The sequence below is a fragment of the Phalacrocorax aristotelis genome, chromosome 23 (assembly GCF_949628215.1).
Source record: "Phalacrocorax aristotelis chromosome 23, bGulAri2.1, whole genome shotgun sequence".
Taxonomy (NCBI): Eukaryota; Metazoa; Chordata; class Aves; order Suliformes; family Phalacrocoracidae; genus Phalacrocorax; species Phalacrocorax aristotelis.
Genome location: NC_134298.1, coordinates 4,653,353 through 4,788,016, shown reverse-complemented (window position 1 = coordinate 4,788,016; position 134,664 = coordinate 4,653,353). Strand labels below are relative to the sequence as shown.

Here is a 134,664-nt window from a genome sequence, read left to right as displayed (position 1 = left end):
GTATTCTAACACTTCGGTCCTTTTGACAATGCCAGCCTATGAGTCGTTGCGTGCTGACAGCCTCTATGGTGTCCATCCAGGGTAATTAAGAACTTGATCCAGAGCTTTTAAACTTCTTGGACTGACAGATACTCTCTGAAGTAAGGCACTGTCGGTGCTCTTTGCAGGGAAGACAGGGGTGCTAAAGGGTTTCTGTCCCAGGCCATAGGGCACCAGGACACCTGGGTCCCTTCTGAGCGGATTCAGAGACTGCTATTTAGCCATCTCTTTGGCAATTGGGGCTATTTGAGGAATTGGGGTCAATTATAACCAGCTTTCACCTGTATTGCTTCCACAAAGAACTGGAGCCAGATGGCAACCTGTAGGACTGGCCTCTCCCATTCCCGCTGGACAGATGAACTTGGAGCTTGCAGTGTTACAAACCACCAGTCAACGTTGGTTTAAATCTGTAAAAAAGAAAGAAAAATAGAGGTGGAACAAGTGAAAAAGGAGGCATCCATTCTGGTACAAGCCTATCTGCTTAATATCTTATACAGCAATAATCTCAGTGGGTGCTAGGAGGCTGACCCCAAGCATCCCGAAATCCCCTCTTGGTTGTTTGTGCCCAAATTACAAGGCCGGTAAGTAAGTTTCAGTGATTCAGGCTGGAATTTCATGGCCACTTTGAGATTAAATCTGCCGTAAATCCAGACATGTCCAGCCTGCAGCTACTCAAAAGGGTTTTTTTCAATTGCACAAGTGGATTTAGGGGTTTGTGTATGGGAATTAGGCCCTGAAATGCCATTTCTGCTTTCAGTAATCTCCCTAGCAGACTTCATCGACACCGTTGTGTCTTGCCCACCAAATTCCCATGGTGTGATGTCATCCTCTATTGTTATTCTGATTAATAATACTGGTTTGTGTTGCATCGGAGAGCATGGTAAGACTGAGGTGAGCCTGTTAGACTCCCCAGGACCTCCTGTCAACCCCTCAGAGTGTCCTGATGGCATTGCATCAGGGAGTCCTTTAGTTTTAGGAGAACCTTAAAAAAATAAAATAAAATAAAAGGTGGTGAGTTATGGCAGCACCAACAAATCTTACAGAGAAAGTGAAGCATCTGAATATCCAGAGTAGAACTAGGGTGATGCTGCTGGAGAATTACAAGAGCAAGGACCAGAGGGACCTGCAGTTTTGGGGCTGGAACATGTGGAGGGGATTTACCACGCATGTCCTCCTTTTGATTGAAAGCCATGAAATCTCCAGAGGAGGCAAAACTACTGATGACCCTCAGCTGGTGAAAAGCAGGTTTGGTTTATCTGTTTGCCTTCCTCTGCAGTGCTCTCTATGTATAATCACACAAATAATTCCTTCCCACTGCCAGTGTCTTAATCTTCGGTGTCTCCAGTACTTTCTCACAGGGTATTTGGGTACAACCTGTCAGATATCAGTGGACCAGAGGCTTCAGATTTTTGCTAGTAATTTCAGAAGAGCCAAAATTTCATCTGTGTGTCTGATTTTCTCCTGCCCTCTTGTGCTGTCATTGCACCCTTTGCAAATATATTTAACCAGAGCAACGCTGTTTGGCACCTTGTGTCCTCTTTTTCCCTGCTGCCAAAAGTGACATAAGATGCAGAGGCCTTACCCTTAGCACAGACTCATCAGCTCTTGGATTTACAAGCCTCTGGTGTGATTCAGCAGCAGGTCACACACTCGCTGTGCCCTTTCAGGGCGATGTGCACAACAGACACGCAAAGTAAGCAAAACTGGCCAAGTGCTCCCCGCTGAGGATCTGACCCACAATTCAATCACGGGTGTGCAGTCCAGCCTTCCCCGTGTCACTGGAGCCTGGGGTCTCCCGAGAAGCTGCTCTGAGTTGCGCAAGAAGAAGAAAAAGAAGAGCGGAAGACATGAAATCAGCACCTCCTTCCTCGGGTAATGTCCCAGTTGCTGTGACACTGCCTGGACCCAGAGAGGCTGTCACTGGAATTAGTTTTTGGTCAAAGAGTGTGAGATGTTTTTTCAACAGTTTGAAAAATGTCAGTTCTGAGCAGATTTGTCCTTCCAGCCTCTCCACGTACGGCAGCTTCGCCATGCCCTCGATCGTGTTGGTTGCCCCTCTCTGGACCTTCTGTAACTCCACTTCTTGAGACACAGTGGCCAGAACCACTCATGGTACTCCAGATGTGGGCGCATCAAGGTTTTGTGTAGCAGCAAACCAGCATGCTCTGGGTTATCCTCAGTACCACCTGCCTGGTGATACCCAATTCTGTTGGCTTTTTTGGCTGCCACCATACCTTAAGATAATGATTTCAGAGAATTGCCCGTGATGGCACCAAGACGACTCTCTTCCCTGGGCTGTACCTACCAGTTCTGCCTCCAGCACTGCGTAGGCGTGGCTTAGATTACTTTTTGCTAGGTGTATTAATGTTATGTACACTTGGACCGCTGGCCTGATTTTTGCCCACTTCTTTAGTTTTTTGAGTCCCTTCTGGAGTTCCTCACTATTGGTGCAGGGTTTGAAAAAGAGCCGAGTGTCATCCTCAAACTCCCTCAGAACGAAGCATTTGTTGGGCAAGAATCAATTTAGCTTTTTAATCCATTCTGTTAGAAATTCTGAAGGTTTCTTGCCTTCCTTTTAGGAAGACTATTTATTTATTAATTTTTAGTTTCACTGTTTTCCATTAAATAGGGGAAAAAAAAGTTTTACTGTACCCTTCTCGTAACATCAGGTCTTGACATGATTCAACAGAAACAGATTTAGGGGTGAAATTTTGTTTTGGAATGTTTCCATTTTTCTTGTCATGTCCACATTGATCTGGAATGGGGAACAGGGGCATAAAGGGAAGAGCCTGTGCTCTTTGGGTTGCTTCCCAGCAAATGACTTAATTTATGAACACAAAGCCAGCCTTGCTCTCCTTGACAGTGTCCAGACCTCACCAGGAATCACAGGTGTAGTTACAAAGTAATAGGATAAAACTACTCTATAGTCCCCGTGAGTCCCTTTGGCAAAGCGTTGAACATGAATGAACTGAGGTCTGAAGAGCGACGGAAAGCCGGGAGGAATAAGCATTTCTATGCTAGCTGGCAAAAGCTGGAACCGGCAATTTTGGCTCTGATTCTCTCCGTCTGTCAGGGGTGCAGATAAAATTAAGGTAGCAATTTCGTCCTCTGTTGGAGGGAGGGTCGCAGTGTTTGGACAAGGTGGTGAAAGCCATTTGTGCTGCTTTTTATGCAAGACCAAGTGAATCAGAAGATTTCCCCACCTGTGCTGGTGTTAGAGCAGAGGACACTGCACGGGCAGAAGGTTGCCACCAGCCGAACCCGGCTCCTTACAGAGAGTCCCATAGCACTTCTTGAGCAGAAAATATATGAGGGAGATCATGCACCCCTGATCAAGGGAGAGGATCTTCTCTGAGACCACTTTTCTTCAGCCCCAACCTCAAATCTTTGGGGTAGTCCAAGAACCATTCCTGCCTGGGATCCCAGTAGTCCAGGTTTCACCATTTTCATCTCTTAGAAACCCTCATGAAGCCACCCTGGGTTCCAGCCAGCCTTTAGCCCTTTGGAGGGCTATCGACTCCTTAATTCCTTGGTGGATTCCTTGGTAGGCAGAGCAAACAAGCCTGACGTGATCAGAAGAGTAAAGCTTCCTGAAAGCTCCCATACCAGACACATCCTTACATGGCTGGCAGGGTCTTTGTCCCCCTACAGGGCCAAGGTTCAGCATCACCCTGGCCAGAACCAGATTGCTTGAGCCAGGACTGGAGCAGATAGGTTTCCTTGCCAGTGGCAAGCTCAGATGGCTTGGATTATGAAAATCTGTCAACTTGCCTTAGGAACATGGAGGGTTTCTATTGTGTATGGCAGGACTGTGCCTTATAAATGGCAGGAACTGCTTATATAAATATTGTGAATTTTCCTTTTGTTTCATGAGTTTGTTGTGTGAAAGACAATGGGAATTTGGTCCAAAGGAACAGAGAGGGTTGGGAAGTTGCTGTTGTCTTTAAAACCTCTTTATGGCTCCTGTGGGTGCCAGGCATGAAGAAACCCACCTACAGAAATATTAACCTCATCTAGAAAGCCTGTTGTCAGGGCCCTAAGGGCACTGATAGACCTTAATGACCCTGGGCAGCCTCACGTGGGGTCCCCACCCTCTCCCTCTGCCTTTAGGCTGAGGAGCTCCATTTGATGCTCAGTCCCTGGGCTTATAGTTTTCCTCTGAGCTGTGTTATAGGGGTGTGTGTCTCTGGCTTTGTCTACTGGATGGCTCTGGGATGTATGGTGGAGGGAGCCTGTCTCCTAAATGGATCTCTCAGACTACCTTGTGGGTTAGTCTCTATTTCCTGCTGCTCCTGACTGGATGCTCAGGGGGGACCTGGGACCTGACCGACTGCTTTGCCCCTGTCAGGACTGCTGATGGACCCTGCTGTGGTCACCCTCAGCCCCTGGCTTGACCTCACTCCTGGAGCAGCCATGCTCTTGCTCCTCCCTAGCATCCCCTTCATGATGAATGATGTTCGGTAAAAAGGAGGACTAGTGCCACTGGAGCTAGAGGAGTTACACTGCAACGCAGTCAGAGTTTGGCACTGTAGTCATGCAGCTCCGATAGGAGTAATTGCAAAGATCCGAGTAAACTACTGCTCCATGGATGAGACCTGTGCTTCTCTAGAGATGCTTCAGCTGCTGTTGGGGTGAGACCAAGAAGAAACAATTTATGGAGCTGAAGCAGTTATGAAAAAGATAGTTGGGAGGACCAAATCAGATTAGGAGTGCCTTTTCTGTTCTGACTCTGAATATCTTACAAGTTTAAATAGCAAAGACAAAAGGCAGGTAGAGGAAATGTACTCTGGACTTATGCTCCTCATCTGTATAAATCAAAGCACTTTGCAAAATCTGGCAGCAGTTTCACTACATTGTTTATGGAGGAAAGTGAATCAAATGACATTTAAGACAATGTGTGGAGGATTACAAGTGATCAAACTGCTGCAGTTGTTCGTATTTTGCATTTTAATGAACTGAGCTACCATGGTTCAGCTGCTGTTCATTAAGCCACACTAACGAGATCATGTGCCAGCATCCACCCATATCCTTAAATGCAGTGATTTTTTCACTTGGAACTCTTAATGTCATCGACAAGCTTCATGTGAGCTGGGGCAGATGGATGAGCTGCCATGAGCATGGGCTGCCCTTGCAGCTGGGATGGACCAAGTGCTGGTGCTTGAGAGGAGAGCTCTGCGAGAGGTGGGTGCTGCAGCAGACCTCCTTACTCAGAGCCTTGCTGGAGGGCGCTGAGCAGAGCATGAACCTCGAGTCTTTGGACTTATCTGGGCAAGATCATGGTGCTCAGCCAGGCTTCTGGCAGGGAGTGACCCACCTGCATGAGGGGCAGCTGAGCCAGGTGAGATAAAGCTTCTCTTGTGCTTGTTTGGGTGACAGGGTGGGTTTTGCTGGATAAGGGTAAGTCCAGCAGCTCCAGAACTGGAGAAATGCTGCTGGGCAGGCTGGGGCTATGAAACACCAGCATCCTTGCCCTGCTCTATAGGGTTAAGCAGCTGGTGCCTGTATAATGGTACAGGTTGTCTGAAAACCTGGCTGTGTGTGCTCTGCTGGTTTGTAGGCTGCAAACCCAGCAGCTGAACCCTCCTCCTTCTCTGGACCTTCCCTAAAGTCAACGTTTGGCCCCACCTGACTGGAGCGGGCACTTGCTTCCCCAAGGAAGCCACTTCTTCTTCCAATGGACACAGGTAAAATGTTCCTGACCCAAAACCCAGCATGTGTGTGATGATAACCCCTGCTTTGATTAGCACAGGGGAGCATCGGAACTGAGAGCAGGTGTCTGTGGATCTTGAACTTGCCTAGCCAAGTGCTGCACGTGTCCATGCCCACATCTGCATGTGGGTGCTGTGGGGTCCCTTGTCTCGGCCTGCGGTGCTCTGACGCTTGTGGCACTCTCCCTGGCTGGCACCAGGGCAGCATGGAAGGGCCGGGGCTGGAAGACCTCCAGGCTTTGCCAGGGAGAAGGTTCAAAGCCAGCCTCATGGTTTTGATGAACAAGCAGATGAAAGGTGAGGGCCGAGAACTGGATGAATTCCAGCAGGTGGGAAGGCCATCCCTGTACACCTCTGGTCATTCCCAGGGCAGATGGAAACCATCCGGTACCCCTGAGGCTGCCTGTGGTTGCCCCAGAGCTACCACCCACCAGCGCGGTGCCTCCACGTGGTAGCAGCAGCTCTTCTGTTGCCCTTACCAGCCAAGCCACCTCTGTAACGAGGGGGTCATGGGCCTGCGCCCGTGAGCCTTTCTCCTGGCTCTGGCAGTGCCAGCTGCTGCTCTTCCCTCTGCTGGACCTTGTTTTTGAACATGGGTGTCACTGGAGCAGCGGCTCTCGCACAGTTCTCCTTCCAGCTTCTCTTAGCAAATAGTGCCAGAAATGCTTTTACTAAGCGAAAGCGAAGACTGATGTCATCCCAAGTCTCTGTGAGCCAGGGAACTGAGCAAAGGCCTACAGTGCCTATATCTTAATCCAACTGTGGTTGTTCCTGCTTTCAAGCCCTTATTACCTGCCTAATTCTCTGCTAGGATATTGCTCAGACATCTAAGGAGATGCAAGCTGGCAATTTCAATGCACTCCTAAACATCTCCAGCAAAACACCCGCCGGTGCCAAGCCCTTGGCTCCTGGCTCCTTAACCTGTTTCTACTAAGTAAGGAGATTTCCAGGGCGAGTCTGACTTGGCCCTGCAGGAGGCATCTTTTCTCCTGCCAAGGCTTAGGCTGGAGCGAGCTTCTCCCGAGCTGTCACTCAGGGAGCAGGAATGCAGGCGAGGCTGCCCTGTGGTTAGAAGGACTCCACCCCAGAGACAGAGGTAGGCGCCCAGGTACCAACACCGGAGACTTGGGGCACATCCAGGGTTGTTGATGACAGGCACTGATCTGTTTCTTAACCCTTTGCCTGCCTGCCCTTGGCTTCCTTCTTTCTGGCTGTAACGATATCCAGGCAGTGCTGGTATCTCGTATTTGCCCTGTGCTGGGTGGTGGTTGGTATGGGAGCAGCTGTTGGATGGGGCATCTTTAATGGAAAGCCAGAGATAAGCAGGGATCCAGTCCTCCTTCCTCTGTTTCCTGGGTCTAGAGGATGTTTCCCAGGTGGAGAGATATGTTTTGGGGAAGGGGTCCCTGTGCTATTTTTGTCCTGGAAGGCTGGAAAACTGTAGTGTGCTAAAGCATGAATCTGTTTTGTTGTTTTGGTTTTTTTTCTTCAACACTTGGGGTTTGGGTTTTGTGTTGATTGTTCTGCTGAGGTCTCCTTGGAAGGCTCGGAGTCAAAACAAAGATGGTTAACCTAGGAGCACTGTACTTTAATAGCATTAATTGCCCATAAAGCAGGCAAACCCAGTGTGTACCTTCTTCCTTGATGACAGTCCTAGCCTGGGAGTTTTGCAAAGTCTGACCAAGTAAATGTTTCCCTGGCTCAGTTGCCCAAGTTTCAGTTGCTCCTTCCTTGTGATGGCAACATCCCACTAGCCCCCAGGTACCCACACGGCCCCAGACAAAACCTGTTGATGGGCAAGGCTGGGGCTGGAGTGAACAGCCCGGCTGGCAGCACGCAGCTCCAGGCACTGGGGTTAAATCCTACTTTAATGCCAGGCTCTAAAGAGTGTTGTGACCTTGCGTGCTCCTTTTGTCTCTAAGCCTCAGCTCTCCATCTCTAAAACAGGGATGGCTTTCGTCTGTCCTCCTTAGTTCTACCCAATGTCAGGCCAGTACGAGTCCTCAGCTGGGGGCCAGAGGCTCTACTGGTATCAGTGTCCCGTTGGTTGTTTTTTTACCTGTCATGTAGCTTCTATGTGCCTAAGTATGTGGAAGGATAGGCCTCTCCTCTGCAGGGAGCAGGGCAGGTGTCCTGCTCGGTTCTTCCCCTTGCAGATCCCGAGTATTAGGAGAGCCAAGTTTTAGAGTCTGGCCTGTCTCCCTAGTCGTTCTCCTTATGTATTTGCTTAAGGTATCCATCGCTGCCGTGTCCATGTCCTTGCAGTGCAGCTAAAGAGTTGTGACTGGTCTTCGGTGCTGCCTTGTCTGCAGGCGTGCTCTGAGGTGATGAATCTAGACCATGGCTGTGTCAGCCCGTCCAAGGCACATTGAAAACACATCACTGACTGTTTAAGGGAAGGGTTCCAACTTTACAAGTCGTGTCCCTAAACAGGCTTGTTCTCCACTGCCCCTTGATGCTCTGTCCCATGCTGAGAAGGTAACACACCAGTTTGTCTCCGGGTGGGCTGTGAAGCTGTTTCTGCTTGTGTTTATGGAGTGTTTTGCAGCCTGTAGCAGCAAAGTGACACAGAAAGGGGAAATGATGTTATTCAGGAATTTGTAGCCAAAGGTTTTGGGACATGTTTCCATTGGACAAATGCTACAGTGTGTCTTAGCCTGGTGCTGCATCCTAAAATGCTCTTTGCTGGGTTTTCTCTGCTCCTTGAGGCAAACCACTAGCCAAAGTAAGGCATGCCCGAATTCCGCTGACAAACGCCAGCACAATGCGCCGACATCCCCCACCTTGTGCCTGCAAGCGGAGTGGCCTATAGAGAGTCACTGACCTTGAAGAGAGTGTGAATAGCTGGGCAACGGGCTCCTTGCTGCAGTTTGCAATCAAATGCTCAAAGCCCCGTGCCCACCTTGCTGACCTTTCCTGACCTCCGTTGCCCAAAGATCAATGTCTACGAGTCAAGAAAGTTCTCTAGAGGCAAAGGGGAATTTACCTCTGTGAAGCATATAGTAGTATGAGAGTACTGGACTCATCCAAGTGTGTGCTGCCGGAGGACTGGGGCCCCAGTGCAAGCAAGAATTATTTCCTTGGGGCTGGCGTGGGCAGTGGAGTCCCAGTTCAGATGTGGTAGCAGTTCTGCATCTCCATCCTTTTGGTCGATCATTGCCTTTCGAGTGGTGTCCCAAGGATGTCTCCCACGTGCTGAACTGCTTTGCTCGGAACGCGACGGAAAATCTGAGAAATCCTCCTTTTTTCAAATGCAGCTTTAATGAGCTTGTGAACGAGGCTTCCTCCATCCCTGGTGTGGTCATCGAACATGTTATCTGTTTATCTGCAGGGATATATATTGCAATGAAAAAGAAAAAGTCAAACCCACCACCAGCACAAAAGATTAAATACAGGCCTTTAAAAAAGCCCCTGTGGGAGCTCCCAGCCCATGGGAAGGCTGATGGAGGGAATTTACCTTCTTTTGTCTTGGCTTTCCAGTGCTACCCCTGACACAAGCACCACCATGGCCTGAGAGCCCCTGTTGATTTTTAAGGAGGAACAAAAGCTACTGAACCGAGTGGGAAGGGTTAATTGGGAGTGAACGAGTGAAGTCCATTTTCAGCCTGTAGACATTTAACTGCCCAAAGAAATAGCCGGTCTGTGAGGTGGGCGATGCTGGCTCTGTTTGGATGGGGATTTTGAGTAGAGCTGTCCTGTTGCTGCCGCCCTCCTTTCCATGGGCATGTCAGGGTGACCCTGGCTCAGGGCCACGCCGGCCAGTTTTGGTGGGTATGTTGTAATCCCTGTAACTTTACAGCACGACCTGCTCCATGGGCTCCGCCACAAACCCTCGTCCCGGGGTGATGTCATGGAGGACATCGCAATGTCATCTCATGCCGCAACACGCTTCTGCTGACACAGCTTGACGTCACGTGGGCACCGCGATCTGTTGGGCACAGCCGTGGATGAATGCTCTGCCCTTTGCTGGAAGCGTTATGTCAGCCAGAGGCCCTGCCAATGCTACCAGGGCAGCAAAGCCTGCATTCGCACCAGCAGCACCTTTTAGCTTGCTTGGTGCTGACACACCACTTTGAGAGCCGCCTGATGATTTGTGCTGCTGCAGTTCGGGTTTCTGTTTTATCCTTGCGACCTGGAAGCTCCATCGAGTGCTTAGTCCTGGGTTTGGCTAGAGGATGGAGCAAAGGCAGCTGAGTTTGCTCAATGCAAGCTCCTTGCATCACTTGTGGTTCTACAGGCAGGAGTTTTGCTCAGGCTGAGTGCAGCGAGGATAGCCTGCTGCCTCCTGGCATCACTTGCCTGCTGGTGGTCTGATCACGGACAACGCTTTGGCTGATCCTGCTGGGAGCAGCAGCTGCACGTCACCCAGCGGTGCAGAGCTGCTGTCTATCTGCTGTTGCATGCAACACCAGAGCCAGTTACTCTATCGTTGCTCCTGGCTTACAAGTCTGAGGCTTGTCTCAGGAGATCCTTGTTCTTTATGAAAGATTGTGCTGAAGCAAACAGAACTGGAAGCAAGCAGATCTCCAGGGGTCGTTGACTCACATCAAAGGATTCCCGAGAGAGCCCTGGATGTCTGTGTCAACAGGACTCAGTGATTCTTCATGGCAAACAGCCTCTTCTCAGCTCCCAGCCAGGCTTTCTGTTCAGTCCCCTGGCTTGGTACTGTCTCCTTGTCAACAGCAGTTGGATGGGTGACTCCTCTCTCCCTGCTAGGATCTGCTGCTGGGAGCATCCCAGCGCCTACGGCTCCCACTGCCCTTTGTAGGGTCTCTTTGTCCTGCTCCAATAATCACAAGGAGCTCTTTCTCCTCTCCACACTCTTTCATTTTGCTCCATTCCTTTATCTTGAGAACAAGCAGGCTATTCACCCCAGGGGAGGTCAGCCCCAGCCTACCTACAAACCCAGCATCTGCATGAGTGACCATGTCTTGTCAGCATGGGCACCATAACGTCACCTTGGCCCTCCTCTTCTCTGACTCCCCTGTTCGGCCGTGCAGAGCCGAACACCAGCTGCAAGCTCAGAGAGCCCCTGGGTTGCTGGGAGGAGCAGTTAGGACATCAGTGTTCTGCTCTTCCAGTAGGCTTTACTGGCTTTGGGGGTTTGGGGGTTTTTTTTGTACACTGAAGAGGGTCCAGCTGGTTCTTTATTCGCTTGCTTTGCCTTGTGCTGGCCGGCCCACCCCGTGCACCAGTACTTTCTGCTGATCCCTCAAGTCTGCCCAGGTCTGGGAGCTGCTGTCTGCCTTGCTGTGGCCCTGTGCCCCAACAGAGCTTCAGCTGCTGTGCCCAGTCGCTCAGCCACCCCGTTGTCCTCTGGTGCTTTCAGGATCCCAATGACTGCATTCACTCGTGGCCCCTAATTTTTGCATATTTTTTTGGGAGAGGGGTGTTTGACCTTGAGTATGAGGAACTTGTGCCTCCATGTGTGGGCTGTGTGGATGTACCAGCCTGCTTGGAGCTAGCTTGGGGCTCATTGTGTGGTGTAGACTTGCCTTGCATCTAATTAGAGGCTCATTTTTCCCCTTTTTGCCTGTCACTCATTCCTCTTTTCCCCTTCAGAAATGGTGCTTGGCACAGGCGATCTAGTGAGAGCAGGCTCCAGTGCTGGTTTTCTCGGTCATTTTGTGTTCTGTGGTGCTAAGCCTTACCTATAGGCTAAATCTGACCAGGGTTTGCAGAGGCCAAGTAAAGCTTACCAGCAAACATCTCTTGGGAGGTGGGCTTGGCACTCGAGACCTCACACCGAAGGGGCAAGCGAGCCGAATGGGTGGATATCCCTTTTAGGAGTTTGAGAAGCTCAGATGCACTTGGACTCGCAACAGGCAGCTTGTAGCAAAGCTTCTGCTGAACCTCCGTTGTGCCCGTGTTCCCTGAGAGCTGAGCATAAGGTCAGGGTGATCCCTCGAATGAGAAGAGGGGATGCAAGCGGGCTGCAGGGTGGCTCCTCAGTGGTGTGTGATATTGTCATGTAATCAGGACATTCTGCAGAGAAACCTGCATTCTGCGGGTGATTAAGATTTGCCTGTGACTGCCTTAGATGTTAGAGCATGTGCTTTGTAAACTAGGAGAGGGTTTTTTTTCCTTGGGTGGTGTCATGACCTGGCATTATTTTAAAATAATTTTATATCTGTGATTATTACTTGTATAATGTTACAGGCAATTATCTACCAATAATTACGTTGAATAATTCCAGAAACAGTTTATTTAATATAAACATTTAGAAAGCTAAATACTATGGATAAGATAGAGCCCAAGGGCTCAGAACTGCTGGATTTTATTTCCAGATTTGCCGCTGGTCTTCTATATGGCCGTGGCACTTAACAGACGTGGCTTCTGCAAATAGCTTGACTTTAGGGGGAAGGAGTTTTGCTCTCTACCATCAGATAAGCCAAAATTATACTGCCAAGATTGAAAGAAGCTTGGACGATGCTCCGCTGCCCCAATAATGCATGTGAAACATCCCAAAGGATCAGTTCTGAGGTGTTAGTTTCTTCTTTATAATAATCTAATGCTGTAAAACACAACTCAAAGTCACATATTTCAAAATCAGCTCTGTTCTATTGCTTCTTTTTCCAACTCCCAGCCTAACAGAGCACTTCAGAGTCTGCAAAAGCTAATGCTGGAAGCCTGTGGAGGAATTAGTGCAGGGACCTATTTGTGTGTTTGAAGCTGGGCAGAGAGCTTGTCTGACAGAAAAAAAAAAAAATCAAGGATGAAACAGGCACCAGAAAATTGACAGACAAGCCTGGAAATGCCTTTAACCCTTATTTACTGTAGGGCTTGTGGTTTGAAAAGCCTGGAGTCTCATTTCGACTGTTCGGTCCCCACTAAAATTACAGAGGTGGGAAGAAACCGCCCGACGAACCGTATGGGCTCTGACAAACAAGCCCAGAGGAAAGGGGTTCGTCCCTGGGCCTGCTGTGCAAATTAAAAGCAGGTTTAGAGCTAGACTTTATCCTTGCTCCTGCGATGATTGCAGTGGGCAAAGGGAAGGAATGTACCGCTGGTGTCTCCAGAGCCCATGTTGACATGCCAGCCTCTGCTTACATGGCACTGCCTTGCTGTAACTCCTGTGGGTGTGGAGTCCTAGTTATTTTATCATAGGGACTGATTACAATTTCACTGGCACCGGAGTAAGCAGGAATAACTCCCTGGAGATGATGGCATTGCCGCCCATAAAGAGTGGAGCCAGACTTGCCGTTAAAAGCTCTGTGAGTCCTGGCCTCTTGAGGTGCCACCACGGTGCAGAGCAGGGGAAGGAGCCCCACGCGTCCGTATTCAAGCAGAAAAGGAAACTGAGGAGTAAGAAGGTCTTGCACAAGATTGCACAATGTGGAGGAGCTGGCAGTAACATGCAGGTCTCAGGCTTCCCAGCCTTCCTTGAGGCAGGTTGCTCATGTGTTGTGGAGGGAGCCTGGTCTTGCTTGACACCAACATCCACAGGAGCAGAAGAGAAAGTAGGTGATCTGCCAGCGAGAACCACCACCATGTGCATGACCCTTGTCTTGGAAGACACATGGATTTGAAGGAAGACCTTGTGGCTGAATGTGTCCCCATCTCCAAGTGCATGAGATCATCAGGGTAGCGGGTAGTGGGAACAAATACATCAGCCTGTTTTGGGGTTTTGATTTTTTTAACCGTGAGCAAAATGGTCTGGGCTTTGCTGCCATGGTACTTTTGAGCAGCAAAGCAGAGCAAAACCACAAACTCGGAATCATGATGACTTACCAGGGCGGGGTCCATGCGTGCGGGAGTGAAGGGTACAAGAGACCCCGGACAAGTGACAGCGCCACAACTTCAGCTTCCACATGTGACACTGCTTTGGGGTCCTTCTTATCGCACCCAGCCTGTGTGCAACCCAGGCCCTTCCCTCCCTAAGCATCTCAGAGCCCTTCTGGTATTGCAGGCATCTAGAAATAGCTGCAAAGTTGCTGTTTCCTCTCCGTTTTGGGACTGGGGAGAGGAAGGAGGCTTGGAGTAATACAGCTCCCTCGTGGTGGCCTCCTGGGGTGGGGCAGGTTTTAACAACGTGCCAGAATATGTGGCTGTCCTTGGACATGTTTAATTTCCCATCTTCTCAGCACAGGGAATGCTTGAATCGCCCTTTAGCGGTTGGGCACAGAAGGGGAAAGATCATTAACATACAAAGGGCTCCTCTTTCAACACCAGCGTTGCGAACTTTCATGATTTTAGCTCTGTCTCATCATATTTGTTCTGCGTTGTACTTGGGTTTGCTTTTTTTAAAAGTCCTAGTTCTTGGAATTGAGTAAACACATCAAAATCTCAGCTTTTGTTAAAGGCTCCTGCTCCTGACGGCTGCAGAGGAAGATCACAGCTTTCCAGAGATGCTGCGAGTGGTGATCCAGCATGAACGCCCCATCCCTTTAGCTTATATCTGATGCTTGCCATATTCAAACAAATCTCTCTGTGAGGGGAAGGGGAGGTGGGGAAAGTTGCTGCTTCTGGTTGCTCTAGGACTGGTGAACGTGAATGGTGCCTGAGCTGCTTTGCTTGTTGCAACAGAGTCACCGCTTCAGCAGCACGAGTGGAAATGGAAAAGGCTACATTTTTCACTTGTCTACTTTCCTTCTTTTTGTCTCACTCTTCCCTCTCAATGAATTAGGTTAGAGCTTTGTGTCCCCTCCTGGGAACACAGATAAGGGTTGGATTGGTTTGGGGAATCGCTGCCTTCCCCTCTTGTTCCACGCAGGGTGGATGCTTTGCTGTGTAGAAGATAACTTCTTTGGCTGTCTTGGTTTTTCAGGTGGGATTTGTTTGCTGCAATGGGAAATGGTAGGAGTTTGAATCCCATTTTGTGTTGGCATCAGGGCAACTGGGTTGAAGGTCCTGATATGGACCCATTCCACGTTTCCGCTGAAGATGCGACCCACTTAAGATCAGGTGTCTTGTGGGTATTGCCGAAGCTATTCAGGTTAAACATCTTCACTGCTTCTTAAGGCGATTCTGACAATGGGCCTAAGGGGAAATAGGTCAGGTACTTTGAGATCTGTGTCACTTTGTTGGCTTGAAACATTCCTAAATGCAATCTGTGAGGAGATGCCAGAGCGCTGACCCATCGCCTGCCGCTACTGCAGGCTTTTCCTTCAGGTGCGTTGTGCTCTTCATCGGCAAAACAACGTAGGAGCTCGGTGGCACGGAGGCACAGAAGGAGAAAAAATGATGGTGCTTCCCCCATAACATTCATCTGCGGTCCTGCGAGCCTGACTCACCTTTTCAGGAATCTGGTTTAATCATTTATGCAGCTTCTGAAGGGACAGGCAGGAGACAGCATGAAAGCGTAACACCTTTGAAAAGTATTGCCTTGAAAGCATTTGCCTTCCAGGGGATCCCGTAGTAGTTGCTCCAGGGCTGTAACGATAAGTGACACCAAAGTTTGTCCTAATTCTCTGGGGTTTTGCCTCTTGCTGGGCTGTTGAGGTCCTGGCAGTGTTTGGTGTCCTTGCAGGTCCTCTCATTCTTGGCCTTGTGGGCATCGTAACGTTATGTGAGAATCCCCTACTTTTTTTTGTCCCCAAAGTAAACGTTAGTCTTTGGAGAGGAGAGGAGAAAGAATTGATTTAATACAATTTTCTTTGATGCCCATCTTTGATATGGTCCTTGCACGCAAAAGCCTTTGGTTGCCTATTGAAAATGATGGTTTTACCCAAAAAGTATAACTTGTTTAAAATATATCTACAAAATGTAACTTCCCATTTTTTTTTTAAATTGAAACAGAATGTTTTATTACTGGTAGTTGGTGTCTTTGCTGTTCCTGCTCTCCTGTTCCCCATCTTTGCCACCATTTTAATGATGAAATTGAAATAGAAAAAGAAGTCAAAGTCGAGTGATTAGAAATCTGGTTTTATGTTGTTAGCAGAAACTTCAACCAAAAAAAAACCCATTTTAATTAATTTTTTTCAGCTTTTTTAACCAGAGGTTTTGGACCAAAGATTCCAGCCAGCTCAGCCCTGCTAAACACCCTGGGCATCCTTCACCAGGCTCTTGAGTGCAGGTGAGTCTTGTGGTTCTCCTCTCCTCCCACACGGACTTGCAGAGCTTGTGCTGCCCCGTGTCTCCACACAGGGTCTCCCTAGCCTTGGACAAGGCAGCCACTGGAGACGTTAATTAACCTCAATTTAGATCCAATGCCTTGGCCTTGGTTCTGCTCCTAGAGCCAGGAGACATTTTGCTGTCAGCTCTAGTGGGAGGGGGACTAAGTGTTTAATAAACTGCAGGAACCCAATGGTTTTCCAGTGCAGTTGTGTTGGTTGGTTTTTTTCCATAGCAAGGGATATAAAAGCATCACACAAACCAGCTTTCACTGCGGCAATGTAAGACCTGCATTAGGAGACAAGCGCTAGTCGTTAGGAGTCACAACCAAGGAGAAGCTTTCCAGGGCTCAGCTCTCCCCTAGGAGCCTGCAAACCCAGCTCTTGAGGGGGAATGCCGGCTTCTTCCAAAGTGCTTGGGACCCCCATGAAAACTGAGCTCTCTAGAAGATCTGGTCACCTCGAGAACATAAATTGGAGCTGAGCTACCTTTAAGTTCAAGTCCTGGGACAGGGTGGGGAAGCAGGGATGGAAAGGGAGGCTGAGGATGGCAATGGGAATGTGTAAAGGAGAGTCAGGCTCAAAGGAATCTGCCATTCCTTCACTGGGAGGAATGGAGGAGGCTAAATGAACTCTTCGAAAGGATCAGCACCATGTGTACCTCTTTGGGAGCGGGAAACATGTGCTTCTAATTTTTCTTGCTCGGTGTGTGCCAAGGGGGTCTGTTTCACATTGACTCTCGACCCTTTAGAAGAAAAAGGGAAAAACAAAAGAGAAAGAGCTGGCCAAACTAGTGCTGTTGAGGTCCATGGCAAAAATCCCACCAGCTTCAACAGGACTGTGGTTCAACCTAGAGAAGGAAAAACCTCTCTGAGCTGGAGCGGCAAAAAAAGTAGAATCTCTCTTGTCTTGGTTTGGGACACTGACTGGACTGGAAGTCGTCTCATTCCCAGCTTATCACAGTACTGGATCAGGCCCACCTAGAAGTGCTTTTAATAAAAATGGATAAAATCCGTTCCTTTTCTGCAGGTGGAAAATGCTCTTGGGATGTGTGTAGTATCTGGGACAACAGGCATGGTCTTGGAGAGGTCCTCACTGGGAAATGGCTTTGCTGTCCAAATAATGTTCCTAGATTTAAAAAAGAAAAAAAGAGCAAAGATCTAAAATTGTTTTGTAAAACAAATGTGCAGAAAAGAAAACTGTTTCGGTCAGTGAAAGTGGCCTTTATTCAATCAACTTGAAATGTTTAATTTAGACTGACTTTTTTTTTAAAAAAAAAAGTGTTATATGAAGTGGAATAAATAGGGAAATGAGGAAGTGCGTTGAAAGAAAAATAATTCTTTCTATCCTATGTTTGGGCCATTCTTTCCTGAACAGTCCTTTGCATCCTTTTCAGTCTCCTGTGAAAGTCTCTCTGGTGACAGAGACTTTCTCCATTTCTTTTCAGAAGCTCCCACCGCAGAGCAGCTCTGACTTGTGCCCTTCCTTGGCTTCTCGTTATGTTATAAATAATTCCCTCTTTGAGCATCCTCACACTTTGAAACTCTGACCTGCCTTGTAACGCACCATCTTCCAGCTTTCATTTTGTTCGTGCCAGAAAACCCCCCCTGTTCTTCCCTCGTCCTGTACAGTGGAGTCTCTGTGGTCCTTCTCCCTGCCTGTCCTGGTCTGAGCTACCCTCTCTGGTAATGGTGGGCTCTTCCCCGGACACACCACGCTGCCATCAGCAAATTGCATTTTTATCCCTGTCAGTACCATTAATGATGAAATCGGAGAGGATTTTTCCCAAAGTCTTTTCCTGAAGCGCTCACTGGCAAATCCTCTTTGACCCGAGACTCCTCTTTCCCCACCACTCGTCACTGTTCCGCTTTAGGTGCTTCCATGCCCAAGGCAGATTTCCTGTGCTAATCCCCATCTCGGAGCCATTCAGCAATTAGTGCTCGCTGCAGTCCAGGTCCAGGACTTTGTGTTTCCTTTGCCTGGAGTTGATGACTTTGATAAAAGCTTCTTGGTAAGCCTGGCACCATCTTCCCTTGTTGGATTTTATTCCAGTTTCCATTTCCTGTGCTCTTTTGGATTACTCTTCTAATATAGGCTAGTATTTGCCTCCATCAATGGATTTTCTTCCTTCTGAAATAGACTTGCAAGCCATACATTGCTTCCATTTCCATGTGATTGATAGGACCTTCTCTTCCTTCGCGAGATGCCAGTTCGGGCTGCCGTACCGGAAGCTGTAACAGGAAGAGTTTGAGCAAAAACGCCCCTAAAGCAGTGAAGGTAGCAGTAAGATCAGGTTCCCCGCTGAATCTTGTGCAAATGTTAGAGCCACAGTGGTCTGCAGTGTGTTATTTGTTACATAGAACTATGAGCAGGAGGATGCCTTGAACAGGCAACATGAAGATGCTTCTTGGAGGTTTCCAGTCAACGCCAATTATGTTCTGCCCCTTTGTAATCTGGATATTGCGTTATTTAAGGCAAGAAACCACTGCTTTGGTAAAGATTGCATGCTCCTTCCCCTCTTATTTCCCGCCCCCCGACTCTGTTTCCTCAGTTGTCCCCCAGCAGGGACTCTCCCACCAGCGCAGCTGGATGGCGGCATGACACTGGTGTCAGGTGGACCATGAGGTGCTTTTTTTGCCAGGTTCCTGCCTGATGACAGGTGACTCAATGCCTCAAGGCTTGTAAGGAAGCCAGCGAGCCAGCATCTGATGAAAGAGCCCAGCGTGGAGAGGTGCAAGGGGAGAGAGAAGAGGAGAAACCTCGCGGGATGTGATGGAAGTGAGTCATCTGACAGGTACTGCCACCAGGCCAGTCTGTAATTAAAGCTCACCTCACCTGGTGTCTCCACTGGAGCATATGCCAATCATTCCCTGTGGCATTTTCACACTCCTTATCTGTCAGCCTAGAAATTACTTTTTTAGATCAACTTTGAAGGCTTAATTCTGGCAGGGAGACACGGGGGGCCAGACAGTCTGCTTCGCCACAGAGCGCCTTGCAAGGGGAGAAGCAGTAGTCGCTTTGTGTGGACCAGATTTTCAAGAGATGTGAGCTGGTTTTTCAAGGTGGGACCAGGTTTTTCCAAAGTGCTTGGGTCCTGGCAACTCCCATCATGTTTTTAAAAATGTATCTGATGAATTGCTGCTACTTCTTTAAAAACTCAGTGGGAGCCAAACTCCCTAAAAATGTTGGGACCCCGCGGTCCTGCCGACTGAAAGGGTGGCAAGTGCGTGGATGTAAAATTCATGTGATGGCTTCGCAAGCTGGCGGCGAGTCCTCTGACCCACCACAGTCAGTTATTTTGTGTGTCGCTCAGTCCCTCAACAACCTGCCTTCTGCAGGAGGCTTTGTGATCCCTTTGCAGATGGACCGAGCGCGCTGTTATTAACAGAACTGGTTAGTGAGATTAAGTTATAGTTAATTAAGAAAGCAGTTGACTGATTGGATTCAGCTCTCTGGCGGTGGTATCCAGGGGTCCAGCTTTGGTAACATCTGTGAAAATTATACCAAGCTGGGGTGAATTAGGGATTGAATCCAGATTCTTACGCACAGGGCGATGCTCTGAAATCAGGACCAAGTGAATGCCGCCTCCTCTTTCAAAATCCTTTTGGCTTCTGTTAATTAATGAAATGGGAGTTTTCTGATTTCCTATACTTGGCATAAAGGGCTTTGATGAAGCATGCAAGCACGTTTGTGTCCCTGTCCCGCTCCCTGGATGAGGTGCGCGCGTTGGGCAGCACGAACGACTCATCGGGGATCACCCAAGGATTCTGGGGCAGAGCTGGACCAGAGGCCCTTTCCCCAAGCCCGACGTGGCCTTCCCCACTGGTCCCTTTCTCCTAAGAGGGGAGACGTTATGAATCCAGCTGTGGGTGCGCGCGATGCCCATGCACACACGCCCCCTCCCTCGCGGGCAGTCGCTGCCTCCTGCAAACACACGAGGCTGCGCTCACCCACACCGAGTGCCCTCTTCCAATGGCCTTGCACGAGCACCCCGTGACTCCGTGCCCAGGAATGCTGCCACGGATTGATCGCCCGCTGGGGATTGCGTCAGGCCCGTAAACTCGTTCGGCACAGGATGAAGCGGCTTGGTGACACCTGCTTGTGTGCAATGTGGCGCTTTCTGGGGACGACGGGTCGCCAAGGGCTTGGGAAAGGGGAGGTGAGGGTTCGTGCATCATCCTGGCACCGAGCCGCATGGGGTGATGTCCTGCTAGCCTCCACAAGGCTTTGGGACCTTTTCCTCTCCTCCTGGAAGGGGTTGGAGAGACCAGAAAGAATGCCGGTCTCTACGATGCCTGCAATTTTTCCAGTTCTCCAGCTAGGAAGATGAGATGGGTCTGCCGAGCTAATACCAGCGCACATGCCTTAGGCTTGCTTGTCCTTACAACTCCAAGCCCTTCCTTTTTCTCCTTAAAAAGCTAATAGAGCCTCTGCTGTTTCTGCTCAACATCCCTGGGCTGTGTTCTGACCTGGTCCATCCTGCTGCCCTTTTATCTCCAAGGGATGTTTGTCCCAGGCCAGGGGTGTCTCCCAGCAACGCGCAGGCAGACGCAGCACACTTACGCCCCACTTATGCCTTGTGCGTATGTAGCATTGCCCGGAGATCTGTGCGATATCAGGCCTGGATTCGCCTCCCTTCTTTCGCACACCTCTCCCTGTCTCCGCCAGGCACTCTGCCTGCCTTTGTAGTCAACTGCGAGAGATCAGCCCTTCTAGGGTTTCGGCTCTCCCCGAGCGAGGCGCCTGCATTAGGCTGGGTGAATTACCAGAGCCCATTTCCCTCTATGGACTGTAGACAGAGCCCCAGGTGCTCCGCTCTCGCTGCTCTGCTCTCAGATGTAGACATTCTTACTCTGAACATCTAAAGCTGGGTGAAGCAAACACCACCCTTTACGTTTCTCACATACATTAAAAGCTAAGTGGCTGATAAGGAACCTGCTAGGTTCTAGCCTAAATTTATTAATGTCCAATTTATACAAACCTGTCCTTGTAGCAACATTGTCCTTCAACTTTATGTTGCTTTTCCACCCCCTGGGTACTTGGGCTGTGCCTTTTGGTAGCAGAACAAGACCATTCCCTTTTATCTCCCCGTGAAAGTCAAGGTCTTCTAGCATCTTCCTTGTACGAAGGGTTCTCCCTTCCCTTCGTTGCCCTAGTAGTTCTCCTCCACCCCTGACTTCTTGATCAAGGATGATTAAAAGAAGATACTATATTTCGCATGAGACCCCTCAAGGCTGTATTGAGGGAATGTTCTTCTCTTTCTACTGGAAGAGGTGAGCCTGGTGATTCTGGGATTATATTACCCCACGCACAATGCTGCACCGTGCTGGCAATTCATGGTCATCCCTGGGCTGAATAATGCATGCTGATTTTTCTCTCTTTGTGCTGGAGGCAATTACTATCTGGCCCAATCTGAAATGCTTAGTTTCTTTCTGACCTAAGCCTTGTGCCTGGACAGCTTATCTCCAGGTGGAAATCCTTATCTCGAGAGTTACCCGACAACCTTTGGGAAAATCAACAGGATTCAGCCAACTCTAGGTCTGTCTTTAAGAACCTCTTGATGTAAAAATAAAAAAGTGCTGAGAAGTGAAAAAGAAAATACTTTTCAAAACCGTCTGACCTTTGAGAAGAAATCATTCCAGAAAAGAAAATGTTTTAGTGTAGAATGAAACAGGCATCGCGTTTGGCCAGACTTTGCTGAAACAAAATACTCCGACAGCCCTTGAGTAGCCGGTTTCTGCATGGGGCTGGGAGAGAGATTTGTTCTTTGCTGTTTATTCAGCTTTGGATTTTGGGAAACGTCAACATCATTTTTTTGTTTTCTTTCCTTTCTGAAAGAGTTAGAAATTTCAAAATCCTGAAACTCTTCCCAAAATGAAACAGCTGGTTATTGCTCAACTCTTTCTGTTCCTACCTCCGCCCTCCTGATGAGTTATACAGAGGGTGTGACATTCTGGGATCGCGCTGATCCCCAGGTTGTTGGAAAGGGCCACTTCCAGCAGCTTCTCCCTAAGTAGGGCTCAATCCCGCTGTCAGCTGGTAAACCCGTCCCTGCTGAAAAGAACAGCCTATTCCCTTGGCTCGGCTGCTTAAAGGTGCAGTTCCCAGCAGCACCGCAGAGCCAGCTGCTAAAGCTGCTCCTGACCCCACGTTATTTATCCGTACGGACTTCAGGGCAGTGGGTTCTCGTTTACACCAGTGTAAATAAGAGCCGAATCAAGCTATTAGTGTCTCACACCTCAAGCATTAGGGCTTTCTCTGCATTCATGGAAAAGGTTGAGGTTATTACCAAAGAGGTGAAAATTAGATAATAGCTGATGTCTCAAGGGTGCCAGCCATCCTGGTCTTAAGTGATTCTTTATTTGAAGCACATCATAATTCGCTGGTGACTGCTAACTGGAGCCTGGTGTCTTACTTGCATTTATGGGCTGCTAGCAGATGATTATAGAAAATACAGTAATTAAATAAGTACTTCAGCTGGGTAGGTTTGGCCTGGGAAAGAGTAAAATTAGACGAGGCAGTATGAGCTGTTCCAAATTGTGAATCTGATTAATTTCACTTTCTTTTCTTGTAACGTGTCCAGTAATATTCAGGAGGAAGAGGAGGGGTCACCCAGGAGAGCCTGTGACTGGTGAATTAGAGCCAATAGGCTAAAACAGGTTACGGTGATACTTAGCGGTCTCATTCTGCAAGGTGCAAAACAAGCAGGAAACCTGCAAGTTTTGGGGGCCAGAAGCAGTCCTAACGGCGAGGGAGATGATGTGACCAGAGCTGTGCAGCAGATCAGTGGGACGCCATGGACAGACCTCGCACCTGGCTCCAGCAGCTCCGTCAGCTGGGCAACGCTGCCTTTTCGGCTGTGTTGCCTATTCCCTTGGCTAGGCAACTGCTAGGATTCAAGAGTAAAAGTGGTTTACAATATTTTTATGACAGCACCTCTTCAGCGGAAGCTCAGGGAAGCTCGCCGCTCTTCCCCTCTGCGTTGTACACGCAGTGCTCCTCTCCAGCACAACAATTTCCAGCAGAGCCAAGGCCAGGGGTTGAACTGGCTCCAACCAGTAGGAACCTGCAATTACCCAAGCATCTATGGGATGCCATCAACGCAGGATTCCCTTTGATGAAGCGTCGTATCCAGGTAACCTGTTCCTAATCAAACAAGACACCCTGGTGCGCAGGAAAGGGCACTGCCGGCCGTTCCGGGTGCTCCGGGAGCGTGCTGTGGGCAGAGCAAACAGGAAGCTGAGGGATGGACCACTGAGAGCCACTCCACCTTTGCCCAGGGGTGTTGGGCAGGTGACGAGTCACTTAGAGCTGGTCCTTCTCTCGCTCCGGCAGTGACGCATTGTTTTGAACGAGAAATTCCAAGAGCGTTGATAGTCCTTTTGCTTTAGGGACAGCGTCATTACTTGAGGTTTTTGGGGTTAAATCCACAAAGGTGCTGACCTTCCTCGCTCTCAGGAGCCCTACAGGATCTGGGGCCAGGGCGCACCCAACGAGCATTGAGTGTTGGAGGTGCCAAAGGAAGGAGGATGGTCACCAGAGCCTTCCTCTTGAGTGGATGGAGAGAGCAGCCATTCCAAAACATGAGTCATCGCACTTAGGCTCTGAACCACCCTCTCTGGTGGAGGCCACCTTTCTTTCCACAGCCCATAGAGGGAGCTGATGGTGCTTTGATTCGTTTGGCAAGAAGTCTGGCCTTGGTGCTTACATAAGAGTGGGATGCTGAAATACCTGTGTGGCTTGGGCTTTTTGGAGCCACCCATGAGGCCTTTGGTCTCTCCTTGCCATGTGGCTCTTGCAGCATCTCATGATGCCGGTGCAGAGGGTTAGATAAGGTAACTGAAGGTGTTAAAGAGATGCCATTCAACATCTGTTCAGGCTGCCCTCTCTGGGGTTCTCTTCTCTGTTTGGGTTTCCTTCCTCTTCCTCATCTGCTTAAGAGATAGATGGGCTCTTGACTGAATCTCTTGGAGGACTGGGTCTAAGGAGAGGAGATATTCTGGACCCCAGGCATGGAAAGATGAGTGGTATTTTAATATCATCCCTGCTGGAGCGTGATGAGATTCCCGCAGACACGCATAGCTGCTGAAAACGCTCAGGTTGAGACATGATGCAGCAACCCTAGGAGCACTTCCAACAGATTGCCTTTTGGGCCAGCGTGCAGGGAATTGAGTTGGGGCCGTCAGAGCTAGCAGTAGAAGCTGAGCCAAAACAGCCACAGCTGTTTCTGGGGACCGGCAGGCTCTGCAGCACACACAGGGACAAGGGTCTTCCACCGGTCTCCTTGGGGATTGCTGCTCTAGACTCTTTCACTTGCCGATGCTTTGCTGTTCTCAGCGCCTTGCGAGTAGGGAAGGGCAGACATCAAAAGCTCGATGGGAGCATCCAAAAGTTCATCTGAAGCATGCAGACCTTTAGCGTTTGTAACGGGAAGTTGGAGAGATTTCAAGCACTCTCATCCCACCTCCTGGCGCTTCTGTTTCTGGTTAAGGCCAGACATAACCACAAGAACAAGCTTTCTCACGGTGTTTCAGCACATTTCCTGTTGGTCCTGGAAGAAAACTGGAAGAACGTTTGAAATTAAGAGGACATCTAGCCTTTGTAGAACCACAAAGGCTCTGTTTTGGAAAGAGGCACAGGCTCCTAGTGTTGGTTAGGGGTGAGTGAGTTTACTTTCTTGAACCAGTTTGCACCATCCCAGCTAATAAGTGTCCCCCTGCCAAAAAAGAGTTGATTTTGTCTTATGGAGAAATGAGTCACGGTTCTGCAGTGCTCCAGTGCGATGGGAGCAATCCCGGGATGCTTCAGGAATCTCAGATGGAGCAGCCTTGTGCAATGGGTAATTTTGGAGCCCGCAGAGGGTCAGAGGTGGGTGTGAGGACAGAATAACATTGCTGTGGAGGGAACGTCCTCCATCATGCTGTCATGTAGGCCGGCATTTCCAGGGAAGTCTCGTCAATCTTTTTTTACTAGAGGGCATTGGGCTGTGTGAAGCAAAGGGCCATGGGCAGAGCTGGTCAGAAACCTGTGTACGTGTGTGGTTGTGAGGAGGGGACTACGTGGAAACATTTCACTTTGGGGAAGAGGAAGGCATTTGAAAATGGTTTCATCAAACTGTTTATGTTGGAAAACACGTGGGTTTTTTTCCAATGCAAGTTGGAGTTTGCCTGCATCTTCCTGGGATTGCTTTTGTTGTGACAGGCATTTGTAATCAAATTCAATCAAACCACAGAAAAAAAAACAACCAACAGGAAAACCCTTCAGCTCAGATCACCCCTTGGTCTCAAAAGCCCTTGGAGGATCCTTCTCTGCCATTGTCCCTGCTGGGGACTGGAGCATGAGAAAGCAGCTTTGGGCTGGGGAAAGGCAAACTGAGAACCCACCGCGCCTTGCTGCCACCACGAGAGGTGAACCGTGTCATGTAGACCTCCAGCCACATTCTTTTTATTCCATCAAGTGTGTGCTGCACCCCTGGATCCAGTCTGGGGCTCATGAAGAAGCCAATACTTGTTTTTGAGTATTTTGTTTTGGATTTGAATCCTTACAATCTTAACACTTTCTTTTTTTCTCTTTTTGAAGGTTAAAGAACATCACACCAGAGGAGTTTAGAAAGCCAGCTAAAGAGTGCTGGACACATCAAGAGAAGGATCAAAACCACAGAGCTGAGCTGGGATTTAACATCATCTCCCTACGGAGCGCAGGTGTCGTTTACTTTCCCTGTTTTATCTTTGCTAAGCCTTAATCACAGAGTTGCTGCAATTCCTTCCATGAGGTTAAGTCAAAGGAAATCCCCAGGTCAGGTCATCCATCCTCTGCGCTCAGTTCTCGTCCTACACATGCGCTTTGCTAAATCCAGAAAGACACGGATCGGGCTCAGCAGTGGGATTTGGGCTGGAGGCTTGGGTGGGAGCACCAGGGGGTTGACCTGTGTCTTGCCCCTCGAGCATGGCAAGCCAGCGAGGGTGGAAAGGTGTCCAGGTTTGTGTTGCTTCAGAAAGGGTTTCCACGTCGCACCTTTCTCCCTTTAGGAACTGTGTTTAAAAAAGTCAGAGCCCTCCATTTGATGTCATCTGGGAACTCAGGTCCATTTTGGGGCGAGAATGTCAGATCTCCATTGCTGGCAGCCTGAGAGGGTCTGGAAAAACAGCTGTCAGGCAGGGTTGTCCCTGCTTCGGGGTATGCGATGAGCAAGGCGACCTCTTGCATTCCTCCTGTCCAGCTCCATCCCTTTGCTGCCCCTGGCAGTGCTGCTTTACACGGCGAGGCGGTGCAAGGTACTCATCTTGCCTGCTATAAACCTCAGGTCCGCGAGGACGAAAGCCCACCTGATGCAGCATGCTCTCCCTTTGCAGAGGGCAGCTCTCCAGCCGGACTCGCTGTGGGCTGATGTCCAGCCAGAGATACATCGTTGAAGCAGTGGGACAGGGTAAGGGAACTTAAGCAAGACCATACAGGGGCTAGCAGCCTTGCTTGGAGTAGATCCCAAATCCCTAGGCCAGTTTGCCACCCGCAGGGCCACGCTACCTCCCTCGGGCAAGGGGAAGTTTCCCTGGGACAATCCTTTCTTCTCATCGGCCTTTTCTTTTTTTTTTTTTTGTTTAATTAAATTAAATTAAATTTTCTGTAGCATCTTTTTTTTATTATTATTATGTACCTTAGGCATTGCTCTGAGTCCATCGGGGTGAGTTGTATAGCACACTGAATAGACAGGTTGACTATCTGCCCACTGCTCCTCCCTTCCCTCCCCCTCCTCTCCTCCGGCCACCCTAGAGCTACGCTGCGCTAAATGTGCTTCAGTTTCATCAATCCCCAAGCTGCACATCAAAGGCTGCGTTTGCTTAGCTGCATGCTTCCCTGGCAGGCTTCAGGGATTAATCACACCTGAGCCTGCGTGAAAAGCGTGACCGTGTCACGCTTGTTTGTCTCGGACGGGTGCTCTGGTTATCTTACAGCAACACTAACTTGGCTGTTGGCCTTTATGGATGTGCCATTTCCATTTTTATTTCTTTGGGTTACCAGCCACAACCGAGGTTGACTGTAGGTGCCGTACAAGCATCATGGAAGACTCCATTGCATATAGTTAATGAACACCCTTGATTTACTTGAGTTGCTGTAGCAGCCGGGAGTCCCTGGTACAAACCAGTGTCCTGCCAGGCCAGGTGCAGTGCAAGCAACAAGAAGTGATTTCTGCCCCTAGAGCTCTGGACCCTGGTAGAAAATGAGAAAAACAAGTGGATACCTCTTAGGGAGCCTAAAGAAACCATGAGACAATAATGCTGGTTGCGTGATCGGTGTCTGTCTGCATCCACCCCCGGAGCAGGAGCTGTTGGCTTCAGAGGCTTGCTGGCCACCATGAGAAGGTTTAGAGCAGCATCTGGAGAAGAGCGAAGCCTCTGCAGAGCAGGCTGGCGCCTGGACGTGACACTTGGGAGTTGCCTGTGTGCTGGTGACAGCCCTGCGCTGCCAGAGGTTCGCATAGGCTGCGTTGGTACCCTCCGAGAAGGGGAATTGGGAGCCAAAACTGCAGCTGGATGGGAGCAAGGATCCTTGCATTAACTTCAGCTGCTGCCTGGGTATGGGCTGGCATTGAGCTGGCCTCTGGGAGCGACCCAGGGAGTCTGTTCTGGTTTGCTTGGATTGCACCGCCTTCCCTCACGTACTGAGCGGCCTTTTCTGTAGCCGCCTGTGATAGCAGCGATGCTACAGGGTGGAGAAAGCTGGGCTTCACCCCGAGTGTACAATTCAGTCAGCATTTTCCTGGAGATCAACCCTGCACCTGCAGAAATGCTCACGGAGATTAGCATTGGGATCCTGGTTTGGGTGGGATTGTAACCTGGATTATTTTAATCTTGGGCATCATCTCTGGCAAAAGCATTAGCTCACGGTTGCAGAAAGAAGCCCCAAGAGAGAGCAGGGCTCTGTATTGAGAAACAGGCACTGCCCAAAGGAGCTTGCAAAAAAGCTGGGAGGGGAAGCAAACACAACAGCGCAGGGCCGGGATTGCAGCACACTCCCCGTGGCCCCGTCCGGCAGCCTCCACACCGGGCCCCAGTGCCCTCCTGGCTCCTTAATGCCCCGCACTGACCTGTGCTGCTTCTGCACCGGGGGGCAGAAAAACTGGGGCCCCAGGTTGCGAGGGGGGCGCCCTGCAGTAGGAAAAGGAGGTGCCGTGGATGTGAAGCTGAGCAGATGTGGTGATCTCCACTGGCTCGAGGCAGTCTGAGGATGCAGAAGCCCTTGGCAGCTGCAGGACGTGACCGTGGCAGTTAGCGGGGACAGGGCAGCGTTGGCCGTTTCCAACACGCATGCTGTGGTAGGCAGCCGGAGCAGCTGAGGGGTGTGTGGCGCACACTGCTTGAGCCCCAGGACCTGGGGGCCATGCAGCTGTGCTGGGGGAGAGGAGGCACCCGGATCTCTTACGGGGATGTGGCTTTGGACCGGCCCAGCCTGAGCTGCCTGCAGCATCCCCCGGAGGATGCCTGGGTACTGCCGGGCAAGGGCAGGAGAGGATTACGACCGATGAAGTGATACCTACGGCCGCTGGAAGGCTGTGCGGGATGACCGTCTTCCCTAGCTAATTTCCAGCTCCCAGTTTAAATCCTCCGGACTTCCTCTCTCCCTTGACAAGATAAAGATCCTGGGCATGCAAGAGTGAACACCCTGCCGTTGCGTCCTCTGCCACAATCAAAGCAGGCATCGAGTGATGCCTCTCCCCGTGTGCGCCATGGGGAACTGGGAGGTGACGGGGGAAAGAGGAGGTGGCTGCCTTCCTGTGGGTGTGTTTTCCAGAGCAGGAGAGAAACCAAGATGGATCAGACACCAGCCAAACAAGGTGACTACGTTGTGAGGAATGCAGGCACAGGCTCTGTTCGTGTGTGAGATGCAGAGAGGAGATAGAGGGGCAGCCAGAAAATGCTTTTGCCAGCACAGCCACGACACTGGCTCCTGAAAGGCAAGAGGGTCAGTCTCAGCATCTCCATCCAGAACGTAATAATGTGAAAGCGGTGTAAAACTCATTGCCACAAGATGCTATTGATGCCGATGGCTTAGCAGGGCTAATAAAGCTTTTAGAGAGGTATTGAGGTAGCAAGAACAACAAGAGTTTTAAAGTAGTAAGTTGTAAAAAGATAAAGGGGTTGGGTACAGATAAAATCCTCATGCTTCAGCATGTAAAGGGCAGTGCAGAAGACGAAGGGACAGGCAGGAGCTTATTCTGGGGCAGGTAATCCCCAAACCACTTCCTTTAGGGTTCCCAGAGGAGGAACCAGAGGAATCCCAAGTCTCATACCGGAGTAGTTCTCCTCCATGAGATGTTTCTGTGGTAATATTGGATTTACTCTCCCGGATAGGGGAAGGATCCATCTCTCTGCTTCTGTAGGGTGAAACGGGTCTTGGTACCACCATGGCAACACATGGTTCCCTCTGGGGTTGGAAAAAAAGGCATTTGTGCAGAACATGTAGGGCGTTTGTTGTCAGGCTGTCTGTCCCTGTCAGCTCGGGGTGAGGCTGGCTAACAAGCCTGCGAGGGAACAGGCCAGCAAATGCAGAGTGAACGCGTTAGGTTCCTTTTCTCTGGAAATCAGGCCAGAAAAACAGCATGCCCCCAGTCTGCAGAGCCAGCAGTGTGAGGCTGGCTGGAGATGGCCCTGTTCCTCGCAAAGAGGGGCTCTGGAGCTGGGACTTTCCTCTCTGAGCATCAAACAAGCCCTGCTTCTCCCCCCTTACGGTTTTGGGAGGCAGGTGGCACGGGCAGATGAGCAGAGCGGTGGGTGCTGCCAGCATGGGAGAGGTGATGGGGAGCGGGAGGCAGCGGAGGGCAGCGCTCCCCCAAGGCTTGCCGGTGGTGGCTCAGGCAGGACCCTGCTCCTCCGGGTAAAACAGGGAGAAGGATCTTTTACCCTGCCTCTGGCCTCCAAGTAGAGCGGAGGAGACTGGGAAAACTTTCCTGTGTTTATCAAAAGCAAGCAGTTTGTCACGTCCTGCGTTATGTGAGGATTTACATCTCTGTGTGTGTCCCCGTGCTCGGTTTCTGGCTGGGGACCTGCTGGGGCCACTCTGAATTCGGTTCAGACGCAGCCCGGTGTGCAGACGAGCCACACACATACTCGGCCCCATCCACCTTTGATCTTAAGCTGTCAAGAAAGATGCTTTGGCAGGAATCTTGCCCGTCAAGTACCATCCATAGGCAGCCACAATGTCACAGCTGTGACCAAGCCCTGACAGCTCCAGGAGCTGAGGTGGTGCCAGGTTTAAGCCAAGCCTCCACCTTCTGCCCTCAGGCTGGAGGCAGGCTCCTTTCTGTGCTGTGCAAAAGCTCAGGGCTCCCTGCTCCTCTGCCTGGTGAATTCAGGGGTCTCAGCTGCTTTCAAGCATTGTCATAGGTTGGAGGAGCTGCCACTGACCCCCCCCCAATGCCCTAGGTCTGGCTGTGCAGACACCGACCTGCTGCCGAGTCCTGGCTGGGGGTAGGAGCTGCTGCATGGTCCAAACTGCTGAGGAAGAGGATGGGATGCTGCTGCCTGAGCAGAGAGGCCATCTCATCCCAAGCTTGCCCATCATATCCTCAGAAGAGCCAAGCCCTTGCTGCTCCCTGTGCCCCCGGGCGTGGGTACCACTGGGGTGTCACCAGGTACCAGAGCATCTGTGCTACTTCATCCCCCGACATGCTCTTCCCAAATAATCCCGAAAGTGGCTTCCTTCCCTCGGCTCCGGGTGGGGAAGCCACTAGATGGCAACGTTACCTGCAGTGCTGGCCGCCTCTCCTGGGGATGGAGCGGGGCCGGGGGCGCTCCAGGGGCCACCCGCGCCCCTGGGACTGGGGACCCCAGCCCCGGCACTGCTCGGGGTCCGTGGCGGGGAGCCTGGCCCGGTGGCAGGTTGGTGGGTGACCTCCTAGCTGTGACTCAGTGGCGTACCTAAAGAAAACAAATTACCTTAAAATCACTTCAGTTCTGGGTGATCAGTTTTTGCCTTTAATTGCAAACTGGCTGCAGCATCGTGAGACGTCGCATCACTGGGTAGAGGGTGACGGCACGGGGCGCGTGCACTCATACACACACATGCATTCGCTTATATGTATGTTGCCGTCCCTGAAGGCTCTGTTTACCTGCAGAATTTCTCAGGCAATCCCCAAACTGTCTCTTGCAAACGTGGCTGGGTTTGACCCTGGGGAATGGTTTGCCCCGTGCAGTGTGGCCAGCAGAAGACCCTTCAGCGCTTGCTACAGCTTCTGTGAGTTGGTGTCATTGCTGTGGCTGGGAGCACTGATTTTGCTGCTGGTGAGGGCTTTTAGGCATGACCAAATTAAGCTGGCTTTGAACCAGCCAGCGCAGGAATGCGCAGCAGCGTGTAACCTGCTGGGAAACACCCCATGTCTTTCTCTGCTCCCTTCAGTTATCGTTGCTGCCCGCATTATGTTATTGCCATAGTCGAGCCCTGTTAAGTGAAGGGCTTCAGACCTGATCAGGTGGGTAAGGAAGGTGTGAAAAGCCATCTAGTGTTAACCTGGGCTTGTTCCCTTGGAAAGGCAGGGGAAGGGCTGCTGCGAGCACGGTGGTGCTTCGGGCACAGTGCCCGTCTCTGCTGGGCCGAGTCCGACTGGCCGGCGAGTTCCTGCAAGCAGAGAAGTTACCAACCTCAAGCTTGCACCTCTGTGTGCCTCAGTTTCCCCAGGTGATGATCCTTCCCTGCTTCCCCTAAGGCAGGAAGAGGAAGAGGATGGAGGAGCATGCTTCTCCAAGGCAGCCACATGGCCTGAATGGGAATGCTAATTAACTATCCATCACGTTGGGGCCACAGTGCAGGAGGAAATGAAACTACAGCGTGATATGGAAGAACAGCCCTGAACATAAAAGGGATGTGCTGTTCACCGAGGGAAAGATTTATGGGAGTTCTGAGTCAGAGCTTATAGTACTACAACAAGTAATATAATAAACAGTGGAGGACAGAGCTGTGTTTTTCTCCGCGAGGCTGCAGAGCCTGGAGACGATGGACCGTGGTGGACCAGGATGGGGAGGGAGGCAGGAGCGCTACCCTGCCAACGGCACTGCCCTCACTCCTGAAGTCCTCCTGTTTCAGTGCAATGCCTCCAGGTGGTCAGTATTATTTTTCTTCCTTTTTTTCAGGCTTTTATCCCTCCTCAGTCTCCACCCGCTGCCCTTCGAGCTCCGAAAACTGCAAGTTTGGAAACCAGCCTTTGTCCCAAAATTGCCCACGCTTTTCTAGCTGCAAACCTCCCCACCATGTGCCCTGTAGTCGAAGCCTTCAAGAGGAGCCCCGAGGGTGAGACGCCACACGCTGAGCCGGTCCCGGGAGAGGTGCCGCCACCACAGCGCAGGAAAGGTGAGATTTGGGCCAAGGGGAAGGGGCAGAGGCCAGGAGGTCTCAAGTCCCAGGTGCCTTCTCACGGCCTCTTTGCAGCAGAGAGCGTGATGGTGCTCATCTACAAAGTCCTGCCCGCTCTGCCCTCTCCACCACCCTGGCAGGGTTGCAGGTCTTTCCAGCCTCCGCGCCTCCCCGTGTGACTAACAGAGCTGGCTGGCTCCCAGGGGTGTCAGTCCGGGACCCCAAACAACTCCAGGGAGCCAAGAGGAACAGGAAAGCCCAGAGTCTCCTTCCTCATCGCCCTCCTCCTCCTCGCTGCCTGCCAGATGCCTTCCTGGGCCAAGGGGTGGCCCTGGGTGGCCCCGTCTCCCGTTGGCCCAGACGGGAACAGCCGCTCCCTATTACTCATGGGGATGATGTGGGGGGATGCAGGGGCGGAAAGTCGGAGTAAATGGAAAGTGGGCACTTGCCTCTGGCCCTGTCTTCCCATCGCCGCAGCTGGAGCTGAGCTCAGCCAGACGCCCCGGCGCAAGGCCACGGGTGGCAGGCGGCCGGCACGGGGACGCGGTGCTCGGCTGCGCACCTCCGTCCTGAGCCGCGACGGGCTGCTGGGGGACGTGGAGGTGAGAGCAAGCACGCAGCCGCCGGGCCCCCGAGCCCACCGACACGGGCCAGAGAAACGCGCCGGTCCGTGCCTGCACACACGGGCGTGCAGAGGTGCCTTCAACATCGGCCCGTGCAGCGCTGTGCTCAGACCCCCCTATTCAGCACGCCCTGGGTGACTGGCACCCGCTGGGGGGCTGCTCTGCCCCCCACGAGAGGTGCACAGGGCTCCAGCGGCTCAGCTACCTCCCTGGGGGAGGGCGGCTGCAAAGGGGAGGGGATGGGGCACAGGAGCTGAAACACAGAAGTGTGAATTTGTGCTACAACCTGAGATAAACTTCATTTTCCTGCTGTTTGCACTGGAAACTGGCTAAGGCTGTGTCTTACAGATATCTTCAGAGGTGTCTATAAGCCATGTCTTCACCCCACGCCCTGGGATTCTCCCTCAGTACCCCCACCCATCCCCCTGTGGGCTGGAGAAAGACTCACTGCCCACCTCAAAGGCTTTTCAGAGCACCCAGATTTACTAATGTTAGTATTCAAAAGTTCTTCTTTGCCGAAAGCAAAGTTTTCCTACCTAAGCTGAGTTTCCATAAGGAAGCCCATAGATGGGGCAGGAAAGACCAGAGACTGGCGAGCTTGGGGAAGCTGCATCTTCTTTGCAGCAGGCAGCAAGGTATTTTTACAGAGAATACATCTTTCAAGAAAAATCTTTGGACCTGAAGGACTTGGGCTGACTGTGACTCTGAGAGGGTGTGAGATGCGGACCCTCGCTGCTTTCCAGGTCTCAAAGTGGGCCACGGGCATCCCCTCTCCCACGTGAATGCCCAAGCTGCTAGTTATTATGGAATGGGCACACCTCTGCAATATTTTGATGAGAAATTCTGGCCGGGTCAAAGTGAGCAGATGTTCCTAGCAAAAATCATTGTTTCCAATGAATTAACATTTTCCTGTTTAAAAAAAAAAAAACCAACACAAACCAAAAAAAAACTTCCAAAGCCTGCCTCGGTCACTTTTACTGCTCAGTGCTCAGCTCAGGGTGAGGTGGCAGCTGGACTCAAACCCACGGGCACGTTTTGGGCTATGAACTGAATGAAATGGGACCCCCGGAAAGCCCGACCATGACCAGGTGGAATTTTCCAAACTGACGGCGAGACAAAAGGTTGGCCGACCTCTGCGCCTGCAAATCCCCATCGGGGTTCAAAGGGAGCGGTGCCCGCGGTGCCGCCCACCCTCCCGGGACCAGGAGGAGGTGAGATTCAACTGCTGGTTAACACCGGCCGATGCCTTCCCGGCTTTGTGCCGAGCGGGATTGGGTTACAGGGCTGGGGCTGGGAAAGCTCCTCCGCAGGTCACAGGTGGATTAAGGAATTCCAGTCCCCATTCAGTGCCTGGTGAACCACAACTAATATGGGAGCTGTAAAGAGCAGGGGCAGGCGAGATGGGAGGCGTTGAATGGGAAAGGCACCTGCAAGGGAGGGCGATGTGAGCCGGACTGCTGGAATCCGGCAGGCGGCGAGGAAATGGTGTGATTTACCATCAAGCCCTGCCGCAACCTGCTTTTTTTTGCCTTTGAATAGGGGCAGCCAGGGAGAGCCCTGGGTGAAGTCGACAGGGTGGCAGGAGGGGTTCACGTGTCACCTCCATAATGGGGATGCTTCCAGGGAAAGGAAAAATAATCCCCCAGCGCAGGTGGGTTGCTGAGCTGGGTCAGAGCCAGGCTACCTCCCAGGCACGGCCGGAGATGGGCATGGAGCCTGCCGGGGGCTGAACGAAGGGAGCCCGAACAGCACGGTGCGGGGGAGCGTGGTGGGACGTCGGCAGGTCTCTGGGGAAGACACAGGCTCCCAGTGAGGGTGAGGAGCTGATACGCTGGAAGGGCTGAGATGGCGAAGCCAGGGTGTAGGAGATGGTGAAACCCTGAGTCCAGGACACTGTAGATCAGGCGAGAGCAACTCCCTCACTTTGCCTGGTAAAATGCCTGTCTCCTCCAACAGCCCTTCGGAGCCACGTGGCTCCCGCTGGGCTTCGCCCTGCCGAGCCCAGGACGCAGGCTGGACTCTCTGCTTGTCCGAGGTTGGTGGGTCCCTGCTCCAGCCCAGGCTGAGGGGGTTTGGACTCAGAGAGCACCCTGCGTCTGAGCTGGGCACCCAGCCCACCGGTCTGAGCTGTCTGGGGACACGCATCTGCCGGGGGAGCCAGCGACGGGACGGCCGCCTGCTCCCAGCATCTCTGAAGTCAGAACAAGGCTGCAGGTGCTGGGACGGGATGGGATGGGATGGTCCTCCCACACCAGAGCCTGGCCTTGGGAGGGATGCCCCAGTGCCACAGAGACCCAGATGATGCCGTGTCCCCCGGGGCAGGTCCCCCTGGGCCCTCCTGGCCGTGCCTGGGGAAACTTTAGCACCTGAGAGCCATCGGAGAGGCAGCGATCCTGTACACCCTGCTCCCCAGGAGACTCCTAGGCGCCTCTTAGGAGGACTTTAATTATACATTTACCATCACCATATTTTTTTTCTCCCTCTCTCCCCCCCCCCCCTTGAGTTCAGCTTCCCCAGAGATGTAAATACCCGGCGCGTGCCGCGGGGATTGTCAGCCCCACTAATGACCACCTGCGAGCGTGCTGGGGAGGGAGGACGGTGGCGTGGGGACATGTTACGTGACGCCACCCCGACTGGCTTGGCAGTGGCTCCCCGGCTCGGCAGGGGTGTCCCTGGGCCCTGGGGTGGGCGGCTCTGCCTCCAGCTCTGCAGGAAAGGACGGTGGCTCTGGGAGTTGGGGAGATGGCTGTCACGGGACAGAAGAGGAAGGCTCAGGTCCTGCAAGGGGACCAGGGTTGTCCCTGTGCTTGCTCCGTCTAGTAGGATGATGCTACCAGGGGGCTGCTAGCCCTAGGCACTAGCCAGCCATCAGATGGAGGGGGTCACCAGACACCTCTGCCCTAGAGGGGATCAGAGCTCCAAACATCACACCACCAGCTCTGCCACCGTCGGCCTCCGTTGGCACCCCTGCCAGAGCCATCCCGCCCGCCTCAGAGGGTGTCTGATGCCTCCGGCGCTGTCAGGTTGCTTTTCAAAGCTGCCTGGTTTCCCCTCAAATCCCTCTGCAGAGACGTGCGTGGTTTGGCAGGGACCGAACCCTCCTTTGCAGAGGGGAGAGTCTCGGCTGAGTCGCATCACCCGGCGCCGCTGCGCTCTGTGAGCGGGCACCACGGGCTCAGCCTGCTTTAAAGTGGAGCAGAGGATTGGCTTCTGCCCTTTCCTGCTTCTGGGCACGGCCCTGACTCCTTTATTCAGGCAAAAACTCACACCGAGAATTTAGCCGAAGTTGAGCCTGGGAATCTGGCCCCAGAGGCTTAAATAATTCTTTCTACATGGTACATGCAGAGAACAAAAAAAAGCCAAAAAACCAAGCAAAACAGAAACAGCGATACAAGAGGAACAATTTCCTTTACCACTAATTTTCTCTCTGTTAATTATCAAGAACGTGGGGTCACTGATTATAACGCTCTTACCAGCTCTCCAAACCCACATATCCCGGCTGGGGACAGCGAGTGACCAGGCAGCGCTGAGCCTCTGCGGGTGCCCTGGCCGCCTCGGCATCGCAGGGGGCAGGAGGCAGTCTTGCCTGGGAAGGCTCCGGGGGTACCCGGGGCCGGGCTCCGGTGGCTGCCCTGCCGTTACATCTTCTGCGGGTAAATCGAGGACTCTGAGATGACATTTTTTTCCAAGGCTTGACCTGAGTCTGCTCCCTCTGAAACTCCTCGCTGGCTGCAAAGGCGGAGAAGGGAGCCAGGCCTGGGGCTGTTAACACAGTGTTTCTCATCGGTGCTAAAATTTAGAGCTGGAATATGGAGAATGCAGCGGGTCCAACCCAGGGAGCTTCTCCCCACACCCCTAACGCTGTGCCCGGACCAAGAGTTGAGCTGGGCATCTTCATTTCCCCGAGGACACGTGCAGCCACCGTCCTTGGCGCCTTCCAGCAGCAAACCCGCAGGAGCGAGTCACTGGGGTGGGTCAGAAAACACCATTTCTCCAGAGATGTTGAAGCTTTTCCGATGTATTTCTCCTTTCCCTCTTAAAAATTCTTGAAATAAATTTTTTGCAGAGCCTTAACCACCAAAAAGAAAAGGACATGTTTTGGGACACTGCTTTTCATCAAAGCATTGAGGGACTTCGTGCGTGCATTTGGGGTTTTGGTGGAAGGCTTGGGATTTTGCCATATAATGGGAATGTCAACAGAATATATATTTTTTCTCTCCAAGTATTTGTTGAAAGCTTTCTGTTCCATCAAATATCACAGTGATTCTTCCACCCCCCCTCCCCCGCTGCTTCTCTTCACCTCCTCATGGACTTTGGCCCTGGGACTCCGACGTGGTTCCCTGCGAGCCACGCTTGGCTCGCCCCTGAGCATCCCCCATAGCCACAGGCTGCATCTCGAGCTCGCTCTGACACTAAAAGCCCTTTCTGATGAATATAAACCCAGGGAGCGGGGGGTGATTATTTCTCATCTATTTTCAGCAGAGAGAGTAGGTGCAGGGAGGGCTGGGCTCCCCCCGCCGCCGAGGAGCCCTCTTTGCCGCAGCTTTCCCGTCGCTCAGTCCCCACAACCCGGGCAGCAAAAGCAGTTTTCTGTCACCAGCGATGCGAAGCGCGCACAATCGAGGACTGACCGTGCAGTCGGCTGCAAGCTCAAGCCCTTCCCGTCGGTTCTTTAAACGCTTGGCAAATTCTTCCCCCAACCTGCAAGCCCCGGCACGTCCCGCGGCGTGAGGCAGGCACCACGCATCGGATGCAGAGGATACGGGGTCGTCCGTGCTTTCACCTTCCCATGTGTGTGTTCGCCTGCAAATTCAGCTTCCAGTGCTTGGAAGAGGCTGGGGGGGGGGCCCCAGGTGCTCCTAAATGGGGGATGCAGGTGTTGCCCTGTGGCATCTGGGTGTGGAAACTCCCCCCTCCAGCATCCCCTCCCGGCCAGCGGCGCCGATGCTCCCGCAGCTGGAGCATCCCCAGCGTGTGCCCCCAACGTGAAGGTCCCCCAAGTCTCCCCGCTTGCTTTGACTTGAGATCAGATCATTTTGTGCCATTTCTCTGCACCAGAAAACAAGGACAGGGATTCCTCTGTGAGCCTTCGTTCCAGCAGTGTCCCTAACCCTGAGACATTGGCCTTTCCCCAGGCTTTTATAGTGCTTCCGAGTGGCCCGGGCAGGGGTCAGATTTCAGAGGAAACCCTGCTACTTCTTCCTGATCCTTTACGAAAACAGGATGAAAACGTCCTATGAATGGTGAGACACGCCCCCCCCCGCAACACTTCTGATCCATCCAAATGTTTTGCTTTGAGAAAACAGAATGATTTTGTTCCACTTATTGAAATTTAAACAAGGTTTTGATTGTTTAAAAAAGTAACTTGATTTCGAAGTGGAAAAATTACATCTTTTCACTGCAACAAGTGGCAGAAGGGGCTTCTTTTCGCAGGGGCTCAGCTCTTCCTCCCTGCCATACCAGCTCATCTCGCGGGTTTTGCCTCCCATATGCCCTCAGAGCGTCCCAGCATCAGCAGGATTGTGCCCCCCGCCCAGCACCCAGGACCCAGCGGGTGACGGGGTGTGCTTTGCCGGGCCCACGGAGCAGCCAGCAAGGGCAGGGATGGAGCCCAGCGCTGCCAGAGGAGGTCTCAGCCACAGCTTTCAACTTTCCAGTGAGGACATTAAAAACCAGAACAAAACAGAGAATGAATAACAAAACAAAACAAAACAAAAAAAAGAAAAGAAAAGAAAATCTGTGGGTTTTAAACTCCCTCCTTGGCCGAACCGCTTTCCAGAGGAACATGTCAACAGGCGCTGCAGCCAGCGGGCTGGAGAGGGATGCTCGTGGGGGCAAAACGCGGGGTTTAATTCCACCCCCCTGATGGGCAGAGAGGTGGGAGCGGAGCTGGCCCCGGCGCGACTCCGGCCTCCGCGGCACAGCATCACCCCGGGGACGCCGTCCTGCGGGTGGGTGCTCCGCAAGGGCCTGGGGTGGAGGAGGATGAGGGGAAGGGAGCACCTTCGTGGGCACCGGGCACGGCTGGAAGCAAGAGGAGGCTGTGCCAGCAGCAGGGTACCACGCCGGGCTCCTCACCCCGCTAGAAACACCGCGTTAAACCCCCTCCTGGTTTGCCAGCGTGGCAGCTGTTAAGGTGGTAAAATAGGTGCTGCCCATTCCAGGCCTAATCCCAAAGTTTTTAAAGTTTCTCCTTTAGAGATGCGTGCCTGCACGAGGTTGTTTTAAAACAAATTAATCAGGTTTATTGGATCAAATTCTCCGCTGAGAGGCCGGTGCGTGATGCTCTCTTTGTTTAAACGCTGCATCTAACCATTACTAACGGCCTCGTTCCGCCGTTAAAGTTGCAAACCCTTAATGGATCTCACTAAAGGGAAAATAACAGCTTCCCAAACGAAGAGCTGCAACAGGAAAGGAAAAGACCATTTGTACAAGGAACAGTCCCCTGGAAATCGTGTAGAAAACCTGGGCCAGATCATAATTTGGCTTGTTGTAGGGCTCACCCTTAGGGGAAAAATCAACCTCCAAACAGTTATCTAAAAAAAACACCCAATCCAAACCAACATTGTTCATTATTTAAATGCACAATAAATTCAAGTTATCAAAAAAAAAAAAAATCCAGACAAATATTTCCCATTATTTCACTGCTCTGCTTGGAACACAATAAATTCAAGTTATCCTTTTTATCTGACCCACCCAGAAAGAGGCAGTTTTGCACCGCGCCAGCGAAGGCCGTAGGGGCAGGGAAGGGGCAGGAGGGGAAGAGCATCAAGTTAGGAGAGACAAGTGAAATTTCAGCCTGGTGCCAATCCACAGCCAAAGTCCAAGCGAGAGTTTCATGTTGAACGGAGAGAAAGGAAACAGAAGTGGGTTTTTATATACTTTTTGGAGGACCCCAAAGGATTTTCTGGGTCTGCATCAGCAGACAAGATGCTTTCGCAGAGCCGGCCGCCTCGCTGGCTGGGGCAGAGCTTTACCAGTGACCGCTGAAGGGATGGCAAAGGGTTTGGGGCTGCAAGGGCAGGACAGGGTTCAGCTCATTTCCAGCTTCGGTGCTCTCCAGCTCTCCGCGTTAAGGGTGATGGGAAGTGAATGAGGGTTAAAAAGCCTCTTTAACTGGTGCTCTTGTCAAATTAGCAGGGCAAGGCGCTGAGGCCGGGGCTAATGAATGGAATAATTGATTAAATATGTCGTATTTCTGCCTAGCAGGTTCACACCTTCCCCAAAGGTTTCCAGATGGGGCATAATTATCCCCCAAACTGGCTTCACACGCCAGGGCACAAGGGGAGGAACAGTGACATGGGGAATTTAGACAGCAGAAAATTGCTCCCGCAATTAATCCCAGGCACTTAATAAACTCACCGAAGAATAGCAGGGATGGAGAGAGACCCTCTCGGGTTTGGCCCTCGGCGGTGCCGGTCAGGAATAGCTGGTGATGCTGGTGTAAATTCGTACCTCTGTGCATTTATGGGGTAGCAAAGCCGTCGCCGGTTTTGCTTCTCTCCAAACAAGATGCCACGAAGGGGAAATTTCCCCTCTCCTTTGCCCCCATATTCATTTGTCTCAGCAGGGGCCAAGGGCTGAAGTGGTGTAAATCAGGGGGGCTACATGCCCCTTGGTGGATTGCTGCTGATTTACATCAGGGTCCTTTTATTCCTTTGATTTCCAGCCAGCAGTCCCCGTGAAAATCAAACCCAGACCAGGTCTACGTCCTGGAAAATATTTTAAGTTTTAAAACAAAATATTTGCTTTATTGCAGGGGGACGAAGCGGGGGGCAGGGGGAACGATTTCTTGTTTTAAGGCTTTTTAACATCCATATCATTTCATCTCAACTCAAACCAGCGACGAAGCAGGGCACAAATCCCGGCCGTGCTGTTGGGGAAATGCTGATTTACACCACCTGGCCGGTGCCTTGGGTGGCACCAGGCTGACCCGCACCCGCCGCGGAGCCTCTGGGTGCTGGAAAGGGAGAAACCCCGCCGAGGCCGGGCCGGGGAGCTGGGCTTCAGCCAGCCCAACCCCAGCCAGGCGGGCTGCTGAGGCTGCAAAGTTTGGGACAAGCCGTTTTTGAGCATCTTTTTGCAGAAAACCCCTTCCAAATCCCTCCTGCAGATGTTGGAGCTCTGCAAAGGTAAAGGGGGAAAAGATACTCATGTGAAATTTCTCTTCCCATGTGTCCTTCTGAAACCTCCCCGTCGAAGCCAGGTCCCAGCCCCTCCTGTGACGGCCACGCCGCTGTCACCTCCGGGGTGCGGGTGTCCTCTGGGCCACCTCTCCGCCTTCAGGTCACCTGCCCATCAGTAGCTCCCGTCTCGCCTTGCTCAAGCCGTGAGTCACTGCACGGGCGAACAGGTCCTGGGTGCTTCGGGGGTGTCTGGCACCATCCAGGGGACAAATCCTGCTCCCACTCGTGTTGGTGCTCCGCTGTGGGGCAGGATCAGGCCCTGGGACAGGAGGGTGACGTGGAGCACAGCCTCTCCCCTGCACTATTACCTGCTCCAGCCCCCTCCCGGAGGACGCTCCCTTTAAAGGTCCCTTCCAGCCCAAACTCTTCTATGATTCTATGCTCCCAAACAGCTCCTCACCCTCCCCGGTCCCCCCTGGGATGGATTTTGCTTCAGCCAACAAGCCCAAAACTCCTTGGGAGGCACCAGCGCCACAGCTCGCTGCACAGAGGAGCCCGGCTCGTGCTGGCACCCCATCTCCCCGTGCTCCCCCGGGATTATGGACGGGGCTGGAGATAGCGCGGTTGTTCGTTAGTGTGGCAGCGGTGGCGTGTGGGAGGGCAGACGCCAGGCTGTCTGCTCCCACTTTGTTCGGCTTGTTATTAACTTCTCCTTGGGCTGCCATTAACCCAGAATTCCTGTACTTGGCTTCAGGCTTTCCCCGCGCCGCTCTATCTCCAGCGCATAATTACAGCTGTTGGGATCTCCCTTTATCTTGGAGGATCTTGTAGGTTTGTTACCTGGCACATGCTTTCCTGCCCCCCCCCACCCCCCTTCCCTGCACCCCTTTAATCCTTCCTGCTTTCATCAGCCTCGGCAGCCGGTGCCGGCAAGTAAAAACCCAGAGCCTCCATCGCAGCGGGCGAAGCCGCATCCCCAGCTCCTGCCGCCGCAGCGGGAGCATCGCCGGGCAGGTGAACGGCAGCGACGCGGCTCCCGCATGTCCCGGCTGGCAGCGCCCGGCACGCTCCCTGCCACCGCGTGGTCTCGGCATGTGTCAGCACCTTCCAGCCCCAAGACCGAGACTTTGAATTGGCTCCGAGCATGGCCTTCATTTATTTTTTTAATTTAATACGAGTTGACTTGATGTATTTATTTTGGCAGCGGGTTACCCCTCAAACCCCAAACCCTGCTAAAACAGCATGTCCTGTCCCTGCCAGCCCGCGCTGACACAAACAGGAGGGCTGGGACCTGACCCCCCGAGCGTGCACCCCGTGCTCGTCCCCGGGCAGGTGCCTGGGTGGCACCAGCTCCTGCCCTCGAGGTGCCGGAGCCGCCGGGAACCAGCCCCCCGGGTGAGCAGTGGCTGGGAGCTGGGTGTTTTTTACAGCCTGAAGGTTTGGTGCCAGTTTATTACCCCCGTCTCCGAAGGGAACGCGGAGCAGGGAGTGCTGTCCCCACGCCTGCCCCGGTGGGCTCGGGGATGGGGCGTCCCCTTGGCACATGGTGGGGCTCGGGGATGCTGAGATCAACACCTTCAGACCCCTGACCCACAACTCTTCCTGCGCGAGGCTGGTCTGGAGTCGGGGAGGAGGAGGTGGGCTGCCTCTTGCCTGCTGTCACCACTGCCTGGTGGTTTGCCCTGGGCTGCCCCATGCCATGGGACCCACTTGAAGATCCCCAAAGTGGGGGGGATCCACTTGCTCTCCAGCCCCCAGGCATAGTGGGTTGGGATCCCTCCTTGGCATCACGCACAAAACAGAGCTGTGACTCCCTGCCCCAGGAGGGGATATGACCCTGAGGGTCCTTCTGCTCCTGCCTGAATTTAAGTATTGCCCCCAAACACCCATGGGGACACCATCCTTCCACCAGCACCTGGCACAGGGACCCTGGCTCCTCTGCTACGTAGTGGACATTTTGGGGCACTTATATTTAATTATAGGCATTTATTATGTCCCCCACGTAGCAGAGGGGTGGGAGAGCACAGGGGTCTGGGAAGGGGGTCCGAGTCCCCTGAACATTTGAACCCCCCCAGATCCAGCCCTGGGAGCCTCCCTGCCACCATGAGCAGCATCTGCAGTGGGGGGGACGCAGACCCCAGCCCCAGCATCTCCCCCCAACCCTCAGCACCGGGGCGAGGAGCACCGGAGGGACCGGAGCCACCGGTAGCTCATCCCAGCAAGCCGGCACCCGTCCCTGGAGCCGGTAGGAGCTGAGTCACCCCGGCAGGGAAAGTGAGGAGCCGGGAAAAAGCAGATCAGTGGAGGTTTCCTTTGATAGTCGCAGCAGCCACGCTTTGCCCTCGGTGCCGGCCGAGCTGGGCTCCCTGGGGATGCCTCAGCCAGCCCGGGCAGGGCTGGAGAACATCTGGATTTCTCCTTGTGCCTCTTTTTATTTGCTACTTCGCCCCCGCTTTTGCCTGGGTGGGATTGGGGGATTTTCCACATCAGCCCCTGGAGTTTGGTGGCCCGGGCAGGGGTGGCAGGGCAGCTCCTTCCCACACCCAAATTTAGGGCTCACTTAGGATTTTGAGCTCATGTCATCCCCAAGGACAGTCCCAGGGACGCTGGTGCTTTGCCCAGCTCCATGCTGGGATGGAGGGATGTGGGGAACCCAGAGCCTGCATCCAGCACCAAGGGGCCAGACCATGGGTCTGGCTGTGCTGGAAATTATCCTTATGGTGTTGTGAGCAAAGGTTTAGAGAGGTTGGGGTGGGGAGAGAGGGCAGAAGCCATCAGCTATGGAGAGGCAGAGGAAGGGTTGCTGTGTTGGGGGCGTGGGGCAGGACGCGATCCCAGCGTGTCCTGGGGTTAGCCAGGAGCTCAGCTATTTATATTGGATCTCCTGGCCCCTGCTCGGAGTGACTCAGACCCAGCATGATGGCCAGATGGAAACATGTTTTGAAGATGGTCTAATGGGAGGGTGGGGACAGGGGACCCTCCCTGCCAGCATCCCCAGCTGCCTGTCACCCCCTTGCTCCCTCGAGGCTGCTCCTCCCGGGCAAACCCCACGCGGGGTGGCAGCTGAGACCTTGTGGCCAGCGCTTGGCTCTGCACGGGCCACCCAGCTCCCTTCCCCAGTGCGTCACCCCAGTGTCCCCAAACCCATCGCTGCGGTGCAGCCAGGGCTCACGGTCCCCGTCCAGGGCTTGGCGTGAGATCTGGGATTGCAGGAGGTGCAAATCCTCCCCGCCAGCACCGTCCGGGGCTCCGGCTGGCTGTCCCCAAAGGTGGTGATGGCATCTCCCAGCCCTGGCGGGGGTTTTTGCCCCTGGTTTGCCCTGGCCGGCAGCTGGGGTGGAGGCTGCGGGGACTCCTCCGGGCCCCACGCACCCCGCCGGGGTCAGGGCTCCCCGGGGCAGTGGGAGGGAGCAGCCAGGCAGGTTGGCGCCTGCCGCAGGGAGCGGGGCCCTGCGGGGACACGGGGTGCTGCCGACGCCAGGGGAAGGGGCCTCCCGTCTGCCAGGGCGGGCGCCGACAGGGTGGCTCTGGGCCTCTCCCCACCCTGGGTGTCCTCCCCCAGCACCCCTGAGCACAGGGACTGGGGATGCACAGGGCCTCGACGCCCTGTGTGTTTTTCCCTCCATCTGGTGTCTGTCCCTCCCGTGTCCATCCTTCTCCGATCCCTGGTGCGTCCCCAGGTCCCCGCACATGTGAGTTGAGTGCGAACGGCCTCAGCCCCTCCCTGCCCGGGGTCTGTCCCCTGGGCGCCCAGGGCTGCCCCATGCCCCCCTCAGGGGGATGAACCCCCCGGGGCAGCCTGCGTGGGGACTCACTGTCCACCCCCCGGGCCCCTGATGGAGGGGGGTCCCCGAGAAGGGGTTACCCCCAACATAGATTACCCCGCACATGGGTCAGGCCCCCCCCAGGGAGACTCAGCCAGGACATGGCGGGTCGGGGTGCCTCTCCGCGCCCCACGTCTACCCTCTGGGGAAGGGGGCGCATTGCTCCCGGCCGGGGGGGAACCCCGGGAACCCGGGGCGGGAGGGGGGGGACACGACACACAGAAGGGGTGCCCCCCGGGGGGGAGGGGGCAACCAGGGGGGTGCCCCGGGGCGGGACGTCATGGCGGGCGGGGCTTGGCGGGGCGGGGCGGGGCGGGCAGGGGATCCCCCGGGCGCGGGGCCGCCGTGCGGCAGCGCGGAGCCGGTCGGGGGGCGGCGGGGCTCGGTGCGGCGCTGCGGGCTCCGGGGGCGGGGGGGGGGGCTGCCCGCCCCGGCCCGCCCCGGCCCGGCCTCGGCCCACCATGACCATGAGCTCCGTGGCCGAGACCCTGCTGGGGCCCGACCCCTCCAAAGCCGCTTTCCTGGAGCTCGGGCACCCCTCGCCGCCGCACTACCCGCTGCACGGCCTCCACCCCGCCGGGCACCCCCAGCACGACCCGCCGCCTTTCGCCTCCTACGGCCGGCCCGGGCCCTACCCCTACCCCGGCGGTGCCCCCCCGCCGCCCCACGGCGGTCCCTACCTGCCCTACCCGCCCCCCGGCGCCCAGCATCCCCCGGCCGGGCTGGCCCACGGCGCCAGGCTGCAGGACGCAGGTAAGGTGGGAGCGGGGTGCTCGGCGCTGCACACCCGCCCCCGGGCACCCACCCGAAGGGGAGCGACGTGGATTCACCGGGAAGCGAGGGGACGGAGCCGTCGGAAGCGCGTCGGGGCTGCGCCGGCCCCGCCGGGGCAGAGGCGAATGCGGGGCTCGGCCCGGCGGGGAGGTCCCCGAGGGGACCCGCGGGGGCTGGGGACGATGTGTCCCCCGCTCCCAGGGCGCCCGGACCCGCCGGAGCCCCGTGCGGGTGGGTGGCTGCGTGGCTGCAAGAAACTCCAGGGATGGGGAGCATCAGACCCCCGGCTGCTGGCATCCAGCGCCCTGAGACCCCCGGCTGCCAGCATCCAGCACACTCAGACCCCCGAATGCCCACATCCAGCGCCCTGAGACCCCCGGCTGCCAGCATCCAGCACACTCAGACCCCCGAATGCCCACATCCAGGCCTCTGAGACCCCCAGCTGCCAGCATCCAGCACACTCAGACCCCCGAATGCCCACATCCAGGCCTCTGAGACCCCAGCTGCTGGCATCCAGCCCCTTGAGACCCCCCGAATGCCCACATCCAGGCCCTTGAGACCCCCAGCTGCCCGTATCCTGCCCTCTGTGCTCACCCAGGCTGGCAGACCCACCCTCCCCTCTGCCCCACTGCCAACATGCTCCGATCTCATCTCCCTGCCCCATCGCATCCCTGTTCCCCACTGTTTTCCCCAAAAGCTGATACAGGAAACTGCAAGCTGAGCCAACCTGGAGAGAAGTGGCCCCCGGGCTGCCCCACAGAGGGGTCCTGAGCCCGTCTGAGTCCCCAGGCCCTGTTGGCCCCTGTCAGCTCTGGAGAGCCGTGGCTGTGGACAGAGCAGACTTTGTGCGGGACATACGCGGGTGCGCAGATAGGCTCGCCGCCATGCCCTGCGCTCACCCACGTCAGCCCCGTGGTGCTGAGCCAGGGACCACCTCGTCCCCGGGGCCTCCCTGAGCCCCGGTGGGTTTCTGCCCCGCACAAGCCACGTGGCCCAAGAAGGACCCAGGGATGCTCAAAGGCACGGAGTGGGGAGGAGATGGTCCACGGTGGGGGCACAGACCTCGCAGCGAGGGGCTGCCCGGGGGCTCGCCCTGGGGATCAGTGTGCCCACAGCAAGGGCCCCCAGGGCAGGGCAGTCTGTCCTGCTGCCCCCTCCATCACCCCATGGGGCCCTGCCCGGCCCCTACATTGGGTGCACGGCAGAGGGGCCAGTGGCCTGTCCACTTTTGGGCTTGTACAGTGATTTTGAATGAATAATCCCATCTCTCCCTTCCTCCTTCTGTTTCCCCTTTACTTTACTTGGGCCTTAAACAAACCAGCTCAGCAAAAGCAGGTCCCCCCCTACTTATTCCCTCTCCCCTCCAAAACTAACCTCCAAAAAGCAAAACCCGCTGCATCCCCCAGGGCCAAGGTGGGATGCTTTGAGGTTGCTGGGTTTTTTTTTGAACCTCCCAGTGTGATGGTTTAACTCTCTGCTCCTCTCCCACCCCAAGAGCACGAGAAGCCCCTGGCCATCGCCAACGGGGAGCTGCGCATCAACGGCAAGGGGAAGAAGCTGCGCAAGCCACGCACCATCTACTCCAGCCTGCAGCTGCAAGCTCTCAACCAGCGCTTCCAGCAGACCCAGTACCTGGCGCTGCCGGAGCGCGCCGAGCTGGCCGCCCAGTTGGGGCTCACCCAGACGCAGGTATGGCCCCTGCGAGGGGCGAGGGGATGGTCACGGCCCTGGGGACGCACCACGTGGGGGGCTCATGCCCATCGCTGCTCCGGGAGCGACTCTGGATTAAGGCTGCGTCAACGATGCCGGGGTGCAACTGGAACGGTGCCGAGCCGTGCCGTGCCGCGGCGGGGGAGCTGGCGCCGGTGGGCCCCCGGGGCTCGGGTTTGGGGCGCCCCTGCTCGCACCTCCCAGCGGCACCGGGACTTTCCCAGCCCCGGAGCCTGGCTGCCGGCCCGGCCGTGCCCGGCGCTGGGCGGCCCCGGGCCGCGGGACGGGGCGAGTGGGTTTTTGAAGGCGATGGGGAGAGACAGGCAGGCGGCAGCGGTGCAGCCCGGAGCCAGGGGCGAAGCGAGCTCATAAAGCCGGGGAAGAGGAGGCAAGTGGGAACCTGCCGGCAGCGCGGGGGGGACCGCGGGGAGGAATGAGTGGGGCCACCACCCCAGCACAGCGAGCCCCACCGTGCCGCACCCCGGCCCAGCCCCGGCACCCGGCTGGGCTGGTGGGGGCCGCAGCCTGTGGCGGGGGAGGGGGGCGCAGGGACACATGGTGAGGAGCACAGCTGGGGACTCCTCGCTTGCTCTCCATTTATCACACGTTTGTCTGCTCTCCCTGTGCCTCTTACCACATTCTCCTCCAGCTGCCCTTAGTGGAGTCTCTGGTGGCTTGTAAGGGGTTGGGCTCAGAGCCCAGCTTACCTCATAGACCCCCCACGCTGAATCGGCTGTGCCCCCTGGAAAGGGCAGGTGTAGATAGGGGAGACCCAGAGGGGTCTGTAGGTATTGATGCTGGGGGTTTATGGGGGGGCGTTGGCCGCAGACCCCATCCTCCCCACTCACCCCCCTCTCCCCCGTAGGTCAAGATCTGGTTCCAGAACAAGCGCTCCAAGTACAAGAAGATCATGAAGCAGGGCTCGAGCGCGCCCGACGGGGAGCACCTCCACACCGCCGCCTCCCTCTCCCCCTGTTCCCCCAACATCCCACCACTCTGGGACATCCCTGTGCCAGGCAAAGGGGCCCCCCTGGCCCCCAGCAGCTACATCAACAGCTTCGGAGCCTGGTACCAGCCGCACCCGCAGGACGGCATCCCCCGGGCCCCCATGATGTGATGCTGCCACGGCTCCGGCGCCCGCCAGCTCCGGGAGGGCCAGTGATGGGGCAGAGCATCCGTTCTGCCGCTGCCCCCCGAGGGACTGGGGAGCCCAGCAAAGCCCTGGGAGACCCCAGCGAATGGAGGAGGAGGAAGAGGAGGAGGAAGGCGACCACGGTCTGCAGGGAGCCAGCGATTGCCTGCTCCATCGCAGTCCGAAGTGAGACAGATCCGGCACGACGCCCTGGTGCGCCCGTCCCAGCAGGACAGGACTTGGCCTCCAGCCACAGCCCCGGGTCCCTCCATTCATGGATGTGGGGCAGGGGGGTCCCCAAGAGGGGCTGGAGGGCTGAGGAGTCCCCGGACCCCCCCAGCCTGGCTTTATTTATAAATACCGTCCGTTACTGTATGTGCCCCCCACTTTTATAAATAGGCTGTACACCTGTAAAGACTGCTCCTCTGTACCTGCAGCTCCCTTTGCGGGGGGGGTGTCCCCCCAGTTTTGGGAGAGATGCTTCAGCCCTGGTCCTCGGAGGGTCCCATCTCCAAAATCTCCTGGGGAAACAGCCCCGTGGGGATGGGGGCACTGGAGCAGGGGGCTGGGGCTGTCACGTGTCCCCCCTCCAAACATCTGTGCGGGACCCGCTGATATTTTCAGACATGCGATCGCTGCCCCGAAATGGAGGCGCAATTATAGTAATTGTGGACCCGGGCCCCTCGGTGCGGGGCTTCTCGCCGCCTCCTTGGGGTAATTACGGGCAATTTGGAGCTGTTGAAGATGTCTCCCTTAATAGGGGCGGGAGAGGGAGGGCACGGGCAGGCTGGGGACCCCGGGGCGGGTCGAGCCCAGGGTTACTGCCCCTCGTCTCCAGCAGCCCCCGTGAATACCTGGCCCTGGGAGCGAGGGCATTTTGGGAGTGGGGATATTTTTCTGCTGCAGGTTTGACAGTGGGTAACCTCTCCTTTTGTGCCTTTCAGAGGCCAGAACCCGGCTAGAAAATACACTATCATTATTTCCCACTGTTCCCAATCCTGCTCAGTGTTTGTCACCCACGATAGGAACGAGACCCACGCTGGGGTCTCTCCCCAGCAGACCTTTGCTGGTGCAGCAGGTCCATACCGAGGTTTGCTCCATTGCGCAAACATGCCATGATCCTCGCTGCAGGTACTGACACCTTATATTTCCCCCCCTCCAAGGGTCCCTTCCTGCCCCGGGGACCACATTTCCCATCCCAGCTGGCAAGGTCAGGAGGGAGCGATGCCGCGATGCCACGATGCCGTGCACGGTTCTGTTTGCTTTGCACGCAGGGCCAGAGTTTTTCTGAGCACTTGGCTCCCACCTGGGGAGTCGGGTTTTTGAGCAAGCGATCAATAGCCAGGAGATGGGCAGGGCTGGAGAGTTGTGGGGATGCCGTGCCCCGGGATGGGGACACGTGGGGAGCCCCAGGTCCCTGCCCGCAGCCGCAGGGCTGGACATGAGCCCCCACCACCCTGCCAGCTGGTAGCGGGTTTGATCCCTCGGCCGAGAGGTTTGGGGTGCTGGCGGTGACCCCGCTGGGACACAGGCAGGGTTGGCCCTGGTTGCGTCCCGCAATGGCCACGCAGCGATGGTACGTGGAGGACGTGGAGCCCGTGGGCTGGCTCGGCACCCTGGGGGACACCATGGCCGGGACCAACTGCGGTCCAGGACCAAGACATGACACCGGTGTCCCCTACATGGCTGGATGGCGTCCACGAGTGGGGACAAGCCTGGCAGAAGCAGGGGCCTGTGCAGGGCAAGGCCAGCTTTATTTTCCCCAAGCAACGGAGCCCTTCCTCCCCACTGAGGCTTTAGGGAAGTGGATGGATTTGCTTTGCACCAATGTTCTAGGAAAGGAGAATTTCTCATCCAGAGACTGGGGAAAATCCAGCTGCTCACGGGTGGGATTTACCCTGGGTGGGGGCTTTGGGCTGGAAGGGGTGGCTTTCCTCCAAGAATTACTGTCCAGCCACAGGAAGGGGCTGAAACATGGAGTGGTCTTGGTTGCAAAGGGCTCTCAGGCAGCTCGGGGTGCTGCATCGAGGAGCTGGGTGCTGGGTGCCATCCCAGCTCTGTGCATTTGGGGTGAGCCCCCGCAGAGCCAGCGGTGGGGTCGGAGGGGGCTCGGCAGCGTGCCCGGGAAGGATCTGGCAGGACGGGGGAAGCAGGAGGCAGAGGCCGTGGCGCCCGCTCGGCTTTCCCGATGGATGTGCTGCCAAGGACCTGCAGCCAGAGCCGCTTGCAGGTCCCGTCTTGCAGCGGGAGGGAGGCAGCAGCCCTCGGCTCCCGGGGCCAGGATCCGGCCTGCCCGGCACTCGTGGTGCGGCCGGGATGGCAGCTGGTGCCGGGACCCCAAGGTGGGGGGGCCGCCTTCGCCCTTGGGTCCCCCTTGCACCCAGATGCACACGCAGGGGAGCTGTGGCCGACCCCTCCTGCCCTGGCGCGTGGGAGAAGATCCCAGTTTAGGGCACCCTTGGGTGCAAGGAAATTCCTGCTGCAGCCTATCTCTTGGGCACCCAGAGGAGCCTGGCCCCCACTGCCACCCGCCTGCGCTTGGGTCCTGCTTGAATTGCTCTTGTGGGATGGGGATGGGTGCGGGGACTGGGTCCTGTGCCCTGAGGAGGGGGTTTGGGGGCTGTTCCACCCTTTCCTCCACAGCCAAACCGGATGGTGACCCCGCTTTCCTCTGCGTCCCCAGGAGAGGGGTAGCATTGCCAGCACGGCATCGCTGAAGCTGGTCTCGGCTCTTCTCCACCGGCCAAAAGTGGCCCCAGTTGGGGACAGTCAAAAAAGGCCAAAAGCCCCCAGACATCCCAGTCTCATAGGGTTTAACCCACTGGACGTGATACATCGCACGGGGGGATGGGGATGTCCCTGGCCTTATTTGTGTCCCTCTTCCTTCAACCCACACAGGCTGGAAACCCAACCAGCCCCCTTCAAATTGCCAGGGCAGGTTTGGACAGTGGGGGGGGGTCTTTGTGTCCCCTTCCCGTCCCCAGCCCGGGCAGGGCGATGGGGCACGGACCGGGGCAGACAGGGAGCAGAGAGGTCCCCAAGGCCACTCAGAAGCATTTCTGTCCTGTTTTCCAGAGCTGTCACGGTGACGGAGCCCCAGCTGGCGGCAAAGCCGTGGCTGCCAGGCGTCGCTCCTCGGCTCCGGCTGCCGCGTGCCGGGTTAGCCGAGAGCCAGGGAGGGGACGAAGACATGGCGGATGCCAGGCCGGGCCGTGGGCGGGCGGCTGCCCCCGCTCTTTGTGCTGGCAGCGGCGTGACGCAAGTGGCTGGAAGCGGCGTGTTGCAACGGGGCAGGAAACGTGTGCCGCGCTGGGAGGGCTGCGCGCCGGGGCTTGTGCACGCGGGGCAGAGCCGTGCGGGGACGCCGGTGGGACACCGGGCACTGCTGCCCACGGCTTGGACCCATGGGGGATGGAAACCACATCTGAGCCCTTGTCCTGCTCATAGTTGCAGGCAAAAATCCCTACCGAGGGGCTGGGTGCCCCCAGCATCCCCATCCTGGTACCAGCCGGTGCCATCCTCCATCCCTGGTGCCAGCAGGGGATAACTGGGATAACTGGTGTAATGAAAGACGATCACTGTACCCCTGTCCCAGGGCCAGGCGAGGGATGCTGGCAGGAGTGGGGTGATGGGGTGACATCCCCACTCCTGCTCTCAGGCCCCATTCTGCTTTGGGAGCGTGCTGGTGAAGCAGCTGCTGGTGGGAGTGGGCTGGTCCCTGGGGAGGGATGTCTGGGCCCCACAGCCCCTTTTGGAGAGCTCTGGGGGTCTTGGCCACCTCTGGGCTGGAAGAGCTGCAGGTGACGCTGGTGGTAACCCCCACCCCAGGCTATTGGAGATGGGGCTGAGCGAGGACGAACAGGAGGAAGGCAGCTGAGAGGGGCTGTGCCCGGCTCTGCCGCAGCTCATCGGGCAGGTGCAAGGGGCTCCTGCACCAGCCGTGGCTCCCAGCACCCAGCCCACCCCACGGGCTGTGGGTGCTGCAAACCCTGGGAGCCCCCAGCCCCACGCACATGCCGGGACGTGCTCGGTGGCCGGGACAGGAGGGGCAGGGGAGCTACATGAGCGCAATATCCTCTCCAGTGCCCATCCCCGGGGCGTCAGGCCTGGAAGCACTGGCTGCCGGGAGAGCCCAGCTTGCAGGCAGCGGTGCCGGAGGGGAGCAGGGCTAGTGCCTGTCCGCGGGCAGCGATGCGCCCAGCATTTATATAATCCACGGATATGTAATCTTCTTTTTTTTTTTTTTTTTTCCTCCCCCCCTAAATTAAAAAAGAAAAAAAATAATCAGGCAGCGCCAGCTCATGCCGTGCTTCTCACTCCAGGCAACGCCGCTCGGTTTCCTCCTCTCCCAACCCGCCGCCTCCTCGCTCTTGCTGGCAGCCTCCCCCTAATAACCCCCGTGTCTCCAGCGTGTCTGCCCGCCTGCCGGCTCCGGGGCGGTTTGCACGCAGCCTCCAACCCCAACCCCAAGCGCTGGGGGACGGGGGGCTTGGCAGCACCCCTTAATTCTTTGCAACCGGCCCGGTCATGCAGGCGCCGTACGGGGATGCCGGGGGGGGTCCGGCTGCGCCCGATGCTGGCACGCCGGGGGCACGGGATGGCGGGGAGCTGGCGGGTGCAGCTCGTGGTGGGGATTTGGGGAAACCCCCACAGGTGCAAGGTGGATTTGGCCGCGGGGATGTGGGGACAACCTCTGGGGACGCTGGAGGCTGGGTGCGTCCTGTCCGTGCCCGGCATGCCGGCACCCCACGGTGCTGGGGGTGTCCCCAGACAGTGCAGACATCCCCGGGGCCACCCCACGGGGGGCTGGATGGTGCGTGGGGCTGCATGGGGAGCAGCGCTGGGACCCCCTGCGTGGCCATCGGGGATGTGATGCCGGGGGCCAGGGCAGGTCCCCTGTCCCCGGCGCGGCTCGGTGGGGACAGCACCAGGGTGGGCAGTGGGGCTTCGGCCCCTGGCCCTGTGCTGCACTCCCACCCGTGAAACCATGCCAGTGGCACTGGGGACAGCGGGGCAGGGGTACCGGTGTGGTTCAGCCCCACAGAGGCTCCCCCACCGTCTCGGGGGTCTTTGGGTCACTCGAGCCCTCCCAACCCTGTAACACCAATGGGGAAAGTCACCGTCTCCGCAGTGGCGGCGAGCGTCGGTCCCACGGGGTCGGTGCCTCGGTGGGGGTCCCGTCCCCCGCCAGCCCTCACTCACAGCATGTCCTCAAAGGGGACGCCGGGGCAGCCCGGTCACCCTCCCAGTTTGCAGAGTTGGAAGCCCACTGGTTCCCAGTAAGAGGAGCGGGAGGGAAGCGGCAGGTCTCTGCGGCGGTTCAGGGGAGTCTCTGCAAACCAGGAATAAAATTCCCCCCAGGTTCCCTCTCGACGGGGCAAAGCACGACTCGGGGTGAGCCGACGGCCGCCGTGCCCCCCGCCCGGTGCCACCCCCGGTCCCCGACCACCCCCCAGCTGCCCCCCAAAAACAGGCGCGGGGGACACGTTGTTTAACTCTGCGTTTCCCAACCTGGAAAGCTCCTGAGTTTCTCCCTGCTCAGCGAAAACCTCCCGAAAAAAATGGTGTTTGGAGCCTTCAAATTCGAAACGCTTTTATTAACATTAATAGATCAGCTTTTGTTCACTAGGAAAGCAGCAAAGGACGCTCGGAGGAAGCCCCCATCCTTAGAGGGGGCTCCCATCAACCAGGTTTGGTTTTTTCCTTAAAAAAAAAGAAAGTGAACAAAAAACCAGACCGAAACCAGTTTGGTTTAGATCAACTTTATACAAATGAACCTTATGTACACTCTCTTTTTTCCCCCATTCACCCCTATTTATATAAGGCAACATAAATAAGATCCTCGGGACTGTACAACACATATGAACACTTTTTAAAACTGCACTTTCTGCTTTTAAAAAAATAGCATCATTCTCTTAAAAAATAGTAAAGAGGTTTTTTTTTTCTTTAAAATGTGTTGTCGATTTATTTAAAAAATAGGCATTTTGCTTCGCCATTAGCTTAACTGACACGGATGGAGGCACTGTTAGAAAATGGACATGAGCACGATTTTTCTCTTTAAAAAATAACTTAAGCCATTTCTGAACTGTTTAAATATTAAAATATCCCCCACCCCACCCTTTTTTATCTATTTTTAAATAACCACCTTTTTGTCTCAGCATCGTCCCGGGCGATTCCCGCGAAGCTGCCGCAGAAGCGGCTGGGCTGGGGGGTCCCGGTTTGCTCCCGTGGGGCGTCCGTGGCCCCCCCCAAACCGCTCCCAGTGCCCGGATTTCGGGTGCCGCGAGGGCGAAGCGCATCCTTTGGCATCGGCGATGGGCCCCCACGCGCCGCGTCCTGCTCCCCAAGAGCTCCATCCCCGCTGGGGCGCAGGTGCTCCGGGTGCCCCTCGCACCCCGCCTGGGTGCCCACCCGTGCTTGGGGCGGGGGGCTGCGGCGTGGGGCAGCTCCCCCAAAGGCAGCTCAATGGGGTGGCCCCAAGAGGCAAAGCTCCGGCGAGGGACCCCCGGCGGGATGTGGCTCCTCGGGGGCCGTTTTTATTAGGGGGTGATGGAAAAAGAGAAAAAAAAAATATGCATAAGAAGAATTCGCCACCTTTTCCTCCTGTGCTGGGCTGGGAGCTAAAGAGTTTAACCCTTTGCAGTCCTCTTGTTCCTGAGATGAGCTGGGAGAGGATAGGATATATAAGTGTATATCTAGGGGTGCGTGTACATGGGTGTCCTTTTTTCTTAAAAAAAAAAAAAAAACAAACAAAGAAGAAAACCCAAAAAAGTAGGGGGAAAAAAAAGGAGGCAAAGGAGTTCTGCCACTGTCTCTTGTTCCTTTTCTCACTCCAGGCTGTTAATAGACGGCGCCGGTGTTGGGGGGAGGCCCCGGGGAGGTGTGATGCATCGTGGTGGCCGGCGGTGGCTGGTGGGGTCCGTGGGGTCCGCTGAGGGTCTGGGGGTGATACCAGGGGTTGTGCTCCTCCAAAAAGCCAGGGGAAGAGCTGTAGGGAAGCGGCTGCGGGAGCGGGGTCCGGCCCGGCGCGCTGCCGTGCGAGTTACTGTCCCAGACGGCCGGGGAAGGGGGGGAGTTGCAGGCCATGGAGTCGCTGTTGTTGGGGCTGTGCTCCAGCGGCACCTCGCCGTTCTTGTACAGCTTCTTGAACTTGGAGCGGCGGTTCTGGAACCAGATCTTCACCTGGAAGGGAGGGAGAGGGGTCAGCGCCCCGCCACCGAAAGCAGATGCCCCGGTTGACCGGGGCGCTCAGGGGGTGCAGGAAGGGGACCCGGGGTGATGGGACCCCAGGTACACGGGAAGGGACAAGGGGTGTGGGTGTCACGGAGAGCCTGGGCACACCGTGCACTGCAGGAAGGCACCCAGGGCACGGGCGTCATGGGGACCCCACACACGGGAAGCCCCCTGGGACGTGGGTGAACCTGGACACACCATGCACTGTGGGAAGGCACCCATGATACGGGTGTCGTGGGGACCCCGGAGATGCGGTGCATCGCGGGGAGCCCCCCCGGGGGACATGGGCGTCGCGGTAAGCCCGTCACACCATGCATCACGGCACGCCGGGCGTCGGGAGCGTCCCCGGTGCTGGGTGAGGCGGCGGCGCTGGACGCCCGGGGAAGGGGTGGGGGCGGCGGTGGTTGTCACCCAAACAGGATGTCCCTCTGGGAGCGGGTGACGCGCTCCGTCAGCCCTTTGCCCAGTGTCCCCGATTGCTTCATCGCCCAAGGGAGGAGGAGGAAGGCCGGGCGCTGGGGAGCGCCGCGCCAAGGGCGGCACAAGGGCGCCAGCGCCGGCCCGCAGGCAGGGAGGGTGCCAGGGATGGGACGGGGTGCGGGGGAGTCGGGCGCTGCGGTGACGGCGGTGACAACCCGCTCGCCCTCATGCCAGCAGATTGGCGGGGTCGATTTGTCCCCACGCCAGGCAGGCCCCAAAAGCAAGGGTTTAGCCCCAAAACTGGGTGGTTCGTGGGGAGGAGAAGCCCATCACACCTGTCCCTGCTTTTCCAGTTCAGCCTGAAGTGCCACCCCCAGCACAGGGTCCCTTGGGGGGATCTGTCTCCTGTCCCAAATTCCCTTCTCTCTGCCCGGACCAAGAGGGATGGGGGAGCCGGAGCGCCAGGAGGAGGGACCCAAGGGGAGCCCCAGAAATCCCGGCCGGGGGGAGCAGGGTCCGGCTGCCATGACCCCGCGCTCCAGCTGGACTCGGGGCCAGAACCTGCTGCTGGGATGGGGTGTCCTCAGCACCCCGTCCCAAGCACCCCATCCTGAGCACCCTGACCCAAGCACCCTGTGCTGAACGTCCCGCCCCACCCGGGATTTGGTGCCCCGCGTTCCCGGGAGGCCGGGTGCGTTGCTGACCCAGGACCCGCCCAGGCACCGGGGCAGGATTCAGCCTCAGACCCTGCCAGGTGCCTGGGCAGAACGAGGTCTGGGGATGGGGCTGGCTCCAGAGGGAGGGGGATAAACCCCAAAACCTGGGGAGCAGGGCTCAGCTGAGGTCTGTTCCCTCTCTCAGCTCCTTTCCTCCTCTCCACCTTTTCCTTAGCAGCGCAGCTCTGCTCCGCGCGGGGAAATCTGGCAGCAGGGACCCCTGCTCCTGTGAGCAAGTGGGGACCATCCCTCCCCGGGCACCCCCAGATCCCCTCCCAGCTCTCACCATCCGGCTGTGAACAGACCCCTCTCCCAGACCCTCACTGATTCAGGTTTTGCAAGGTGGGGGGCAGCTCCAGCTCCCTCTCTTGCTGATCCCTCCTGCCCACGGCTGGGAATTGGGGTGTTAGGGGGTTCAGGGGGAGGCTCTGCCCTTACCTGGGTCTGGGTGAGCCCCAGCTGGGCAGCCAGTTCGGCCCGTTCGGGCAGGGCCAGGTACTGGGCTTTCTGGAAGCGGCGTTGCAGAGCCGCCAGCTGGTAGCTGGAGTAGATGGTGCGGGGCTTGCGGATCTTCTTGGGTTTCCCATTGACCATCCGCACCTCCGGCTCCGGCTCCTCCTTCACCGACACTGGGCAGAGAGCGGAGGTGTGAGGTTGGTGACGGCAACGGGGTCCCAGCGCAGACCAACCCCCTCCCCAGCTCAGGGGCGTCCTGCTGTGTGTGCTGGCGCTGCCCCGTCCCCTGCGACGTTCCCCCGGACGGCCGCATCCAGCCCGGCTCCATCCCACTGCACCCCCCGCCAGAATGCCGGGGGCGGGGGGCTGAGCCCTGCCCCAGCATCCACCCCATCCTTCGGTGGGGACAACACTCCCAGCCCCAGCCCCGCGGCCACCCCGTCCCCAACTTGGGGACACTTAGAGGGGTGCAACTTCCTCAAGCTCCCGCTGCAATCGCAGGGGACCGGTGGGATGGATGCGGCCCCTCTCTCCCGAGCATCCTACCTGCTTCTTGGGCTGGGAGCTGCTGGTCCCTGAAGTGGCTGTACTGGCGGTAGGAAGGGCTGTAGGAATAGTCGGATTTGGGCGAGTAGGTGCCGGCGGCGCCGATGCCGTTGAGGTTGAACTGGTGGTAGGGGTAGTGGCTCACGGGCTGGCTGTAGGACTGGCCCGAGTAGTAGTCATGCTGGCTGGTGTAGTAGCCCAGATCGGTGACGGAGGACTCGGGTAAGGTGGGAGAGTCCTTGGAGGCGGCATGGCAGCTCAACGAGCCCGAGAGGTCGGTGAGGATGCTGGAGAGCTTCTTGTCGAAAGAGCCGCTCATCGCTGGAACTTGGGGGGGGGGGGGAGCTGCCCGCCTGGCTGGGGACCCCCCAACCTGGCGGCTCCGGCTGCCCGCGCGTCAGGCCTGGCGTGCCCTGAGCCGGCTCCTCCGCACCGGCTCTTGCGAGGAGCAACCAAGAGACTGTGCCCAAACCTCCAGCCCCGGCCGCCTGCTTAAAGCCTTTAATTAGGGAGCAGGGCAGGGTGGGTGCGCATTCCGATTGGCTCCAGAAATATTGCCTGGGAGGCAAAACAGGCTCCTGCCTCCTCTCTCTGTGTGTGTGTTTTTTTTTCTTTTTCTTTTTTTTTTTTTTTTTTTTTTCCTTCTTTCCCTCTCTCAAGAAACAACAAAGAGTGGGTGAAGGAGGGAGAAGGAATAAATAAAGATCGCAGGCTCCTGTCTGCAGCAGCAGGGGCGGGACAGGGGGGCGGCTGGCAGGGCCTCTGGGGACAACGTGTGATTCGGGAGGGGGACTTTTTTGAAATGGGATTGGTGTACCCCACCCCCACCCCCCACGGGGACCCTTGGTGCTGTGGGGGGATTTGGAGGGGGAGCAGGATGAGGGGGTGTTTTTTGGGGGGGAGGAAGGGTTGGGGTTAGGGAGTGGGATGGATCTGGGCTTGGCGCTGGGTGGCTATGGGGGGGTCTGTTTTAGGCACACACCACCCACCCCCCGGCACCCACCTTCTCCCACTAGTTACCAGTGTCTCCCAGTTCAACGCCGTCCCCAGCCTCATGGAGTGGGGGACCCTCTTGTACCCCAAAACTTGCCATCCCCAACCTCCCTTGTAGGGATCTTGGGGTGATGTCAAGCCCTGATTCTGGGGACACACACACTCCCCCACCCCCCCCACCGGGGATCTGTGCCCCTCTCCCACCCACAGTCCAGGCCCTGGCCCCCCCACTGCCCTAAGAGCCCCCAGGTGTGTCACCCATCCCGGGGCTCCCAGCCAGCCCCTGCGACCCCCCCAGCACTTGCAGGGCTGTCCCCAGCCACCCCCTTCACCCAGGACCGAGGTGGGGGTTCGGGGGAGGGGCGGGTTGGGAGGGGGCACTTTTATTTTGGTGGGGGGGGGTCTCTGCCTCCGCTGCAGGCCCATACCCCTGAGAGGGGCTGGGGGGGCTGGGGGCGGGTCCTTAAGCCTGGCCGGGGCTTTCCCCACCTGCCCCCCCCCCCCCCCGGCGTTGTCCCCCGCCCCCCCGCAGCGCAGCGCGGGGCAATGGCGCCACCTGGCGGCCGCAGCGGGGCTCTGCGCCACCGCCGGGGCCGCGGGTTCGAGTCCCGGACCCGCCGCCACCGCCGGGGCCGCGGCTGGTGTGGAAAAATGTGAACAGAATGGAAATAGAATAGGAACGGGAACAGGAACGGGAACGGGAATAGGAATAGGAGAATACGAATAGGAGAATATGAATAGGAAAATATGTATAGGAGAATATGAATACAAGAATACGAATGTGCATTGGAATAGGAGCAGGAGAAATTTGAAATAGAACTAGAAATAATCAAAATAGAAGTAGAAATAGCAATAGAAATAATAGAAATAGAAATAATAGAAATAGAAAGAAATAGAACTTGAGCTGAGTTGCAGAGGGAAGCAGCCGGGACGAGGCAGAAGCGCGCCCCAGAAGCCCTGCGAAGGCACGGCCTCGCCTCCCCGCATGGGAAACGTAACTTGAGATTTGAGGAATTAATTCAGAGGGGGACAGAAATGTCTGGGACAAGCCCAGCCCTGCCGCCTGTCCCGCTTGGGGCTCCGCGAGGGCCTCCCTGGGGAGGTTTCCCAAGGTCCCGGAGGAGCCGCTGGGACATCCCCGAGGTCCCCGGCCAGGCTGTCCCCGCAGCCGGACTGTCACCAGGGCTGGTTCCTTCTGGGAGAGGGTTTCTCCAGCAGGAAAAGCCGGTTGGAGACCTGCAGGCCGGGGAACGCGGCTGGGGAGCGGGGCGCAAACAGGGAGCAGGTCTGTGCAGTCCTAAACCAGTTTGGGACTGGGAGGCACTGGTGCCTCCAGCTGCCGGAGGCTTCTCGGCCAGGCTGGCGCTTCGTGAAGCCCCAAAAACCCGGGAGCTCATGGCGGGGGGGGTGAGGGTGGGGCGTCCAGTTTGGGTGGACTGGGACAGTGGGGGTGGCAGTAGCTGTGTTGGGGCACCCGGGGGTGTCGGGGGGGGTGGGCTGGCAGGGCTTACCAGCGCCCCCCCGCCCCCTCTACCCCCCAGAAGGCTGGGGTGGGGGGTCCCTCCCCTGTGCACCCCCAGAAAGGTACGGGGGGTCCCCTCCCCGTGCCCCCCACAAGGCTGGGGTTTGGGGTGGGGGGTGGTGTCACCCCCAGATGCCCCCCTTGGAAACGGCCCCCCCCCAGCCCGGAGGTGCCCACGGGAGTCCCCTAGTGTCCCCACCCCTGCCCCAACTGCGGGAGGGGTGCGGGAAGGGACCCCGGCGGCCCGCCCCGCCCCCCGCAGCATCCTTGGGCGGATGGCGTCATCTAGTGGCCTTTCGGGGTAATGACACCCCCTCTTTGGGTGCTGTCCCCCTCCACCTTGGGTGCTCATACCCCGCCCCCCCCCGGGGCAGACAATACCCTTCCCTGGGGGTTCACACACCCCTCCCCCCCGCGTGCAGGTACCTCCCCCTCGGGTAACAACGCGATCCTTGGGTGCAGACATCCTCTCCTGGGGTGCTGGCCCCCCTCACTGGGTGCAAACAGCCTTCTTTGGGTGAAAAAAAAGCCCTCTTTGGGTGCAAATACCCCCCCTTTGGGTGCAAACAGCCTTCTTTGGGTGAAAAAAAGCCCTCTTTGGGTGCAAATACCCCCCCTTTGGGTGCAAACACCCCTCCTGGGGCACTGCCCCCCGCTTTGGGTGCTAGCACCCTCCTGGGTGGCAGCCAAGGCCACAGGGGAACCCCTGAAATGCTAACAATCCGGTGGGCAGAGAGAGGGACCCGTTGCACCCCAAAATGTCCCCAAGGCGGGGGGGTGAACCCGGCCACCCAGCCAGGGCTCTTCGTCGCCACGCCGAGGGCTGTGTCACCCGCCAGAGAGAAAATCCACGTGTCCCCGGGGAGACGGCAGGGTTTTGGGGTGCTCCGAGCCAGGATCAGGGCCAGCCCACCCTTGGGGGGGGCCTCGGGACAGGGAATGGGAGCAAGGGACAGGGGACGGGGGAGGGGGACGGGGGGCCCTTGGGACTGTCCCCTGTGCTGTCACTCTTTCCAGTGACATTGTGCAGCGCGGGAGCTGTGCCGGGGCGTGGGGACATCGGGGTGGGGGACACAGGACATCCTGCAGCCCCCGCCCCCGGTGTGGCATCACCCCCCCACACACACACCTCCCACCCACAAGTTTCCTGGCACGGGTGGGAGCGGAGCGCTGGCTCCCGGTGACCTTTGCTGGAGTTGGGGACCGTGGCCGCCACCACCCCAGGAGGGAAGCGGTGACACCACGGCCGCGGTGTCCTCGTCCCGCTGCGTGGGGTGGCCACCCTGGGGTGCAGCCGTGGGCCTCGTCCCGCTCTCGGGGCGGGTCCCACTTTGACCTTCTGCCCCCCGCCAGGCTCTCGGGGGGTGTGTGCGTCTGTCCGTCCAGCCTCCCGCTGCACCCAGCCCCGGGGATCCCTCCCACCCGCGGTCCTTGCAGCCACATCTGGGTGTCCCCCGTGGGTGTCACAGCCCCCAGCAGCCATCCCGGTGGGGGACCCCCGGAGCCGGTACCGGGCAGGGAGCCGGCGCGCTCCCGGCGTTCCCGAGTGGGACGCGCCGTGGGAGGCCGGGGTTTTCTCTCCCTCCCCTTCCCCCCGTCCGCCCCCGCCGGCAGCTCCGGCCTCCAAGTGGGGCACCGTGGGAGGGGCTGAGCTTGGGAGCGGGGACTCCATCCTCCTGGGGGCCCATTCCGGGGGGGTCCCATCCCATGGGGGGGTCCCATTCTGGGGGTGGGTCCCATCCCATGTGGGTCCGAACCTCGGGGGCGGACCATGCCTGGGGATCCCAGCCCATGGGTATTCCAGCCTGGTGGGGGGTGTCCCATCCCATGGGGGTCCGATCCTTGGTGGTTCGACCCTTGGGGGGGGGTCCCTTCCCACGGGGGGTCCCATCCCATGGGGGGGTTCCGATGCTCGGGGGGGTCCGATCCCGGGGGGTCCTATCCCTGGGGGCCCCATCCCTGGGGGCCCCATCCCAAGGGTCCCACCCGGAGGGGGTCCCACGGGTCAGTACAGATGGCAGGGCAGGGCACGTGAGGCCCCACCCAACGGGGGGGTTGGGGGCGGGGACCGCTGCCCCTCCCCCCGCCCCCTCCCCCCCCGCAGCCGCGGGCCGGATCGGCGGGGCGGGGCGGAGGGGAGCCGTCCCGCGTGTGCGGGCACGGTTGTGCGTGACGGGTGGGTGAGTGTGTGTGCGTGTGCGTGCGCGCCCCCGCGCTACCCCGCGAGCTCGGGCCCCTCCGCGCGCGGGCGTGGGCGGGGAGTGTGCCAGCGCGCGCGCGCGTGTATGCTCCCGCCGCCTTGCCGTGCGTGCACGCGCAGGTATGTCCACGCCTCCCCCGTGCGCACGCGCGGGGCGGGACCCCCCCCCCTCATTCCCTCCCTTTCCCCCCCCCTCCCCGCAGGTGCCCGGTGCGGGGAAGGGGGGGGGATCGGGGGGGGGGGGGGGTGGGGAGAGCGCGATGTGCGGGGGGGGATGTGCGCAGCTCCTTTAAGGGGAGTGCCCGGAAGGGCGCGCGCCCCGCCCGGCCACGCCCCCGCCCCGCAGCGCACCGGTCACCGGTGGGGGCGCGGTCGTGCGGCGGAGCCGGTGCGGGACATGGCGCGGTGCTGCCGGCTGCTGCCGCCGCTGCCGGAGCTGCTCCCCGCACTCCTCCCCGCACTCCTCCCCGCACTCCTCCCCGCGCTGCTCCCGCGCTCCTCCCCGCCGCCGCCTTCAACCTGGACCGCACCTTCCCGGTGCTCAAGGAGGGCGCGACCCCCGACGGCTTCTTCGGCTTCTCGGTAGCGCTGCACCGCCAGACCGAGCGGCGGGAGCGGTGCCTGTGAGTGCGGGGCGGGGGGGTTGTCCTTGCGGTGGGAGGGGGGTCCCAGGGCTCGAGGTGTGCGGGGGGGCAGTGGGGCGGGGGGGTCCCTGGGGTAGGGCAAAGGTCCCACAGCTGCGCTGGGGGCAGGGATGCGCCGGGAGGAGGAGCTGGTGGGGCTTAGGGTGCGGGGAGAGGGGTGTCTTGTGGGTTTAGGTGCTGGGGTGGGAATGGGGGGGCGTTGGGGGGGGTCTCTCAGGGCCTCAGAGCCCTGAGCTCAGGGTAGGGGGCCATATATGTTATAAAATCGCTCCTTGGGTGTGTATCCTCTGCTCGTGGCTTTTCTTTGCACCCCTTTATTAGATGGGGTCCCATCCTGACCCTGGGCTTTCCCCCCCACCCTTATTCCCCGGGTGCCAAGCACCTGCTGCGGGGTCCCCACGCGGGACCCCAGGTGCTGCGGGTCAGGTCTGGCAGCAGAGCAGGGACACACCGTGACAGCGGTGCTGGGCACGGTGCCCGGCAGCCGCCCCGGGACGTGGGGGCCATCCCCACCCGTGGGGCCCCGGCTCGGCACCGTCTGCGCCGACCCTCACCGGGGCGGTTGCGAAGCCCCTCACGTCCCCCCTTCAACCCTCACCCGTTGCTGGCGAGGCTCCATCGTCCCCATCAACCCTGGCTCTGCCGGGGGAGCCCTGGGGAACCTGTTGAACTGTAATTCCTGCTGCTGAGCAAAGCCCCAACAAAAGCCCTTTTCAGTCGGCTCATTCCCCGTGCGATCCCACCACTGTCACTCGCCGTGTCCCCCGCTGTCCCCCCGCTCGGCCGGACCCCCTCCCCGCGGGTTCCCATCCCTCCTGGCTGGAGGTGTGAGTCGCGTGTGCGAGTTGCCTGTGCGTGCTGGGGAGAAGGCGCCGGCGCAGGGCTTGGGTTGGGTTTTTCTCGCTTGAGGGCACAGGTTTTTCCTGGCTCACCCTCCCGTGGAACTCCCGCCTGCGGAGGTGGGGGGGCGGGGTGGGGGCTCCCTCTTTTCCGCCGTGCCCGTGGCGAAGGGACCGGCGGCAGCTGCTGGACGCAGGCGTCTGCTGCTCCGCATTCCAGAGATGCATTTCGGCCGCTCACCCCGCCGTGGGACGTCTTGTTGTTGCTCCCCGTCCAGGAGGGAGTGAAGCTGTTCCTCGTGGAGCAGCTGCGGGGGTGCAGGAGCTGGCCTGGCGCCCCAGGGACCCCTCCTCCCTGTGGGGACACGCTGGCTCCCATCCATGGCTGAGTTCCTTCGGCTCCGGTGGCATCGGAGCAGCTGGCAGGGTGGCATCGAGGTCAGGGTCCTGGCTGGCCCCAGCACAGATCGGCTCGTCTGTCTTGCCGAGATGTTGGCAGTAGCTGTTGCTGTGTTTTTGGGGGGGGGGGGGGGGGTTCAGGGGGCTTTGGCTCTGGCGGGGGCTTGCGATCCCCCGCCATGGGCCACGTGGCCTGTGCGTGTTTGAGCGCGATGCTGGCGAGGCGCAGAGGCTCCGCGGTCTGTGGGGGAAAGGCTTTGGAGTGCGAAACCCCCGGCAGATTTGCACCCCCTTCCCCCAGGAGCCCTCCGCTGCCTGTCCCCAGTGAGGGGGGGTGGGGGACAGGGGACACTTGTGAGCACAGAGGAGCCAGGGGAGGCCGAGCATGTCCCTGCTTCCCCATGGGCAGCAGACATGGATGGGCTGTTCAGGCAGCTCTGCCTGCTTGGTGCGGGCAGGAGAGGGCTGGGGCGAGTGCAGGCAGCTCCCGCCTAACCAAGGCCTGGCTCGCTCGCTGCGGGCAGCTACGGAGAGGGAAATGCTCACCTTGGTGTCCTGACGGCCAGCTGCCCTCCTGCGAGCTGGGGGAGCTGCCTGCCCCTCGCCCCTGCCTGGGGGGGACAGTGCAGGCAGGAGCGTGGCAGGGGGCTGGAAGAACTGCAGGGTTTGCTCTGTCCGTGGGGGTGTCTGTCATCCCCAGCCAGGGGTGTCGGAGCCATTTTGGGCAGATGTGGTGAGGTGGGACCAGTGCAGGCGTGCCCCCCAGCTCCCCCCGCCATCCCAGGGCTGCCAGCCCTGTGCTTCCTCCCCATAGCCGAGCTGCCAGCCGCGGCGGGGGGTGCTGAGCGGGGCTGCAGCACCACGGGAGTGAACCCGCTCCCCTCCCTCAGCCCCGGCAGCAGATGGCGGTTCCCCCTGCCCTTTGCTTGCCGGGCGGGCCTTCGCAGGTGCAGCCCTGCTGCAGCCGGGGTGGGGACAGGAAGGGGATGCTTCCTGCCACCATCAACCCCGGCAGGGGCGTGTCCTGTGCTTTTTTGGGGGGCTCGATGCCTGGCCTCACCCCAAACGTGGCTGTGGCTGCTGGAGGTGTGGGGCGAGAGGGATGCTCCGGAGCACGGCTGGCATTCCCGACCTTCCGGTGGGGTGGGGAGAGTCGCTTCCCGGCTGGGCGCTGGCGGGGGGCCAGGCTGGCACAGCATGGCCGGCGTGACGCCCGAGTCACCCCCCCACCCCCCCCACCCCCCACCCTCGCAGTGTTTTTCATGTCCCAGAGCTGTGCGCATGTGAAGGTTTGTTTGCTCACTCCTCCCTGGGCCAGGTGAAGGCAAGGTAGAAGCAGTGGCGTTATCTGCCTCCCTGAGATTAAGAAACTGCTTCGGCTGCCTGTGCCAGGTCCGGCTGCAGGCTCAGGCAAGGGGGAGGTGGTTTGGCTTGTGGCTGTGCTGGTGGGCCCCGGCGGTGCTGGGGAAACCTGACCCGTGCGGGTTTGGGGGTCCCTGAATGATACAGGGGAAACCGAGGCGTGGTACGCCTGTGCTTGGGAGGCTGGGAGCCCTGTGTGTGCGGCCTGGGGGGAGGCAGGGGGCAGCACCCACATCTGCGACCTTCTGGGTGCCTCTGTTTCCCTTGTGGGGAGGGGGAGCAGGGGTGCTGCCCGTGCGCTCGGGGTCCTTGGTGGTCCCAGCTGGCTGGTGGGGAGAAGGGAGAGCGGGGCTGGGTGAATTCCCAGCTTTCCCTCCCCCTCGTTTGGTTTTCTGCTGATCGCCAGAGCCGGCCTGGCCGTGCTCCCCCCACCTTGGCCAGGGTCCGGCAAAAGCCGCCGGGGTCCTGTGGGGCTGCGGCTCCTTGGCAGGCGGAGGGGGGACGGATGTGGCGTGGTGGGGCCAGCGCCCGGGGGGTCATCATGCATCCATCCATCCATCCATCCATCCCTTGCTGCTCCGAGGAGGCATCTCTCCCCTTCTCCCGCCTCCTTTCCGGCACAGGCATCAGCAGATTTGCCTGCTCAGGGCTCCCGGGGGGGATCGATCACTGCAGGGCCCCTCCACTGCAAACGCAGCAGCAGAGAGGGGCGTGGGGGAGTCGGGGTGGTGGTGGGTGGTTTGGGCTTGGCCTGGAGCAGCAGCTCTTGAGCAGGGGTGGGCTGTGCTGGGGTCAGTTGCCCACATTTGGGGGTTCGGGGGGGGTTGTTGGGGCTATACCCTGTAACCCAATTGTGGAGCTGAGCTGTCAAACCTGGAGCTTGGCCCATCCCCAGCGTGGGGTAAGGTTTGGGGTGTGAAGCCTTGGGGAGGGTCCCTGCGCCATTGCTGCCTGTGACGGGGGATGAGACGGGATGGGGTGCTGGTTCTGGAATCCCCCCACCCTCCCGCCCGCTCCTCCCCCCTGCCTCTTGGTGTTTGTCACTCCTTGAGCATGTCAGGAGATGGATGAGGAGTTGCACTCGCTGCCCGGCTGCTCCCCACCGGCCCCGGGGAGGGGGCTCTGGAGCAGTTGGGCTGGGGTGCACATGCTGCTGTTTGGGGGGAGCACGGCCCCCCTGTTGCTGAGCCCGGCTCACCATCCGGGTCCGATCCTCCTTCCCATCCTCATCCATTCTCTCCCACCCCAGGGGTGGCCCCGTTTTGGGGCCAGTCGGTGCCCTGGTGCCGAGACCATCCTGCAGCTGCCCCTCCTGGCTCGGCCAGTGCCGCAGAGCCCCCACACTGCCGTGTCCCTCCCGGTTTACCAGGGTGGATTAGAACGGGGCATGGCCTCTCGCATTCCTGCCTCCCTCCCTTCCCAGCCTCCCCCTCTTGCTGCTGTTTGACCACCCCTGCCTTTGCTGGGCTGAGCCCTGTCTCCTCATCCCTTCTCCTAGGATGGGACCAGTGCCACAAACTGGTCCTGGCCTCCCCAAGATGGGAGCCCCAGCATCCCCCCTCCCGGTTTTCCTGGGTCTTGAAATAGCTGGGCTCCACATGGTACCTTGGGGGATGCCTGTGCATGTGTGTGTTGTCCCCCCCACTCTGGTGGGGCTCAGAAGCCCCCAGTATCCTGCTAACCCTCTCAGGAGCAGAGCCTGCGGGTGGGCTGCCGTGCTGGGAAGTCTTGGCTGGAGGCAACGAGGCGCCAGAGCCACTTGGCTTGAGTCGGCTCCCACCTCCCCCCCGGGACCTGTGGGGCATGGCCATGAGGAGCGATGGTGGTTGGGAATGGCTTTGCTTGGAGCCGGGTCCAGCTGAGCCAGGACCACCTGGGGAGGCCGGGGGCATGTCCTGGCCGTGGCAGCCCCCGGCAAGGGGCCGTATGTGTGTCCCTGCTCCCAGGAGCCATGCTCATGGTGGGGCAGCACCAGAGGGCTGCGGGTCCTGCTGGGCCTTGGGCTGGGGGGGCAGGACCCCCCCATGGCTGGGGGACCCCCCCAACTTCCACCTCCAGCGTTGAGTCACAGCGTGGCTGCCCTGAGTCACTTCCCCTCCAGAGCAGTGGGGACAATGGTGCCCCTTGTCCCCCCCCCCCACATCCCTCAGGTGTCACGGTGAGGGGCAGGAATTACAGGGGCAGATTCCTTTGTGCCAGGCTAGAAAAAGTCAGGAGGAGACATCCTTCCCTCTCCGTGCCCTCACCTTCAAACCTGGCGGGTTGCACTTTCCCAGGGGGATGCGGATGCTGCTGCCCCCCCCAACTCAGCATTCCCGGGCGGGAGCAGACCCCCTGTTGCGCCCCTTTCGGGGCTCTCCTGCAGCTGAGTGATGCTGTCCTCCCACCTGCAGCATCTGGCTGACTCAGCCGGAGCGATGCCGCCGGCGGTGCCCGTCACCGGCTGGGCGGACGTGGGGCGGGGGGGGGGGCCCTGGCGTGCCGGGACGGGGGCTGCCTGGGGCCCCACATTCCTCCTGCGCCTGGGCTTTGAGTCAGCCGCCCCGGCTCTGCCCGGACGCGCCCGCGCTCCTGGCCTCGCATTGCTCAGCCCTGCCCAGTGCAGCCTCCCCGGGCGCTCCCTTCTCGGTGGCAGTGGGATGAGGACAGCCAGATTTGCCCCTGTCCTCACCAGTGGCCGGGCTGAGGACTGACCAGCTCATTACCCCAGTGCCCTGTGGTAAGGTCTGGGGGCTGCAGCGGCTACCTGGGTGCCTTCTCCTGCTCCCGTAGCCTGCCTCCGTCCTGCCTGTGAGGGGGGACACGCTTCCTCTGCTGGCACGGTGCAGCCGTGCCTCCTCCACACCATTGTCCTCCTGATTCCCAAAGGACTTCCCGGCGGAAAGGCTGGCCTTTCCGGAGCCCCCCCAGGCACGCTGCGTCCTCCTGCCATCCCCCAGCCCCACGGCAGGGCTGCGGGTCCTGTGCTGCTACCCAGGGTCCCTTGGGGTGGGGGGGTTCGGGTGGGTGCTAGGTTCCCTTCAGCATCACCTTAAAGCCCCTGGGGGGGCGAGCGCACGTGGGGGTGGGCTGTGGGTGAGGTATCTCCAGCCCGGGCACCACTCCAGGGATGCCAACGTCCCGCTGCATGGCACCACCGTGACTCAGCCGGGGCATCTCTGCCCCTCCAGGGGCCTGAGTCACCCCCCGGAAGGGTGCTGCCTCCCCTGGGACCCCCAGTGCTGCCTGGAGGAGGGGAGGCAAGCCCAGACCCCCTCCTGGGGAGAGGGATGCATGTGTGCCAGCTCACCCTCCCCACTCGTGGGGGGTCTCCCGCCCACTCGCCACGACGCCTGGCTCTTGCAGCGTTCGCTGGCATGGCAGCGGGAGGCGGCGAGCCTGTCTGCCGGACACGCCGCAGCTGTGCCGCAGAGGTCCTGGCCTCGCCGCCGGCTCAAAGGTTGGCCGGGAAGGGCTGCGGCTGTTTACACAGACCCAGGGGCCCCAGCGCTGGCGGCGGCCGGGTTGTGCCGAGCGGCTCCCCGCTTCGCTTTCCCCGCCGGCACGGCGGGGTTTGCAGGCATCAGCCCCCCCTTCTTCCTGCACCCCCACACACCAGGGTGGGGGTCTTAGCTGTGAGCCCCGTTGGGATCGGGTCCTGCAAGGAGAGGGCAAAGACCGTGTCTGTCAGTCTGTCCCCTACCCAGAGAGGGGGGTGTCTTTCCCTTTGCTGTCCTGTGAGACCTTTCATGCCCATCCAAGGAGAGCCCCCCTTCCTGCTCTGGAGATGGGGCCGGGGGTCTGCCTCCTCCCCTTATTTGGGGGTGTCAGGGCATGATGTGCTCCAGGAAAGCAGCTCCCACCCCCTCCGAGTGCCTCCTGGCCACCATCACACCCCACTGCCCTCTCCCCGGGGCAGCCTGCACCCCCAAAATGAGGTGGAGGGCGCTGGGGTGGGTGGACCCGCTGACACCCCACCTTCTGCCCCCCAGGCTGCTGGTGGGGGCCCCCCGAGATGTCGGGCCAGCAAACGGCACGCGAACGGGCGCCGTCTACGCCTGCCCCCTCACCGTCTTCACGAGCGACTGCCAGCGGCTCGACATCGAGTTGAAAAGTACGTAAGCACCCCAAGGCACCCCAAAACGCCCCCTGGCATGCGGGGGCTCCGGGGGTGGGGGGTCCCTGCTCTCATACTGTCTCCTCCTCGCCCAGGTGAGCCAGACAAGGCCATCATCGATGACATGTGGCTGGGGGTGACGGTGGCCAGCCAGCGGCAGCCGGCGGGGAGGGTGCTGGTGAGTGCACGTGTACCCCGGTTCTTTGCACGCGTGTGTGCCAGCGCCCCGCTGCCGCCTTGCACAACGGCACAGGGGCACCGGGGAGCTGCTGGGTCCTTTTGCGTGGGCCTCACGCGTGTCCCCAGCGCGGTGGCACCGGGCAGAGGCGCTGTGGGGACTCCCCTGTCGCTTCCCTGTGCCCTGGGGCAGGGAGCTGTGGGGTGACAGGGTGCTTGGACCCCTCTCCGGGTAGCGTGTGCAGGGGTGGATGGGCTGAAGCTCTCGGGAGCATCTCGGCTGCTCTCGGGTGGCAGGACAGTGTTATACCCTATAGATCATCATAGCCAGGATAACGCTGTGCCGTATGGGCTGGGTTAATGGCAGGGCAGCATCTGTATATGTGGCCTGATGCCAGGATCGAGGCAGAGGCAGCACGTGGGGCAGGGGGTGGTGGCCTTGGGAAGGAGGGGGCTGTATCCCCTCATTTTTGGGGGTGCCGCAGGTGCTGAGGGGGGTGCCGGGCTGTCCCGGCAGGCCTGCGCTCACCGCTACACCAAGGTGCTGTGGTCGGGCAGCGAGGACCAGCGGCGCATGGTGGGCAAGTGCTACGTGCGGGGCAACGACCTGCGCCTCAACCTCAGCGACGAGTGGCAGACCTACCACAACGAGATGTGCAACTCCAACACGGACACCGACGAGACCGGCATGTGCCAGATGGGCACCAGCGCCGGCTTCACCGCCAACATCATCTATTTCGGGGCGCCCGGTGCCTATAACTGGCAAGGTGCGTGTGCCTGGGGAGGGGCAGGGGTGGGCAGCCCCCTTCCCCGGGGCCGCCTGGTGCCCGTACCCCCGTGGGGCATCCCCTTGTGCGTGCATCGCACGCGGCCGTGGGCGCACACGCGTGCATGGTGAGCGCACGCGTGTTTGCTCGTGCGTGTGCCATACACGCGCCACCCGTGTGCGCCGCCGCGTGTGCTGATCTACGCACCCGTGCAAACGCTCGGCGCGTGGGTGGACGTGTCTGCGCTCACGCGCTGCGGGTGTGCAAGGGGAGTGGGTGCTGAGCTGGGGGTGGGGAGCTGCCCCCCGCTTTGGAGTTAACCCCCTCCCCATCGCAGGTACCGACTACATGCTGCAGCGGGAGATGTGGGACCTGCATGACTTCTCCTACCCCAACGTGAAGAATGGCAATACCTATATAGGTGGGGGGGGGGGCAGGGGGCTTCCCCCTGGTTCCTTGGGGGAATTTGGGGTGAGGAGGAGGTTTGGGGGATGAGGATTTATGGGAAACCTCGAGGGTGGATGTTAAAGGGGTGTGGGGTTTAGGGGGGCCTGGAGAACCCACCCAGGGATGGTTTGAGCAGGGGTGCAGTGGTGACACCGTGGTGTTCAGGGGCCTAGAGGGGGCCTTGGGGGGGGAAAACATGGGGTCTGGGGATATCGGGGGTTCCCGTGCTGGCCCCCACCTCACCGGCAGGGTTTGGCATCAGGGTACACGGCGGAGGTGGGCAGCGCGGTGCTGCAGCAGGACGCCGTGACGGTGGTGACGGGCGCTCCCCGGTACAAGCACACGGGCGCCGTGTACCTGCTGAGCCGCAGCCCCCAGCAGATGCTGCAGAGGAGCCTCCTCCTCCCCGGCCACCAGGTCGGCTCCTACTTCGGCAGCGCTGTGGCCCTGGCAGACCTCAACAACGACGGGTGAGAGCAGGGGGCCGGGACCCCCCATCTCCCAGGCGTGGGAGGGGGTCTCTCTTGGGGTATCCCGCAGCTCAAGGGGGTCTCTATGGGTTATAGCATAGAGGGCACAGCTCCAGGGGAGGGGGCGGTCTAATTGATTCTTTTTGGGGGGGGTCCCCACCACTTCTGGAGTGTCGGGGTGGGGGGTGTGTCGCAGCCCCCAGCCCCGACCGGCCCCTCGGCCCCGCAGGTGGCAGGACCTGGTGGTGGGAGCCCCCTACTACTTCCAGCGGAAACAGGAGGTGGGGGGTGCCGTCTATGTCTACATGAACGAGGTGGGCGACTTCCAGCCCCAGCCCAGCCTGGTCCTCACCGGCCCCAGCTACTCCGCGTTTGGCTTTGCCGTGGCCAGCATTGGGGATGTCAACCAGGACGGCTTCCAGGGTGAGGGGCTGGGGACCCCTGGGCGGGGGGGGGCCATGGTAGGGGGGTGCAGAAGGGCTGCTTTTGGGTGGGGGTGTCTTCGGGTAAGAGGGGATCCCCCTTGAGGGGGTGTGGTGGGTCTTTAGAGAGGTTTGGGGTGAAGAGGAGATGGGGGGCATCTGGGGCGGGGTGAGAGTTTGGTGCGGGGAGGGGGTTGAGGAGGTGTGGAGGTACTGCGGGGCAGCCCCCACCCCGTTCCCATGGGGCTGACCCTGCTCTTCACCCCACAGATATCGCTGTGGGGGCTCCTTTCGAGGGGCCTGGCAAGGTCTACATCTACCACAGCAGCGCAGAAGGGCTGCTGGACAAACCCCGGCAGGTAACGGCCCCACGGGGAGCCCCTCACTGGGGCAGCGGGGCTCCAGATCCCCTCTGAGCATCCCATGCTCCAGGGTGGGATGCAGCAGGTAGATCCCCAGATCCACGGGGCTACTGAGCAATGGGTGACCCCCCCCCACCAAATCCAGGTGATCAGCGGGTCGGATCTGGGCCCCGCCAGCATGCAGACCTTCGGGTACTCGCTGAGCGGGGGGCTGGACGTGGACGGTAACTCCTACCCCGACCTCCTGGTGGGCAGCTTGGCGGAGAGGGTCGTCCTGCTCAGGTAAGGGAGCTGGCACCGGTGGGCGTCCTGCAGCCCTCTGCCCTCCCTACCGCCCCCCGGGGACGGATCCTGACCCCCATCTCTGCCCAGAGCTCGGCCCGTGATCAACATCTTGAACAAGACCTTCACAGTGACCCCCAGCAAGGTGGACCCTGCCCGGTGCACGCCCGACTCCTGGTGAGCCCCCGCCCCGGTGCAGCCGGTCCCGCTCGCGGCACTGCGGTGCCCGTGGCTCCGCTCACGGTCCCTTCCCCCCCCTCCCAGTATCACAGTGACCGTCTGCTTCTCCTACAACCAGAGCGCTGGAGACCCCAAGTACAAGGAGAAGATCAGTGAGTGCCCGGGGGATGCAGGCGTGGGCGCGTGTGCACGTGGGAGTGTGCTGGGGGGGGGACACGACACACACGTCCGCCAGCACTCGTGCAAGGGTGTGTGCACACCTCGGGGGGAACATGTGTGTGCAGGGGGTGTCGTGAGCACACGCTTGGGGAGGACGTGCATGCGTGTTGGCGTGTGGGGATGCACACACGTGTGTGCAGGGGATATGAGTGTGCACGAGGGGTTGGGTTGGAGGCACGTGTGTGTGCAGCACCATGGTGCCCTGCTCTCCCCGCAGCCCTGGAGTACATCCTGGAGGCTGACAAGGACCGGCACCCCCCCAGGGTCAGGTTTTTGGGGACCCACTCCGCTACCTACCGCGGCATCTTCCCCATGCCCGAGACCCGCTGTGAATCCAAGGAGCTCCTGCTGCTGGTGAGCGTGTGTGAGTGCACACGTGTGAGGGTGCACACACGTGTGAACGTGCTGCAAGTCGCTCTGCGTGCGGCACCGGAGCTGGGGGATGAGCTCCTGGGAGGTGGGGAGAGGGATGGGGGGGGGGGCGGGCGGGGAGTCTTGGGAATAACATGGGCAGGAAAAGAGGTGGAAATCCATCCAGCCCTCCATTCTGTCACGAGTTTGTTGGGTCTCGCAAGCAGGGTGTGAGCAGGTGGTGGTATGCCAAATGTGGCCGGGGGCTGCTTGGCTGGAGGTGGAGTGAGGGGGCCAGGGAGGGAGTTGGGGCTCCGCTGTGATTTCTGCCACCCCGCAGGACAACATCCGAGACAAGCTGCACCCCATCGTGCTCTCCATAAACTACTCATTGGTGGAGAAGCCCAGGAGCTTCCAGCTGGGTCCCCGCTCCCTCGACACTTTCCCTGTCCTCAACCAGGACCAGTCGCACGAGAACGAGACCAAGGTGCCGGGGGGGGTTGGTGGAGATGCTGGGCTGCAGGGACCCCGCAAGCCTGGCCTGGGGGGTGGGAGAAGGTTCATGGGGATGCCCCTGTCCCTCCAGATCGAGTTCCAGAAGGAGTGTGGCTCCGACAACAAGTGCTACAGCAACCTCCAGCTCCAGAGCAGCTTCGTCACCGACCAGAACCAGCCCCTGCCCAGGTGACAGCACGTCCCTCTGCATCCCAGTCCACCTCTGCCGCCCACTGTGCCACCCTCCTTAGCCACGGGTCACCCCTCAGCTCCCCCCGAGCTGTCGCGGCAGGACCTCTATCCCACTGGGGCCACTCGTGTGCTGAGCGGGGACGGTCTCTGCGCAGGGTGAACGGTACCCAGGTGCTGCAGTACAGCCGGGATGTGCGGAAGCTCTACCTGAGCATCAATATCACCAATGTGCCCACCACCTCCTCCAACGGCGAGGATGCCCACGAGGCGCTGCTCAACGTCACGGTGCCGGCCAGCCTGCTGCCCTCCTCCGTCCGCCCGGTAGGCGATGGCATCCCCAGCTGGAGAAGGCACAAGGACCAGGGTGGGCTTTGCTGGGATGTTCCTCACCCTCTTCCCCTCCCCAGAGCGGAGCCTGTACCTTTGCGGAGACGGTGCTTTGTGAGCTGGGCAACCCTTTTAAGAGGAACCAGAGGGTAAGTGCTTCTCCCCTGCCACCCCCCAGCCCTGCCCGGGGGCTCAGCAGGTAGGGGGGGGTCCAGCCGAGCTGCTCCACGGTCCCTCTGTGCTGCAGGCAGAGCTGATCATCACCTTCGAGGCCATTAGGATCATGCTGGACACACAGGAGGTCTTGGTGTGGCTGGACCTGTCCACGTGAGTGTCCTCGGGTGGGTGAAAACGGGCTGGGAAGAGGGTGCCTGGTGCGATGTCAGCTCCTCCTGCCGTTCATTGGAAAGGCAGCAGCGGAGCGGGATCGTATCCAGCAGCGTTGCTGCTCCGGGAAGGATTGGAAAGCAGGCAGGGAGCTGTTCGACCCGGCAGGGCTCCTGGGGTGGGCAGGACGGGGACCCGGAGGCTTCTGCTGGGAGGTGGGGGGCTGTCCCACGCTGTCTGGGGGCTGTTCGGTGGGGGGAGTTGCTGACCCCAGTGTCTTGGCAGGCAAAGCACCCAGGAGGACCTGCAGCCCGTGCTGGCCAAGCTGCTGGTGGACTATAGCATCCAGTCCTCGCTGACCATGTGAGTGCAGCAAGGCTGAGCCCCCCCGTCCCTCTGCTGCCCCTCCATCCACCCCACCTGAATTTGGCTGCATCGGGTGCGGGCACAACCCCCCCGTGTCCCTGGAATGGGGCAGACGGATGCCCCAGAGATGCTCCCTGCCCACTTTGCCCCCCTCGCCATGGCTGTCCCCCCCGTCCTGTCCCCAGAGACTCTTCCCACGCCCAGTCGCACTTCAGCGGGAAGGTGGTGGGCGAGTCGGCCATGCAGAGAGAGCAGGACGTGGGCAGCCCCCTCACCTTCGAGTTCAAGGTGAGCTGGGGGGCGGACGGTGCCTGTGGGGGTGGGGGGTCGGGAGTGCCCATCTCCATCCCCCGCTCTGCTTTGCAGGTGACCACCAGGGATGAGTTGCTGGGCTCCCTGGGCACCATCCTGCTGGGCTTCGAGTGGCCCTACGAGATCCCCAACGGCAAATGGCTCCTCTACCCCACCAAGATCCTCGACCTCGACAATAACGAGACCTGCCACCCCCCCGGGGGGGTCATTAACCCCCTCAACCTCACCGTGAGTGCCCTCGACCCTGCTGCTTTGCAGGGATGTGCCCCTGCCCCGCTGCGTGGGTACTTTCAGCCCCGTGGGCCCTGGGTGGGCAGAGCTGCCTGGGCACTGATGGGGCTCGTTCCCACCATGTAGCTGCTGGAGGACCAGGCTCCGTCCCGGCAGAGGCGGGAGCTGGAGGCCCCCGAGCCAGCGGAGCACCCCATCACCCTGGCCACCGCCAGGAAAGCCGAGTCGGAGGTGGTGCTGGTGAGTGGGGGCTGCAGGGGGTGGGGGAGGGCAGCAGCACATGCCCCCACTGGGACCGTGGCACATGCTGCTGCTTGGCACCAGCACGGTGCATTGGGGGCTTCGGTTCCCCCCCGATCCCCCTCCCTTATCTCCCCCCTAATCCCCCTCCATTATCTCCTAGAGCTGCTCCAAGGGCACCGCTCGCTGCATCTGGTTCGAGTGCCCCGTCCTCCACACCCAGCACTCCACCACCTTCAGGATCTACGCCCGGGTGTGGAACAGCACCTTCATCGAGGTCAGCACGGGGCCCTGTGGCGTGGCCCATGGATGTGGGGGGGGGGACAGGGCTGGGCTGCTCCCTTGGGCACGGTGAAACAGGGCACTGAGTTGGCCAGGTCTCAGCTCATGCATCCCTTACCCCGCCCCCACCATCTGTCTCCCCCCCAGGAGTACAGGAGTTTTGACCGGGTGAAGGTGGACGGCACAGCGACGCTCTTTCTCCGGACCCACGTCCCCACCATCAACATGAGGAACCACACGGTGTGGGTGAGTGGTGCCAGAGCCTCTTACTGGGACGGGCTGGGAGGGACTGGGGGCCACGGGGAGCTCCTCCCGCGACGAGGCTCTTCTTGGCCCTTCCAGTTCTCCGTGGACGTGGACTCGGAGCTGACGGAGGAGCAGCCGGCCAAGATCACGCTGTGGCTGGTGCTGGTGGCAGTGGCGGCCGGGCTGCTGCTGCTGGGGCTGATCATCCTCCTGCTCTGGAAGGTGAGGGGGTGCCCGGATCCCCCTCCTGGGGAGGGAGTGCAGGAGCCTTGCTGAGACCCGACAGGCTCATGTCACCAGTGGCTGCTGTCCTTCCCACCTGGCTGTGGGGAGCAGCGGGTGGAAGGTGCCCGGCTGCTGAACGATGAGGAAGAGGAGGAGAGAATCCTGACTTGCCCCCTCCCCCCCCCGCCCTGGTGCAAAACATTTGGGGAGCTGCAAAAAACTCAAAGCAGGGCTTGGACGATGGCACCTCCTCACCCCGTGGCTCCCACCTCCCCCTGCGCTGCAGGGAGTGGGGGGGTGTCTGACCCCCTGCGGACCCCCCGGAGACTCCCCTGGTTCCCTGGGGACTCCACCCTTTGGCCAGGAGGGGTTACGTGGGTCTGCAGGGCCACCCACCCCCAGCATCCCCAGGGGTGAGGGTGCAATGGGGCAGCTTGCTGCCCTGCTCCCCCCACCCCACGGGGGGTGGCCAGGAGCCCCCCCCATCCCTCTCCCATCCCAGCCCTGACCCTGTCCCCTCCTTCCCCGCAGTGCGGTTTCTTCCGGCGGGCCAACACGCGGGCCATGTACGAAGCCAAGGGGCAGAAGGCGGAGATGAGGATCCAGCCGTCGGAAACCGAGCGGCTGACGGACGACTACTAGCGGGGGGGGCAGCCCCGCTGTCCCCCCGCCGGGTGCCAGCGCCACCCGCTTGGTAATGCCCTGTGCGGCGGGCTGCAGCGGCATCCTCCTTCTCTTCAGCCTCCTCTCCTCTTCCTCATCTCTCATCTGGTTCCTATAGGGTCCCTATAGGGCACGAAGGGCTCCGTGGGGTCTCCAAGGCTGCTGCTCCCTTTGCCTCTGCTCTTCGCCGGCTCTGGGGTCTCTCCCCTTCACCCCCCGTGTCATGCTCCAGCCCCACGCTGACCCTCTCCCCTCCCTCTCCCCCCCCACCACAGTGCGACTTCTTCCAGCGGACCCGCTACTACCGGATCATGCCCAAATACCACGCCGTGAGGATCCGGCAGGAGCAGCGCTACCAGCCCAGCGGCCTCCTGCCCCGACCGCGCAAGAAACACTGGGTGACCAAGTGGCAGGAGCCGGAGAAGTACTACTGACCCCCCCGCCCGCCCCCCACCCCGGCCCCCACGCGAGGGGAGCACAAGGGCCGGTGTTTGACTTTGCACAAGCGCATCTCTCCCTGCCCCGATCCCCCTCGGACGCAGCCGCATCCCGGCGCTGGCTTCTGCGTGCTCCTGTCCACTTTCCCGAGCTCGCCGGTGCCCAGCCCGGCTCTTGCACGCTCGTGCCTTGCACGCTCGTGGGGATGAGCCCCAAATGTGCCACCCCCCCCAGCCCCCCTGACGCGACCACTGGTCTCATGAGTGCCTTCCCCCCTGCCGCGCAGACACTCCTCCGGCCGGGTCCTGCACGGGTCCTTGCACGTCCTCGTACGCTGGGACACACTCACGTCCCCCCGTGCATCCCCCTTCCCTCGACGCTGGGTGTGGGACCCCCCTCAGCTTTCGCCAAGGCTACATGTGATGGTGGGAGCTTGTTCCTTCCTCCCCTGCCTCCTCCTCCCCCCACCCAAAGCAGTGCAGGGGCCTGATCCTGCATGTTGACCTCCCCCCAGCCTGCATCAGACGCAGCTTTGGGTTGGGGGGTAGGGGGTGCAGAGCATGAGGCTGTGTCCCCCACCCCACAGCCGTGTCTTGGGGGTCTGTCCCACCCCCACGGACGCTGCCCTGTGGGTTAAGTTATTCTGTGTCTCTTGTCGGCGTTTTGGTGTAGAGCTCCGGAGCGCGGTCGGTACTGGGCAGGTGAGGGGATCTCGCATCCCCAGACCCCCTGCCCCTGCCCCCCCCCCCCCCGCCCCCCAGGGCCCAATAAAGCCTCGCTCTGGGATTTGTAACTTCTTGTCTCCCCAGTGTCCCAGTTGAAAGTGTGATTGGGGGGGGCTGGGGGGGAAAGGTGGGGGGGGGCGGGTGGGGGGGGAAGACCCTGGGCACAAAGGGGTGGGGATGAAGTACCCCAGATAGGCGGGGCTACTGGGGGGGACGCCTCAGGTGGGCAGGGAGATTTGGGGGTAGTACCCCAAGGAGGCAGGGATATGGGGGGGGGGGTAAGGCCTGGGCGGGCTCAGCCCCCCCCCCCCCGAAGCGCTGGCGGGGCGCCTCGGTCAGCGAAGGGTTAAACAGGTGGGGTCCGCTCCGGTCCTGAAGGGGTTACAGCTTGTGGGGGGGCGTGGCTATCAGCGAGGGGGGCGTGCCCATTCCCCACCCCCGGGGGCGGTGCCAAGGGGCGGTGCCGGGCGGTGATTGGAGGGGGCGGGCCGTTTGCGCGCGGCGCGGCGGGGGCGTGGCGCGGGCCGGGGGCGCGGGGCGGGCGGGGGTCGCCATGCGGCTGCTGCGGTGCCTGGGGAAGCGGGCGGCGCTGGCCGGCGTCCCCACCTACATCGAGCACTTCAGCAAGTTCTCGCCGTCCCCGCTCTCCATTAAGCAGTTCCTGGATTTCGGTAAATACCACCACCCCCCCCCCCGCGGCCCCCAACCCCCCCCACCGGGTGGGTATCCCCGGGTGGGAGACCCCCCCCCTCCTCCTTCGTCCTGAAATACACCCGGTCCGGGTCAATACCCTCCCCTTCCGCCGTGAATACTCGGTTTGGGGGCGGTGCTCCGGGGAGGGACCTCCGTGCACACACACCCCCCCCCCCGGGTAAATAAACACCCGTTTGGGGTGAGGGGGCTGCCCCTAGGGAGGGACCCGCTCCAGCGGGTATCTGGGCCTGGGTAACTATAACCACACGCACACATCCCCAAATACCCGGTTATTATTTTGGGGGTACCCCCCCGGTGCTCCCCGACCCGGGTAAATAGCTCTCCCCGCCACCCCCCCCCACTGCTCCCGGGTAAATAGTTGGGGCTGGGAACGTGGTCTCCTGATATGTGACTACTGGGAGGGGGTCACCCCCCTTGGCCCCCCCCAGGACCACCCACAGGGGGGTGGTACCCCCCACAGGCAAGGAACCACCTGGATAAATCTGCGCCTGGGTAAATATCCCCCCCCCCGTGGGGTATCTCCTGCCCCCACCCGGTAAGCACCCACCCGGACCCCCGAGTGTTCCCTGCACCCCCTGGTCATCCCCTCCGCAGCCAAGTAAATACCTGCCTGGCCCGCCAGCACCCCCAGGGTGGGTGACACAGGTCCCCCCACAAACAAACACCCCAGGTAAATACCCCAGGGAGGGTGGAGATGCCCCCACCCATCGTTGTCACCCGTCCAGGCTCCCCCGCCGTGTTCCCCCCCCGGGGATTTTAATGCCAGCGCTATATTTACTCATGTCCTCTCTGCACTGTCCCGGGCCGAGGCTGGCAGCTGCGCCCTGGGGGTCCCCAGCCCCTGCCCGGGACCCTGCTGGTTCTGCCCCATCCCACCAGCGCTGAGACCCCCCCCTCGACTCCTCTTCACATGTCACCTCCATCCCGTGTCCCTCGTCCCCAGGGAGGTGCCCCCCAGAGGCTCAGGGTCAGCTTTGCCCCCTCCCCGCCTTGCCGGACACTGGCTCCTGGCTGGGGACATCCATGTCCTGGGGTCACCCCGGTGCGTCCCCATGGCAGAGGCTCCGCACCCCGCCGCCACCGGGTCTAGTCTGGGTGTCCCCAGCTCTGATGGCGGCCCAAGTCCTTCTCCCCACCAAATCACCCTTGAGGAGGGGCTTCCAGTCCCAGTCTGGGCACCCATCCTACCCCCCCACCCCCCCAGGGTCCCCCTCTAGCCAAGGGCAGGCTCCTGTTCCTGCTTCCCGTACTCCAGTCCTCCCAGTCCCCACCAGCAGAGAAGCAGGAGCAAAGCCAGCCCTGGGGCTGGGGGCATCAAGCTGGGGCTCAGCCCGTGTCCCACCCCCCCGCCAGGCTCCAGCAATGCCTGCGAGAAGACCTCCTTCGCCTTCCTGCGGCAGGAGCTGCCCGTCCGCCTCTCCAACATCATGAAGGAGATCAACCTGCTGCCGGACCGCGTCCTGCGCACCCCCTCCGTCCAGCTGGTGCAGAGCTGGTGAGATGGGGGAGGTCCAGGGGGGGCCCCCCGCTGTCACCAGGGGTTCTGCCGCCTCCGGGACCACCCGGTCCCACGCGGCGTTGGGTGTGGAGGTGCCAACACCATTGTCCGTGTGGGTCCTGCTGCCACCGGGGGTCCTGCTGGCCTGGGTCACACAACCGCGGGTCCCGCTGTTGTCACCCGGAGGGGTCCCACCGCTGTCACCTGAGTGGCTCCCATCGCCACCACGACTCCTGCCACCACCATCGCCCCGCGGCGGGGCGGGGGGCGCCGCTGCCACCGCAGATCCCACCGCCACCGTGCGTCCCACCGCTGCCACCGGCTGTCCTCCCCCACGGGGGGGGGGGGTGTGACAGGGCCAGGGATGGGTGACAGGGCAGCACCCAGCTGGTGCCACGCCATGCCCTTAAGTGACAACCGCTGCAGGGCTTTGAGGGACACCTCTATGCCAGCAGGGTGTCCCCAGACAGCAGGGGGGTCACGAGTGCCACCCCCACATCCTGCCCCAGCCTCCTGCTCCCGGAAAGGGCCGAGCCAGCCCCAATGGAGGTCCGTGTCCTCGGGGTGGGGGGCGGTTCTGGGTGTCCCTTTAAGCACCGTGTCCCCTGCCAGCTCTGTCGGTGTGAACCTTCTCCCAGTGCCGCCACGTGATGCGTTGTTTGTGCGGCGTCCTCAGCCCCTGCCAGCCCTGCCCGGCGCTGCCAGCACGGGCGGGCAGCAGGATCGGGCCATGCCACGCTCCCACAGCCCTCACAGGGGGACCCTGCATTGCGGTGACCCTCGTGCCCCCCACCCCATCAGAGGGGCTGCGTCCCCAAGTGTTCCCAAGGGCCACCGTGCCAGCAGGGGCATGGGACAGGCTCAGGCCCCCCGTCAAGCTCAGTGTGGTTTTGTGGGGCAGAAGCTTTTGGGGAGGGGGGCTCCTGGTTGAGGGGGTGCTGACCCCCTCTCCTCACGTGGTGCAGTGCCCCAGGGCACCCTGTGCCGCCCTGGCATGGGGTCCCCAGGGTGTCCCCTCTCTTTGGGGGGCACCAGGCAGGGGGTAACATGCTCCTTCCCCAGGTATGTCCAGAGTCTGCTGGACATCATGGAGTTCCTCGACAGGGACCCCGAGGACCAGACCACCCTGGGACAGTAAGTCGGGGGGTGGCAGCGTGTCCCTAACACCCCTTGTCCCCCATCCTGGGGCGTCACCTCCTCCCAGACACACACTGGTGAGAGCTGGTGTCACCAAGGGGCCCTGGCCCCCGGCATCATCCCCCAGCTGCCCCTCTCCCCACTGAGCCCGGCATGCTCCGGCATCACCAGACTCTGCTCTGGGTTTTCCCTGGTGCCACCAGCTCCTGGGGCCACCCAGCCTGGATCAGGGCTCTGCCCGGAGCAGGTGCCCCCAGGCTCCATCCTGTCCCCCTCGTCAGGTTCACGGACGCCCTGGTCACCATCCGCAACCGGCACAACGACGTGGTCCCCACCATGGCGCAGGGGGTCATCGAGTACAAGGAGGCCTACGGGGATGACCCCGTCTCCAACCAGAACATCCAGTACTTCCTCGACCGCTTCTACCTGAGCCGCATCTCCATCCGCATGCTCATCAACCAGCACAGTGAGCGGCCCCGGGGGTCCCCGACTGCCCCAGCTGTCCCTGGGGTCCCCACCCTGCCCTGGGCATCCCCCTGTCCCAAGGGTCCCCATCAGCCCTGAGCATCCGGCACCCCCCAGAGCATCCCACCCCAGCCCCAGGGATCCCGCCCCTGCCCTGAGTCCCCCCTGCAACCCCAGGTATCCTGCCCCAAGTGACCCCCCCACCCCAGAGATCCTGCCCCAAGTGTTCCCCCCCGGCACTAGGGATCCTACCCCAAGCATCCCGTTACCCCGGTCGTCCCCCCAGCCCCTGGGATCCTGCCCCAAGTGTCCCCCCCCAAAGCGTCCCCCTGCCCTGAGTGTCCTCGCCAGCCCCAGGGACCCTGCCCCACGTGTCCCCCCCAGCCCCACGGTTCCTGACCCAGCGTCCCCCCACCCAGCACCAGGCATCCCCCCCCAGCCCCAGCAATCCTGCTCGGAGCATCCCCCCCAGACCCAGCCTGCCCCTGTGCACGTCCCCATGCCCCACATGTCCCCACCCCACCCCATGTGTCCCCCCTCCCCACACGTCCCCACCCCACCCATGTGTCCCCACCCTGCCCCACATGTCCCCCCTCGCCCCTGGGAGGGGCAGTAGGCCCAGCCTTGGGCACAGCCTAGGGTGGGGGGCCGTGGGGGTGGCCCCAGGTGTCTCTGGGGCCAGGGTGGGGTCCCCGCTGCTCACTGCTGTGTGTGTGTCCCCCCCGTCCCCTCCCCAGCGCTGCTCTTCGACGGCAGCACCAACCCGGCGCACCCCAAGCACATCGGGAGCATCGACCCCCACTGCACTGTGGCCAACGTGGTGAGAGGTCTGTGGGGATGGGGGGGGCTCCTGCCCCGATGGAGGGCACGAATCGGGGGGGGGGAGGGGGGCAGGTGCTTGAAGATCCCCCCAGTCTTCCCCCTGCTCTGGGATCTGCCTGTTTGGTTGCCATTCATGTCCTGAGTTTGTGTGGGCCTCAGCCAAGGTGTCCACAGTCTCCCCTTGTGCTTTGGGATCACTCCAGAGGACCCCAAAAACTTCCTGGGTCTGTAAGAACAGAAAATATTGCGGGAGTGAGGGGAAGGGGGCCCCAAACCCCCCTCCACCCTCCTGCTGGGGGTGCTGACCTCCGCCTCCCTCTCCCAGATGCCTACAACATGGCCAAGCTCCTGTGTGACAAGTACTACATGTCCTCGCCCGACTTGGAGATCGAGGAGGTGAACGGTGAGGCCGCGCTGGGGGTGTTCTCTGCAGCAGGGGATTCTCAGGTGGCTCGTTTGGGGTTGGGGAGGATGACAATGCTGATGGCTGCTTTCCTCCTCCCTGCAGGAAGCAACTCCCAGCAGCCCATCAGCATCGTCTACGTCCCCTCACATCTCTACCACATGCTTTTTGAGCTCTTTAAGGTAACCCCAGCGCTCTCGGGGGTCTGGTGGAGGCAGGAGGGCAGTTGAGGGGGGTTCCCCTAAAGCACAGCCAGCTCTGTGCCCGCAGAACGCCATGCGAGCCACCGTGGAGAGCCACGAGAACAGCCCACGGCTGCCGGCCATCAAGGTGATGGTGGCTCTGGGCCAGGAGGACCTCTCCATCAAGGTGTGTGAGGGGCCACCGGCCCCATCCCGGGGGGGGATCCCCAAGCCCAGCCAGGGGGGCACTTAATGGGACTGGGGGGGGGACCAGGAGCGGGGTGGTCACCTCCCACCACATCTTGCAGATGAGTGACCAGGGCATGGGCGTCCCGCTGCGGAAGATCGAGCGTCTCTTCAGCTACATGTACTCCACCGCTCCCACCCCGCAGCTGGGCACTGGGGGGACCCCCCTGGTGGGTGCCTGGGGTCCCTGTACAGCCCTGGGGGATGGGGGACAGGATGCGAGTCTGCGGCTGGGGGCAGCGTGGGGACATTTGGGGGTGCTTGGGGTGGCGTAGGGATGTTTTAGGGTGGCTAGAGTGGCATGGGGGTGCTTTGGAGGTGGCATGGGGAGGTTTGGGGGTGCCTGGGGTGGCGTGGGGACATTTGGGGGTGCTTGGGGTGGCGTAGGGATGTTTTAGGGCGGCTAGAGTGGCATGGGGGTGCTTTGGAGGTGGCATGGGGAGGTTTGGGGGTGCCTGGGGTGGTGTGGGTACATTTTGGGGTGCCTAGGGGTGTCATGCACATGTCTGGGCGTGGCATGGGGGTGCTTGGGTGTGACGGGGGGGACACTGGGGTGGCATGGTGACATGCAATGGTGCCTGAGGAGCTTTGAGAGTGGTGTGGTGACCACTGCAGGTGGCACGTGGACACCGGTGGGTGCACGTGGTGCTACCTGGGGTGGCGTGGGGAGACTTGGGGTCCCCTGGGGGTGCTGAACCCAGCATCAGGGACCACCCACCCCATCTTCTCCCCTCCCAGGCTGGCTTTGGCTATGGCTTGCCCATCTCCCGCCTCTATGCCAAGTACTTCCAGGGGGACCTGCAGCTCTTCTCTATGGAGGGCCTTGGCACCGACGCCGTCATCTACCTAAAGGTGGGCCTTTGCCCCCCGGCACCGGGGGTCCGCAGCCTCTGGGGTGGGCACAGAGCCCTCCCCAGCCCCCTGTGTCTCCCACAGGCCCTGTCCACGGACTCAGTGGAGCGATTGCCCGTCTACAACAAGTCGGCGTGGCGGCACTACCAGGCCAGCCAGGAGGCAGGGGACTGGTGCGTGCCCAGCACCGAGCCCAAGAACACCTCCACCTACCGCGTCCCCTAGGGCCCCCCCCGGGGGCTTGCTGCCCCCCCAGGTTGTCGATAGCCCCTGGGACCCCTCCCCTGGGCGTCCCCCATCACCATAGGGTGGTGTTTTATGCCAGTGTGGTGTTTTAGCATCCCGTTTCTGCCTCCCGCCACTGCGGCTATTAGGGCTCACTGGGAAGCATGTGAAATGTGGGGTGGGGGGAGTCCCAGTGGGTTGGGGGGTCCCAGCAGCCCCCCCCACCCTTGGTGGCACTTAGGTATGTAGCTGGGGGTGGCATTGGAGCAGGATGGAAGGGGTAGAGCCCCTGTTGTGTCCCCCTGACCTTGGCACCCACCCCAGAGGGGTGCCCCCCTTGGATACCCCAGGGGTGGCGAGAGACTGACTGGTCTATCCCAGTATGACCAGTAGCACTTTCCTGCCTCTCCAGCCCTGACAGGGTGGGGGGACCAAGCCTGAGCCCCCCCCAGCTCCCTCTGCCATCCCTGGTATTGCACTACTGAGCTGTTCTCACCTGCGTGTGTGCCCCCCACCCCCCCGCACCCCACCCGAGGGTGGGTTCCCCACACATGCTCCGACCTGCTTGGGAGCCTCCCCCTGCCCCCTTCAGACCCTCCCCGCTGTCAGTAAATTGGATGTTGACTGAGCTCCTGGCGTGGTATTTTGGGGTCCCGGGAACACCCCACACACACACGCACACTTTGCACCCCTCCCTGTGCCTCAGTTTACCCACCCGGGAGTCACCTGGGCTTGGGGGGAGGCTGCTGGGTCACGCCAGCCTGGGCGCAGGGACAGGGTGGCACTTGGGGACACAGGCGGCTCTGGGCTGGAGAGCTCGGTCCTGGGGTGGGGGCCACACTCTGCCCCCCCCCCTCCAGTTCCCCCCCCACACCTCCAGTTGCCCCCCAACCTGGCACCAGGCTCCCCCCTACCCCATCTTGTCCCCCAACCCCATCCCAGTCAGGCTCACACTGGTCACACTGGTTTGCACTGGCCCTCGATACCCTTTTATTTCTTGGGGTGTCCCCCGGAGCGCCATCCTTGGGGCTGGGTGGGGGGTCAGCATTCACTCCCTGCACCCCAACTCGGGGGTGTGCGTGTTTTGGGGTGGTCAGGCCATGCACTGTCCTCGGCTGGTGCCGCACCGTGCCGGGGGACCAGGGTGAGGGGGGTGGCTGTGACCCCCCTCAGGGTGGGGGGGGTGGGGTGGGTGACGGGACAGGGTGGGGAGGGGGTCCAACGTGCCATTTGCATCCAGAAAAGGGGCCCATGGGGGGCCCGGACTGTGCCTTTGGGGTGCAGGGGTGCAGGCAGGGAGGGGGCGGCTGGAGGAGGGGGGGGGACGTGTGCTGCTCCGTGCCTGTCTCAGCCTGGCACCGCCGTCCCTTGGCCACGGCAGCGGGTCCCGTGCCGGAGCCGGGTGCCCCCCAAGCATCCCGGGGGCTGTGGGTGGGGAAGGGGTGCAGGGGCGCTCCCGGCCCCCACCTTAGCTCCGCCGCTGCTCCTGGTCCCTCTTCTTCTGCTTCTCCCGTTGCTTCTCCGCCTTTTCCTGGGCCTTGCGCTCCTTCTCCACGGCCAGGCTCAGCTCCTTCAGCTTCCGCTTCAGCACCGCGCGGTCCTGCGAGCTGCCCACGCCCAGCGCCTGCCGGCACAGCCGGGCGCTGGCGGTGGGGCCGCGCGACCCTCCCCATGGCGTTGGGGTGCCGGCACCCCCTTGACCACCTCATTGGGGTACCTGGAACCCTCCTGCACCGCCTGTCCTCAGGATCATCCCACTGAGGTACCTACACCCCCCACCATGCACCAGCCTCTTGGGGTACCTAGAACCTCCCCGCTACCTCCTTGACTCATCCACTGGGATACCTGGAACCTCCCCCCCCCCGTCCTCCCCCATGGAGCAGCCAATTAGGACAAGAGGTTTTAGGTACCCTGTGATGAGCCCACTGGGGTACCTAAAACCTACCTGCATCTGCCCCTTGGAGCAGCCCATTGGAATACCTAGAACCCTCCCAGACATCCTGCCCCATGGAGCACCCTGTTGGGGTACCTAGAACCCACATAGAGCTGTCACATGGAGCACCCTGTTGTGATACCTAGAATCCACCCAGCCGTCCTGCTCCATGGAGTGCCCCACTGGGGTACCTAGAATCTCTTGCCTTACAACTGAACCTGTTGGGGTACCTGGAACCCCTTGCACCCCACCAGAACAGCCCCCCCCAGCCCCGTACCTTCAGCTTGGCACCATCGAGGTGCAGGAGCCGTGGACCATCAACACCGTGGGCCAAGAACACCTCCACGTACTGCTCCAGGTTGAGGCTCTCCAGCCACTGTCCCACCTGCTGGCATGTCCAGCCCGCGGCTGTGCCGGGGGGCTCATCCAGGAACTGGCCACAGGGGGGCTGGCTGTTAACGGGGGTGTCCCCACAGCACCTGGGGGCTGGACCCCAACATCACGCACCCCCCCCAGGGGCTCACCTCGTCTGAGGACTGTGACAGGGTGTGGTAGGGGTAGGAGCACTTGGTGGCGGTGGGGCCGGGCAGGCGCGGGCTGGCGCTGGGCGGTGGGGAGTCCTCGCTCAGCGTCGAGTCCTGGGGCAGCAGGAGGGGTGAGGGCAGGGCTGGCCCCGCTGCCCCCGAAGCAGCCTGCAGCCCCCCAGCACCCTCCCTATAGCCATCCTCCCCACAGGGCTCTGACTCCCTATAGGGCTACCAAACCCTGTGGGGTTTTGATCCCCTCTAAAGCCATTTTGACCCTATGGGGCTTTGATCCCTCTCCCTATAGTTACCCAACCCTATGGGGCTTTGAACCCCCTCATAGCTATCTTGACCCTATGGGGCTTTGTCCCCTGTCCCTACAGCTGGCTTTGACCTCTCCTCATATAGCTACCTAACTCTCAGGAGCACCAACCTCCTTCTCCATACCCCTATAGGGCTCCCATGTGCCCCCCCCATACCCACCCACCCTCCAGGGCCGGGAGCCCCCCGTTCCTGGGCACTGACCTGGGAGGCAGATTTGGCAGGGCTGAGCCCCTCGTGCCGGGGGGAGCTGGCGGGCGATGCGGAGCCGGGGGAGGCCAAGCCCCTCGCGCCATCCGAGAACCAGGAGAAGGGCAGGAAGGGTGACCCCGAGGAGCGGCCAGGACCCTCCACCGCCTCCCTGGGGACAGAGCCATGTTAGGGCCCTGGGGCCATCCCCGCACAGTCCCCCCTGCCCTGGGGGGGGTCCCTCACCTGCTGCCCATGGACAGGCGGTTGCTGCCCTTCTCCTTCCGGCTCTTGCTGGAGGATGCCCGGCGCAGGGTCACTCTGGGTGGGAGAGAGCTGGCTGGGTTGGTGGGGAGCGGGGTGCCCCAATGGCTGTGCTCCCCCGTCAGCCCCCCCATAACCCATCCTCAGACACCCCTCCATCACCTTCAGAGGATCCTCTGCCCTCCGTGCATCCCTCCCTCCCTCCACGCATCCCTCCCTCCATCTTTCCGTCCCTCCAGGCATCTCTCCATCTATTCCTCCATCTTCCCATCGTACATCTCCATCCCTTCATCCATCCCTCAGTGCACCCCCTCTTATCCCCCTCCATTCCCCCCCACCCCGTACCCCCCCTCCATCCCCTCCCCAGTGCCAAATCTCACCCCAAATCCAAGAACTTCCTCCGTGTTTTCTTATCGAGCCCCACGGTGGGGCTGGCCGGCTCGGGGGGGCTCATGTCCCGGCTGTCATCTGCGGGAGGAGGACAGGGGTGTCACCCGCTGCCCCCTGCATGGGTGCTGGGGGGTGCCAGGGTGCCTGAGTGCCCCCCAGACTGGGGGGGATCGAGGCGGGGGTCTCACCTTCGCTGTGCCGCTGGGGCCGGGCGTCGCGGCGGGCGAAGCCGGGCGAGCTGTCGGAGCTGTGGCAGGACTTGGGCGAGGGGGTGCCCGCCAGCCCCTCCTGGGACGAGGCGTTGGTGAGGGGCTGGTAGCGGCTGGCGGGGGATGAGGGGGCTGGGGGGCCCCCCAGCACCCGCCGCACCTCCCCCACCTCAAAGGAGAACTCGACGCTGTGGGAGAAGGGCAAGGGGGCCGGGGGGCCACCATCGCCCTCGGCTCGCTGGGGGGCACACGGCACGGGGAGGGGGTGTCAAACCCCTGTAGCCCACCTCGGGGTGTTTCCCCACCCCATTTGAGTTACCCCAAACCCTTCCATTGGGTCCGTGGTGCCCCCCCGCCCGGGGCTCACCGCCGCCTCGGGCCCCTCGTCGCCCTCGGTGGAGCTGGCGCTGTCTCGCAGGCGGGAGCGGGACGGCCGGTGCCGGCGGCCCTTGGCTAGCAGCCGGGCTCGGGCCTTCTGCAGGCTGCTGTCCAGGCGCGGCGTCTCTGGAACCACAGCGGTAAAATCTGGGGGTGAAAGAGAGACCGGGGCAGAGAGAGAGAGAGAGAGACGGACAGACGGACGGGGGGGAGGTGGACGGGTGGACAAAGGATGAGTGGAGATGGAGGGATGGGTGGACAGGCAGGGAGGGAGGAGGAAGATGGGGATGGAGGGATGGAGGGATGGATGAATGGAGAGGTAGGGACAAGGAGAGATGAGGGAGGGATGGTTGGGAGGATGGATGGACAGGTAGGGAGGGATGGATGGACAGACAGGTAAGGAAAAGGAGGTGGTGGACAGAGATGGGTTGGGACAAGAAGGTGGGGATGGATGGATGGATGGATGGATGGATGGATGGATGGATGGATGGATGGGGACAGGGACAGGCAAGTGAAGAGGTAGGGACAAGGAGATGGGAGGGAGGGAGGGATGGTTGGAAAGATGGATGGATGGACAGACAGGTAGGGAAAATGAGACAGGGTGGACAGGCAGATGGGTAGGAACAAGGAGATGGGGAAGGAGGGAGGGATGGAGGGATAAGGCCAGGTAGAAGAGACGGAGGGACAGATGGATAGTTAGGGACAAAAGGACGGGGTGGAGGGATGGATGACCAGTTAGGGACAGGGAGAAGGGGATGGAGGGAGAGGTGAGACAGGAGAAGGGCAGCCCAGTGGAGGGGGGACAGTGGGACAACAGGGCACAACGGGACAGAGGGACAGGGCAGGAGAGTCAAAGGACAGGCAGGGGATCCCAGCAGAGGTGGGAGAGGGGGGCGTTGGGGCGGTGGGTGGATGGGGCACCCCAGCGGGGTGGGAGAGGGGACAGAGGGACAGAGAGAAGTGTTCAAAGAGACGCCCCAGCACGGGGAGGGGAACAGCGGGGTATCCCCGAGGACAGAGCGGCCCCATCACCCAGGGGGGGAGGAAGCTTTGCCCAGGGCCACCCCGATGTCCCTGCCCTGCCGCCGCCTTGCCAGCCCCGGCCCGAGGAGCGGCTCTGGGCCGTGTCCCCAGGTCCATGTCACCTCCTGCATGCCTGTGTCCCCACATCCCCCTGCCCCAACCCTGTCCCCATGCTCACACCCCTACATCAGTGCCCCATGCATGTCCCCCCACCGCCCTGTCCCCTCGCCCCATACGTGTCCTTCTGCAGGTGGCTGCGTGCCCCGTGCCCGTTTCTGTGTCCCCAAGTACATGTTGTCCCCAAGCCCAGCTCTGGAGTCCCCCGCCCCCCGCTGCTGGCAGGCAGGAGGACACCGAGGGCAGCCGGGGACCCGTGGGGGCAGCACCCATGGGTGCCCCTGCACCCCACGGGCCCCCGGCGACTCACCGAAAACCTCATCCACGTCCTGCAGTTTGGAGACCGACATGGTGGGACTGAGCTGGGGACAGGGGGGGGCAGTCAGGGAGGGGGGGACCCTGCGTTGGTGGGTGTGGGGGGAGCGGGAAAGGGCACCCAGACCCCCTGCAAGAGGGGCTGGGAAGGGTGTGTCCCGCGGCCCCTCCCTCCCCCGGGGAGCCCGGGCCAGCTGGGGGGTGGGGCTGGGCTGGGCTCGGGGGGGGCAGTGCTGGGAGCGGGGACGTTACCGGTAGGGGGACGGGACACCGGAGAGGGGGCTGTACCGGGGATGCTGTACCGGGGATGCTGTACCGGGGGTAGGGCAATACCGGGGATGCTGTACCGGTGGATGGGCCGCGCGGGGGTTACGCCCTGGTCCGTGTCCCCCCCCCCCCCCCCCCGACTCACCCGCGCTCCTCGGGCATCCTGGGCGCCCCCCGCCGCCGGCCCCGCGGCCGAGCCGCGCCGGGGAAGCGCCGGGGAGCCGGGCCGGGCCGGGCCGAGCCGAGCGGAGGGCGCTGCGGAGCCGGGCCGCCCCGCCGGGCCGGGGGCCGCGGGGGGGGGACAGGAACCCGGAAGCGGCCGGGGGGGGGGGCCGGGACCAGCCGCCCCGCCCCGCCCCGCCCGCCTCGGCCCAGGCCCGGCTCGGCCTAGGTTCGGTTCGACCGAGGCTCGGCTCAACCCAGGCTAGGTTCGGACCAGGCCCGGCTTAGCCTAGGCTCGGCTCAGCCCAGGCTCGGTTCGGCCCAGGCCCGGGTCGGCCCAGGCCCGGCTCAGGCTAGGCCCGGCTCAGGCTAGGCCCGGCTCAGGCTAGGCTTGGCTCAGGCTAGGCCCGGCTCAGGCTAGGCTCGGCTCAGGCTAGGCTCGGCTCAGCGCACGCGGGCCCGGGCAGGCGCGGCGGTGCTGAAGGGACAGCGCCTGCGGGGCGGGCTGAGCTCGGGCCCGAGGGGGGGCAGGGACACGCGGGGCGCCCTCACCCGCAGCGACACGCGCGCCCCGGGCACACTCACACTCACACTGTGCACACACCGCACACGCACGGACACCCCCACACCCCCCCACCCCCACACTCTGCCCCCTCAGCCCTCCCGGGCCCCACATCCTGCCCCCTCCTCCCAGTTCCCCACAGTCCTGCCTATTCCTCCCAGTGCCCCCTGTCCTTCCCAGTCTCCTCAGTGCCCCCAGTCCTGCCCTCTCCCCCCCAGAGCCCCCCCAACCTCCCCACTTCTCCCGTGCTCACTAATCCTTCCCAGTGCCCTCCCAACCTTCCCAGTCCTCCCAGTGCCCCCCATCCTGCCCTCTGCTCCAGTGCCCCCATCCTTCCCACTCCTCCCAGTGTCCCCCATCCTGCCCTCTGCTCCAGTGCCCCCCATCCTTCCCACTCCTCCCAGTGCCCCCCATCCTGCCCTCTGCTCCAGTGCCCCCATCCTTCCCACTCCTCCCAGTGTCCCCCATCCTGCCCTCTGCTCCAGTGCCCCCCATCCTTCCCACTCCTCCCAGTGCCCCCCATCCTGCCCTCTGCTCCAGTGCCCCCCATCCTTCCCAGTCCTTCCCAGTGTCCCCCATCCTGCCCTCTGCTCCAGTGCCCCCCATCCTTCCCACTCCTCCCAGTGCCCCCCATCCTGCCCTCTGCTCCAGTGCCCCCAATCCTTCCCAGTCCTTCCCAGTGTCCCCCATCCTGCCCTCTGCTCCAGTGCCCCCCATCCTTCCCAGTCCTTCCCAGTGCCCCCCATCCTGCCCTCTGCTCTAGTGCCCCCAATCCTTCCCAGTCCTTCCCAGTGCCCCCAGTCGGCCCAGCCAGCCGGGACAACGAGGCGCGGGCGGACGCTGAGGCCGTGTTTATGGGGATGGAGGGACGCGAGGACGCTGCGTTACAAAACGAGGACCAGTACATACATACGTACATATATATATAGTATATACACCCACAGGTATACGTGTGAGATTAAATAACCCCAGCACCCCCCCGGGGCTCTCGCTCCCCGCCCCCCCCTTAAATACTCCCCCCTCCCCAAGTGGCTCCAATCCAGTCGGACCCCCCCTCCCGTGCCCCTCCCCCGCGTGCCCCCCTCCTCCCCCTCCCAGTATAACCAGCTCTGGCTCCCAGTTGCCCCCACATCCAGTTACTGTCGGAGACTCGGTACTTCGGGGGGGGGGCCAAAACAGAAACAAAAATTAAAGGGGTTCCCCCTGGGCCAAGGGGCTGGGACCCCCTGACCTGGCTGGGGTCGGCCAGTACTGAGGGGTGTCCCAGCCCCAGAGAAATACTGTGATTTATTGGGGGGGGAGGGAGTATTTACAGTTGGGGGGGCGGGTGAGAGCAACACCCCCACCCTGGAAGGGGACCCCCCCCGTGTCTCCCACCCTACCCAGGGAAGGCAAAAGCCCTGGGCTCAGGGAGGGTAATGGCGGGTGCTGGGGGGCACTGGGGGCAACCCCCACCGTGCCCCTGCAGCGGGGTGCCAGGCAGCCCCCACACCCCTGGGGGGGCCACGGTGGGGCTGATGCCACCCCCACCCCCCCATGCCTGCTGCTGCAGGGGTTGGCAAAGGCTGAGGGGGGTCCTCCTGCCCGGCTGTGGTGGCACTGAGGTGGGAGCGTGGCTTGGGGGGGGGGCAATTGGGGTCCCCCCTCCACAGCGAAGGTCCACGGTGTCCCAGGCACCGAACCCGAGGGGAGCACCTCGAGGGGTCGAGTCTGCAGGGTGGGGGGGGCCCAAGGGCAACCGGGCCCCCCCTTGGCTGGTGCTCCAGGAGAGTCCCAAGAGGATGAGCTGGGAGCAGCCGGGGGGGGGGGGGGGGCTTCCAGTGTACCCCCCTTTTGCTCCCCAGTATGGCTCACATTTTGGGGGGGGGGGTGGGGCATTTCTGCCTGGCCCCCCCCCCCCCCCCCACAGCGTCCATCCGGGGTGCCAGCTCTGTGTCCGGGGGGTGGGGGGGGGGAGGAGGGTGTCACATCGAGGGGAAGGTGTGCTTGGGGAGGGGGGAGGCCTGGGGGGGGGCCGTGCCCCCCTCCGCTGATTGGTCCATCACGTCACCACGAGACTCACACTGGACACAGACAAGAACGCGGGGTGTACGCCCCCCCCAAGACGCACCCCGGCCCCCCCCCCATCTGCTGTCTGTGCCCCCAGTGGGGAAGTGGGGGGCACCAGGAGGCCATGGCGGGGGTCTCACCTCCTCCCCAGTGGGGAAGGGGTGGGGAGGAGGGGGGGGGAACAGGGCCGGGGGGGGGTGGAGAGAAGCCCCCCACCACCAAAATCGCTGTGGTTTGAGGGTGGTTTAAGTCGGGTTGGAATTTTTCAAAGTCTGCAGCTTGGCCTCCAGTTCGGAGATCTGAAAAACAGCAAAGGGGAGAGGTCTCAGCTGGGGGGGGGGCGCGGGGGGCTTGGGGATGGGTGGGGGGCACAGGGACGGGGGAGACATGGAGACAGGGTGGAGGACATAGGATATGAATATGTGGGGGGGGGACACGAACAGAATGAGGATACAGGGATGGGGACACAGGGATGGGGGGGGACTGAACTGGGGCAGGCAGGACAAGGCAGGCAGGACATGGGGGTGCTGGGGTGGGGGGAGACACAGGGCTGCGGGGAGACAGGGCTGGGGGATAGCGTGGCCAGGGTCCTGGAGGGCCAGTGTGGGGCTGGGTGCACAGGGATGGGGGGTACAGGGATGGGGGGACAGGCTGGGGGCACAGGGATGTGCAGGGGGGCTGCAGGCAGGCGGTGGGTGAGTCTCTGTGGGACATCAGGGGACATTTTGGGGGTCATGGGCAGGGAACATGGTGGGGGGCTCTGCTGGGTGCCAGGGACACCCCCCAGCTGCCCGCCTGTGCCCTGGTGCCCCCCAGCCTGGCAGATGCCGGCCCCCCACCCTCACTGCAACCCATGGCAGCCTCCTGGGCGCTGCAAGATCCCGGGAGATCCGGTGACCCCGAGGAGGATCTGCTATGACCCAGCACAGCTCTGGCCCCACCCACTGGGGGGGATCCAGTGTAGCTAGCATGGAATCCAGTGTGATCTGTTGTGGGATCCAGCATGACCAGCATGGGATCCAGCTCCCAAAAGAGGATCGCGTGTGACCCCGCGCCTTGCGCAGATCTACCAGGAACCACCGCGGGATCCCGTGCAAGCAGCCTGGGATCCAGTGCCCAAGAAGATCTCTTTTGATCCATTATGGGATGTCAGACCCTGAAGCAGGATCCACTGTGACCCAAACCCTAGGCAGATCCACTGCAATCCAGCGTGGGATCCAGTGCCAGGAGGAGGATCGGGCGTGTGCCAGCACCCGAGCAGATCCACTGCGATCCAGTGCAGGGCACAGTGGCGGGAGCACAATCCGGTGGGAGCCGGCACCCAAAGCAGATCCACCGTGATCTGGCGTGGGATCCAGCGGCCGGAGCTCAGTCCAGAGGGGAGCCAGCGCCCCACGCAGCTCCGCTACCACCCGGCGTGGGATCCAGCGGCTGACGCGAGCCGGCGCCCGAGCAGATCTGCTGCGATCCATCCTGGGATCCAGCGGCGACGGGAACCCATGGGCCACGACGGCGGCGTGGCGGGAGCGGCGTGGCGGAGCGGGGACGGGCGGCGGCGGGGCCGAGGCCGGGGCCGGCCGTGCCCGCGGGGCTCAGGGGCAGCCCGCATCCCGGCGCCCGGTGCCCACCTTCTCCTGCAGCTTCTCCATCTCCTCCTTGTGCGCCAGCTCCGACTCCTCCAGCACCCGCCGCTGCGCCGTCTCCTTCTTCAGGAACTCGATCTCCCTGCGGAGGCCAGCGCGTGGGTGCACGTCACCCCCAACCAGCACCGGGGAGACCCCGGGGAGGTGGGGCGGGTCAGGGGGGACCCTGGGACTCGGGTGTCAGGGAGGGACCGTGCTCAGCGGGGTGGTGGTGGCCAGGGATCTCCCAGGGGATGGTCCCTGCCCAGGGATGTGGGAGGCCCAGGAAGGAGGTGGCACCCCAGGAGTGGTTCCATGTCCATGCCCCAGTGATGGTCCTTGCCCAGAAGATGGTCCCTGCCCAGGGATGTGGGATGCCTAGGAAGCAGTCGGTGCCCCAGGGGTGGTTCCATGTCAGGGGGAAGGTCCATGCCCCAGGGGTTGTCCCTGCCCAGGCAATGAGGGGTGCTCAGGAAGAAGTGGGTGCTCCAGGGACAGGCGTCTGCTGGGGGCATGGTCCCTGCCTGGGGGATGGCCCCTGCCCAGAAGATGGTCCCTGCCCAGGGATGTGGGATGCCCAGGAAGAAGTGGGTGCTCCAGGGGCAGGTTTCTGCCCAGCGGGTGGTCTGCACCCAGGGAAAAGTTCATGCCCAAGAGATGCTCCATGCCCAAGAGCTAAGGGTGCCCAGGAAGGGGTTGGTGCCCCACAGGGGGGCCCATGCCCAGGGAATGGTTCATGCTCAATGGCATGGGCTGTGCCCAGGGACAAAGAGTGCCTGGGAAGGGGTCGGTGCCCCAGGGGTGGGTCCACGTCAGGGGGATGCTCCGCGCCCAGGGGAGGATCGGTGCCCAGGGCCCGGCGCTGCCCTCACTTTTGCTGGTACTCCTTGATGAGCCTCTTGGCCTTGCTGTACTTGCGCTCCAGGGTCTGGTACTGGGCCTGCGTCTCCTTGAGGTGCTCGTCCACGGCCTGGCAGAGGTTCTGCGCCTCCATCCAGTACCCCTCCAGCTTCTCCATCCGCTCCTTGTTCTCCTCCACGCTCTGCTCCAGCTGGGCCTTCTCGGCCCGCCAGCGTGCCTTCTCCTGCTCCAGGCACTGCAGCTGGGGGACAGCGGGGTCAGGGTACGGCACGGCACGGCACGGCACAGCCAGGGAGCAGGCATGACATGGCATGGCACGGCATGGTGAGGGTCTGGGGGGCAGATGTGGGGAGCTAGGAGGGGATGGGGGAGGTGGAGGTCCAGGGGGAGGATGGAGGGGGGCCCCTCCTGCCCGCAGGGAGCCAGGGCACCCGCTCACCTTCCTCTTCAGCTGCTGGATCTCGGCCTCGGTGACGGCGTGCTTGATCTGGAGCTGCGAGAGAAGCCGGGCGTTCGCACGGGGTGGGCACGTCCCCGCACTGCTCTCGGGCGTGCACACGTGCTGCCACGCACGGGCACGCTCCCCTGGCATCCCCCGTCCCCTCCTCACCTCCTTGAACTTGTGCACCAGCTTTTCGGGGTCCATCTCCACGGGGGAGAGCGCGTCCTCGTTCTCGGCCAGCTCGAACACCTCAATGGCCATCTCGCCACTGGGGAACATGGGGCTCATCTCCTCCTCCTCATCCGTGGCGTACTCGCCCGTCTGCGGAGGGCACGGAGCAGCGTTGGCACTTGGTGGCCCCCAGCCTCGCACCCCCACCCCTCCCGGGGAAACTGAGTCACCAGCCCCATATTGGGTGGAGGGACCGATTCCATCCCCTCCTGGGTGGGTGCTATCCTCCTCACCTCCTCATCGTCCTCGGTGTACTGGGTGTAGCGCTGCTCGATCATCTCCCGCTGCCACCGCTCCTGTTCCAGCGTCTGCTGGATCAGCTGCGCCACCTCGCTCTGCTCCCCCGGCTTCTCCCGCCCGATGAGGAACCTGCGGGGATGGCGGGGCTCAGCTGGGGACCGGGGGCTCCAACCGCGGGGGGCCTGGGGTGGGGATCACCCAGGTGACGCAGCCAAGGGACAGTGGGGAGGCTCAGCCAGGGGGACACAGGTGGCACAGCTGGGGGACATCCCTGCTGGGACAGGGGGTGCTCCTGGAGGTGGTGAATTTGTGGGGGCATGTTATGGGACCTGTGAGTGAGTTGGGGGGCTGGAGGGATCCTGGGCTGATGTGGGGGTGTTTTGGGGGGCAGAGGGCGCTGGGGTGGCACAGGGCAGAGAGTGGGCATGGGCACTGGGGGGGCAGAGACATTTTGGGGCAGGGGGACAGCCCAGACTGGGATCTGGGGTGCTCTGGGGACAGGCTATGCGGCAGGGTGCCGCAGGGGGACCAGCACGGGCTGTGGGGGTCTCCCAGCCCCCCAAACCCCACAGTCCCGGGCCCTACCGGACGCGGCCCTTGGTGTTCCTGAGGACGGAGGCGGCAAAGCTCTGCGTCACCCCCACCAGGCTGGTCCCATCCACCTCCACGATCAGGTCGTTCACCTGGATCCTGGGGACAAGGACACCATCACAGTGGAGCCACCCCTTGCCCACCTCCCCGGCACCTCCCACTCTGAGGAACATCTGGCACATCTGGCTGCTCCCACACCAGCTCCTCCACCACCACCCAAGTCCACGGGCGTGCGGCAGCGGGGACCCACGCGGGTGTTTCGGGCCGGGCAGCCCTTACCTGCCATCCCGGTGGGCCGCCCCACCCTCCGTCACCGTCTTGACGAAGATGCCCAGCTTCTCCAGGCCCATGTCGGCCCCCGCGCCCATGCCGATGATGCTGATCCCCAGCCCTTCGGAGTCTGCAGAGACAGAGAGCCGTGTCCTGGCGGGGTGGCAGCGGCCACCCAGCGCCGATGGAGTCACCTCCAACCCGTCCCCAAGGTGCCGCAGGGGCCCCGGGGCGTGGGACTGGGTGAGGACCCACCTTTCTCCAGCTCCACGGGGAAGAGGTCGAGCCGCTCCACCCTCTTCTCCAGCTCGTACTCGGCCGACGCGGCCATGGGGTCGACGTCTTCATTGCGGCGGTCATAGTCTTCGTTGGAGTAAGTGCTGAAGACCTGCCGTGGCGGATGGAGCCGCTCAGCGAGGCAGCGGGATGGGGTAGGAAAACGCCGCAGCCATCCACTGCCCCGGCACCAGCAGCACCCGCGGCCGAGGAGGCATCCCGGGGCGGGGGGAGCCCTGGGCAGGGGCATGGGAGGTGTTACTGAGCCTATGAGACTCTGGAGAATCCCCCCTCCAGGTCACATCATGGAGTGAGGGGGAATCTGAGGAAGCACAGAGGGTTTGGGGTGGCCCTGGGAGCAGAGGCGGTGCCGTGTCCTGCCCCCCATGGAAGGGTGGAAGGGGGGTGGATGGACAGAGAGACGGACAAAAGGGAGGAAGGGAGGAAGGGAGGAAGGAAGGAAGGAAGGATGGGTGCGTGGGTGGGTGGGTGGACAAGGTGGGCAAGCACTGCTTGCTCTCAGTCACACAGTTTGGGGAGGGCAGAACCAGCTTGTTCCCCCCCTGCTTCCCTCACCCGTTCCCCAGGCAGGGGCTCCCCAGCTCTCAGCCCACCACCTTCTCATGGTCCAAACTGTCCCGCAGGAGCAGGGAAGGGCTCTCCCCTTGCACCAGCCTCACCACCTGTGCCCTTCCCTGCACCTCACCCCTGCCCAGGCACCCCTGTGCAAGCCTGGGCTGCCAGCCCGGAGCCCGGGGACCCAAACCTGCCATCGTGCCTGGGACAGGTAAATCCCACCGTAAGTTTAGAGTTGGTTTATTCCCCTGGGTTTCCACCTAGTAGGTTCAACTTCCACCTCCATGCGCTCACCTGTGGGCCTCGGGGGTCCGCGGGTCACCCCCACCCCCAGGTCTCCATCCGTGCCCAGCTCCCTCTGGGTTTCACTTGCAGGGTCCTGGGTACCGCGAGGGGTCAACCTCGCGGCTGGGGCTGCCCCGTCCTCTTGTGCATGTGGGGACTCAGAGGTCCCCAGCCACCGTCGGACCCAAGGGAGCAGGGACAGGGACAGCCGGGATTTCGGAGGCCTCGTGGAAGCCCCTGCCCGAGGCCGGGGAAGGGACCCAAGCAGGGGCAGCAGTTTGGAGGTGGGCGATGAAAGGCAAAGGAGGCTAGGGATGCTTATATATGGTCCTCCAACCCAGTAAATCCCTGGGGATGCTGAACCCCAGCATGGGGCAGCCCCAAGTCCTCCCACACCAGCTCGGGAGGGGCTGTGGGCACCCCCATGCTCACCCCATGCTGGGTGCCCCCATGCTGGCCACCAAGGTGCTCCTGGCCAACGCTGGACGTGCCACCAGGATGATGTCCCTGGCCTGGAGCTGGAGGGAATGGGGTGCCATGTCCCTGCACCCCGGGAGGCTGCCAGCACCTCTCTCTGGATGGGGCCAGGCTGGCCGGGCGCTGAGCCTGGCAGATGTCCCCAGAGGGGCCCCGCTCGGCGATGCCGCCGGGGCGAGTGGATTAGGGATAACACCACAGCACTAAAGCCTCACAGCAACAGTTATTAGGGATGAGTGTCAAGGGCCATCGCACAAAGCCCGGTGACACCCGTGAATGGGCAAGACCCGCCAGGGTGGCACCCACCGAGGGGTGCTGGCGATGAGCAGGGCAGGGGACATGCCTCCGTGCCCGCCGTCCGCACGCGATCCCTGGGGGGCTGCGGGTACCCAAGCCCACAGCCACGGGCTCACGTCCCAGCTCACCCTGCTGTGCTGCCCACCCGTCCTCAGGTCCTGGGGGGTTTGGGGTGTGATGGGGGCCTGGAGTGGCTTCCAAGGGACAAGCAGCCGGAGCCAGGACAAACGCAGGGGAAGGGGCTGGCGGTGTGTGCCCCCATCCCAGGGTGCAGCTTTGGGCCCCATACTGAGGCTGGGTCCCCAGCGCTCCTGGCCCCCACCCCCACAGCGGGTTTGGGGCGGCTCAGCCTCACCCATGTACCCAGGGGGAAAGCTGGGACTATCGGACGCCTGGGTCCCCTCCCCACCCATGTACGGGACCCCCACCATCACCCTGCAGTGGGACGTGGGTAAAAGCAAGAGGCCGAAGGCAGTGCTGGGGGGGAGCGGAGCACCCCGAAAAGCCCAGCTGCCTTTCCATGGAGCGGGGGAAACCCTTCCCAGGGCCAGGCTGGTTGGTTCCCAACGGACCAAGAACCACCCCCCCCAACATGCAGCCACCCGGCACACTGCCACCGCTACCCCCTGCCCCGGTCACGGTGGTCCCCGTCCCCCCCGTCCCAGGTGGGGCCACCCACCCGCTCTGACTCAGAGCCAGAATATAGGCCGGGGCTCTAAAAATAACCCAGCTCCGGCACAAAGCAATTGCTGCTCCTCCGGTCGGGGGGATTCGAGCAGGAGAGAACACCCCGAAATAGCTGCATGGCTCCTTCTCCCCCCCGGCTCCATCACTGGGGGAGCATCTGAGATGGGGACCCCAAAACCAGCCAGGATCCCCTCCGGGGAGTGGGGGGGGACGGGTGATGCTGCCCCACGCCTGACCATGCCGCTGAGACACTTCCCCTTCCTCCACTTCCCGAAACGGTCCTGGGCGCCATGGCGGGGGCAAATACCCCCCCCACATTGCCTCTTCATCCCCGGGGACCCCTGGTTTGGGAGGAGCCCCAGCACCGAGGGACCCCTGGGGACCAACGGCAGAGAGTGGCGGTGCAGCCGCCGCACCCAGCACCCCCCACCCGTATATTTCGGGCATCCCCACCTAAAATACGGGGTGGGTCTTGGCCCGTCCCAGGCACGGCGGTGGGTTGGCACTGGTTGCTCTGCGTGGCCCACCCTAACGGGTCCCAGTGCCATCCCCTCCCCATCACCCCGGCCCCAGGGTGGCCCCTCGCTGCTGGGGGGGCCCAGGCCATGCCAGGGCAGGCCCCTTCGTTAGCCCACTCGTTAACCAGGCCCAGGCGCCCGCCCTTCTTCCCCCAGCGCAAGGGCATGGCCAAGCGGGGTGCCATGCCCCATGGCTCGGGGGCCGGGGGGCACAGACCCCTACCCCACATCCCTGTCCCCTGCACCAGCTCCCCCAAAGGGGTGGTTTGGGGCTGGAGGGTCACACACCCCACCCCAGAGTTCCCCTCACCCTGGGGTACCCCCCCATCCCCAGCTGCCGCCCACCCTGCAGTGCCCCAACCCCCAGCTGCCCCCCACCATCCCCAGGCGGTCTCACCTGGATGGGGGCCGTGCTGAACTGGATCTTGCGGTTGGGGACGGGCTCCTCTTCCTCGGACAGCCCAGGGATCTCCACGCAGCCCGACTCGGGCTCGTACAGCCCTTCAGCCTCCTCCTCCTCCTCCAGCCCGCTGCCCCCCGAGTCCTCCCCGAGCCCGCTGTAGGCACTTATGTCCACCAGGTCCGCCTCGGAGAAGTCCTCCTTCTTGGCCTCCTCGTAGGCATCGCCATCCTCCGCCCGCTCGCCCTTGACGCCCTCCTCGCCTGTGGCCGCCCCCAAGCCCCCTTCCAGCCGGGGGGCGGTGGGCGCTGGACCCTCGGCCCCCTTGGCCGGTTGGGGTGCAGGCACTGGTTCACGCGCCGCCGTCGTCGCCTCCTCCTCCTCCTCCTCCTCGGCGTCGCCGCTCTCCTCCACCTCCACCGGCTTGATCTTGCAGACCTCCTGCACCCGCGGGGCGGCTGTCTCCTTCTCCACCGGCCGGCTAGTCTTCCCCGCTGCCTTCTCCTCCTCCGGCGGCCGGGCACGGGCCGGGGCGGCGTGGCCATCACCCAACCGTCCGGCCTCGGGGCTCGGCAAGAAGACCCGAGGTCGCTTGCCCACCACCTTGGCGTTGAGCGGTCCTCCCGCTCGCCCCGGCGCTTTATGGAGGTTGTTACGGAGGTCGGCCTTCTCGAAGACGGCGCTGAGCTGGCTGACAGTGGGTGAGACAGCCTCGGTGTCCAGCTTGTCCAAGGACTCGGTGCTGCCGTTGAACCTCACCACCACATCCAGCTTACGGTCCTGGAAACCAGCTCGTTCCTTACGTAGCAAGAGCTTGGTGGTGGTGGCCTTCTCCTGCGGGCTCCTCTCAAAGATCTTACGGGTCTCCTGAAGCTTGGAGAAGGGTTTGTCAGGTTTGGAGTCAAAGCGGCTGACCCTCTCCGAGACGCTGGTGCCCAGCTTGAGGAGGTTGCCCTGGTCCACGCTTTCGCTGAGGCTGCCGGCCCGGGGCAAGGAGAGGCGGACGGGCTTCTCCTTGGCCTTGGCCAGGTCGCAGGCGCCCTCGGGGCCGGGCGCCGTCCCCATCTGCAGGAACATGTTCTTGATACGGTGAACGTTGGAGCCATACTTCTTACCCCGGCTTTTCTTGCCGTCTTCACCATCGGTCTCCTTTGTGGGTGCCAGGGCCTGGATGGTGGCCTCGTAGGCGTTACGGTGGGGGGACGCGCTCCGGAGACCCCCGCCACCCGTCGCCCCGCCGGAGGGGGACCCCCCGCCGGCGGCCGCCCCGCCGCCTGCCTCCGTCCTCAACATGCCGCCACCGGTCCGCTGCGCCGCATCGCCCGCCGCCGCTGCCGCCACCACCGCCGCCGCTCCCCCCGGTCACGCCGCGGCCCCTCGCCGGCTACAGCGGCATGGGGAAGGGGATGCCGCCCGGGGAGGGGGCCGCCACCGGCACACCTGCACCGGCCCGCGGGGGGCTGCGGGGCCCGGTCAGGCCATGTCCATCCCGGGGGGCCCCCTCCGCCCCGGCCCTCCTTCCTTCCTCCCTTCTCCTCCTCTTCCCCTTTCTCTGTGGCTGGTGATGGAGCCGCTGCTGCCTGCGATCTGCCCGCCCCGCTGCCCGCAGAGCCCTCTGGGTCTTAGCGGCGCGCTCGCTCTTCCTCTTCCACGCCGTCGTGCTTCGGCCTCGCCACCGCCACCGCCTCGGCCAGGCCACGGGGACCCCCCAAGACCCCCACTTGCTGCCGAGATGCCCCACGGTCCCCTCCCCACACCAGCATGGGGGTCCCCACCCTATGACATGCCCCGCCCCCCCCCCCCCCCCCCCCAGCATCCATGCAGTGCCCTGCGTGTCCCCCGCCTTGTCTGGTGTTGCCGCCCCCCCGGCTCTGTCCCCATGTCCCCCCCCGGCTCTGTCCCCCACTGTGCCTGTCTGCTTCTGCCCCTGTGCCCCCCAGGTTTGTCCCCATGGCTCCCAGGCTGGTCCTTACGTCCCCTCAGTCCCATCCCTGTACCCCCCAGTTTTGTACCCACACCCCCTGGATCTGTCCCTACATCCCCCCATCTCATCTCCACATCCCCATAATTTTGTACCTGTGTCCCCTCATCCCATCCCCAGAGCCCCCCGAGTTTATACCTATGTCCCCCCCATCCTGTCCCTGTACCCCCAGTCCTCTCCCTGTATCCCCCCACATCCTGTCCCCACATCCCCCCCCAAGTTTGTACCCATATCCCCCCATCTTATCCCTGTATCACCCCAACTTTGTCCCCACATCCCCCTATCCTGTCCCTGTGCCCCTCCTGGCTGTCCCCGTGTCCCCCCGTGTCCCCTCAGTTTTGTCCACACGTCCCCCTGCTCCCACCCCGTGGGACCCCCACACACCCGTGCCCAAAGCCCCCCAGGTTTCGAGGTGCCCCGTGGTGTCCCCCCAGGGCCCCTATTTCCTTTCTGTCCCCGTACATCCAGCCCCGGGGTGCAGCACGTACCCCCACACGCCTCCACCCGGGGGTGGCAGGAGGGGAAACTGAGGCGGGGGGGGGGGCCAGTGCTGCTCCCCTGCGTCCCTGCACCAGCCGGGTGATATTTTGGGGGGTTATTTGCAGGTTTGCTGTCTTCCCACTGGGCACTGGGGGGGGGGGGGGGGGCAGAGGGGAGCCGTGCCGGGGGTCCCTGCTGCGGGAGGAGCGCCCCAAGGGGCTCGGGGATGGGGGGGGGGCACCCCTGCTCCCCTAAGCCGGAGGCGCCAGGACCCTGCAGATACCCCGCGTCTCCCAACGCAGCCTCCCAACCCTTTGTGCGTGACGCGGCGTGACGAGGCGTGACGTAACGTGACGTCTCCCCGCCACGGCCACCCCCTTCCTTTTCCGCCGCCGCCATCCCCCCCGCCCCACCCCCCCCCCGCGTCCTCCCCCTGCCCCGAACCCCATCGTCCCGCCGAGGGCCACCCCCTGTGCACAAACACGCGTGGGGAGACGCTCCTGTCCCGGTGCCACGCAAGGGCACACGCGTGTGCGGGGGCAGCGCTGCCGGCGGGGGGTGGGTGGGGTAGGGGGTGTCAGCTGTCCCCAAGTGCTCCCCCCCCAACCTCGTCCCCAGATGCCACCCCACTACCCGTGAGTGGGGTCACCGGGACAAGCCCACCCATGGGACACCCCACCAGACCCCTCCTCCCCCCCACCAGGGGACACGGGGGGCAGCCCCGCCGCTCCCCATGTGCTCGGTTACACGGGATGACACGGGGCCTGGGTGGCCGGAGGTGGCTGTGACGGGGTGTCCCCCACGTGTCCCCAGTGGGACCCCCCCAGACGGGCCCCCCCGGGCCAGGCCAGCCCCGCTGCCTCCGTCAATCAGCCCTGGCCCCGCTCCAGGGTGGTGGCGAAGATGGAGGCCCCCGCGCTGCTCCGGGCCTGGGTGCTGGCAGGCGAGTGGCAGCCCTGTCACGGGGGGGTGACACGGCTGGGACGGGGGTACCCCCAGCAGGGAGGGGCTGGGAGGACCCCCCCACCGCAGTGCGGGGTGGGGATGGGGGGGGGGGGGCGGGGTGGGGACAGGGGGGACACACATGGCTGAGACGTGGCAGAGCTAAATAAAGCCATCCTGTCCCTGGTGCCAGCTGGGTTTGGGATGGGGGGGGACAGAGCGGGACCTCTCCGTGACGGGTCCAGGGCGAGGGAGGGTGCTGCCCCCATCCCCGTCTCCCTCCCTGTCCCCTCCTAAATACAGCCCACCCCATTGTCCCGGGACACCTGGCACCGCAGGGACAGGGTTCTGCCCCAGCTGGGTGTCCTGGAGGGGGGCTGTGGGCACCTGCGGGTCGTCCCGGGGTCTCTGGGCAATGGGGAAACTGAGGCAGGGAGGAGCCGTGTCCCCCCAGCCCCGGCTCTAGCCCCGTGCCTGGCTGCAGCCGTGGCCCTGGGGGGGTCCTGGGCTGCCCTCCCTGACCACCACGTCCTCCCCGACCGCCGCCTCTCCTCCGAGACCGGAGCCATCTTCGTCCATGAGCTGGAGCAGGAGCTGTTCCAGGAGGCCTTCCTCACCGGGCATGAGGATGATGGTGGTGAGGGCCAGGCCAAGGGGAGTGGGGACAAGGGGGTGTCCCGCAGTGCCTGGATTGGGAGGGGGGTCTGGGACTGTTAATGGGGGGCACTGGCTAATGCCTACTCCCCACCAGGCAGGACCCCAGCTGGGCCGCCTGTCTGTCCTTCCATCCCTCTGTCTGTCCATCTCATCCTCTATCTGTCCTGCCCTCCTTCCCTCCATCCCCCCAACCTGCGCTCCATCCCACCCTCCACCCCTCAACCCCTCTGGGGACTCCCGAGCACCACCCCATTGCGCTGTTAAACCCACCTAGGAGTGGCATCCCTTCATCCCCCACCATGGAGGGGGTGGGGGTCACCTCAATTTGGGGTCATTCAGCTCAAAAAAGGGGATCAGGACCCTCCTGGGGCACAGCTGGTGCAGGGACCAGTCACGGTTCCATGGTGGGACCAGTTGGGAGGGAAAGGGCCTGCAGGGTGTGGGTCCGCCCGCAGCACAGCCTGGTGGCATGTGTGTCTCCATGTCTCTGTCCGTCCTCGCCCATCCGTGTGTCCTGGCACCCAGCAGCCGCCCCCATCACCTTCCAAACCCACCTCCGGGACCACCCCGACCTGCCGCGGTGGCTGCGGTACATCCAGCGTGACCCCCACCAGTCGGGCTACCTCTATGGCTGCCCCACAGCCGCCGAGGTGGGCACCCACACCATCGAGGTAGGTGCCCGGCCCCACGGCCCAGTGCCAGGGGGTGACACGGGGTGGGGGGACGATGTAGAGTTGGCATCTCTGGGGGTCTCTCCTTGGCTTGCAGGTGCTGGCGTACAACCGGCACACGTACGAGACGGTGGCACAGCGGCTCATCGTCACCGTCATCCCTGCTCCAGGTAAGGGCTGTGCACCCCCAGATCGCACCGGGCTCTCCCGGAGCCCCCTGGGTTGGGCGTGGGGTGTCCCCACGGGTGCCACATGTCCCCCGTAGGCGGGGAGCCGCCGTACCAGGGTGAGTTCCTGGTGGGCAACAGGAACGTGGAGGAGCTGCTGCCAGCGGCCGCGCAGGAGATGTTCCTCCAGGCCACGGCCGGCGTCTGGGACCAGGACGACCTCCATGTCATCAACATCACCTCCGCCCTGGACCGGGGTGGCCGCGTCCCGCTGCCCATCGAGGGGCGCAAGGAGGGGTATGGGCAGACCCAGGGTGGGGCTGGGGTGCTGGGGGGTGCCGCCAGGCACACCCCCAGCTGCCGTGAGTGGGTTTTGGGGGGGTCACCTCCAGCCGGTCCCCCCCGACCCTGGCAGGGGTGTACGTGAAGGTGGGCTCCCGTGGTGCTTTCTCGCCGTGCCTGGCGTCGGCCGCCTCGCCACAGAGCCGCTTCCGCTGCAGCCTGGGGCAGCAGCCCCTCGCCTCCTGCTACGACACCTTTGCCCCCCACTTCACCATCCGCTGGTGCAACCTCACCCTGGTGAGACCCACGCCCCCCCCATCCGTGCAACAACCTCCGTGGGGACCCTCCCCACTCCCCCTAACCATCACACCATTGCAGCTGCAGGTCTGGCCCAGCCCCACGGCGCCGGGGCCGGTGTGGGGTTCCGGGGTGCTGGAGGAGGGTGGGGATTTTGAGCCCCCCACCGAGGTTGCCCCCCCGGGAACCTGCTGCCCGGGTACCTGGTGACGCTGCTGGTGCCGCTGGCGGTGGCCGTGCTGCTCTGCCTGCTCCTGGGCCACCTCATGTGCTGCCGCAGGGAGGGAGTGTGAGTCGGGGGGGGACATGCTCAGGGTGGGGGGTCCCCCCACCCAAACCAGGCCATGGGCACCCCAAGCTGGGTGCCCCTTCCCTGGCCACCACGGCCCCAGGACAACCTGGGGGTGGTGAGAGCCCTTCTCACCATCATTATATTTTTTTTTCCCTTTTTCCCTCTGTTTTGTAGGCAAAAACGGGACCTGGCGACATCTGAGTAAGTCCCTGCGCCCAGGAGTAGCCATGTGGATGCTGGGGGCTGTTTTGGGGGGGGGGGGCTTTGTCGCGGCCAAGCACATGGAGCGCCAGCAGGGATGGGGATGGGAAGAAGAGGGGGATGGGGACCCCTCGACTGTCTGGGGGATGTTATGGAGGTGGTGGAGCGTAAAGGTCTCCCATCACAAAAGGGCCCCCCCAGACCCCCCTCCTCTCCCCACACCTCGGTGCCCCCAGATAACCCCCCACAGACATGGGCTGGAGCACAAGAACTGTTTTACTTCTCCAATAGCCTCGGCGGGACTCAACACCAGCAAGGAGAACCCCAATGATGGGGTGCAGACCCCAATGACGGGGGACAGACCCAGTGATGGGGAACAAACCCTAATAATGGGGGGACAGACCCCCCCAAGGCCCTCCCCAAAGGGATGCAGGTGGGAACGCGGGGCGCAGCTCCCAGTTGTCCTTCTCCCTCAGCATCCAGCTGGTTCACCACACCACCATCCACGGTGACACGGAGGAGCTGAGGCACATGGCCGGCAGCCGGGATGTCTCGCGGCCCCTTTCCACCCTTTCCCATGTTCAACGTCCGCACGGGTCAACGCATCAACCCCATGCCTGGTCCCCCGGATGGTGCTCGCGTCCCCCTCCTCCCGCAGTGAGCCGGGGCGGTGGGTGCCTGGGTGGACACCAGGGTGATGCCGGGGTGCTGGGGGGGGACAGTCCAGGGATGGGGATGGACGATGGGGTGTCATGATGCTTTTGGGGTCACTTTGCAGGGGTCAAAAGCCTGGCAGCGGGCAGAGCCCAGCCGGACGAGCAGTTGCCTGTCTGGCTGGGCTCTGCCCGCTGCCAGGCTATTGCCTGGAGCATTTTGGGGGGGCTACCGATATTTGGAGGGGGGCTCATCAGCATCCGCGTGCATCAGTGGGGCAATACAGGACACCTGCAATCCTATTCCCTCCCCTCTTCAACATCATCTGTCCCACCTGGCCTGATGAAACCCTTAAATAAGAGCTGTGGGAACATTATAATCCCTTTTTTTCGGGGGGGGGGGGGGGGGGGGAATAAGCTATTTTCTTCCTGTTTTGCAGGTAACGCGGGTGGCTGCGTTGCTGCCACCTCCCTGGGGTGGCCCCACCGAGGTCCCTGCTGTGGGATGGGGACTGGGGTGGCTTTTGGCTGATAAAGCGGCTGTTTAACAATGAGATGTAGCTTTTCTGCTTTATTTTTGACCCCCTGCAAGCAGTCCAGCCTGGCCCTGGTGGCTGTGGTGGTCTTGGCGGGGGGCGGTTGGGGGAGGTTTGGGGGTCCAGCCTAGTGCTGGGCTCCTTCTGGCTGCAAACAGTGCCTTGAGTTTGCCCGTTCTCTGCCCCAGCCAGCCCCAAAGCTGGATGTCCTCTGGGGCTGGGGGGATGCCGAGCGGTGTGGGGCTGGGGTCCTGCTGGGGAGGTGGGGGAGTCCCTGGTCTGTCCCTTCTGCTGGGGGTTCCCGCTCCCCTCTGCCCCCCCCTCTTTGGCTGCTCTGCTCCATCTGGGTGCCCTGCTTGCACTCGCTCCCCCCATGCTCCACCCGTGACACCCCCCCCCCAAAGACTTGCACCCACTGCAAGGGCTTGGGCTGACGCTGTCATTGCCCCCCCCACCCACCCCCCAGCCCTGTAGAGGGGAAGGGGCTCGTGGTGAGCCAGTTAGGGACGGGGGACAGGGACAAGGTGCGGGACGGATGGCCAGTCCCCAGGGACCCACGATGGCACCCCAATGCCCCCCAGCTCACCTGGGTGCCTCTGTCCCAGCCGGATCTCGCCTGGAGCCCCCGGCTGCCCCGGCCGCTCGCCCGCTCCACCGCGCAGACCCAGGCATCCCGCCCTGCACCCCCATAACCCCTCCCCGGCCCCCGCCAGGGGGTTCCCCCAGCCCAGCCCCGGCCCCTCGCCTCCAAAGAAAGAGCCTCTTTCACGGCAGCCCCCCCTCCTTGCGTGGGGCAGGCGCCCAGGGTGGGGGTTAGGAAAACATGGGGGCCCGGGAGGAACAAGGGGAGCCATTGACGGGCCCGGGGCAGGCGAGGAGGAAAGGGCGGCATTGAGGCCCCGTCCCGCTGCCTGCGCAGCCCCCCCGGTGCTGCCGGGGTCTCGCTCGTGCCCACCGTGACGGTACCGTGGGAGACGTGAGCGCAGCACGTGGTGGGCACGCTCCAGCCCGGGCACACGCGTGTGTCGCTGGTGGCCTGCCCGGCTTGCCTTTGCACGAGCCAGCGTGCGCGGAGGGTGCTGGAGCGTGGGGGGCACCCGCTTGGTTGGGGGTGCGGGGGGCTTGCACCCTGGCACGCACACCGTGGCACGCCCTGTTGCAGCCCAGGGTGAGGCACAACCCCCTGCCCCAATTTCGGTGCATCACTCCGTGCCCCCCCCCCCGCCCCAGCTGCAATACCTGTGCTGCCCCCTTCCTGCTCCCCAACTCTTTGGGGGGACACCCTGGGCTGAGTGCCCCAAACCTGGTGCAGGCTGTCCCCCCAGGCCCCCTTCCTACCCTGGAAGCCCCCCCCACATGTCCCCCAAACTCTTCCCCCCATTCGGGGAGGGGACACACACCAAAGCCCCCCTCGCCATGAGTGCACAGGAGCTCTGCCCCTTCCCCAAATCCAGCCCAACCCTCCTTGCTTAGGGGGTGGCTCCCCCGTTTCCTTCCTCTCCCCCCACCCCCAGGGCGGCGGGGGGGCTGAGCGAGGAGGAGGAGGGCTGGGGGGCTGGCGGAGGCCGTGCTGGGGTGGGAGGACAGGCAGGACGGGAGCACAGAAGCTCGGTGGGAGCAGAGCGGGAGCAGCAGGGAGGAGAGCGCGAGCGGGGAGCAGGGGCACCGCACCCCCCACCCCCCACCCGGGACCCCCACCCCCAAGCCCCGAGAGCGAGAGTCGCCAGTAGAAGAGCACCCCAGGTTTGTTGGATCATTTCACATGCTTTATTTCAGCAGTCAAAAAAAAAAAATAATTAAAAAAAAAAAAAAAAAAAGACAATTTCAAATTATTATACATATACAAACTAGGTACAGACTCCGGGAGAGACCGGAGCATCCGCCGGGAGATGGGCCGGCAAACGGGGGTGGGTTCGTGCGCCTCCGTGCCCAGGGAGGGAGGGAGGAAGGGAGGGAGGGATGGATGGATGGATGGATGGATGGATGGATGGATGGATGGATGGATGGAGAAAAAGCTGCTGGAAGATGAGAGCGGAGCTGAAGATCCACCTGCTTAACGTGGAAAGTGGGGTTGTCCTTTTTTCCCTTTCAAGGCTTTTAAATTTCTTTTTCTTTTTTTTTGGTTCTACCTTGTGTTTGCTCCGGGATTTGCTTGCGGGATGGAGGGGGGGGGAAGTAAACAGCACCTTTAGAAAATTCACAAGTTGAGCTGGGCAGCAAAGAAAGGGGGGTGGGGGAAACCAACGAAATAGAGGGAAATTAAATAAATCAAGCTGAGTCGCGTCTTTGGAGGCTGTAGCACCAGGCAGTCCGGGTTCGGGTGTTGAAGGACCAGGATAAAAGAGAATTTAAAAAAAAAATAACCCCAGGATAAAAGTCCTGGGGGAAGAAACCTCAGCGACTCCTGAGGGACCTAAACAGAGGAAAATAAAAAGATCAACAGAGCAATAAAACAGAGAGATGGGGAGGGAAATATTAGAGAAAAATTAGCACCTTTGCTCTGAACCTGGCAGGAAAGTCCCGGCACGGCTGAAAAACCCCAAACGAACCTAAAACTACTTGAAATAAAAATAACCCCAAAAATTTAAAAAAAAAAAAAAAAAAGAAAGAAAAAAAAAACAAAACCACAAGAAAACAAAACCCCAAAGCACAGCGGTGAGGTAGCCTTCCAGAAAAGGAGAGTATGCAGCGAAGGGTCGGGTCTGCTCGGCGGCGGGGGCAGCGGCCGCTCCCCTGATGTGCTTGGATTGAATGGATTTTGCTGCCTGAATAAAAATAAAATAAGAAGAAAAGAACAAAAAGAAACCAAACACAAGGGGAAGGGGGGGGGGGGGGGGTGGAGAGGGAGAGAGAGGGGAAAACAACAACAGCAAAAAGCAGATTATAACCGAGAGTTAAAGATCTTCCTTGCAGCAAAGAAAATTTAATATACTAATGAGATGCAAGAAGCGAAGAGGCCAGCGGGGGGAGGTCGGCTGGAGGGGGGCTCGGCCGGTCCCGGCGCTCCGGGCTGGGGGGGCTCGGCACCGCGGGGGGGGCTCGGCGCGGCGGTGCGTTCGGTGAGCCGAGCCCCTGCCGCCGTCTTCGGGGCTGAGGAGTGCCTGACCCCGAGGAGGAGGAGAGGAGGGCAAGCAAGCGAACCCACTTCCTGGTGATTTGGTTTGAAAAGTCATTTATTTTTTTATTTTTTTTATTTTTTTTTTGGTTTAATGCTTTTTTTGGGGGTGGTTTTTTTTTAGGTTTTTCTTTTACGGAAACGCAAATAGTTTTAGAGACGCTGGATAGAAACCGACACAAATTCAAGTCCATGTGAAATTTTCTCCTTTTTTTTTGGCTGTTTTTTTTTTTTTTATTATTATTATTATTATTATTACTCTCTCCTGTTACGCGTGGGGCGTCCGGTTTACAAGAAGCAGACGGGGCCGATGTCGATGCCGAATTCCTGGTCTGGAGCGCCAACGTCCATAGGAGCCAAATCGATGATGGGCAGGCGAGAGGTCTTTGTCGTCTTGTACTCGATGACTGTCTTGCCCCAAGCGCCGGGTGTGACTCTGCGGGGAGGTCAGGATCAGCCCCGTCCCCACACAACGCCCCCACCACCACCGCCGAGACCATCCCCCGGCCCACTCACCGTGCAGCCGTCCTCGGTGACGCCGTAGGTGAAGCGGCTGTTGCCTTCGGCCCTGATCTCGATCTCGTTGGCACCTTGGAGGAGAAGGGCCTTCTTCAGGTTGCCGGTGTCCTGGTCCATGTAGGCGACGCTGTTCTTGCAGTGGTAGGTGATGTTCTGGGCGGCCTCGGTGGACATCAGGCGGAGGAAGGTCAACTGGATGGCGACGTCGGCTGGGTTGGAGCCCTCACCACCGTACTCGAACTGCCGGAGAAGAGGCGTTAGGCACCGCAGAGCTGGTTGTCCATCCCAGTTGTGTCCCTGCCCCCCACCGTCCCCCTGCTCACCTGGAATCCATCGCTCATCGTCTCGCCGAACCAGACGTGCTTCTTCTCCTTGGGGTTCTTGCTGAGGTACCAGTTCTTCTGGGCGATGGTGGCCTGGGTTGGGTAGACGCACGTCTCGCCTGTCTCCATGTTACAGTAGACCTTGATGGCATCCAGGTTGCAGCCTTGGTTGGGGTCGATCCAGTATTCACCTGCAGGGCAGAGGGAGGGGGGTCAGAGAGCGGGAAGGGGGGCAGGTGGCCACAATAGGTAGAGGATGGAGGTGAAGAGCAGCCATGAGGGTTGGAGGTGAGGGGAAGGTGGGACGGAGGTGAGGGGAGGTGGGACGGAGGTGAGGGGAGGTGGGACGGAGGTGAGGGGAAGGTGGGATGGAGGTGAGGGGAGGTGGGACGGAGGTGAGGGGAAGGTGGGATGGAGGTAAGGGGAGGTGGGACAGAGGTGAGGGGAAGGTGGGATGGAGGTGAGGGGAGGTGGGACAGAGGTGAGGGGAGGTGGGACGGAGGTGAGGGGAGGTGGGACGGAGGTGAGGGGAAGGTGGGATGGAGGTGAGGGGAGGTGGGACAGAGGTGAGGGGAGGTGGGACGGAGGTGAGGGGAGGTAGGATGGAGGTGACGAGAAGGTGGGAGGGACAGAGGATGGAGGGGCAGGTGAAGGGTAGCTGTGAGAGATGGAGGATGAAGGGATGGACGGTGGAGGTGAGGAGCAGCCATGAGAGATGGAGGAGGAAGGTGAGGAGCTGGTAGGAGGGATCAGGGGGTGGAGCATGGAGTTGAGCAACAGCCATGGGGACCAGAGGAAGGAGGTGAGGAGCAGCTCTGAGAAATGGAGGGTGGAGGTGAAGAGCAGCCACAAGAGGTAAAGGATGGAGGTGAGAGCAGCCATGATAGACAGGATGGAGGAATGAAGGTGAGCATCAACCACGGGGGATGGAGGAAGGATGGAGGTGAGGAGCAGGTAGAGGGGACAGGGGGATGGAGGTGACAGTATCCCAGAGGGACGTGGGGACTGGTGGGGACACTGACCGCTCTTCCAGTCGCCGTGGCACATCTTCAGGTCACGGCAGGTACGGGCAGGGTTTTTGCGGGTGCCTTCGGGGCTGCGGATGTTCTCGATCTGTTGGCTCAGGCGCTCTTGAGGGTGGTGTCAACCTCCAGGTCCCGGTCGCGCATCACGTTGGCGTCGTCAGCTCGGTAGTAGCGCCCACCGTCATGGGCCTTCTCCTGGGGTGGCTGGGGCAGGAAGCTGAAGTCGAAGCCGCCGCTGGGGGGGCCGGGGAAGGACCAGGGGGGCCAGGTGGGCCGGGGGGGACCCTGTGGGAGGAGGAAGATGGTGAGCAGAAGACAAAGGCAGGCCGGCTCTGGGCAGGCAGCGGCAGAGGGGCTGATACGTACAACTGGGCCGACATCGCCGGTGCGACCGCGGGGGCCAGGGGGGCCGATGGGGGCCGGGCAGCCCGTTGAGACCATCTTTGCCAGCAGCACCAGCGGAGCCAGGAGGACCCTGTGGGAGAGGAAAGGGGGTGAGTGTGGCCATCCCACCAAGGCGGAGTCGTCCCCTCCGGTCCCAACCCATGTCCCCCACGAGAAACCCGATGACAGCAGGACACAGCCCTGCTGCGGAGACCCGCTCCCCCCTGCTCTCCACGGGATGCTCCAGCCCTGGCTGGAGGTCATGGCTCAGCCAAGGACTTACTCTTGGACCGGCGGGACCAGAAGCACCAGAAGGACCTTGTTCACCAGGAGAGCCCTGTGCAAAGCAAGAAACAAGAGGTCCCGTCAGCATCTCACTCTGCTTCCAGGACGTGGGGCAGTACCGGGGCCACTGTCACCCCATGGGACTTACAGGAGGACCAGGTGGGCCCTGGAGACCGGAGAAGCCTCTGTGACCCTTCATGCCTCTGTCACCCTGTTCACCAGCTTCACCTTTGTCACCACGGGGACCTTGTGGACCCTGGAGGAGGAGGAGGAGGAAGAAGAGGGGTTGAGCAGGGTCCGGGCCAGCCACTGCCCCCGTGCCCACAGGGACGCAGAAGCTCCAAGGAATATGGAGGAGAACATCAACTTACAGCAGGACCGCGAGCACCAGCAGGACCAGGGGGGCCGGCGGGACCTTGGGGACCCTGGGACAGGAGGGAAGGGGACAGGTTAGAGCATCCTCTAGCTTCTGCTTTCCCCGGCTCAGGACACCATCACCCCAAGCAGGGCGATGGGACACCCGGCTTCCCGGAGAAGCTCCTCCAGCGGCAAGAGCTGAGCCTGGTGCTGGACCCTGACCCGCTGCGGGTTTGCGGGATCAGGCCTTGGTCCGTAACTGGGTCGAGTCCGGGGTGACCCCTGGGATGGGGAGGGGTGCAAGGGGGGGCGCTGGGCAGAGCATCACTTACGGTCTCACCGCGATCTCCGTGCTTGCCAGCAGGACCGACGGGGCCAGGGGCACCGGGGGCACCAGGAGCGCCAGGGGGGCCGGCAGGGCCAGTCTCACCACGGTCACCCTGTGAGGAGGAGGAGAAGGAAGAGGAGGAGGAAGAGGAGAAGTCAGGTCAGTGTGGGCCAGCACAGCCCCATCGTCCCCTCCCGCAGCCCCTTCACACCAGCCCACTCACCTTGGGACCAGCAGCACCATCGCGACCAGGGGCACCTTCAGCACCGGGAGCACCCTACAGAGGAGCAAAGACCCCCTCGTTAGGGCAGGCGGGGGCTAACGAGGGCCTGGATATCGCCGCCTCCGCTCAGCCCCCCGCAGGCTGCACCGCACACCGACTACGGCAGCATCCATGAGTGCCACGAGTTGGCGAGTCCTCAGCAAACCGAATGCCGAGATGAGGGGGTCTGTACCCCCCAACACCGACGGTTGCCCACGGCCGCTTACCTCACGTCCAGCTTCACCAGGGGGTCCAGCCAGGCCAGGGGGGCCCATTGGGGCCGGGAGGACCGCGCTCGCCAGGGGAACCAGAGGGACCTTGCTTGCCGGGTTCACCCTGTGGAGGAGAGAGGACAGGGGACATCAGACAGTGGTGAGCATCCTCCCCTCTAGGGCCGCAGCCGGGGGGGGCTGCACAGGTGAGTCCAACCCTGGGGGGTCCCAGCATCGTTTCACCCCCGCTGGATACTCCACAGAGGGGCCGGGCAGCCCAGGGGAAGCCTCTCTCGCCTCTCTGTCCGGGGAGACCGACGACACCACGCTGTCCAGCGATACCTTGGGGTCCGGGGGTGCCAGGAGCGCCCTGCGGGGACACACGGCACCTCAGGGTGGTGGCAGTGGCGGGGGCCACCCTCCCCGCGGAGGGGGGTGGCTGAGGGATGCCAGACGGCATCCTGGCATCCCTGGCTCTGCGGAGGGCGTCCGAGTCGGGGGGGTGACTTACGATGGGGGCCGTCAGCACCAGGAGAGCCCTTCTCACCGGGGGGGCCAGGAGGGGCCAGCAGGGCCAGGCTCACCGGGGCGGCCAGCGGGGCCGGTTTCACCACGGGGTCCTTTGCCACCTTCCTTCCCGCTGGGGCCGGGGGGGGCCGGGGAGACCGATGTTTCCCTGGGCGGGGGGGGAGGCGATGCCATCAGGCAGAGGCCCAGGACCCCCCCAGCTGCCAGCTGAAGGGTGGCCAGGTGTGTCCCAGTGCCAACTGGGACAGGGCGGCCACGTGGAGCCGCCTGGACGGGTGCCCAGCACCTCCCATCCCGTGTCCCCCCATCACCAACAGCCACCGTCCAGCACCCTCCCGTCCCCCACTTCCAGCCCCCCACCTCTTGCCCCACCGGGGCCAGGGGTACTCACAGAGGGGCCGGGGGGACCAACTCTTCCAGCAGCACCAGGGAAACCAGTAGCACCCTGGAAGGGAGAAAAGCTGGAGTCACCAGGGGCCGGTGACATGGCTCCTGCCGTGGAGCGGGTCCAGGGGGACTGTCCCCTGGCTGGTGGCCACTGCAGGGAGCCCTGGGGCCGGTGGCCAGGAGGAAAGCATCCATCCAGGGGGGGATAGGGCTTATTTGGGGGGGGGGATAAAGACAACATCCCCCCCTTTTCCCTTCTGCTCCAACCCCACCATGGGATGAAGCCACCCCGGGTGGACGCCATCCCCCCCAGACGGTTTTAGGGGTGCAGGGCTGGAAAAGCCCCAGCTCCCCTCTGCCCCACAGCGTTGGGGGGGGGGGGCAGAGCAAAACATAGGTAAGTCACCTCGGGGGTGTTTATGCCTGGGGGGGGTCTCCTGGGGGCACCAAACCCTCCCACCACCATAAGACTGGTACTTACAGGGGGTCCAGCGCTACCACGAGCACCTTTGGGACCAGGAGCACCAACAGCACCCTGTGGAGGAGGAAGAGGAGGAGGAGGGGGGTGAGCTACAGTGTAAGGCTGGACCCCGAGTGGGTGTGGAGTGGGGGGGAGTGCAACTTACGGCGGGGCCAGGAGCACCAGTGGGGCCGGCAGGGCCGGGGGGACCGGCATCACCCTTGGCTCCAGCATCACCAGTTTTCACCTTTAGCACCAGGCTGGCCATCAGCACCCTGCAGGAGAGCGGAGAGGGGTGAGCCGGGGAGGGGGGCACAGTGTCACCCCCAGCGGGGCAGGATCAGGCCCCTGGGCAAGGAGGAGCAAGGCCATTGTACTTACGGGGGGGGCCAGCAAATCCAGCAGGACCGGGAGGGCCGGGCTCGCCACGGTCGCCCTAGGAGAGAAGGCGAGGATGGTGTCACCCCAGGCATGGGACAGCCACCCATGGCCACCAAAGGATGGCCACCCAACAGCCAGGATGGGGGACACTTACAGGAGCACCACGGGCACCAGTGGGACCAGCAGGACCGGGGGGACCAGCTTCACCCTGGAAAAGGGGAGGAAAAAAAAAGAAAAAGAGGTCAATGCTGTGGCAAGGAGGTGGCGCTGGGTACCAGGACACATCTGTCCCCGGTGCAGTGTCTGGTGGGGGGGGATGGCCCTACCTTGTCACCGGGAGCACCAGCAGGGCCGGGGGGGCCGATGGGGCCGGTCAGACCTCGGAGACCGTCTTTGCCAGGAGCGCCGTCAGCACCTTTGGGACCTGGGTCGCCCTGGGAGAGGAAGATGATGGCGGGTTACCTGGGGAGCTCCCTTTGCACAGCAGCACGGAGGCTCCCCTGGTTCTTCATTCAGGGACTATCCTCATCCTCCTCCCAGGCTCTGGGGGAAGAGCTGGGCTCAGCGCCCAGCTGGCAGCAAGGGCCTGTCCCTAAGGGCCACGCTCGATGGGGACAGAGGTCGGCACCGAGCATCCCCTCCCCAGGGGGCTGCTGTCCTCCAGTCTTGGCTTAGGGGAGTCCATCCAGCCCCGAGAGGATGACGGAGGGGGGACAGGGACAGCGGGAGCAGAGGACCAAGGGGGCACATCAGGATTTTGGGGGACACGTACTCTGTCACCCTTGGCGCCTGGCAGGCCGGCAGCACCACGCTCTCCGGGCATACCCTGCAGACCGGGGGGCCCTTGGCCACCGGGGGGCACCGGGAGCACCAGCATCACCCTGGGCAAGAGAGACAGAAGGTGGGTGTTAGTGAGAACACGGCACTTCCTCGGCACAGCAAATTCCTCCCCAGCTTCAGCCCCAGCAAAAGAGGGTGAAGCCAAACCCACCCCCCCTCCCTTTACATCTGCACCCCAAGAACCACCAGCTGGGGACGGTCACCCATCACCCGAACAGTCCCAGCCCGGCACGGTGGCACCGAGACCTCGCACCTACCTTAGCACCATCGTTACCGGGAGCACCGTTAGCACCACGAGGACCTTGGGGACCAGGGGGGCCTTGGACGCCGCGTTCACCTGGGAAACCTCTCTCGCCCTGGAGGGGGGAGGCAGGAGAGGGGCCGCAGCCGTCAGGGGGGCGGTGGGCACAGCAAGGGTGCCAAAAGCTGGCTGGGGAGGGAGTGGGGTTCAACTCACCCTGGCACCGGCGGGACCGGGAGCACCGACATCTCCGGGGACACCCTGGGAGGGGAGGCAGAGGGTGCAGAGTCAGCGCGGGAAGGGGTGGCCCTGGGGACAGGCTGGGGGGTCCCCGGGATGCCCCTCAGGGGCGGAGAGGGAGGGGGTCCCACAGTCCTAGGGGGATGGGGCAGGGCTGGGGTCCCCGCTGCTCCCAGTGGAGAGGCTATGTGGAGCACCTCGGGGTGTGCTGGGGGGCAGCCCCCAGACCTGGCTGGGAGGGGGGCAATGGGGAGGGGACAGGGACAGTCACACTGTGGCCATGCTCGCCCACACTCACCTGCTCACCGGGCTTGCCAGCCTCACCGGGGGGGCCAGCGGGGCCCGGCAGACCCTGGGGAGGAAGAAGAGGAGCGATGAGACACCACGGAGGTGGGTGACCAAAGCGGACGAAGAAAGGGGCAACGTCACCCCGACCCTGGATGGTTTGTCCCCTCTCAAGGGAAGGGGACTTCCCTCACCTGGAAGCCAGGAGCACCAGCAGGACCTTGTTCACCTCTTTCTCCAGCGGGACCCTGGGGGAGAAGGGACAAGCATGAGGGGGGGCAGTCGGCTCCCAAACCCCTTCTCCAGTGGCTGAGCGCAGCCATAGGTGGCCAAAGGCTTGTTGACACTCACAGTAGGGCCGGGAGGACCTTGGGCACCAGCTTCACCGTCTTTGCCAGCAGGACCCTTTGGAAGAGAGAGAAGAGAGCGCTCAGGGCACAGCCTGGATCTGCAGCCCAGTGATTCCCTGTGGGACTCTGCGCCCTCCCTGAATTGTGGGGCTGGATGTGGCCGTAGCATCCTTCGAAGAACAGAAGCCGCGGCGAGCTGCCCGTGGCCACGTCACCTCCCTGCTGTCCCTTCTCCAAAGCCACTGGCAGCCGCCGGGCTGGAATCCCAGCCACCTCTACCCGCTGCCATCCCATCCTTGGAGCCTTCCCTGGCCCCATCTTGGCCGTCCCAGCCCCACGCCGGTGAGAAGCTCCCTGCCAACCCCCCACCGGGCTGGCTGGGCTCCGGCGAATACTTACGACAGCGCCGGGGGGACCGGGAGCACCTCTCTCGCCAGGTTTGCCAGGCTCACCCTGAAGGCAAGAGAACAGGATGAGACCCCTGATGGGACCACAACACCGGCAGGCAAGAGCCTGCAGGCGCAGACAGGCACCAGCGCAGCCTTCCCCGGGGGGGGGTCACGTCCCCTGAGCCACCCCCCCCTCGGGTGCCTGCTTCGCAGGAGCCACGTGCCCACCCACAGCCACCGTCCTGGGTGGTGGCAGAGGCCAGCAGGCAGGAATCCTTCACGGACTGGGATCCCTGCATCCCTCCGGCAGCATCATCCCCAGCACCCCCCTCTGCCCTGGGGGATGCAGCGCTTGTTCACACTCACCGCAGCACCTTTAGGACCAGGGAAACCCATCACGCCAGCTTGACCTCTGGCACCAGGGGGGCCGGGGGGGCCGGGGCGGCCGTCTTGACCAGCGGGACCCTATTATGGGGAGGGGGAGTGAGCACCACGTTAGCAGAGCCCATGGCGAGCCGAGGCAGGAGCGGGGCATCGGTGGGTACAACTTACGGGGGGGCCAGTCTTGCCGTCGGGACCGGGGCTCCCGGGGCTTCCAGTCAGACCCTGCAAGGGAGCACGAGGTGGGTTAGTGGCTCACGGCTCCGAGAGATGCTCCAGGGAACGTGAGCGGCCTGGCAAGCGGCTTCTCCACCGGCATGGAGAGTGCGGCAGCCGGCGCCCGTCCCTGGAGCGGGGGCCACCAGCGCGGTGGCGGTTGCCGACGGCGCTCGCTGTTCCTCGCAACCCCCCTGCCGCCGTGCCCACCACCCCCTCGCGCTCACCTTGCACCGGGGAGGCCGGGTTCCCCGGGGCGTCCAGCTTCACCAGGAGATCCTTTGGGGCCAGCAGGGCCGGGGGAGCCACGCTCGCCGGGGGGACCCTGGGGAGGGGTGGGAGAGGGGACAGACGGTTTAACCCAGCTGCAGGACATCACCCGGAGATGGGGACAAGAGCCGTGTCACCGGAGGTGGCAGTGACGCAGAGCCGGCTTCGCCACCATGTGGGGACAGGTGACAAATGCCCGGTGTCCCCACCGCCCCCGCTGAGGACACGGCTTTCTCGCCCAGACAGGCAGGAGGGAGACCTGGGCACCTACCTTGGGACCGGCGATGCCATCAGCGCCAGGGAAACCGCGGCTGCCGGGAGCACCCTGCGAAGGACAGGAGAGGGGTCAGTGCGGTGACATGGGGTGACCTCGGGGAGATTAGGGGTGCAGGGAAGGGATGTGTCAAAGGTGGCACCTGGCCACCAGTGGTGTCCCTTCTGAGGTGAGCCACTGGAGACCTCAGTGGCGCACTGGAAGGGGCTGGGGGTGTCACCACGGTGGGTGCCTGTCCCTGAGCACCCACGAGGCTCAGCCGCTGGACGTCGGGAGATGGGAGGAGGACAGGGATGGGGACGGGGACCTGGCAGGGGTGGGACAGGGACTGCTCCTACTCACACGTTCGCCAGCAGGGCCAGGAAGCCCAGCAGGGCCGGGCTCACCACGGGCTTCCTCTCTTGCCTTCCTCGCCAGCTGGGCCGGGGGGACCTTGGACACCAGCAGGACCCTGGGGAAAGGAGGCAGAGGGATGAGCACCCGCACACAGGTGTGTGGGATCCAGGAGGGACCAAGCCCCCGAGGAGATGTGGGGGGGGTCACTTACAGGTTCGCCTTTGGCACCAGTGTCTCCCTTGCTGCCTGGAGCACCGGGTTCACCCTGGCGGTGGAAGGAGGGAAGAGGGAAAAGATATTTAACACCAGACTGATGAGCAAAGGGAGCCCTGAGCTGCACCCTGCCTGGTTCCTCAGCAGGAGGCAGGATGCCCAGCATCTGTCCCCCCCCAGCACCATCCTGCACTTGCAGGGCTGGAGGAGACAGGGGTTGCCAGAGGAGGCATCTCCAGGTGGGACAGCAGCTTGCTGGAGGAGCAGGAGGGATCCGACCCCGGGAGGAGGCAGATGGGGGTGTCCAGGGATACTCACGCTGTTACCCTTGGGACCGGGGGCACCACTGGGACCCTGGGGTCCGGAGGGACCACGGGCACCGGGGAAGCCGGGAGCGCCAGCAATGCCAGGAGCACCCTAGAAGAGGCAGATGAGGAGGTGAGGGAGCAGCGTGGACCCTCATCCCAGAGCCAGGTGGGGGGTGAAGGACACTCACAGTTGCGCCCTTGGCACCGGGTTGACCATCAGCACCGGGGTTGCCCTGCAGAGAGAAAGAGGAGGAGGAGGGTTATGCCAGGGCTGGCAGGACGTGAGGCCGAAAGGCAAGGAGCTGTCAGATGCCACTTACAGCAGGACCAGCAGCGCCAGCAGGGCCGGGGGGACCAGGCTCACCACGGGCCCCTTGGGGACCTTCGCTGCCACGAGCACCCTGGGGACCAGTTTCACCCTGGGGAGGAAGAGGAGGGCAGAAGAGCCGTGAATGCGAGGGCTGCCCTGAAACCACTGACATGGCTGATTTCCCCTTCTGTCTGCAGCTCCTTTCCCATGGAGGCAAAGCCAGGAGAGATGCCCATGGGACTTGGCTGGGGACGTCGCTGTCTGCCCCACTGTCCCAGACAGCAGCGAGGCGGCAGCACTTCATCTTTTCTCATTTCTGGGCCACGTGGGGAACCCATTCGATGCTCAATCCTTCTCCCACCCACCAGCTCCCAGTTTCCAGCAGTTTTTCCCCACCCAGGAGATGCCACCTGGGAGCAGATGGTCAGGCAGGTCCTACCTTAGCACCAGCAGCACCGGGGAAGCCGGGGGGACCAGCAGGGCCGGTTGGACCCTAGAGAGGAGAGGGGGCACGTGTCGGAGGAGGGAACACACCTTGCACATCTGGTGCTGAGGGGTTTTCCGGGCAGCAGAGCTCTGGCCCCCAGCCAGGATTTCCTGGCCGCGGTGGAGCCGGAGGGGATCTCCCTCCAGAGAAACCACAGCTGATGCCGGGTACTGGCTGCAGAGCAGGTTTGGGGGTTACTTACGGGAGGACCAGCAGCACCGGGAGCACCGTCGTTACCACGAGCACCCTGCAGGAGAGGAGGCACGTTAGTGATGCCCACCGGCAGGAGAGGTGGCCCCCAGCCCCCCCCACGCCCCGGGGCAGGGGATGCTCAGCTCTGCCCAAACCAGATACTCACAGCAGGGCCAGATGGACCGGGACGGCCTCTCTCGCCGGGAAGACCACGAGGACCCTGGGGAGGGAAGGGGACGTGTTTTTGTCAGCAAAAGAGCCACTTTTCGCTTTTGGGGACTCCTCCCATCCTTGTGCCCCCCCATTCCCCCATTCCTGCCTAAAGCGATGTTTTCAGGGGGTTAAATGCCCTCTTCGCCCCATTCCCTGGGGAAGCATCGCCAAGGACGAGCTGTTTCCCCATCACGTCTTGCCCCCCCATCCCTATCCCCTCTTGCTGGCCGAGGCCAGATCCTCCCCCCATGGTCCCTGGGGACTCCAGCACTCACCATCTGCCCAGGAGCACCGTTCTCCCCGGGGCTGCCAGGCTCACCCTAGGAGAAAGGACGAGATTGAGGGACCTGCTCCAGAGGGAGGGAGGGAGCAGCGATGACTTTACCAGGAGGGCAGGGGTGCCACTGCCACCACTCCTCACCTTGGGACCAGCGGGACCGGGCTCACCCTTGGCACCATCCAGACCACTGAAGCCCTGGGGAGCAGGAGAGAGAAGAGGGGGGGAGTCAGGAGGGGACCCCCTGATGAGGTCCCCCTTCCCCTAAATCTTGCAAGCAGGGGAGGAGGGACTCACTCTGTGACCCTTCATGCCTGGCAGACCGGCGGTTCCTGGGAGACCACGTGCACCCTAGGAGAAAAGGGGAGGTGGTGATGGAGATGCTTTGGGGTGGGGGGTGTTCCCACACCCCCTTACCCCTGTCCCCAGAGGGGGCGAGGCAGCTGGTGTCACGTCCTTGCTATGCTACCAGGCAGGACATGGAGGGGGTGTCCCCTGGCGAGGGCATCCCAGTGGGGAGCATCTCACCTGGGGGCCGGGGGGACCGCGCTCTCCGGGACGGCCGGGCTTTCCAGCTTCACCCTAAGGAGAAGGACACCAGGTTGGTGGCACGTCCCCAATCCAGGCGGCTCCTGCTCACCTCGGGGGGGCCACCAGGCCCCAAAGAGCGAGGGGAGACCCCATCCAGAGGCCACTTACATCATCTCCGTTCTTGCCAGGGGGGCCGGCGGGACCACGGGGACCCATGGGACCCTAGGAGAGATGCAGGGCAGGGATGAGGATGCTGTGGGTGACGGCTGCGCCCTGTCACCCTGACACCCGGGCTGGGCAGTGCCAGCCTCTGGCAGCCCCGTTCCCACGGATCCCAGCTGAGATGCCCCGGAGCAGGGACAGCGTGGCCGTGGCCGGGAACAGGCGGCCTCATCCCCATCCCCGTGGGACATCAGGCTGGAGGAGGAGGTGACAGGACTCACAGAAGCGCCAGGCTCTCCAGGTTCACCAGGGGGACCTTGGAAACCTTGAGGACCCTGCGGGTTAGTGGGAAAAAAGGGAAAAAAAGGAAAAAAAGGGTTAGAAAATTAGAAGATTGGGCCTGAAGACCCCGATGGCAATGGCGGTCTGTCGTCCTCCCCCCCCGTATGGCAGCATGAGGACACACGTCCCCACGTGTTCCCATACGCAGTGGGAGGGGTGGGATGCCCCACCCTACCCTCGCGCCGTCCCGTCCCACCCGGCCTCCCGCCACCCGGAGGGGCCTTGTCCCCAGAACGAGACGGGAGGGTGAGATACTCACAGGAGCACCGGGAGGGCCGGGGAGACCGCGGGGACCAGCTGGACCCTGAGAAGGAGAATGGGAAGTGGTGAGGAGTGGCTGCCATGTCACCCTGTCCCCATCCTTGTCTCCATCACCACTCCATTGCTGTGGTGACAGCCCATCGCCACCCCACCATCATCCCACTGCTGTCCCCATCACCACCTCACCTTTGTCCACACTGATACACCGTTGCCACCCCATCACCATCCCATCCCTGTCCCCAACACCAACCATTCCCTGTCCCCACTGTCACCCCATCCCTGTCCCCATTGCCACCCTATTGCTGTCCCCATCATCACCCCACCCCTGTCCCCATCACCAACCATTCCCTGCCCCATTGTCACCCCATCCCTGTCCCCATTGTCACCCCATCCCTGTCCCCATGGCCACCACACCCCTGTCCCCATTACCACACCACCCCTGTCCCCATCACCACACCACCCCTGTCCCCGTGGCCACCCCACCCCTGTCCCCATGGCCACCTCATCCCTGTCCCCATCACCTCCAGCACCAACATCCCTCCCCATCCCTCCCACCTCTTACCGCTCCACAGCATCCTCAGAACCACCGGCACTGGAATTGCTCCCAGCTTCACACCTCCCCCCTGCGTCCCCCCTGCGTGTGTCCCCCCCCACGGGGACCCCTGCCACCCCGCTGCTCACCATGGGGCCAGGCACAGCCATGCCGCCAGCTTTCTCGTCGTAGCCATAAGACATTTGAGGAGCGAAGTTCTGCAGGCAGGAGGGAGGGCAGGGGGTAAGCGGGGCGCAGACACCCCCACAGGGGTCTGCACCGCTGAGGACCCCCCCATACTCACTCCGCCGAGGCCTGGAGGACCTGGAGGGCCTGGGGGTCCCGGGAGGCCAGGCTGTCCAGGGATGCCATCTCTGCCAGGGGGGCCGGGGAGTCCCTGGGGAGAGAGAAGAGGAGAGTGAGCTCCAGCAGGATGGGGGTCCCGGTGGAGGGGAGGGAGCTCTGCGGGGGCGATACCCACCCTGTCTCCTTTGGGGCCGGTGTCTCCCTTAGGACCCTGTTGGGGAGAGGCAAGACAGGTGGTTAGAAAAGAGGTTCTCCAAAAACAGGTGGGGGATGTCGCGGGGTTTGGGGGGGGGCTAAGGGAGCCCTTACCTCTACTCCAGCGCTTTCTGGGTAGACAGGGGAGGCTGTGGGAGAAAGGAGGGGCATTCAGAGGAGCCGAGTGCGACCCACCACCCCACCCAACCCTGCACCCACCCCACAGCCCCGACACCCAGGGGAAGGATGCTGAGCCGGGGCAGGATCCAGCCCCGCCGCTCCCTGGGGACCCCCGGGGGACGGAGGGGACGACACGGTACCGTCGGTGTCGGGACAGATGGGGCAGCACTCTCCGAAGGGGATCTCGGCATTGGGGCAGTCGGAGGTGTCCTCGCAGATCACCTCGTCGCAGAGGATGTTGCCGCTGTCGCAGACGCAGATCTGGCAGGGTTCGGGTTTCCACACATCCTTGTCGTTGTACGTTAGCCCATCCTGTATGCAGCTTCCAGTTTGAACTGGGAGAGAGGGGCAGGGCAGGGGGAAGCGTGAGGGCGGGGGGCACGGCGGCGGCCCCCCGCACGGCCCTTCTCTTCTCTCCCCCCCCCTTCATCCCCCCCTTCTCCTGCAGCGTTTCTCCCTTCATCTGTTTCTCATCAGCCCATTGCGGTGACACAGGAAAAGCACCACAATAAACTCTTCCCACATACGCTGGAATTTAAACAAAAACCTCCAGCCAGTTGCTGCGTCCCGCGGCGGATGGGGCCAAGGCAAATACCCCCGCGGCGGGCAGGGGGTGGGCACGGGGGTCCCCGCCGCCCGCGGGGGACGGGGACGGCGATGGGGATGGGATGGGGATGGGAAGGGGATGGGATGGGTGGGATCGGGTGGGTTGGCCCCAATGTCTGGGCTGAAATTAGATCCAGGCGGCTGCGGGATAGGGCTGGATCAGGCCAGATGGGGTTGGGGAATTAGAGTCCAGAGACTGGAGACAGGCAGGGGCTGACGTGGGGAGGGCAGGGCGGCGCGCCAGGGCCCGGGGCTGGCCCCATGGTGGGGAAGGGTCCTGGGGAGGGGGCGCGGGGCTGTTCCGGCCTGTGCCCCCCCCACCCCCCCCGCTCAGCAAGGGCAAAAGGCAAAAGGGAAAATGCAAAAGGCGACAAAATACAGAAGGCAAAATGTGAAATACGAAACGCAAAAAGTAAAACGCGAAATGCAAAAATGCGTATTGCAAAAGGCAAAATGCAGAACGCAAACTGCAAAAGGCAAAACGCAGGGTGCATGTTGTCAAATGCAAAATGCAGAATGGAAAGGGGAAAAAAAAAAAGCACTAAAAAAAATTCCCCCTCCCAAATGACAAAACTGGGCAAAATGTAAAGGGCACCGCAGGCCTGGCCCCGTCCCAGGTCCCCCCGTGTCCCCACGCCTGCAGGTGGCAGGCGCAGGCAGCCCAGCGGGGCGCAGGGGGGCACCCGGCGGTGGGGGGGCCGTGACCCCAGCCGTGCCCCCGGCCCCGGTGCAGCCCCACGGGGAGGCCGTGGGGTGCTGTCCCCGTCCCGGGGCGGCCGAGCGGGGCCGTCTGGCCAGCCCCGACTTTACAGGCTGCCGAAACATTTTCCTTATGAATCATCCGAGACTTTTCTAATTCTTTCCTGATGGCTTTTGCAGATCCTGGGGCCGGGCCCCCCCCCCCTCCCCTCCTCTCCCCCCTCGCCGCTCTCTCCCGCGCTCTTTCCCCCCTTTCCCTTCCCTGCCTCCTCCTCCCCTTCTTCCCCAGCTCCCTCCTTCCCCACCGGCTCCTCTCCACCCTTCCCTCCCTCCCCACTCTTGGCAGGGCGCCCCGACTCTCCGCACCGACACAGACCCCCCTAAAACCCTTTCACCCCCCAACCCCAAACCCCCTCCCAACCCACTTTTTCCTCCTTTTTTTTTTTTTTTTTGTTTTTTTGCTCCCCAGTAATTTCCCCCAAGTTTGTTTTTATTTTCCTCTCCAGATGCCAACCACCCCTTTATCCTTCCCCAACCCACGGCAGCGGGACCAAGCGTCGAAGATGCCGCCCAACCCCATCCCCACCCGCCACCCCGCGTCCCGCCGGCCACGAGCACCGTCACCGACAGCGGCTACTTACTGTCTTCTTCTCCTTGCCCGCGGGTGAGTAGTACAGTCGCTGCTATCAACAGCAGTAACCGAGAATCCACAAAGCTGAACATGTCTAAATATTAGACATGTAGACTCTTTGGGGTCTCTTTTGTTCTTAGGTTGGGGTCATACGGGGCCGATCCGACTCTGGAGCTCCAAATCCAGACCCCAGCAGAAACTTCCTACTGCCCTTGCCCACTCCTTCGCCTCCCCTTATATACGATGCGGCGGCGGGGAGAGGTGGGACCCATCGCAAACGGAGAATTTTGGACGGCCCCTCGGCCAATCAGCGGCACCCAGCGAGTTGGGGGGCAACCCTCGCACCCCCACCCCCCCGTCCGTTCATGCACACGCATACACAGACGTGCACACGCGTGTTGTCCCGAAGCAGGGCTGGGAGCGGTGGTTGTGGGGTGGATGGGAAGGGGGTGCTGGGGTGGGTGGGATGGGAGTTTTGGGGGCTTTGTGGGGGGGGGGGGTGGGGGTTTTTTTTTTTGGGGGGGTTGTGCTTCCTGAGGTGTTTGGGGGGCTGGATGTGGTCGGGCGGGGTGGGGACAGGCGATGTGGCACGTGGCACTTCGGGGACCCCGGTGCCATGCGACGCCGGGTGCCGCACTGAGGTGGGGGTGTCGGGGCGCTGCAAACGCCTGCTCCCACCTGTGACCCCCCCACCCATTCTTGCACCCAGAGCTCCCCCCCACCAATCCCCACGAGGACCCTCGTGCAGTGGGACCAAACCCCCCAGCACGGTGCCAAGGCCAAGGGTGTGAGCACCAGGTACCCACAGCATCCCTTGGGCGAGGATCCCCGCGTGGGACCCCGACCCACAGACACCCCCAAAAAACACCCCCAAGAACCACTCGCTTTTTTTTTTTTTTATCCCTTCTTTCCATCTTTCCCCTTTCTTTTCCTCAATCCTCTCCCTCCTGGCCGTCCCGCTCCCCTCTCTCCCCCCCTGGCACGCCTCCACGGCCGTTTCCACATTTGAAGGAGCCACGTTGGTTGGAAAAAGCAAAAGCTCGTTGACAATAATCCACAATCTACCGTGCAATTTGGGGAGGGTGTAATTACACGCCAAAAAAATATACGTATTTACCAGGGCCGGGGAGGCTGCCTGGAGCTTGGGGATGGAGCGGGGAAGGAGCCCTGCAGGGCAATGTGGCACCCCAAGGGGGGTCACCCCTTCTTTTAAGGGGTTATTTTTTAAGGGAAAAGGGTGGGAAATGGGGCTGGGGTCTTGCCTGGGGGGGAGCAAAGAGGTGGCTCCAGCTCTTGCGCCTCCACATACTCCACCACCACCATGTTGAGGTCTTGCAGGCTCATCGGCGCACTGGGAGCACTGGGAGCACCGGGCTTGCTGCAGAGGGAAACCACGTCCGAGCAGGAGCTCCCACCAAATTACTTCTTTATTATTTATTTTTATTTCCAGGAAAAAAATAAATCAATGCAATTTAACAATGCAATAACGGGGCTGGGGGCGGGGGGGGGGGGGGGGGGGAAAGAGACACGTCGAAGGAGAAAAAAAACCACCCACCCACCCTCACACCAGTGACCTCTCCAGGTCTTTTTTTCCAGCCTGCAATTAAATGCAAAGAAAAAAAAAAAAAAAAAACACCACCCCAGGAGGAGTCGTCTGTGCGGGTTGCGCGCACACGCACACACGCGTGCACACGGGGACACGCGCGCGCGCGCAGGGAGCAGCTGGCCGGCTTTCAAGCCCTGTATCTATGCATCCGAGACACGTTGCAGGCGAAGACTCCTCCAATCATGCCTCGGCGACTCGAAAACCCCTGGCCGGGCTCCAGCCTGAAGATGTGTCTTTAATTTTTGCAGCATGACAGAAAAGAAAAGAATGTCATCGTTTTTTTCTTTCTGTGTTTTTTTTTTTTTTTTTTTTTTTAATGTGCATGGAAAGGGAGGAAAAAAAAGAGGGGGGGAACGGGACGATGCCACCTCATCAGTCCCCGGCCGCCCGCCCCAGGAATGCAGGAGGGTTTGGTGCAGGAGTTGGGGGCTGGGAGGGGAAAGGGAAGAAATCCCACATTTTTAAAAAAATAATAAATAATAAGAATTACAAAAAAAAAAAAAAAAAAAAAGCCTGGAAAAGTCATTAGGATCCTAGGAAGCAGAACGGGAGACGCCGAACCTAGGCCTGGGCCGGCTTCTGCGGGTGTGGGGTTGCGGGATGGGGGATGCCCGCGATGCTGGGTCCTGCCCGGGGTGGTGGTACCCACCGGCTCCTCAGGGACACTGGGACAGTGGGGTTGTCACCTGCAGCCACCTCCTGCCAGCCCCATCCTTTGGGGGTCTCCGAGACCCTTTCCTGCACACCCCGGACTGGTTTCACTGGTACCGACCGGACCTGAAGCTGGCAGTGTGGGAACGGTGGCGGCCACCCCAAAAACTCAGTGTTCACCCCAAAAACTCAGCGTTCACCTCTAAAAAACTCAGTAATCACCCTAAAAAGTTGATGCATGCCCGAAAAAGTCAGTGACTGCATCCAGGGCAGGGGTTTCCCCATGGATGGGGGGGGTGAGGACAGGGGTGAGGACAGGGGAGGGCAGCCACCCACCCACCCCCCCCCCAGCTGCCCCCATGCCCTTTGGGTAGGACCTACTGAAAAACAGAGCTGATGGGGCCGGGGGCTGAGGGGGGGAGGCGGGCGCTGGGGTTTGTTTGCCTGCGCCGAGAAGAGCTGGAGCAGACGCCGGCATCTGGTGTGAGTTAACTCCCCTCGACAGCGCAGACACATGGATCGGATTAACTCCCTTTTTTCTTACACCCCCCCCCCCCCCTTCCCTGTTCCCCACTCGGCAGCCCCGGGAGCCGGCCCCGCACCAGCCACCCCCTCCCCGCCACCCCAGCCACCCCGCTCCCCAGCCCGCACCCGGCCCTGGTCCCATAGCTCCCCACCGGGGACACCTGGGTCCCCCCGGCTCAGCGGCGTCGCCCACGGTGGTGGTCCCGGCGAGGACGGGGGCGGTGGCAGCTGGTGGCCTACGAGACAGTGACATGCAGGTGTTTGACCCCCATGGAGGGGTTTGACACCCTTGGGGGTCTTTCACCCCACCGAGGTCCCCACCGCTGGAACACCCCCCCCCCCACTCTCAAGGCATCTCCAAACCTGGCTGGGACACCCCCACAGCAAAAAGCCCCTTTGGGGGTATTTCCCCATCACCCCACCCCGCTCGAACCCAAAACACCTCGCTCCCCCTTTTTTCATCCCCCCATGGGGACGTGGTGGGGATTCGGTGCCTCAGTTTCCCCCGCCCGGCCGCAGCCCGCAGCCCGGCACCGCCCCGGCTATTCCTGGTGGCCGTCCGGCCCTCGGCACCCTCAATTGTGGCAGGCAGGGCAAAACCCCGTAATCACGGGCAGCGACTCCTCCGGCTATTTCCAGCCGCTCAAAGCAGGCAGGGCAATGGCTTAATTGGCCTCCGGGCTGCCAGCGCCACGCTGCTCCTCGGCGGGGGCACCGGCTGCCAGGGGGGTCCCAAAATAGGATGCTCATGTCCCCACGGGGGTGGCACGGGGAACCCCAGATCGAGGAGGGGACATGCAGGTGACCACCTTGTCGTGCTCGGCAGCACGATGGTCCCTTCGCCTGGGATGGGTCCTGGGGGACTGGGATTTCGGCTTTGCCCCCTCCCAGGGCTGAGTGCCTCCCAGGGGGCTCATCCCCCCGTCTGCACCCCACAGTGCACGGCTGGGTCCATCCTGGGGGGGGCTCATCCCCCCATCTGCACCCCACATCCCAGGGCTGGGTCCCTCCAGGGGGGCTCATCCCCTCATCTGCACCCCCACATCCCAGGGCTGGGTCCCTCCAGGGGGGCTCATCCCCTCATCTGCACCCCCACATCCCAGGGCTGGGTCCCTCCAGGGGGGCTCATCCCCTCATCTGCACCCCCACATCCCAGGGCTGGGTCCCTCCAGGGGGGCTCATCCCCTCATCTGCACCCCCACATCCCAGGGCTGGGTCCCTCCAGGGGGGCTCATCCCCTCATCTGCACCCCCACAGACCAGAGCTGGCTCCATCCTGGGGGCCTCATTACCCCATCTGCACCCCACATCCCAGGGCTGGGTCCCTCCTGTGGGGTTCATCTCCCCTGTCCGCACCCCACATCCCAGGGCTGAGTGCCTCCCAGGGGGCTCATCCCCTCATCTGCACCCCACGTCCCAGGGCTGGGTCCATCCTGCGGGGGGGCTCATCCCCTCATCCCCTCATCTGCACCCCCACATCCCAGGACTGGAGTCCAGAGTGGACCTGGGGATGGCGGGGGGCAACCCCCAGGGGCCAGTGGGGCTTTTGGGGGGCAGGGGTTTGGGGGGGGTGTTTCCCCAGGCGGGGAGCAGCAGCCCAGCTCGGGCCCCCACTGTCTGGGCTCGCAGAGCCGGGATGGAAACTCTGAGGGCCGAGCTCCACGCCGAACATTTTCCGTTGCCAGTTTGCTTCCCTGCTTGCTCTTTTTTTCTTCCTTTTTTTTCCTTTTTTTTCCCTTTTTTACATTCCCCCCTCCCCTTTTTCTCCTTTTCAGTTTCATTGAAGACTTTGCTGCTCCCACCCGCGGCCCCCCACACCCTCCGGGGCAGCCCAGGGATGGGGCGATAGTCCCCAGCCCCATCCCAGCTGGGCCATGAGATTGGGAGGGATGTAGGGGGTACCCTCAGCACCCCACCTCCCCACAGCCCCCCAGGTCCCTCTGGAGGGGGTCCCCACCCCTCGCATCACTGCACCCCCACAAGAAACATCCCCAGGAGCTCCCGGCCGCGTTTCCCCGGGGTTGGGGATGGGATGCGGGGGCTCCCTACGCTGCCGGCCGGCACCGGAGCCTGGCTGGGATTTCTCCCGGCGCGGCTCCTCCGAGTGACCTCATCCACCGCGGGCTGGGCAGGCGCCCGGGGCCTGGCTGGGACGGTGGCTCCGGTGCCACGTGGCCGGGGCGTGGGGCTGCCAGCACCCGCCTCGCACCCTCCGCCGCCCCCGGCTCGCAGGACCCCAGTGTGTGCAGAGCACCCTGGGGGGCTGCTCTACCCCGAAATCTTTTGGGAGAAGGGTTGCAAACCTCAGGAGCCCCCCAGGAGGGATGGGGGGAGCCCCAGCACTCATGGGGCTGAAGGTTTGATCGTTTTGGGGGGGCACAGCTGCAGGGTCTCCCCTGCCAGCAAGAGGGGTGGCAGGTTCCCAAAGGACACTGGGCATGTGTGGCATCAATCCCCCCACTGCTGGGTCTGGGGGGTGTCTCACTCCCAGTGGGGAGTCAGGAGCTGGTTGGGGCTGTTGGGTTGGGGTTGGTGGGTTGGGGTTGGGGGTTGTGTTGGGGTTGGGGGTTGTTGGGCTGGGGTTGGTGGTTGGGGCTGTTGGGTTGGTGGTTGGGGTTGAGTGTTGGGGTTGTTGGGTTGGGGCTGTTGGGTTGAGGTTTTTGGGGGGGTTATTGGGTTGGGGCGGGGGCTGCTGGGTTGGTGGTTGGGGCTGTTGGGTTGGTGGCTGATGGGTTGTTGGTTGGGGTTGTTGGGCTGGCGTAGTCAGGTGGTTGGGCTTAGCAGGTTGGTGGTTGGGGTTGTTAGGTTGGGGTACTCGGGTTGTTGGGTTTCTGGGTTCATGGTTGGGGTACTTGGGTTGGGGTTGACGTTGCTGGGCGGTTGGGCTGGGGGTGGGGTTGGTGGGGGTGTGGCCTGGTGATTTATCTCGTTAGGAGTGGTTCAGTTTGGATTCAGGGGCCAGGGTCCTGCAGCCGTACAGGCGGGAGGTGGAGCGGGTGGACGGAAGGACGGATGGACAGATGGAGGCCAGGCAGGCAGGGCGTGGATGTGGGGGATGTCCCCCAGGAGGTGCAAGGACACCAGTGCTCTGAGGTCCCACAGCCCAGGGGGTCCCCCAAACCTCTACCCCCCCCAGCCCCAGCCATGGGCACCCCCCTCTCCAGGGAGGCGCTGGGTCCTTGGGGAGGGGTTCTTCCCAAAGCCAGGGGTCCCGGGGGCTGGGGGGCTGGGAAGCTCTGCGGGATGGGAGGCCTGGCCAGGCCGCTTGGGCAAGATCTGTCCACCCCAGAGGAAGGCAGGGCTCAGCTGGGGCCTGGCAGGGGGAGCTGGGACGGGTGCCCCCAACCTGGCCCCCCCAGCCCGGCCCCTCCAGCTCCACCGCCCCCGACAAGGGGTCCCTCCAGCTGGAGCTCAGCCCAAGCAGCAGCGATGCTCCAGCCCAGCCTCAGCTCTTCCTCCTCCTCCTCCCCAGCCACTTCCCAGCCCCACGTCAGCATCTTCCTCCCATCCCTCCCTCCCCACTCCCCCCAGTTCATCCCAGTTCCCTGCCCGGGGGACCAGCATGGAGGGGGTGGTGGTTAACTCTTTCCTCACAGCCTGCTGCTCCCCATGGGGTCCTCCCCCATCCCTTCCGTGTCCCCCATCCCCAGGGGGTCCCACCACCCCCACAGTGTGTGGCCCCCAACCCCACGGTGTCCCACAACCCCACAGTGTCCCCCAACCCCCACGGTGTCTCCCCCATCCATTCCTTGTCCCCCACGCCCACGGTGTGTCCCCATCATCCCCACAGTGTCCCCCATCCTGATGCTCTTCCCCCCCACCCCCACGGTGTCCCTCCCACCCCCACGGTGTCCCTCACCCCTACAGTGTCCCCCACCCCCACGGTGTCCCCGATCCCTACAGTGTCTCCCCACTCCCAAGGTGTCCCCCACCCCCACAGGGTCCCACGTCCCTCCCGCGGAGCCCCCCCCCATCCCTCCCCGCCACGTCCCGTCCCCAGCCGCCGGGGCCGGGCAGCTTTGGCAGCAGGATCCGGCCATCGTGGAAATATAGCGGGGGGGGGGAGGCGGGGGAAGGGGCGTGGTCGCCCTGTGTGGGCGTGGCCTGTGCGGGAGGGGGCGGGGCCGTTCAACAAAAGGATTTCAAAGGAGGGAAATTGGGGCAAAGCCAAAACAAGTAAAATGGTCCTTCCCTTCCCCCCCCCCCCCCCCCGCCACCGGCCTCGTCCCGTCCCTGCCCCTGCACACGTGTGCACCCGCCGGGGAGGGGAAACTGAGGCACAGCGGGGCGAGAGGGGCCGCGACGGCACCCCCAGCCTCCCCGATCCGGTGCCATGTCACAGGCTGTGCCCAGCACCGGGATCCCCC

General features: G+C 61.6%; 8 protein-coding genes across 10 annotated transcripts; 4 read left to right on the top strand and 4 right to left on the bottom strand.

Moving 5' to 3' along the window:
* The first annotated feature begins 45,038 nt into the window (after nucleotides 1-45,038).
* Nucleotides 45,039-48,839, top strand: DLX4 (distal-less homeobox 4). Its single transcript, XM_075116745.1, has 3 exons — nucleotides 45,039-45,469; nucleotides 46,986-47,179; nucleotides 48,066-48,839. Exons 1-3 carry the CDS (start codon nucleotides 45,178-45,180, stop codon nucleotides 48,315-48,317), a joined length of 738 nt encoding a protein of 245 aa, XP_074972846.1. The 5' UTR covers nucleotides 45,039-45,177; the 3' UTR covers nucleotides 48,318-48,839.
* A 6,166-nt stretch (nucleotides 48,840-55,005) lies between these two features.
* Nucleotides 55,006-58,179, bottom strand: DLX3 (distal-less homeobox 3). Its single transcript, XM_075116870.1, has 3 exons — nucleotides 57,704-58,179; nucleotides 57,140-57,330; nucleotides 55,006-55,514 (listed from the first exon to the last, which is right to left on the bottom strand). The coding sequence occupies exons 1-3, from the start codon at nucleotides 58,020-58,022 to the stop codon at nucleotides 55,173-55,175; spliced, it is 852 nt and encodes a 283-aa protein (XP_074972971.1). The 5' UTR covers nucleotides 58,023-58,179; the 3' UTR covers nucleotides 55,006-55,172.
* Nucleotides 58,180-62,815: 4,636 nt separating this feature from the next.
* ITGA3 (integrin subunit alpha 3) lies at nucleotides 62,816-78,572 on the top strand. The gene is given in 27 exon segments (XM_075117363.1): nucleotides 62,816-62,911; nucleotides 62,914-63,041; nucleotides 69,634-69,755; nucleotides 69,854-69,936; nucleotides 70,453-70,702; nucleotides 71,040-71,123; nucleotides 71,412-71,619; nucleotides 71,849-72,042; nucleotides 72,312-72,400; nucleotides 72,549-72,685; nucleotides 72,776-72,862; nucleotides 72,950-73,017; nucleotides 73,302-73,438; nucleotides 73,776-73,922; nucleotides 74,022-74,119; nucleotides 74,278-74,443; nucleotides 74,530-74,598; nucleotides 74,697-74,776; nucleotides 75,062-75,139; nucleotides 75,328-75,430; nucleotides 75,509-75,682; nucleotides 75,812-75,925; nucleotides 76,089-76,202; nucleotides 76,355-76,453; nucleotides 76,550-76,675; nucleotides 77,210-77,372; nucleotides 77,617-78,572. Coding segments are annotated over 26 exon segments (3,162 nt in total). The 3' UTR covers nucleotides 77,321-77,372; nucleotides 77,617-78,572.
* Nucleotides 78,573-79,016: 444 nt separating this feature from the next.
* On the top strand, nucleotides 79,017-85,676 carry PDK2 (pyruvate dehydrogenase kinase 2). 2 transcript variants are annotated; one of them, XM_075117213.1, is made up of 11 exons: nucleotides 79,017-79,175; nucleotides 80,572-80,713; nucleotides 81,779-81,850; nucleotides 82,135-82,319; nucleotides 83,056-83,145; nucleotides 83,466-83,543; nucleotides 83,649-83,725; nucleotides 83,814-83,912; nucleotides 84,034-84,141; nucleotides 84,710-84,823; nucleotides 84,908-85,676. In XM_075117213.1, exons 1-11 carry the CDS (start codon nucleotides 79,058-79,060, stop codon nucleotides 85,046-85,048), a joined length of 1,224 nt encoding a protein of 407 aa, XP_074973314.1. In that variant the 5' UTR covers nucleotides 79,017-79,057; the 3' UTR covers nucleotides 85,049-85,676. The 2 variants fall into 2 exon arrangements, with proteins under 2 accessions (XP_074973314.1, XP_074973316.1); XM_075117215.1 differs by lacking the exon at nucleotides 79,017-79,175 and adding an exon at nucleotides 79,691-79,710.
* A 348-nt stretch (nucleotides 85,677-86,024) lies between these two features.
* On the bottom strand, nucleotides 86,025-91,261 carry SAMD14 (sterile alpha motif domain containing 14). Of its 2 annotated transcripts, none has more exons than XM_075116669.1 (10): nucleotides 91,124-91,261; nucleotides 90,707-90,758; nucleotides 89,246-89,403; nucleotides 88,858-88,957; nucleotides 88,660-88,747; nucleotides 88,262-88,336; nucleotides 88,031-88,187; nucleotides 87,506-87,619; nucleotides 87,259-87,414; nucleotides 86,025-86,672 (listed from the first exon to the last, which is right to left on the bottom strand). In XM_075116669.1, exons 2-10 carry the CDS (start codon nucleotides 90,744-90,746, stop codon nucleotides 86,517-86,519), a joined length of 1,044 nt encoding a protein of 347 aa, XP_074972770.1. In that variant the 5' UTR covers nucleotides 90,747-90,758; nucleotides 91,124-91,261; the 3' UTR covers nucleotides 86,025-86,516. The 2 variants fall into 2 exon arrangements, with proteins under 2 accessions (XP_074972770.1, XP_074972771.1); XM_075116670.1 differs by having other exon boundaries at nucleotides 89,246-89,382.
* A 2,332-nt stretch (nucleotides 91,262-93,593) lies between these two features.
* PPP1R9B (protein phosphatase 1 regulatory subunit 9B) lies at nucleotides 93,594-103,237 on the bottom strand. The gene is made up of 10 exons (XM_075116667.1): nucleotides 101,522-103,237; nucleotides 98,264-98,396; nucleotides 98,018-98,138; nucleotides 97,733-97,837; nucleotides 97,141-97,276; nucleotides 96,845-96,997; nucleotides 96,674-96,727; nucleotides 96,246-96,475; nucleotides 95,380-95,476; nucleotides 93,594-94,050 (listed from the first exon to the last, which is right to left on the bottom strand). The coding sequence occupies exons 1-10, from the start codon at nucleotides 102,815-102,817 to the stop codon at nucleotides 93,997-93,999; spliced, it is 2,379 nt and encodes a 792-aa protein (XP_074972768.1). The 5' UTR covers nucleotides 102,818-103,237; the 3' UTR covers nucleotides 93,594-93,996.
* Nucleotides 103,238-104,409: 1,172 nt separating this feature from the next.
* On the top strand, nucleotides 104,410-108,567 carry SGCA (sarcoglycan alpha). The gene is given in 11 exon segments (XM_075116668.1): nucleotides 104,410-104,928; nucleotides 105,412-105,564; nucleotides 106,110-106,255; nucleotides 106,353-106,425; nucleotides 106,521-106,720; nucleotides 106,840-107,001; nucleotides 107,083-107,178; nucleotides 107,181-107,290; nucleotides 107,468-107,494; nucleotides 107,971-108,067; nucleotides 108,069-108,567. Coding segments are annotated over 11 exon segments (1,191 nt in total). The 5' UTR covers nucleotides 104,410-104,888; the 3' UTR covers nucleotides 108,156-108,567.
* A 3,271-nt stretch (nucleotides 108,568-111,838) lies between these two features.
* Nucleotides 111,839-127,727, bottom strand: COL1A1 (collagen type I alpha 1 chain). The gene is given in 60 exon segments (XM_075117298.1): nucleotides 111,839-112,232; nucleotides 112,311-112,557; nucleotides 112,641-112,831; nucleotides 113,663-113,765; nucleotides 113,768-113,950; nucleotides 114,032-114,082; nucleotides 114,084-114,140; nucleotides 114,333-114,386; nucleotides 114,483-114,590; nucleotides 114,706-114,759; nucleotides 115,024-115,131; nucleotides 115,243-115,296; nucleotides 115,509-115,559; nucleotides 115,561-115,617; nucleotides 115,755-115,775; nucleotides 115,777-115,882; nucleotides 116,001-116,056; nucleotides 116,058-116,147; nucleotides 116,149-116,169; nucleotides 116,413-116,466; nucleotides 116,890-116,943; nucleotides 117,035-117,109; nucleotides 117,111-117,144; nucleotides 117,252-117,304; nucleotides 117,404-117,457; nucleotides 117,576-117,683; nucleotides 118,022-118,105; nucleotides 118,107-118,130; nucleotides 118,347-118,445; nucleotides 118,547-118,591; nucleotides 118,869-118,922; nucleotides 119,050-119,103; nucleotides 119,207-119,260; nucleotides 119,605-119,658; nucleotides 119,961-120,059; nucleotides 120,147-120,200; nucleotides 120,415-120,516; nucleotides 120,733-120,786; nucleotides 121,078-121,128; nucleotides 121,130-121,186; nucleotides 121,283-121,336; nucleotides 121,603-121,701; nucleotides 121,781-121,825; nucleotides 121,913-122,011; nucleotides 122,342-122,395; nucleotides 122,592-122,636; nucleotides 122,748-122,801; nucleotides 123,070-123,114; nucleotides 123,216-123,269; nucleotides 123,369-123,422; nucleotides 123,600-123,653; nucleotides 123,771-123,824; nucleotides 124,046-124,099; nucleotides 124,366-124,410; nucleotides 125,049-125,117; nucleotides 125,204-125,296; nucleotides 125,381-125,416; nucleotides 125,515-125,549; nucleotides 125,721-125,915; nucleotides 127,527-127,727. Coding segments are annotated over 60 exon segments (4,395 nt in total). The 5' UTR covers nucleotides 127,609-127,727; the 3' UTR covers nucleotides 111,839-112,086.
* Nucleotides 127,728-134,664: the final 6,937 nt, after the last annotated feature.

Coding starts and splice junctions, on each gene's coding strand:
- SAMD14 (XM_075116669.1), bottom strand. CDS start 90,746: ATGTCGGTCTCCAAACTGCAGGACGTGGATGAGGTTTTCG. Junction 88,748..88,857: donor GCCCCAGCGGCACAGCGAAG/GTGAGACCCCCG, acceptor CTCCTCCCGCAG/ATGACAGCCGGGACATGAGC. Junction 88,337..88,659: donor AGGAAGTTCTTGGATTTGGG/GTGAGATTTGGC, acceptor TCTCCCACCCAG/AGTGACCCTGCGCCGGGCAT.
- DLX4 (XM_075116745.1), top strand. CDS start 45,178: ATGACCATGAGCTCCGTGGCCGAGACCCTGCTGGGGCCCGACCCCTCC. Junction 45,470..46,985: donor CGCCAGGCTGCAGGACGCAG/GTAAGGTGGGAG, acceptor TCCCACCCCAAG/AGCACGAGAAGCCCCTGGCC. Junction 47,180..48,065: donor TGGGGCTCACCCAGACGCAG/GTATGGCCCCTG, acceptor TCTCCCCCGTAG/GTCAAGATCTGGTTCCAGAA.
- DLX3 (XM_075116870.1), bottom strand. CDS start 58,022: ATGAGCGGCTCTTTCGACAAGAAGCTCTCCAGCATCCTCACCGACCTC. Junction 57,331..57,703: donor GCTCCCAGCCCAAGAAGCAG/GTAGGATGCTCG, acceptor CTCTCTGCCCAG/TGTCGGTGAAGGAGGAGCCG. Junction 55,515..57,139: donor TGGGGCTCACCCAGACCCAG/GTAAGGGCAGAG, acceptor CCTCCCTTCCAG/GTGAAGATCTGGTTCCAGAA.
- PPP1R9B (XM_075116667.1), bottom strand. CDS start 102,817: ATGTTGAGGACGGAGGCAGGCGGCGGGGCGGCCGCCGGCGGGGGGTCC. Junction 98,139..98,263: donor CCCCGTGGAGCTGGAGAAAG/GTGGGTCCTCAC, acceptor CTGTCTCTGCAG/ACTCCGAAGGGCTGGGGATC. Junction 96,728..96,844: donor TGGTGCACAAGTTCAAGGAG/GTGAGGAGGGGA, acceptor CTTCTCTCGCAG/CTCCAGATCAAGCACGCCGT.
- PDK2 (XM_075117213.1), top strand. CDS start 79,058: ATGCGGCTGCTGCGGTGCCTGGGGAAGCGGGCGGCGCTGGCCGGCGTC. Junction 82,320..83,055: donor CATGCTCATCAACCAGCACA/GTGAGCGGCCCC, acceptor TCCCCTCCCCAG/CGCTGCTCTTCGACGGCAGC. Junction 83,544..83,648: donor GGAGATCGAGGAGGTGAACG/GTGAGGCCGCGC, acceptor TCCTCCCTGCAG/GAAGCAACTCCCAGCAGCCC.